At 40.4% G+C, this 127,881-nt stretch overlaps 3 protein-coding genes and 1 non-coding gene across 4 annotated transcripts; 1 reads left to right on the top strand and 3 right to left on the bottom strand.

Moving 5' to 3' along the window:
* Nucleotides 1-38,872: 38,872 nt before the first annotated feature.
* On the bottom strand, nt 38,873-62,813 carry mmp17b (matrix metallopeptidase 17b). The gene is made up of 12 exons (XM_085788789.1): nt 62,767-62,813; nt 55,818-55,998; nt 55,073-55,205; nt 54,117-54,273; nt 52,716-52,824; nt 52,039-52,216; nt 49,969-50,145; nt 46,014-46,113; nt 44,086-44,159; nt 42,957-43,106; nt 41,171-41,434; nt 38,873-39,331 (listed from the first exon to the last, which is right to left on the bottom strand). The coding sequence occupies exons 2-12, from the start codon at nt 55,929-55,931 to the stop codon at nt 38,937-38,939; spliced, it is 1,851 nt and encodes a 616-aa protein (XP_085644915.1). The 5' UTR covers nt 55,932-55,998; nt 62,767-62,813; the 3' UTR covers nt 38,873-38,936.
* A 7,103-nt stretch (nt 62,814-69,916) lies between these two features.
* On the top strand, nt 69,917-112,082 carry LOC146980381 (alpha-1,3-mannosyl-glycoprotein 4-beta-N-acetylglucosaminyltransferase B-like). The gene is made up of 15 exons (XM_085788887.1): nt 69,917-70,085; nt 77,486-77,695; nt 78,740-78,880; nt 81,818-81,951; nt 83,006-83,052; nt 88,371-88,484; nt 90,642-90,717; nt 98,574-98,688; nt 100,323-100,453; nt 101,989-102,096; nt 103,569-103,762; nt 106,766-106,844; nt 109,071-109,131; nt 109,276-109,388; nt 111,947-112,082. The coding sequence occupies exons 1-15, from the start codon at nt 69,917-69,919 to the stop codon at nt 111,962-111,964; spliced, it is 1,710 nt and encodes a 569-aa protein (XP_085645013.1). The 3' UTR covers nt 111,965-112,082.
* trnaa-ugc (transfer RNA alanine (anticodon UGC)) lies at nt 71,669-71,740 on the bottom strand. The gene has a single exon. It is a non-coding gene; the product is annotated as a tRNA-Ala (tRNA).
* A 6,420-nt stretch (nt 112,083-118,502) lies between the features above and the next one.
* On the bottom strand, nt 118,503-123,501 carry LOC146980380 (short coiled-coil protein B-like). Its single transcript, XM_085788788.1, has 4 exons — nt 123,474-123,501; nt 122,434-122,506; nt 121,286-121,366; nt 118,503-119,131 (listed from the first exon to the last, which is right to left on the bottom strand). The coding sequence occupies exons 2-4, from the start codon at nt 122,447-122,449 to the stop codon at nt 118,989-118,991; spliced, it is 240 nt and encodes a 79-aa protein (XP_085644914.1). The 5' UTR covers nt 122,450-122,506; nt 123,474-123,501; the 3' UTR covers nt 118,503-118,988.
* Nucleotides 123,502-127,881: the final 4,380 nt, after the last annotated feature.

The raw sequence follows: 127,881 nt of genomic DNA, 5'->3' as shown, positions 1-127,881 counted from the left end.
TACACTGACCGGCGGAACAATTTCTCATGTCGGGGCTTCAATACAAGAGGGACATTACAGACGAGCAGTATGGAGGTATTTGGATGTTTTTTGGTGTGTCTTTTTGGACGAAGAAAAGTTAGCTCCGTTCACAACCATTATATGGACAAATACTGCTGCGCGGACCCCCCTGTAACTCAGAGAAGCCTCGGATAACTAATTTTGGGTGAACTATCCCTTTAGGATACGAAACATTGGTCGAAACGTTGGTCCTTTTTTAATAAATTCTATATATTTTTTCTACATCAAGGCTATGAGTTGAGCGACTGCTTTTTTCTTCCTTCACTGCTTTTGTTCTGGCTGTCAGCTCCTCTTCAATTCTGGTGTGCGCTCCTACCTCGTTCTTTTCAAGAACTATCCCTTTAACCATTGCTTCTGATCATTAGTCAACCATAAATATATTGTGCATGGCATCAAACATCTGAGCTGAGCTGCAGCAGATGATACGATAAATACGATGAGCAGCACAGTCCTTGAACCATGATGCCGATCTGGGTAAGATGTTGTTATACCAACAAACCACAAGCTGGATAATTCATATTAATTATTTTATTGTGTTATACAAAAAACAAAATAAGGCTCCAAATATGACATCATGATATAAATTCATATGTTCGAAGTGTTTTTCCTCACTCAGTGTCAGGGCCGTTGTATAGGGGAGAAAGGTGATGATAACTCTAGGGGCCCAGCGCCCAGTGGGGCCCATAAAAAACCCCAGTAGTCTAATCTTTGTATGACTGATTTATTCTGCGTAAGACCCTGACTAATACTCATAGTACACTGTAAAAACTCAACATCTTTCCAAGAATATTTGTCTTATTTCTTGTCCAAATGTCTCATTTCTAGTCAAAACTAATCTCTTTCCACTTAAAATAAGACTCATTATCTAAAAATTTAACTTGTTTTTAGATCATTTTCACTTAAATTCACAATAAATAGAAAAATCTGCCAGTGAAAGTAAGTTTTTTGTGCTTGTAATAAGAAAGAAAAACTTGCTCCACTATCTGATTTTATCTACTTAATTCAAGTTAAAATCTGCTTGAAAGAAGTAAAAAGTGTCTAAAAACAAGCTACTTTTAATATGATGTGTCTTATTTTAAGTAGAATGAGATTTGTTTTGACTAGAAATGACATTTTGACTAGAAATAAGACAAATGTTCTTGCTAAGATACTTGAGTTTTTTGCAGTGTAATGCTGCATTAGCATCAAAACAAAGAAGGCTAAATAAAAAACGATAATACATACGTACCGTATTTCCTCTAATAGTAGCCGGTATCTATTTAATAGCCGGGTCTGTTATAATGGCCGGGGGCGTGGTTTACACGAACAAATAAAGGCCGGCCCCAAATACAGGCCGGGTCAATGGGAAAAAAACAAACAAACAGAAAAAACCTGAATTTCAGTCACTGTGGATGCACTGGTCTCAGGCGGCCAAACACGGATGCAGTAACCCACAAGTGCCAGCAGATGGCAGTAGCTAGATCTGAAGTGCCACATGAACCCACGCTTCAAGGAAACAGTCACTGACAACTCGACCGAAGAGAGCTTTAGCAGCATGGCGTGTCACTACCCGATTTGCGACGCTACCCGATCTGTGACAAAACTGGTCACTTGTGCTCCAGCGTTTATTAGCCTAATCCTGTCCAGCTGATCGCTGCTGTTGCGGTACCTACTACAGTAATGTGTAAAAAAATATAATTAATTGTAGGCAGAATGAAAACTGAGCACGGTAACTGTCAAATTTGAGCACCAGCATGAAACAGAGGAAGAAATAATAGCCTCTCTCAAATATAAGCCGGTCTCCAATACAGGCCGGTTCCCCTGGGCAGCTAAAGTAAATAAAGGCCTCGGCCTCTATTAGAGGAAATACGGTAGTCTAAGAAAAAAAAAGGAAAAGTTAGGGGGAGGGGCCCACTTTAGTATTCTTTCAGGGGGCCCAGAATTCCTAGCAACGGCCCTGCTCAGTGTACATGGAAGCAGATAATGAATAGGTCCATCAGTTGACATGTATCCTTGACACAAATATAAGTTAATAATAATAAATAGAATAAATAATAGGTAAAAAACTACATATTTGCAAGCCTACACAAGTAATTCATGTTCAGCTTGGGGGTGTTGTAGCTACACAACTGCTGAAGAAGCAAGTCAACAGTTCACTGGCACATATGGACTACTAGATAATGATTCTTTGTTGTTGGTGTACTTGTCGTTAATGTAACTCTTCACATGGTCCAGCTTCTTATGGAGGCACGACGGGGAGATGGAGGGGTGTGCAGACTGGGAGCAGAAGCTGGTGTTATTCTGCACAGAGAAAACAAACAGTAGTGGGCATGAACGTTGTGTATAAAAAACAGCACCTCATTCTATATCTTTATTCAGGGCCGGTCCCTGGCATAAACCCTCTATGTGGTTGTTCAGGGCCACAGCCGTTAGGTGGGGGGCCACATGATCAGAAAGGTACCGGGGTTCATCAAGTCATTTAAACATCCTGAGGTCTGCACGTGCAGCTATGAGCTTTATATGTAATGTGAAGTCAATATTCAGCTTCTTTTATCTCACATTTGAGACATTTGGTGAAAATAGAACGGCAGAATGACAACATTTGTGCTCAAAAAACAATCTAACAAAATGTCATTTTAGACTTGTTTTCTACACGTATCTATTACTGTATTCATATCCTATTTCAAGCACCAAAACAGTTCATTCTCATGACTGAAGGAGTGTTTTCACAAGGGAGTTGACATGTTTCAAAAAGCAGACCTCAAATTTCCAGCATTTGTCCTAAATTATTTCTTTCTACAGTGTTCTAGGACAAACTGGCCTCAGTGTGCTTACAGCGGAGGTTCTAATATTTAGACATAAAACACTTGAGTATTGTTACATCTGAAAGTATCTTAAAAAGATACATTTAAGAAAATATGTAAAAGTGGAGAAAATGGCCTCAAACCTCAGAGGGATAAACACGTCTGTATTCAGTTTTAACCAGTGATTTGGTGTTTGTGCTTAGAGTGCAGGGCCACAAACAAAAACCTTGTTTAGGGGGCCACCAAAATCCTAGGACCGGCCCTGCCTTTATTACATATTTGATGAAGCTAAACTGCTACACTGCAAAAACTCAAATATCTTACCAAGAATATTTGTCTTATTTCTAGTCAAAATGTCATTTTTAGTCAAAACAAATCTCATTATACTTAAAATAAGACTCATCACATTAAAAAGTAGCTTGTTTTTAGACACTTTTTACTTCTTTCAAGGATATTTTCACTTGAAATAAGTAGAAAAATCTGACACTGGATCAAGTTTTTCTTTCTTATTACAAGCACAAAAAACTTGTTTCACTGGCAGATTTTTCTACTTATTTCAAGTGAAAATTAGTTTGAAACAAGTGAAAATGATCTAAAAACAAGTAAATTTTTAGGTAATGAGTCTTATTTTAAGTGGAAAGAGATTAGTTTTGACTAGAAATGAGACATTTGGACAAGAAACAAGACAAATATTCTTGGAAAGATTTTGAGTTTTTGCAGTGTAAGCCTGAACTCTTTCCTCTTCCTCTCTCATCTAAATGTTTCCTGTCCCTAAATCTGTGAGACGCTGACACCTACTGGTGGAAGTTTGCTACTGATCTGAACAACCAGTGTCAACAGTGAACAGTGCACTTAAATTTTGGGGTAACACTTTACAATATGGGCCCCCTTAATTAACATTAGTTAGTACATTATCAAGCATTAAAGTGATAGTTCACCCAAAATTCAAATTTCACTCATTATCTACTCACCCTCATGTGGACTAAGAGCTGTGAGAGTTTTCAGAGTCCTCCTCCTTCTCTGAGTTACGGGGGGGGGGGTCCGTGCAGCAGTATTTGTCCATATAATGGTTGTCAATGGATACCAACTTTCTTCGTCCAAATAACACACACCAAAAAACATCCAAATACCTCCATGCTGCTCGTCTGTAATGTCCGTCTTGTATTGAAGCCCCGACATGAGAAATTGTTCCGAAAAACATTAAATAAGTCTATATTTTAAGCTTGTTAGTAGCGGAAGCTCCCAGTGTCTCAGTTCACTGCTCTTCCTGACCGGCGGAACAATTTCTCATGTCGGGGCTTCAATACCAGAGGGACATTACAGACGAGCAGCATGGAGGTATTTGGATGTTTTTTGGTGTGTCTTTTTGGACGAAGAAAGTTGGTATCCATTGACAACCATTATATGGACAAATACTGCTGCACAGACCCCGTCCCCCCCCGTAACTCAGAGAAGGAACGGAGGACTCTGAAACTTCTCACAGCCCTTAGTCGACATGAGGGGGAGGAGATAATGAGAATGAGAAATTTGAATTTTGGGTGAACTACCACTTTAATTTACTGTTTACAGATATATTAACAATCATTATTATGTATTACTTAGGATTAGGAAACACATTAATTAATGTAGCCTATTAGTAAGCAGTTAATTAATGTTTACTACTCAAAGTAGTAGCAAATAAATGATTAAGTAATAATAAAAGTTGAATAATAATTAGTTATCATTATGTATGCATTACTCAGCATTAATTAACACATTAGTTCATATATCAATGCTTAATAATCTACTAACTAACGTTAATTAAGCGACCCTTATTGTAAAGTGTTACCAAATTTTGTTTAGAATTTGTAACACAAACATCATTTGTAACTGCCTTGTGTGAATTGATAACTGCTCTGTCCTTGGGTCTCATATTGAATTAGCTGCATGTTATGAGAACATTATAAAATCTGTGATATTACAGAAATGATCTATCGTGATCACTCACCAGAGCTGGGTCTTTAATTTCCTTTGTCTTCAGTTCAAGGATCAGATAACCAACAGTTTCTTTGTCGGGGTTACTGGAGTTCAGTTCGGCCAGGCCTTTAATGAAGAAACCAGGAAAACCACAGTCCTTTCCAGAGGCAGGAACACGACAGTATTAGTATAAACTTTGACATAATGTCCTAAATACATCAAACAAGCAGTCCATTTAGTTGCTGTTTGGAGTTGTCACTTCAAATTTAGCTTATTTAATTATGGTTAGGGTTAGTCTTTACACCATGTAGCAGCTAGGTGCTAATTGTCTCTACCTGCTCTTGGACTCCAAACAATGATAATACTACTAATAATAATACTAATAAAGGAGATAGAAACAATAAAAGTAGGGAACAGCATGAACAGGTACAGAATGGGTGAAAAAATAGAATTAAAACAAGTGAAGGCATGAAAAGTAGAAGCAGTAAGACACAGATAAGCAGAGCTCAATAAAGTAGTGTGATAAAATAAAAAAAGACAATGAGAAAAAGGAAAAAGGAAGGACATTTTCTTTCTTTTTTATAAAATATTAAGGACAGCAAGGGATAATACAAGGATAATAGGGATAAATGAACCATTTTAAGAAAATAAAAGCAACAAAATGCTTGAGGGTGTTAGGTAACTGAAACTAATTTAGAGAAATAAGAAGAAAAATAAAGATGATTATTAAAAGTTCCTCCTGACAGAAATCAGTTTGATCCACTGACTCCATTATAAAACAAAAAGTCAGGTTTTTCATAGATGTGGAAAAAAAAAAAGAAGAAAGATTTCTTGCGTGGTGGAATCTTTGCAGTTGTGGATTGTTTTCCATCCCTTTTTTCATAGAAAATAATTCATATCGGATTCCATTGTTAATCTTTATGATCTCTCTGCTACTTATTTACAAAAAAAAACAAACGTACGGTAACTCACCACTGTTGAAATGTTGTAGTTGAAACACTTGCATTCCTACAGAGATTTACACACACACACACAGGTAGAGAAAAAACAATGATGCATTTACCAGGCAACCGAACTGTGTGTGCACAAATAACTGAAATTGTTTCAGATGAGATAACAGCACAAAGCAGGAAGTGGTGTGTGCACTGCAGAGTTCAGCAAGAAAGCCATGATAAAGACATTTCTGTGTTTCTGAGTGAGGACTAATACAGTTTTCTGCTGTTTTTGTTTTGAGTTTAAATCAGTTTTACCTTTATGTGTTACAGTCATCATGTGTTTGTTTTCTGAACTGCATCCAAATGGGAGACAAATGCTAAGAAAGGTGCAGTCTGTGATCTCTAAGGCTCTTCATGCTGGGACACAATATTTGGGGACAATACTATCTGACCTGTGACCCAGCAGCCATTTCATTTAACTCCATGATGGATTCATGGGAAGTTGGGGGGATTAAGAAGAAGTGGGTGGAAGTGAAAACCCTAATATAGTGAGTGTGAGTGATAATGACAGAGCACAGAAGTGAAACACAGAGCTGCAGCAGCATGAATCATGTCAGACTTACAGTGCGAGTGGAGCTGCAATCCCAACAGCCCTGTCAAACAAGAAGGTAGAGAAACCATCACACACATGGATGGACACACACACCTATAGGCAATTGTTATTATCTAATATAAACAAAGACAATGGGAAATACTATGTGTTTCCCTTAAAATTGTAAAATACTGCTTGACTGAACAGACAGTAGCGTATCTAAAGGATCTGAAGTGCATCACCTTACCTTCACACTCTGATTAAAGGCTTTCAGGTCCACGTCAAACTCGTGATGAAAGAAGGTGGTTGAGTGGATGGAGGTGATGAAGAGAGGCAGCAGCATCCAGGTGGAGGTGAAGGACCCAGTCATGGTTAATTATAGCTTCTCTAGTCACAGTGTGGATGAAACTTTTTTGTTTTTCTGTATGAATGTGAATCAATTTCTCAGCCTGTATCTTAATTAATGCCTGTCGGTTTTTAAGCTTTAAGCTTTCTGAGCCTATGGTTCCACTGACTGAAGCCCTTCCTGGTGCTTTGTTGATGGATATGTGGCAGGACTGGAGCTTTTATGTCAGGATGTGACATTTCCAAGTGATTGGGGAATCCCTGCCTCTTTTTTTTTCTTCAGGGGTTTGATCATTTGTGTCAGTGTCAAAGGGCTCCCACACAGGATGTCCTAGTCAACAGGACCCTGACACGGTGGCAAGAGTGATAGAGCGCGTTTGCTGTTACAGCCACATATCAGCGAGATCTGATAGGTTATGACTGTCGCGGCATTTCCTCACCTCTGAAGACCAGGTCGTCACTGCACAAAGGAAAACAAGTCGTCAGGAACTTGTTCCGCAGTTTAAAGGCTGTGTGTACACAGATACATACATGTGTGTATACATACGGTATGTGTATATACATATATACAGTACATAGTGTGTGTGTATTTCATTTCATTTTTCATTTTTGATTTATTTCATTCATGATTCTCACATAGTTGCACATATACATTGTGTACACATTTTCACCATGAATGGAAAGGAGCAGGATGAAGAAAAAACGTATAATACCTGCCCCTCTCTGTTGTTACATACATACATGTATACGTATACATGTGTGTGTGTGTGTGTGTGTGTGTGTGTGTATACATGCATATACATTATTTATATGTATACATGCATCATGTTCCCTGTGGTTACCTCCAGAGAGCACTGTGTCATGATCCATAGCTGCAACATCAGAGACGCACAAAAGCAAAACTTGACAGTGCTGTTTTTTGTTTGTTTTTTTTTGGGGGGGGGGGGTATTTTTATTTTTATTTTTTACAATAAATAGAAAGAAAGAAAGAAAGAAAGAAATGAAAGAAAAACGTCATTGTTCCATTGAAAGATCAATAACAGAAGAACAGAAACTGAGTTTAGTCTCAATATTAATAAAGTTCTCTTTTCTTTCACAAGTGCATCATATCATTGAACTAACATTTAATTAAGAACATTTTTAGTAAACTCCAAATCAAACAATGTAAACAAAGCTTTCCCCGTTTCCGTGAACGGGTTAGAGAGATTTTTCTGCGGTCGGTAACATCAGAGATGCGGCAGCTGAAGAAGCCGGTGCTTTTCTTAGAAAGTAAAACCACCTCGTCACAGCGGCGTGGACACTGTGGAGGTGTTGGAAGACTCATTCTTGTCTTGTGAGCTTGCTGTGGACAAAACCACTGGAAGGAAATATCTTCCTCTAACCTGGAACTTAAACCTCAGAATGTACACCGTTGTTGTTGCTGCGAGATTGTGTCTGCATGCCTCTGACTCTGTGGAATTTCAGGGTTTTAAGACATGAGTGTAATCTCAGTATGATTGTTGGTTTGAGTGTTTCTGCAACTGATGATCTCTGGATTCGTACACCGTCTGTAGTAGAGCTTTTACTCAAAATGGATCTGGACCAGTGTTGAGGAAGCAGAATCAGAATCAGAATACTTTACTGATCCCCAAGGGGAAATTTCTTTTTGTTACAATAACAACTCCAACTCAAAGTATACAACAGGGTTCCTACAGCTTAAGCCAATTTAAATTTAAGACTTTTAAAGACTTTTTTAAAGCCACTTGAAATGAAATATAAGACCGACTTCACAATAAACACAAATGCAAAAAAACAAAAAAAACGTCACCACATCAATTACATAGGGTTAGGGACAATTTTACCCACTTTCCTATGTGATCCAAGGTAAAGTGACTGCTACATGAATGATTGGGGGGGGGCTGATTTGGGAGCTGGTGGCGGTGAGAAATTTAGCGTTGACGGCCGCCACTAACTTCTCTATGTGGGAATGTTACCAATTATTTTGAGATTTGAGACTAATTACAACCATAAAATACCACTCACCATGTGTTAACATTTTTAAGACCTTTGAAAAATGTATTTAAGACATTTTAATGCCAATTAAGGCCTTGTTGTTGTTTTTAGATTAATGAATTCAATGCCTTTTAAGACTTTTTAAGGATCCGTAAGAACCCTGTATAAGTTAAAAGAGCAAGTAGTGAAGGAATATAAAAGAAAGAAATATAAATATATATATACAGTATATATATAAAAAAAATTATGTACAAGAACAAATATGGACAGGAGTTATTGCACTATAGGTTATTGCACATAAGTATGGCATTAAATATGGATTATTGCAGAGTTAGTTTAGGGGCCAGCCCACTGACTCAGAGTGTCTGACACTCAGAGTGAGGAGTTGTACAGTTTGATGGCCACAGGCAGGAATGCAGGAGTGCATTGAGGTTTTTCACTGGCTGTGGTCGCCTCACACATCACTGTCAGCTCTGTTTGAAGTCCGGGTGGCCATCTCTGAGCACCCGGAGAGAAACCCACTGGTTGCTGATGATCTATAAGGCTCTCCTCGGTATGGTTCCGTCTTCCCTATGTTCACTCCTCCGTGGAGCAGAAAATCGGTACGCCTTAAAGCTATGGTCTATGATTTGGAGCATTGGTAATTATTATTAACATCGTTTATACAGCGATTATGGTCCTGTGGTCCGATATACACAATATAAATAGCAAAAAGAACCAAAAAAAATCCATTCAGTCTATCAGCCGTGGGCCTGCATAGAAATTGACCAATGGGCACCGCGCACCCCGTCCGGCTCCCACTGGCTCGTACCCTCCGTCCAATCCCCTCGTCTCCCTGCTCCTCCTCGACCCCCCTCGTCCCCCCCCCCCCTCCGCTTAGAAACTACAAGTAGTTGTAACCGCCACAGACACATGAACCCATGAATTCAGCACCTGCTGCCCCCCACCCGGTGTGAAAGCCCCACGATTCAGAGAAGCTCAGTACAGAAGCACAGAATGTTTTGCTGCCCTCATTACCGGTACCGGTGCCGCATCGAGTCTCCCTGATCCTCTCCCTGACACACAGCCGCTTCCAGCTGCAGCTGACCGGGGTCTCTGCACCCTGCACACTGGTTGGACGCGCTCCCTTCACTCAGTGAGTTTAGGTACTTGGTCATGAATAACTGTGTTTCCATTTGTAACTGTTTCAGATGATTGTGTTTCTTGTTTCTTGTTAAGTGTATTTTGGTTGTAATCACTTCAAATGACTGTAACCACTGTCAATATTTTAACTGCGTTGTAAACTCGACGACATTGAAAATGAGGGCAACCTCAATGTCTCTCCAGAATAAATAAAGGTTATAATAATACCACTGCACACCGCGGCCCTGCTGAGCTACTCCGGTCTTCCTGCTCTCACTGGCAGATTTAAAGTAATGTCGCGAGGAGGCTCCGAGGGGCGGGCCATACGAGCTAAAAATGTTGAAGAAAGCGTTTAGTTACACCGCTCCATCAACATGGAACAACCTCCAGGCTGAACTGAAAATGTCTGAACTTGTGTCTTTTAACCTCTTAGGGCTTAGCGGCCACATACGTGGACAGCACTTTTTAGCTCTTATGTCCATATTTGTGTTCACTGCTGAATTGGGGGTGTTGTGGACACATACTTGGGCACTTACACTGCCATCTGGTGGTGTCAGAAGAGTCAAGCATATTACGGTAAAAATTCAATATGGCGGCAAACACAAGGGAAGATTCAAGTGGCCGCTCCATACACAAACATCGACCAGGTAAGAATTCCTGTCTTATTTTATGGCTTATTCTTATTTAGATATTTATAGGAGTGTTGGACATTTGTTATGACAAGCAAATTTGGGGGAAAAAAAGTAAAAATAAGAACTTAGCATGTCGCTAAACGTGAAGTACACATATGTGTACTTATGGACTGAAGCTCCTCGAAACAGCTAAAATGCTTGTAAACATGCACACATGTAAAATGAGAAAAAAAGTATCTCTGGTGCAGCTAAAAAGCTGTACATTGTCTAAATGTAATAAATAACAATTCAATCACTAAATACATATATACATACATAGATCAATTGGGTTAAAACCTGTTAAAATCCAGAGTCCCCCATTTGGGGGACTTGAAGACATGCATAAGCCCCCAGTGCACTAATTATGAAAGAATATGGTCATATTATATGTCAAATTAAACAGCAGAAGCTGGGCTACAACGTGTAAAAACCATGTTTATATGACCCAAACACAGCCCAAACACTACTCAAACAAACAACTAGACATCAAACTTCATAAAGCACCTCTGTGTGGACCCAGTCGCCACATTTCTGGCTCCTATACTACTGTACATTATGCAAAACACATCAGCGACCTCTCATCTGAACGTGAACATCAGGGTGTCCCTCAACAACCGAAGCTAACACAGCAGCTAGCAGCAGCAGCTAGCAGCAGCACGGCAGAGGGAGAAGACAACAACCAGCAAAGTCGAGCAAAACCAGACGCTGCGTGGCCCAAACATGGTCGTACATTTGCTCTTACCTTTGCTGTTTTGCCGTGAAAAGGTTGTGTTATGGGTAAATCCACAATATTTCCAGTTGAACTCTGCCTAGTGTTTACATCTGAACCAGCTTGGCCGAAATCCGACGGCTCTAGGACCCTGCACGGAGCTGCACGGAGCCTGACGGAGCGCACACAACCCCACGTTGGCCTGCACGTGGATCTGCTGATCTGATTGGTTCATGGCTGGCACATGGCTGCCAGTGCGGCCAATCACATCGACCTGGGTCTAGCGTCATTCCTCTCTCTCTATTGGTTAAAATGAGCCGCCCCTCACTCGAATCGACCAATGCGCTGCAGAGATAGAGGCTGAAAGCCAAACCCACCCAGAAGCTGCTCTGAGAGTGCAGCAGGGCGCAGAGACACTGAATCCACTATGTTAGTTATTTACAATCGGTTCCAGTAGATTTATTTTCAGTTAGTTTATCCAAATTGTGTGAAAATAAAGATTAAACAATAGTTTATAGTAGCAGGTGGTTCCAAGCTGTGCCAAAAATGGACATTTTGTAAAGTTCGCCTGGATATTTTGTAGTAAAATCTCAATAATTTTGTCCTGCTTCAATTAATCAGAATCAACCACTGCAGAGACAATGTTCACATGTTGTACAATGATTTTATAGAGAGTTTGAGCTTCATCAGCATTATTCTAAAGGGCACTCATCAAAAATATGATTTTTTTTAAGGCGAATATTAATTTTATTAATTTTTTTCTGTGTGTCATCTTCATTTACTCTTCACCAGTAACAGATATACTGAAATTTACACATCTCAGCAATTCCTCATTTTTTTCCCTTTACTATGACACCAAAAGTATTCAAATAGACCTTGTGGTTGCAGAGATATACTCATTTTATTATGGATATGCAATTTTCGAGAAAAGGCCTAAAAAATATTAAAAATGTCAGTAAAATGTAATATGCTAGTAAACTAAACTAGCTTGAAGCTAACTCTGGTGCAGCTAAAAAGCTGTACATTGTCTAAATGTAATAAATAACAATTCAATCACTAAATACATATACATACAATGGTACAATGTACTGTACAGCTTTTAGCTTTTAGCTTTTTACTTGCTGATATTCAAAACATGTTCAAAAATGTGTGTGTATGTGTTATTAATACATGCAAAAGCAGTCAGGAAAAAAACTGCTGTGTTCAAGGTGGAAATAAAGAATTTTTCATTCTATAACACAAAGGTGACTTAATTGTGTTTTATGGAAGTTCGGAACAAGAGTCCACATATGTGGACATCATTTTTCTCAAAAAGTACATCATATCAAAAGATGATGCTTAGTTTTTATTCTAATTAGGTTCCAATAAGCCCAAATAGCAAAGAGAAATAAAAAATGCATGTAAAAAAACTCCTTGGGCCTTAGGAGGTTAATGTTTTTCGTCACTTCCTAAAGGTCCGACAACAAAAATCAATTGAGCTGTGCCTCTGCTGACCAACCTTGTCACCATGACCGCCATGATGCTCCTTGCACTTTTGTTTTAACCTCTATTGTACTATGGCCCTATTTATTATAATGTAATATTGTAATTGTTGTATTGTATTGTATTGTATTTTGTATTTTATAATGTTGACGACGTGTGCTGCTGCCCTCTTGGCCAGGTCGCCCTTGACAATGAGATCTCCATCTCAACAGGTCTTTTTACCTGGTTAAATAAAGGCTATAAAATAAAATACATTTCCTGTGTGGCTCTGTGGTGCATCGTGGTGCGATCGGTCTGGTGCTGAAAGAACTCCTGTGTCTGTCCAACACGTCATGGAGCAGGTTGGACACATCATCCAGGTGGCTTTCACCTTGTGAAGCATTCTCCTCTCTGACTCCACCGTCAGAGAATCCATCTTCACCCCCACAACGTCACTGGCCTTACGGATCTTGTAGTCCTCAACAATGTCCACATTGACCCCCTGGATGGAAGATGTGCTCGTCCATAAAGTTGAGGAGGAAAAGGATATAGGTGTGGTGGTTGATGGCTCACTAGAATTTCAAAAACACATTTGTGATAAAATAAAAATAGCGAACTCAAGGGTGGCCATGATAAAACGGACCTTCACAAACTTAAGTAAGGAAATTGTTTTACCATTGTATAAAGCTCTGGTGAGATCTCATCTTGAATTTGCTAGCTCTGTCTGGTGGTGTCCCTATAAAGTAAAATATATTGAAAAAATTGAAGCAGTTCAGAGACGAGTAACCAAATGAATTCCAGGTCTGAATGTGATGTCATATGAAGAAAGATTAAGGCACTTCAAACTGCCAACTCTTGTCTATAGGAGGTATAGAGGTGACATGATTGAGGTGTATAAACTTGTACATAAAAATATATGACCCCACAGTGGAGCCGGTTGTTAGTTTCTGGAATAACAGTTACGAGCTAAGAGGGAACTCCTTAAAACTCCTTCTGTACCAAAAAGGTGTCGTTGTGACAAAAGAAAATATTATTTTGCACTCAGAGCTGTAAGAGTCTGGAACGAGCTTCCTGAGGACGTAGCACAGGCTCCGTCAGTCAACTCTTTTAAAAATAGACTCCATCAATGTTGGTCAAACAAGGACTTTTTATATAATTACAGGGCAAGGGTATGAATTATTTTGTTTTGTGTTTGTTTTTTTCCCTTCTCTTTTTCTCTTGTAGTTTTCTTGAGATTTTTGGGATTATTCTGTTATATGTATTTTAGTGATTATGTATGAGTTGGTATATTTGTGTTTAAAGCAGATATCAGTGGAATGTTTTGTTAATATAAGTCCTAAATAGTCCTATTTTCCGTCAGCAATCACTTACATGAAGTATTTCAGCCTAAACACGAGTCTCTCCGTCACTCTGCTCTGCTGTAACCCGAGGAGAAAATTTTCCTTGTGGGATACAAGTGTTATCCAATGAGGGGAGAGAACGGCATGAAGGGCTGTGTGTGCAGCCAAGGGATGCGCGTGAATGTGGTGACGTAGCACGAGGACCAATTGATGCCTGACAAGGGCGGGGGCTGCTAACTCATGGTGCGTTCAAGGAAACTCGTACTTTGTGTTTTTCCTTCCTGTGAAGTCATACCAGTTCGATCTGGTACGAGTTCACGGGTCGGAAGTTACGAGTGGCCGTTACAGGGAACTTTCACAGACAACAGGACGGTAAAAACACGAGCTACGGGTTACCTGGAACGCTACCAAGTCGTAGTTGTGACTTGAAGCTGTAACTTACGGTTTCAAAAGCCTGCCTTGAACACAGCATTAGCCGAAACGGCCGTGCCGCTGTTATCTGCTTTAATTTTTGTATGTTGTTATTTATTCAAGTCTGATGTAAAGGATTTTATATCCTGTATCAGATATTTTTCATTACATTTCATTAAATGGAAACAGGGGTCACCGGCACCTTGGTCCTCCTCAGGTCCACCACCAGTTCCTTGGTCTTTCCTTGGTTCTGTGCACAGTAGCCTACACCATGTGACAAAGCTGCCCACAGTAGTCCTGTACTCCACCTCATCACCCTTGCTGATGCATCCAACTACTGCTGAGTCATCCCAGAACTTCTGGAGCCGACAGGACTCTGTGGGTGTGGGGAATAATAATAATAATAATAATGGCTTGGATTTATAGAGCTCTTTTCTAAACACTCAAAACGTTTTACAGAAACTGTTATTCATTCATCCCACGGTCATATCAGTGGTGGCCAAACGGCCCTTCTGACCACCACCAAAGATTCATACACATACTGATGTTTTCTTCTAGATGACAATCAATCATGGTTTTGAATAACAAAGTCTGAATATGTCCAATCGCTTCGTGGACACAGTTCTATTGGCCACTTCCAGCAGGATCATGCTCCATGCTGTCATTAAGACTAGACTGCTGAATCCAAATTAGCTGATAAGAAGCTCAAAGATTTCCCAAAATGCTTCAAAATTAAGAAATCCAACATGGCTGCTACCACCAGGCTCAAATCTGTTTAAGTACATATAGACAGTATCTTTTGATTAAAAACAAGGTACAAACATGAACTAAATGCGCTCCTACATGGGCAATCCGATGCCATATTCAGATTTGAGATGTAATGTGGAGAAACTGCTTAGATATTGCAAAACTAGTTAACCATAACCCTTAACTATAAATAATTACTCAGCTTTTATTGTTATTATCAGGCTACTTTTACTTACTTTTGTATTTTGTATGTCTCATGTATAATGTGATAATGTGACATGTTTTATGTTGTCCTATACATTTGAGCCTGGCGATGGCGGCCATGTTGGATTTCCAAATTCTGTGGCAGTTTGGGACATTTTTGAGCTTCATATACAGCAGATTTGGATTCAACACCCCTTAATACCCCTGGAAATGTTGTATATTATAAATATTCACAAAATGCCTTCATGGTTGTGATTTTGTGAAAATGGACCCTGTGTAACTCCTGCAGAACCTTTGGGAAGTGCTAGAACGGGCGACTGAGGGCCGAATGTGCAGCTGATAAATCCCAAGAAATGGTGTGATGCAGTAGTCATGGCAACATAGCACATGCTGCATCCATTAGGAACAGAGGAACTACCCACTGTTAGGATGTAGTCCCTTGTAATAAAGTTAATTACTGTAAGAAAAAGCACTAACACACCATGAGGCTGGCATTTCTGGCTTCTGGAAAATCTGACACAAAACCATATGTGGCTGAAGCTTCACTGCTGGAAACTCCAGAAACTCATCAGCATTATTGGCATTAATTTGTATGCAGGAGCACAGGAAGTGTGATACGTGTTCAATAATCACCAACAAATCAGAGGAATCATCTAATCAGCTGATCTCAACCAGCAGAGGTTGCCAGGGTGATTTTCTTTTACTCAGTGAGTAATGGATAGAGCTGAGAGACACCTCTCAAACTCAGGCTGGAGACTCTGTTTGATGCACTGATTAAACACTCACAGAGCAGTCCAACTTCCTCCACTGAAGATGTGATGTTCAGTCAGGAAACACTGGCACAACACTGAACATGGCAGCTGTGTCTCAGTCCCTTCAGATGACTAAGCTGTGGCCCTTCATGGCATTTAAAATGAAAAGAATCTTTTTATGTGTCACCTGCTGCACTTAACATATAACCTTTATATAAACCAGATGTTTCAAGGCCCTTAGTTTTAACAGCTGTACTGTTGACACATACTACACACTGACTGTTGGTGCATGGACATGCATGGTTGAGTCAATATGGACATAATGCTGTAGGCTACTGTCAGTGCTGTTTGATGGCTTGTTGGTATTTCCTCCAACACATCCATGCACATGCTGAGCACTGGGACTGAGTTTGCTGTCACATTATTTTTTATAATTGGTAGCCTATATTATTGGAGCTAACACTATGCATGAAAAGTCCTTAAAGCTATGGTCTACGATTTGGAGCATTGGTAATTATTATTAACATCGTTTATACAGCGATTATGGTCCTGTGGTCCCATATACACAATATAAATAGCAAAAGGAACCAAAAAAAATCCATTCAGTCTATCAGCCGTGGGCCTGCATAGAAACTGACCAATGGGCGCCGCGCGCCCCGTCCGGCTCCCACTGGCTCGTACCCTCCATCCAATCCCCTCGTCTCCCTGCTCCTCCTCGACCCGCCTCGTTCCCACCCCCTCCGCTTAGAAACTACAAGTAGGGTTAATTCGCCTAATGTGGGACATTTTTTGCAATTTAGACTTCTTGTCTACAGTATATTGCGATATGAAGCAAACACTTTCAATCTACATCCTGTACCATTCTGAAATCCTCAGGTTGTGATCTAATGGAATCCAAAGAGAAAATTCTGATATCACACTCCTAAAAGAAATACCATACATATTTCAACTCTGATTGCAAAGTTTTTTGCGGCAATCTCCGTGCCCTAATGTGGGACACAAAAAAGTCTGTTTAAAAGTCATCTTACTTGGGCCTGTAGCTCCGCGGTGCAGAGAGACCGGTCAGGCTGCAGCGGCGGTGCTGAGTTTATGTTGAACAGGTAATCTTTGGTTTTATTGTGGAAGTTGTGACTGTGAATATGACATTTTACTCCGCATTCAAAGCCTCGTTTGGTTTGCAGGCAGCAGCTTGTTGCTTGCTCCGCTCTGCTCTGTGAGGGGAGGGGAGGGCGTGTCGGGAGGAGGCTATGAGGGACGGGCCATACGAGCTCGGAGGGGAGGTGGGGAGGGGGGTGCTTTTTTCAAATTTTTCTCATCCTCGTTCAAATCATAGCTTTAATGTAGGAACACTCTTAGAAATAAGGGTTCCAAAAGGGCTGAGGTTCTACCTGGAACCATTTGCTTCTGAAAAGCCCTTTCCTGAAGAAGGGGTCTTTCAAGGGTTCTTGGTAACACTAAAGGCCCTTTCACACCGCGGACGCATTTTTCATGCGAATATTTCGGGCATCAATATTTTTTTTTGGTAACACTTTACAATAAGGGTCCCTCAATTACCGTTAGTTAGTACATTATTAAGCATTAATTAACTATTTACAGATATATTAACAATCATTATTATGTATTACTTAGGATTAGGAAACACATTAATTAATGTAGCCTATTAGTAAGCAGTTAATTAATGTTTACTACTCAAAGTTAGTTAATACATTTAAAAGTTGATTAATAATTAGTTATCATTATGTATGCATTACTCAGTATTAATTTACACATTAGTTTATATGTTAATGCTTAATAATCTACTAACTAACGTTAATTAAGAGACCCAGAGACACCCAGTGTGTGGTGTATCTGATCGATCACTCTGAGCTCGACTGTTTATGACTCTGACTCCAGGTGCTCGGGGATCGATGGCTCTGTATGTTGTTGTTGAATTGAGCGGCTACTAAAGTAAGCAGGAGTAACAGCCTCGCCTCCGAGTGTATCATTTACTAGAGAGACCCACAGTTCACACTTTAATAAGACACATACAATAACAAGATCACAACATGGTGTCAGAAGACGGAGTTGCGGAGTGAGCCGAGGTACTGTGTGCACGCTAAAAAAGAAAAGAAAGGAGAGTTAGCATTCTGCTAACACCGGACAGCTACATCGTGAGAATGGAGCAGTTCAAGCCGCCGTCACAGCTAATACTCACTGGCAATGTCGCTGAAAACTGGCGCAGATGGGAACAACGCTTTCGCCTGTACATGGTTGCTTCAGGTGCGTCAGATAAAGAAGAGGAGGTTAAAAAAGCCATCCTGCTTCATACCATAGGCGAGGAAGCATTGGAAGTGTATAACACACTGTATATTGTTCCGTCTGGAGATGATGACACGTCGATGGAGGATGTTCTCACGGCATTCAAAGAGTACTGTAGCCCACAGAAGAACGTTGTGTTTGAACGGCATCTGTTCTGGTCCCATGCGATGTCATCTGGAATCACAGTGGACAGGTATGTAACAGAACTGCGTCAGAAAAGTAAAGACTGTGAGTTCGGCCGAAGTGAAGATGATATGCTGAGGGATAAGCTAGTGTTCAGCATTAATGATCCTCGTCTTAAAGAAAGACTACTCCGTGAAAATGGACTTACACTTCAAAGAGCCATTGACATATGTAGGTCAACAGAACTCGCCAAGACACAGATACAGGCGATGCAGATGACCCCTGGCACATGTGATGCTCCAGTTGATGCTGTGGAAAAAATAAAAGGACACAAGCGAATAAGCAACAGGTTCAACAAGGCCAAGAAACAGACCACAATGAACTGTCAAAAATGTGGAAGACAGCATGAGCCCCGTCAATGCCCAGCTTACGGAGCAGTGTGTCACGAGTGCGGAAAAAATAATCACTTCTCCAAAGTATGTCGCACAGTTGGTGAGAAACGTGGCAACTTCATGGCTAAGAGTGTAAATAACATTGAGAGTGAAGTGGATTCCTTGTATATTGGCATGATAGACAGTAATGGACAAAAAGCAGCTAGCCTCACAAAGGATGGCAAGTGGTTTGAAACAGCCAGCATCAGAGGTGTAGCAATAAAATTTAAACTTGACACAGGCGCTGATGCAAGTGTGCTACCTATGTCCATTTTTAAGCAGCTGCCAGGTCACATTCTACTGCGCCCCACAAAGACTGTGTTAATCGCTTTTGGTGGAGCCCGCCTGCCTTCATGTGGTGTTGCATCCCTGCAGTGTAAAACTGCCAGACACACAGCTACAGTGGAGTTCCATGTAACCAGACAGGCAGACAAAGCGATTCTGGGAGGTGAAGCATTACAGAGCTGGGGCTGGTGAAGAGGGTTGAAGCACTCACAACAACGCCCCCACAGCCGTCAAAACCACCATCCACAAAAAAGGAGCTGATTGAAAAGTATGCTGAGATCTTCACAGGACTGGGTGAGTTTCCTGGTGTGCATCATATACATGTTGACCCATCTGTCCCCCCTGTGATTCATGGTTGCAGAAACATTCCTCTTTCGATCATGGACTCACTGAAAGACACACTACAAGATCTGGAGAGGAGAGAGGTGATAAAGCCTGTCAACGAGCCGACTGAATGGGTGAACAGTCTGGTCGCCACAAAGAAGAAAAATGGGTCACTAAGGGTGTGTTTGGACCCTTGTAACCTGAATGAAGCGGTCAAACGCCAGCACTACTCCATTCCTACTCCTGAGGATGTGCGGAGCAAACTTGCAGGAAAAACCATCTTCACCATCCTGGATGAAAAAGACGGATACTGGCAGATTAAGCTGGATGAGCCATCTTCAAAATTGTGCACCTTCAACACACCATGGGGTCGATACCGCTTCCTTAGGCTTCCTTTTGGGATTAAATCAGCCAGCGAAGTGTTCCAGCAAAAGAACTGCGAGACCTTTGGTGATATCCCAGGTGTGCACATTGTTGCAGACGACATGATAATAGCTGCGGCCTCAGAACATGAACATGACAAGATCCTTCATGAAGTGATGGAGAGGGCAAAGGCAGCAAATGTGAAGTTTAACAAGGACAAAATACAGTACAAGGTTGACACTGTGAAATATATGGGACACATAATCACCTCAGCAGGACAGAGGGCTGATGATGCAAAGATCAAGGCTATCGTCGACATGCCGCCCCCAGATGATAAACAAAGCCTCCAACGCCTGTTGGGAATGACCAAGTTCTTGGCACAGTATGTACCAAATGAGGCCTCACTGACTGCACCACTCAGACAGTTGCTTAAGAAAGATGCGGCGTGGCATTGGTGCCCACACCACAGTGCAGCACTAGAGACCTTAAAAACTGCTCTCACACAGGCACCAGTGTTGAGGTATTACGACCACAAAAAGCCACTAACACTACAAGCAGACGCATCGAAGGATGGATTAGGAGCGTGTCTGCTACAAGATGGACAGCCTCTCTGCTATGCCTCGCGAGCACTCACGGAAACAGAAAAGAGGTATGCTCAAATAGAGAAAGAGCTGCTCGCCATAGTCTTCGCAGCCAAAAGATTTCATCAGTACGTCTTTGGCAGACCAGTGACTGTGCAGTCAGATCATAAGCCTCTAGAGGCCATAGTCAGAAAGCCATTGAACAAAGCTCCTGCACGACTACAAGGCATGTTGTTGCAACTGCAAAGGTATGATCTGAACATTACCTACACCCCAGGCAAACACATGTATATTGCAGACGCACTGTCACGAGCTACAGTGAGCAGAGATGGTGACAATGTGGATGAGAACCCCTGTGAGGAGAAAGTCGTATACGCCGTGGAGGCCACCGATGCATTGAGTGAGGAGACACTCAAGCAGCTGAAAACTGCCACCGCTGCAGACAGTGTACTACAAGCTGTGTGTGAGAAGCATCTGAACGGCTGGCCCGCGAGGAGACACAGCTTGGACAAGAGCCTTCACAGCTACTGGCCATTGCGACACGACATCAGCATCCAGAACGACGTCATCATGGTGGGAGATAAAATCATCATACCACAGAGCCTCAGAAAAGTGATGTTGGAGAAGCTTCATCTAGCTCATCAGGGTGTCCAGCGCACAAAGGCCAAAGCAAGAAAGGTCCTCTACTGGCCCGGCATGACACGCGACATAGAGATAACAGTGGAGAAATGTATGCAGTGTCAGCAGTTTCAGCCACTACAGCAGAAAGAGCCACTCATCACACATGAAGTTCCTGAGCTCCCGTGGATGAAGGTTGGAGCTGACATTTTCCAACTCGAAGGTCAGTCCTATCTGTTATTAGTGGATTATCTGACAAAATATCCAGAAGTGCTGAACTTGCCTGATTTAACAGCTCGAACAGTAATCCAGAAAATGAAGTCTGTTTTTGCCAGGCACGGGATTCCCAGAGAGCTGGTGAGTGACCACGTTCCTTTTGCCAGCTATGAGATGAGGTCGTTTGCAGCCTCATGGGAGTTCAAGCTCACACACTCCAGCCCTGGATATCCGCGGTCCAATGGACTTGCGGAGAGGACCATAAAGACTGTAAAACACGCACTGAAGAAAGCAATGCAGACTGGCACAGACCCACATCTCGTCCTGCTGTCACTGAGGAACACGCCAGTGACAGGGTTGAACATGACACCTGCACAGATGTTGATGGGGAGAGCCCTGCGCAGTACGCTTCCATACTCCAGTGCTTTGCTAAAGCAGTCCACCCCACGGCACATACACAGCAGGATACAGGACTTGCAGTCTCGCCAGCGTCTATACCACGACCAAAACGCCAAGCCACTGCCTGCATTGGATCCAGGTACCACCGTACACATGCAGACACGGCGTGGCTGGGAGCCAGCCATAGTGACAGGCCGGAGACATGAGCCTCGCTCATACAACGTGCTGACTCCAGCAGGAAAGGCTTTGAGGAGGAACAGGCGACATCTCAGGAGGATACATCCAAGTCTGTTCAGAGACACTGGCTTGGATGAAGATCCAGAAGGCACACACTCACAGACACATGGGTCTACTGACCTGCCGCCGCAAGATCCACCACCACTGGTCGTGCCGCCTTTGGATGTGAGCAGTTCACCTGCATACTGCACCAGAAGTGGCAGAGTAGTGAGACGTCCCGTCAGGTTCAGAGACTAGTTCGTGGTCTTGTGACCGAGTGTTCATGGTTATTTAAAAAAAAAAAAAAAAAAAAAAAAACAGGAGAAAGAAATGAAAGGGACGACACAGACAAGATTTGATTAAATGTTTTATTGACATGTTTATAAAAGAATTCTTCTAATGAAAACAAGTGGTTCCTTTAAGAGTTAACCTAAGAGATATGTTTTCTGATATGTTTACATAGAAGATGGAAAGTGATTTGTTAATACTGAGTAAGTGCTAAACAGAAATATGTGTTACCAGATTTTGGATATTTGATATTGAGCACATTACAGTTTGATGTTAATGAAGTTGATGCCACTAGGTGCATGAAGATATCTCATTCTTGGAAAAGGGGGATGTGGTGTATCTGATCGATCACTCTGAGCTCGACTGTTTATGACTCTGACTCCAGGTGCTCGGGGATCGATGGCTCTGTATGTTGTTGTTGAATTGAGCGGCTACTAAAGTAAGCAGGAGTAACAGCCTCGCCTCCGAGTGTATCATTTACTAGAGAGACCCACAGTTCACACTTTAATAAGACACATACAATAACAAGATCACAACACAGTGTTACCTTTTTTTTTAGAACCCCGGTTTTCAGAACGAGTCCTTTCACACCGACCGCGAATGTTTCGCAGCGAAAATGCGACATAATTTTTTTTCGTCGTGAGGTCGATTTTTCTGAGCTTTCGCCCGGCGAATAAACGCATCAACCAATCACGTGGCGTGAAAAGGAGGTAGGCTACGTCACACCCACCACGTCAGAACGGTCAGAACACAGACAGCTGTCTCCCATAACAGACGGTGGCCGCCACAGTCTCAGGCCCGCCACAGTCTCTCACAGGAATTTTTTTTTCTTTTTTAGCGTTTCACCGTCTTTGCTCTCATCTCTGCCAGTCAGCCCCTTCACTAGTGATGTGCGGATCGATACTGAAATATCGATACTTCCGATACCAGGTCTGTGTGCTCAAAAATCGATTCTCAAATGAAAATATCGATACTTTTGTTACTTCATACTTGTGGTAATGTATATCATTAACAGGAACATGGTGGAAAGTAACTAAACTATTGAGACCTTGTCTAAATGACATGCGGTTTTTATACACATGAACACACATAAGGCCCACAGGGCAAAACATCAAAAACGAAGGGCTCTGGTGCCTTGACATTTTTTCTAATATTTAATATTTAATGTATATATTTTTGTATTCTTGTACACTGGAGGGTATTTTGTAGCCCTTCGTTTTTGATGTTTTGCCCTGTGGGCCTTATGTGTGTTCATGTGTATTTTCTGTGAGGAGGTCTAATGACTGAGGGTCATACACCTGGTTCAATTAGCCTCTAGGGTATTTATCTCCCACCTCAGGCACCTGTGTGTTTACATTGAAAAAGACTTCGGTCGAAACGTCTGTCCTGCCTGCCTGTCCTACAATAAAAAGTTAAAAGGAGCTGATTGGAGGGTGCTGGTTTTCTCTTCTCTTCTTGTTTGCCTTGGCCGTGCACCTCCACATGAGAGTTTTTTTCTCCTTTTTTGAGATTCAGGGTGAGTGCTCACTACCTCCGTTCTGTATTATAAAACGGTTACCAATAATGACAATATGAAAGAGGAATACGCAATCAATTTCATGTAGTTTTATTCAAGGAGTGATAGCCTACGCTGTGATAAGGCTTTAGAATAGTAGCCGTGGCCGTGGTATATGCTCAATATACCATGGCTAACAACCAATCAGATCGCCGGATTTCACCTTTCTGTTTTATAAATCGTCCTATTTGGGCCTGTAAATTCTCTCCTCCATTTAAGTAAAATAAACTTCAAAAACTCAAAACACGACGCTGAAAAAAAGATGGATCTAAAAGTAGAGTTGTCTTTAATTCACTTCAGAACAAAGCAAAAGAAAAACAACCCGAGTCACATACATACAGTAGGCAAAAGATAAGAAAAATAACGTTCAGAACTTCGTGTACAGAGGTGCACTGCCGAGAGAGCGACAGAGCGCCGAGCGACTGATTTCATATCATCCGTGTGTGGCTTATATGCTGGTGTGTGTGTGTGTGTGTGTGGTTTTAGGTACTTTCCCATCCCATGGCCTTATCTCTGCTACATCCTTGATTTCAGCTAGAATCCTTTCCCTATCAAGCCGTTCTGCCAGTGTATTCCAGGAGGCTGCCCATAGACTTTCATGTGATTCTGCGAGCCCTTTCTCAGCCCTTGCCTTTAGCTATTCCATGGATTTGCACTAGCATAACAACTTTCAGCAAAACAACGGGTGTTACAAGGGGTCATACATAGTTCACTCTTGTCTCATGACTTTCCACTTTTACCTTGTACTGCAAACCCTGTTGAAATGTACATTTTCATCCATTAAGTGGTGTTAAAGGGCATGTTGCGATGTTTGTAGGCAGATAATGGCAATCAGTGATGATAAAGCCACGATGGAGTGATACAACATAAGAACACGAGAAATAAGTATATTTTAACTATTTAAATCAATATTTAAAACATTTTTTTTTTAAATCCCCCCAAAAAAATCGATTTTTGAAAAAAGAAATCGATTTAAAAATCGTCAAAAAAGATATCGCGATATTTATGTGAATCGATTTTTTCTCCCACCCCTTCCAATCGCATTATCTGGGTGTCTTAATCGGAGTTCTCACCTCTGATTTCAGTCGGACTAAGGTGTTTACATGCACTTCAGTTGTCCAGTTATAGTCGGATTCAGGCAATAATTCGGTTTTTTCAAGTAAGTAAGTATGTAAACGTACTGACTGTTTCTTGCACCGCGGATGAGAGCGAGATGACTGGTTTATGCCCTGTCTGATCCCCCAGCAGGGGGTCAGACTCGGCTCATTTTAGTCAATGGGAAAGGAGCCAAATGCCGATTGTTAGCGGGTCGACCCGCGTTTAAAAAACCTGCGTCGACCCGCTAATTTTACTGGGAAAACGGCTTAACTCTCTTTTTTTGTCTCCTCCTATCTGTCGTGTTGCTGATTCCACCGGACCTAATGTCTATGACTTTTGTACGGTGGCCGTGAGGGGCCAGGACGCTGCAAACTCCACAACACAACACTTTAAGGAAAAACGCGCTGCAAATGTCACAACACAACGGAAGTGTTTCCAAGGGACACTTGAAAGTGATGCACAGCCACTGTGGTATCAAACAGTCTGTTAAAAGAACACTTACCGGGGCGGTGCATGGCGCAGTGGGTAGAGCGGCCTATGCCTCCCCCTCTCCTGTCTAACTATAGGCCACTGTGTACTATCAAATAAAGGCAAAAAGCCAAAAAAATATACTTAAAAAAAAAAAGAACACTTACCTCTTTGAAAAAAACTGGTCCTCTATGGTCCTAATACAGATTGGTTTGAACATTCATTGATTCAGACCAGCAACAGGATGTGGGTCCGTCTCTGATTATGCTCCCCCTGGAAAACACTTCCGCGTTTTTCTTAATGTGTTGTGACATTAGCAGCGCGTTTTTCCTTAAAGTTTTTCCTTAAACCGTAACAAAGTCTTTACTTTATTTGTTTATTTGGATGGGACAGTGCACACGACTAAGGCGGGTGAGGAAACCAGCAGAGAAGTGCTGGAATTGCAGATTCAGTAAATGATGCAATTTATAAATCGATAAAAGTCGTATTTAGATCAACATTACATCTGAAATTAATAATTTCACTCATAAGCCGTGTAATAAGCGGGTTAATGTAGAGTTAGTCTGCTGTTATGGAGAGATAAAGAGACTCAGACTCAGTCTCAGACTTTCTTTATTTGTCATTACACAAAAAACACAAAAAGGATTAATGGCAACAAAATGTCGTTGCTATGGGCTTCCAGACAACACAGAAATAAATAAACAATATTAAATAGATCTATAAAAAATGCAAAGATATAAATTAACATGATCTTGCAAAAGAGCTGAATAATAATAATAATAAAATAATAATATCGGTGTAAGAAATAAAAGTGTAGCCTATTAAAAACATTGAAGCATCAGGGAGGAGATTATTGCACACATCAATAAAAAAATATTGCACTGAAATGGGTGGGGGGGTTATTTTGCATTGTTTGTTTGTACACAGGGTTTGTCTAGCAAATTGTTTTTTTTTTATTGCAACTTTTTTTGCCCATTCTTTCAAAAAATCACTCTAAGTGCTGTCAATAAACATCTTAGTACTATCACACAATCTGACTGCTTTTTTTCTACTACCACCTGTAGTTGTGTGATGGCAAGTTAAAGTGTGTGAACTGAGCAGAATAAACAGATACAAGAGAGCAGGTAAAAGAATAAATTAGCATGCAATCTAGATTGTTCCATTTATCATGTAATTCATAATCAAGTTAAAGGGATAGTTCACCCAAAATTGCAATTTCACTCATTATCTACTCACCCTCATGTGGACTAAGGGCTGAAGCTCCTCTTCCTGGTTCGTCAAATTTGGACGAACCAGGGTCTGTCCTGAGGAGCTTTGAGAAGCTTCCGCTACAAACAAGCTTGAAATATAGACTTATTTAATTTTTTTCGGGACAATTTCGCATTTCGGGGCTTCAATACAAGACGGACATTACATACGAGCAGCATGGAGGTATTTGGATGTTTTTTGGTGTGTCTTTTTGTTACGAAGACAGTTGGTATCCATTTGCAACCGTCATATGGACATGCACTGCTACGCCGAGACCCCCTGTAACTCAGAGAAGCCACTGAGGACTCTGAAACTTCTCCCAGCCCTTAGTCCACATGAGGGGGAGGAGATAATGAGTGAAATTTCAATTTTGGGTGAACTATCCCTTTAATTAAGTATTTTGAGTGTCACTAGTCTCTCTGCACTAATCCCACTTTCACAGAAGATCCTTTCTACCCACTTCAACGAGTGTGAGTTCACAATGTAATTTCTACATTGTGTTTATTGTTTTCTCTTTACCTGTATCCAACCAACGTTTCAGTGTCTGCTTTTTGAAAAATGTCCAATCCCTTGTGAAAACACTCCTTCAGTCATGAGAATGAACTGTTTTGGTGCTTGAAATAGGATATGAATACAGTAATAGATACGTGTAGAAAACAAGTCTAAAATGACATTTTGTCAGATTGTTTTTTGAGCACAAATGTTGTCATTCTGCCGTTCTATTTTCACCAAATGTCTCAAATGTGAGATAAAAGAAGCTGAATATTGACTTCACATTACATATAAAGCTCATAGCTGCACGTGCAGACCTCAGGATGTTTAAATGACTTGATGAACCCCGGTACCTTTCTGATCATGTGGCCCCCCACCTAACGGCTGTGGCCCTAAACAACCACAGAGAGGGTTGATGCCAGGGGCCGGCCCTGCCCAGACATATTGCACGCACACCACGCTCCTGCCACACTCCTGCCATCAAAGTGAAATATCCAAGTAAGTCAGATGATTAATAACATTAACTAACATGACCTGCACGAAAAAGGGCGAAAGTGAGTCAGGGAGTTCAGATCTGACTGCACTGATCAATTCTGTTTTGCTAAAAGTGACAGTCTCTCTCTCTCTCTGTGTGTGTGTGTGTGTGTGTGTGTGTGTGTGTGTGTGTGTGTGTGTCTGACTCACACAGTGTCGCTTGGCTCTTCTTGAGGTGAATGGTTGTAGAGATGCTGCTGATAGCTGTTAATGTGGAAAGCTGTTTGGACATTTTGCAGATGGGTTTCAAATCAGCCCTAATGTGATTGATGATATGCAGAGATATGTCAGTTACATATATATATATATATATATATATTATGTACGCTAGCTACTGTGCAAAAGTTTATGGCACTTCAGATTGTTGTTATAATACTATGTTGTTGTTCTGACACTGTACTGTTTTTATGTTTTGGGACTCCGGATGGAAACTAGCACTAGCTGCTACAATCCGGCCCATTTACATGTTTTTATATGTCCATTAATGTTCATTGTCCCACCCAAATAAACCAATAAAAAAAAAAAAAAATACAATTATAATAAAATAAATGTTTCGATTCTTATTCATTATCTGATCGCTCCCACATTTATTCTGCAGCCTGTGTCAAAAATAAAAATTTGAATCCATTGTTTTGCCAGTGGAACTGTTTTCCACCGGCAGGTTGAGTCAAGTTGAACGTTTACTGTGCTGATGTGTGATGTTGTGTTACACATTTGGGACTTCTTTCATGTTGCTGATTGTTGTATTTCTTTATTTAGGGCTGCATTCAACAGAATTGCCCATTGGGATAAATAAAGTTTGTTCAAGAATAACAAGAATACGACTGAATCCTGCAACAGATGGGACAGAGGTTTTGTATGTCTAGATTTTACCGTGGAAGTTGCTTTTTTCAGAGCGCAGACATGACTGTGATAACACTCCACAACACTGTGGGCTACTCTCTGTTTGACTGGTGATCGAGGAGATGAATATCATCATGTATTTGTTTCTTCTTTAATGAAGAAAGAAAACAGTTCATCAGAAGGTTCTATACACAGTAAATTACATATATACGTATATATATCATTTACAGAGTATATAATTTACTCTGTATATAATTTACCCTGTAGAACCTTCTGATGAACTGATTTCTGTCTTCATTAAAGGATCATTTCCGTTTTTTATAATCAATGCAGTCTCTAAATAACACATTATCCGCCGCAAAACTCGTTCATTTCACCAATATTTAGTTCTGATAGGCTAGTGCTATTCCCCTCTGAGTCCGGGGTTAGCTGTTATCAACATCCGGGGTCTGTAGGTTGACCTACTGGCCTCTGACCTGGATGATGTCATCTCCAACCGCTGCCCGGCGCAGCTTGTTGTTACGGCTAATGCTACGGTTGGTTTCTGCGTGTTTCTGACTTGTCAGAACAAAATGAGCAGCTGGATGAAGTTCAGCTTCCACAGGCTTCCTCTCCTCAACCTGGACTCACTAAAGTAGAGTTGTGACGTTAACGAACAAACCGATTCTACTGAACGGCTCGTTAACATGAACGATGGGAACTGTCTCGCAGCTGGGAACTGTTCTTTTTTTTTTTACATCTCTGTGTGTTCATAACCATAGATATATATACGTAGATGCCGCCTCTGACGCTGCTGCCCATTGGAACGGATTGTCGCCGCCGCCGCCATCTTGAGCAGGAGGTGTCTAACTTTTACTTACTGTAGTCTACAGAGGCAGAGGTCTATCACTGAATTTTCAACCGATTTTCAAGCCGTTTGTTTTAATATAAATACTACAATTCAGGTACATAACTCACGTTAGCAGTTAGGGTTCATGTAAGTGCCATGAAACTGATTTAATATGGCCTAGCACAATTATATAGGTAAGTTAGCCTACAGTGGTTTACACTCACTCGCCGGCCTCATCACCATGGCAACCACAAACTCACAGCTGGGGGAAACAGCTGATAAGCCCATAGCCTATACATACAGGCAACAAAATAACAAACTATTAATATATGAACTAGCGGTATATGCACTAAATGTAACACATATCCACCCTATGATACGTTACGTTAGTTTCATTTATGTCAGATAACTTACCTACATCAAATTCAACAAGTTCATAACAGTTATATAATATAAAACAACTTATTACTGGAGAAAAGTTATTCCATGTCTCTTCGTTTTGGCGTTTCTTTCATGGGAACATCCGTACGCGGCAAAAAAGTTTGGCATTTTGCCAGATTCACAGCTGTCAGACCCTCTGACTGTTGACTGCTCGTCAGGAGGAACTCCTCCTCAAGATGGCGGCCGTGAGACATTCCTGACAAGCCCGAATGCGGCATCTACGTATATATATCTATAGTTCATAACAGCCAATTGAAGCTGCTCCACTGGCCACGTAAGTGGCGTGCACCCGCGCGGGCGTTGTTGTTTTGCACAGCGCTATGCAACCCTCCAACAGATAAAAACTACAACTGTCACGTCCTGGTCGCGTCACGTCCGTGCCTGTTCCCAGTGTAGGGGAGAGTGGGGTAAGTTGAGCCACTTTTTGTATTCAGGATCACTACATCAAGACAATTATAGTTTTGTTGCTAACTAACACATCTGCATATATTTCAGGATGTTTTACATCCCTAAATGAACAGAATGGGTGTAAATATAACTGTTTTTAAAATATAGCATGTTCAAAAAAAGTGGTCTTGTGTTATAATTTTAGGTGAACTATCCCTTTAAGGCTTGATTTTCTCACACACATCTTTAATGTGAACGACTCTTGCCCAACACTTATCTCAAATCCACTGCTGTGAAAATGTCAGAACAGAGAGATTATCATTAGTCAGTCTTTCCTGTTAGCAGTAGTCACAACAACAGTGCATGCTATGTTTTCATACAGTAGAAACTTCATCATGTGCTACAGACTTGACTGTAGTTGCACACTATAATTTATGATATAATATTTAGGAACAAACATAAAAGTCAGCAACTGAAGCTCTGTAAGAGGAAATGAAATTTATTCATATCACACAGAAACAGGAACAACATAGGACGAATCTCCTTGTTGTTTACAACCACTTCCGGTAGAAAACCAGCATTCGAACAATAGTGACGGACGAGAGTTTCACTATATTTATCTAATTTTTCATGTCACTATATCACCGTTTAGACTAATCTGATGTTTGTAAAGTCTATAAAACCAATGATTGGACAAACATTACTATTTACGTGTGCACATTTTTGTAATTAGTCATGGTTATCATAGATTAGCCGGGCTAACGGTTAGCTACCTGTTTAACTTTAATAACTCAGTGACTCAATAAACGCTCCATGAAAAAATATTTTCTCCAGCGGATATCTGAGTTACAACATGACTGAGCAGTGGAGTAGTTTCATGTCGTGTCCCACAACGGGAACGGGGTTTTAACAGCTGACGTCCTGCTGTTAGCTTAGCTACCGCCGTCAGCTTAGCTACCGTTAGCTTAGCTACCGTTAGCTGTCCCTGTCAGCTGAGCCACTGATGCTTTCTAGACACCGTGATTCCCCCAAACTGAATAAATACAACACATAGCAACACAAAACACACAACCAGAAATAGTGATGTTTCTTCAATCATTTCAGATTTGTCTAAACGGTGATAGGGCGTGAAAAATGTGATAGCCTATATACAGGGTTCCTACAGCTTAAGCCAAGTTAAATTTAAGACTTTTTAAGACTTTTCTAAAGCCACTTGAAATGAAATTTAAGACCGACTTCACAATAAACACAAATGCAGAAAAAAGAAAAAAAAAACACCACATCAATTACATAGGGTTATAGGGACAATTTGACCCACTTTCCTATGTGATCCAAGGTAAAGTGACTGCTACATGAACATTGGATTGTGTCTCTTTCCAGCTGTCCTTTCTAAATAAATGCATAAAAAGTCTGAAAAAACAAAACAAACCACTGACTCGGGAGCTGGAGGCGGTGAGAAACTTAGCATTGACGGCCGCCACTAACTTCTCTATGTCGGAATTTACCAATTATTTTGAGATTTGAGACTAATTACAACCATAAAATACCACTTACCATGTGTTAACATTTTTAAGACCTTTGAAAAATTGATTTAAGACATTTTAATGCCAATTAAGGCCTTGTTTTTAGATTAATGAATCCAATACCTTTTAAGACTTTTTAAGGACCCGTAAGAACCCTGTATATAGCTAAACTCTCGTTCGTTACTATTGATCTCATTCAAATTACGTGTTGGTTTTCTACCCGGAAGTAAAATGTAAACAACAATAAGGCGATTCGGTCTATAGAACATGTGTTTGTCTTTCCCTCCTTCCTTCCTCTCCTCTCTACTCCTCCAGGAATTCACTCCTCAGACTTCCCTCGCTGTCGGAGAAGTTGATCAGCTCCTCCACCTCATCATCATCACCATCCTTCTCCTCGTCTTCCTCCTCGGCCTCGGGTGATGTCTGCGCCTCCCCTTCTCCTCCTCCCTTCCCCCCCAGCTCCAGGTAGCCCTTAGCTGTCTGGTTGACTGCAACACCGCTCTTTTTTCCTTCCTTTCCTCCTCCTCCACCGTCACATTCAGCTTTCATTTTGACAGGCTGGACCATCAGGATGCCTTCACCCAGAACGGGGGTCCCTCCAGGGCTGAGCCTGTCCCCCGTGGCCCGGCTGGCTCGCTCTGCACTCAGGGTGTGAGCGCTGGGGTCCAGGACGACTGTGGTGGTCCTACTTGTGCAAAGACCCATGATGATCAGTAATTCAGTGTCTGATTATTAATTGATGCGAATCAAAAATCCTCTTTTTATTCTCTGAGGATACAATGAAGAACATGAATCCTAAAGATTCCTTTCACTTCACAGTCCTGGGCTGGCCTTCCTTCCTTCCTTCTTCTGTTGAAAATCCCCTTAGAAGCCTCGGACTTCGACAAGTGTCAAAGGTAGGCTAAGTCAGGCAGAAAAGGAGAAGAGAAGGAACATACGTCTCCAAAAACCCTCTTGAAGATGGTTTGAGTGTTTCTTGATCTTACATAGGAGATCATGAATCATCCTGTAAATCATTTCAGAGTTTCAGGTCTGAGGCCGGAGGAAGAGGTTTTCTTCTCTGAGTTTGTTCCTCTAGCTGCTGGAGATGAGCAGACTGAGTCCAGAGAGCGGCTCTCCTCTTCTCCTTGTCTGGAACTAGAAAGAAAGAAAGAAAGCAAAACGGTCCACAGAGTAGGCTACAGAGCGCCGGTCCTGATCCTCCTCGGAGCATCTGGAAAGAAAAGAGTGTGAAGGTGAAGGATTACTATCACAGGGGCGCGGTATCAGTAGAGCCCATGTGAACGGATGATGCTCCACAGTCAGAGTGAGTCGGTCGGTGCCGAGGCCTGACGATGATCACATGTCTTGTTTTCTGTCCCGGCCTCTTGTCCACAGACGGTTTTAGCAGGCTGCATTGTCCCCTCGGTCTCAGCTGCTCCTCTGAGGGTCCTCGACTTTAACCTGCACAGAGTCAGAGAGCAGCAGCCTGTTAGTGGCAGCTCAGGATGTTGGTGGCCCCCTAAACAAGGTTTTTGTTTGTGGCCCTGCACTCTAAGCACAAACACCAAATCACTGGTTAAAACTGAATACAGACGTGTTTATCCCTCTGAGGTTTGAGGCCATTTTCTAGACTTTTACATATTTTCTTAAATGCATGTTTTTAAGATACTTGCAGATGTAACAATACTCAAGTGTTTTATGTCTAAATATTAGAACCTCCGCTGTAAGCACACTGAGGCCAGTTTGTCCTAGAACACTGTAGAAAGAAATAATTTAGGACAAATGCTGGAAATTTGAGGTCTGCTTGAAATAGGATATGAATACAGTAATAGATAAGTGTAGAAAACAAGTCTAAAATGACATTTTGTCAGATTGTTTTTTGAGCACAAATGTTGTCATTCTGCCGTTCTATTTTCACCAAATGTCTCAAATGTGAGATAAAAGAAGCTGAATATTGACTTCACATTACATATAAAGCTCATAGCTGCACGTGCAGACCTCAGGATGTTTAAATGACTTGATGAACCCCGGTACCTTTCTGATCATGTGGCCCCCCACCTAACGGCTGTGGCCCTGAACAACCACATAGAGGGTTTATACCAGGGGCCGGGCCTGCACACAGTGAGGCGCAACACAAGTTATAACGGCTAACTACGTTGGATTAGATTATTATTACGTTTGTTAGATTAATCGGAACAAGATCATATTCTGAATAAGACATTTTTCACCTCAGTCGGATTAAATTCAGAGCAGGGTTATTATAGTGAACTAAAACTAAGACTAAACTCAAACTACAACTGGCAGTGGAAAAAAAAAAAATCAAAAAACGAGAATTAAATAAAAACTACAATGAACAATGTAAAACTAAACTAAATGTCAGATAACGTCACCTTAGTTGTAGTAAACTATAATAACCTTGATAAAGTAGACTATAATTATATGAAGACATGCAGAGTGTCCTGATGTCCGTTGCTTTATGTATAGGCTACACCTTTAATCACAATAGATATTCTCCTGGAATTTTCACAGCATGTTTCTGTGTAGTCAGACTTTACAATCTCACTCATATACTGTATGACTTCAGTATACTGTAAGTTTCTTTCTCTGTCCTCATTTAAAAAAAGCTTTTCTCTTTAATTTTACAAAGGTCTTAAGATTTTACTGAGCAAATTTGGAGTGTCCAGGATGGATTTGTTAAAGTTCAAGATCTGGAAAAATGAGCCACTAAATTCACACTGGCAGACTTCTGGTTGGGTTTAAGATACGGCTCCAAGAAGGGTTTTTGTAGGTTTTAAATTATCTCATCAACATAGAGCAGCGGTTACTCCATCTATTCTAGGAGCAACCTTAAAGCAGAAGTAAGCAATCCGGTGGTTTTGGCTAACTTCTTGTCAGCCGATGGAGTTAGCAGTCCCCGCCCTCGTCCCTACCCAGGACCGGCCCCTGGTATAAACCCTCTATGTGGTTGTTTAGGGCCACAGCCGTTAGGTGGGGGGCCACATGATCAGAAAGGTACCGGGGTTCATCAAGTCATTTAAACATCCTGAGGTCTGCACGTGCAGCTATGAGCTTTATATGTAATGTGAAGTCAATATTCAGCTTCTTTTATCTCACATTTGAGACATTTGGTGAAAATAGAACGGCAGAATGACAACATTTGTGCTCAAAAAGCAATCTAACAAAATGTCATTTTAGACTTGTTTTCTACACTTATCTATTACTGTATTCATATCCTATTTCAAGCACCAAAACAGTTCATTCTCATGACTGAAGGAGTGTTTTCACAAGGGATTTGAATTTGAGACCTCAAATTTCCAGCATTTGGCCTAAATTATTTCTTTCTACAGTCTGCACACACAGAGAGGACTGCCCCTTTATGCCCTTCTCTCTCCTCATTGGATAAAGGTTGTAGGATACAAGGAAAGTTTTCTCCTGGGCTCAGAGCAGAGCAGAGTGACTGACAGACCCGTGTTTCAGACCAAACACTCTATAGAAGTGATTGCTGTCGAAGATACAACTATTTAAGACTTATATTAACACAAACATTCAGCTTACTTCTGCTTTAAGTCATTTCGCCACATCTGTGACTAAGGCCCATAACAGTTATTTAAGCCATGGTCTCCAACTTGTGTTGTGAACCCTTCTTCAAAAATGCCAAAAGACATATGGGGGTATGACAGGCCCAATTCACACACTGTAAAAGAGTCATTAGTGTAAACATGTGTGCAAAGTTTCCTGAGATTGTGCACATCCTAAAGGCCTAAAATCTGTGTTTGTGAAAAGAAACTCACAGCAGGAGACCTAAAAAATAATCCACAACTATATGAATGAATACAATGGTTGGGATGAGTTCAGGTTTCATCAACACTCCAGGACCTCCATGCCAACATGGACCTACTTTTGGGGACACCATAATAATTTTCGACCCATATAGGTTAACAAACATGCATACATACAAACATTGAGTCAATTACAGTAACTGGACTATTATAATTGGTGCTATTTGGCAGTGGTGGACAGTAACGGAGTAAATTTACTTGAGTATTAGATTTCTTTGGTACTTATTACTCTTACTTGAATACATTTCCAAGACAAATATTCAAGTTCATTTCTAGGAAGGCTGAAAAGTACTCGTTACTTTCAGGTCTGCTCTTTTTTTTCCCTCTTTTTTCTAAAATCCTATTGGACACAAGCTGTGTTTGTCAAAGCAGGAAACCTATCACAGTGCAGCTCTCCACTGGGACCCATGTAAAGAGTTAAAAGGTTCTTAAATTCATTTAGAAAAAATTATAGTAATTCATTGATGTGAAAAATAAGAAATGTACTCTTACTCTTACTTTTACTTAAAGTAAATTTAAAAGCATGTCCTTTTGGATACTTGAGTACCTTTAAAAGCAAGTACTTTTTTACTCTTACTGGAGTAACATGTCGACTGAGCTACTTTTACTTATAACGGAGTAAATTTTGACCAGTAGTATTTGTACTCTTATTCAAGTACTGGGCTCGAGTAGTACTCTGTCCATCTCTGCTGTTTTATAATTGGTTTGTCTTTGTGTATTTTCTGATGTCCTGATGTTTATCGTTTCGACTTAATTCCTCAGTTACAATAATGACTAATAACTGACTAATAAATCATTTCAATATTGTGTCCTTTTAAATCTATTAATCAATTAATCATAATCATTTTCAATGAGTTGAAACAAAGGTGGTGAAGGCAGTCAGTCTGGTTCAGTGCTTCTCTCATGAATCACAGTTGTTGTGTCTCCTTGGTTGCGTGATAACAACATGGATCGTTTCATATTGTTGGAGGAGTGTGACTTTGTCCCGGGGGGTTGAGTAAGCATTGGAATCCCATAACCTATTGAAACTCCAGCTTCAAACGACTGTCAGTCAATGTGAAAACGGAGAGATCTCTCAGCTCTGAGTGTGTGTGACTAATCTAAAAGGTGCAGAGGATTCATGTGGCCTGCAACAATACGATGGCGATGGAGATAGAGAGGCTGCTTCTTATCTCTGCTGTGACAGAGAGAACTGGTCTGAGGCTGCAGCTCGCCGTTTTTCATCTGACTGAGTGTTTATGAAAAGGGAAAATTCCTCTGAACTTCTACAGTTCAGTCAGTCGGTCTCTGTTTGAGAGCGGCGGCTTGTTGGGAGGGAGAGAACTGGTTCAGGTGTGAAAAAAAAAAGAAAAAGACCCAAAAAAACTGTGAAATCTGCGGGAGGGGGGGTGTTGTTGATCAGGTGTTCCAAGTACACAGCTCTGATTTCAGCCGTGCAACTTGTTCCATGTTCACACTCGTTCACGTTTTTCCTCAATGTTATCTCACGGGGCTGAAGCTGCCTGCGATGAGTGTCGTGTTGGAGCTTATCTCACCGCCGGGTCGGGTTATGAGCGTAATGGGGCAACCACAGCAACCTCTCTGCTTTACTTGCAGTAAATCGCGTAGATGATGTGGAATCTGAGGATTCCCCTTTTCAGTACTTCAGTAATCCAGCTGGGGGAGTCCCAGTGAGGGAGATCACACCGAGACCAACCACTGACCGACTGCAGCTTCGTTTGTTAGAAGGAATACTGTCTGGTCTGAACACACTAGAGGTTCTGCACTGAATCATTCATTTGAAAAAGACCACTAGTCCAGTCATTTTATGAAAAAAAGGTTGAACAAATTGCAACAGAAGCAAACTCAACTGATTTTGTATCCTCAACAAGTCCTGAGTGAGGGAAAAAAAAAGCCCAGAAGAATCCCACTAGGGGAAAGTTTAGAAAAAGACCCAAATATATCCCATTCATACGCCTATTCATTATTTTTCTCATGTGAATAGGGTAACATTTGTAACCTTTAGATATCTCCATGAAAATTACTGAGTTGATTATTTACATTTAGACAAACAAAAAATGTATTACAAGTTTTTTGAAATTCTTTGTTAACATGAGCAAATTTGCATATATTTGCATAAATCCCACCGTTTTGACGACACATAAAGGTGCTGTGGTGGGACCAGCATGAAAATTAGAATGAGTTGACTCCATCGGTCAACCGACAAGAAATCACTTTAAATTTCAAGATGACTGCAATTTTTCAAGGTAGCCACATCCTTAGTAGAGCAGGTATGACATCACGTATGGCTAATTTGCATACATACAACACCTGATCTAAACGTTGGGTAGAGCAGGTGAAAATGTCTTGTTCAGTCTTGTTAACATATTACAGTTAAAAAGCATAATATTAAGGTCTGAATGGAACCCATTTAGGCTATCAGGTGTTGTATGTATGCAAATTAGCCATACGTAATTGGATTATGCACTGTTTGCTCATTATTTGAGAGGGAACTTCAGAGACTGCTTGCTGAAAAACTGTCCCTGAAGGCAACACGCATCAGCTGGTCACCTGCATGACTTTGTGCTGAGGGAGGGGCCAGAGAACCAAGAGGAATCCACTAAGACAACCACATTAATACATTTAAATGTTTCAGACCTGATGTTACTGCTTTATTCAGACTGATGTTTCATGGACATTTAAAAAAAGACCTCTCAGAGATTTATATAAAACAACCAGACATACTGTATATACAGCTGATATTGACTTTTTACACATTATTGATTCACAGATAATTATACTTGGAATGTTTGATGAATCCTGTGGGATGGGGGTCAGGTTCACTGTTCACTCATTAGTGGTTAATAACTTACTTGGCTCAGTCCAAAGTTCAATAAACACCCCTTTATTAGCTCACTGATTAACACATTAATAAGTTAGTGTCCTGTGTTGACAGCCTTTATTCCAGGCGGGGCTAAAACTACGCCCTGACCCTCTTGTAAAGATGGAAAATATGTGTTTCCCTAAAAGGAGACCAGTGTGTTTAAAGGGATAGTAGCATTTTTTTTTTAAAGTGTGGTTGTATGATCTACAAATAGCCCCTAAGTACTTTAATTGCAGTAGAAGACTCTCTGCACTCCTCCCGTTAGCAACGCCAGCCCATAATAGCCCTGCCCAGAGATTTACAACATACAGTGTTGTGAACAGACCCAAAGAAACGGCCTATTTTCACGGCCTAAAAGAGGTTTTCCCTGAAAAAAAAAATACACAGTTCCATTGTTCACTATAATATAATTTTTTCCAGCCCTTCAAAGTGCAGGAAAAACACAGTTTTTATTTGGACCTAACCAACTCACGTATCCCTCCGCCCAGGGTTAGCGCCACCGATCAGCAGTTGGTTAGGTTTAAAGTGTTAAAATGTCATTGCCAAGACCTGTGTGGCTGGAATGCTCCTCTCTGTCCACGGCTCCTGCTCCTAAGAGACAGAACTATAGTTTTAAACAACCAAAATTGTCCCCAATGTCCCCAGCAGCAGCAAGGCGTCAGTAAAGGACGTCGTCCTCTCAGCCACGGCTCTATTTTGACAAGCGCACTTCCTCCTGATGTGTGAGTCCTGTGTGTCTCTTTGTGTGTGTCTGTCCTTCCATCTTCCTCCCGCCTGCTGCTCCCCCTCTCTCACCTCCCTCCACCTCTCTCTGAGCTCCTGTCTTCCACCCGGTGGAGACGGGGTCGAGGACAGGTCGTCCATAACGACGGCGGGTGAGAGCTCGGAGGTGGAGTCGGGGCAGCCCAGCCAGTCCACAGCCGAGGATCGTGGGTATCCGTCCTGTGGCGAGGAGCCTGCAGACGAGAACTTCCAGTAGGAGTTCCCCTTGAAGAGAAAGATGGAGCCTAGAGGAGGAGCAGATGGACACAGTGATCAGAGTATTCTACAATACGTTAAAGGGCAACTTTGGTTTATTTCAACCTGGGCCCTGTTTTCATATGTTTTTCTGTATACGTGAGTGATGGATAATACTTTTATTGAGGTGGCTGCAGTATTGAGCCGGACAGGCAGCCTGCAGCCCAGCTAACAGTTTTCCACAGGGCAAGTGGCTCCGTCAAAGTTCGCCCTATAAACAGGCATTTTTTTCAAACTGACAGGAGAAATGAACGTATTACGTCTCTACCTTTAGTACGTCTCTTCTTCTTCTGACTGGCAGTAGTCATCCCTGGTCAAAGTGGTCACAGCAGACCCTGTGGTCGGCACGCCGACGGTGCAGTGCATCGACAAGAGTGTCAGCATCCTTAGCACAGCTAACTGTTAGCCCAACTTGTGAAAGCTGCGTGAAGAGCAGCCCAACATTTTGTTGCTACAATTTGTAAATTCTCCAGTCGTCTCTCTTCACCTCAGTCAGGTAACAGTAGCCTAGCTATTCCCCACCGGTGTTTTGCCGCGAGTTATCGTGAGATTTCAGAACGAGATTTCTGGCGTGGTGAGATTTGGACACAGATCACAGCAAACAGCGACCTCCAGCTAAAGGTACTAGAGACTATTACGTTCATTTCTCCTTTCTAGTATGTTGTGGGACACTCATTGTAACTATCTGAGCCGGTCAGCTTGAAAAAAATGCCCGTTAGGTTGAACTCTGACGGAGCCACTTGCCCCGTGGAAGAGCATTAGCTGGGCTGCAGGCTGCCTGCCCGACTCAATACTGCAGCCACCTCAATACAAGTATTAGGCTATCCATCACTCACATATACAGAAAAACATATGAAAACAGGGCCCAGGTTGAAAAAAACCAAAGTTGCCCTTTAAGTTCTGCTACTGGTTTACAAATCACTGAATGGTTTAGGTCCAGAATACATGAATGACATTTCAGTAGAGTATAAACCCAGCAGAGCTCTGAGATCTACTGACTCAGGTCAGATAGTGGAGCTCAGAGTTCAGACCAGACATGGTGAAGCAGCATTTAGCTGTGATGCTGCAGCAACTGGAACAAACTACCAGCAGACCTGAAATCAGCCCCAACTGTAAACACTTTTAAATCCAGGTTAAAAACATTTCTCTTTTCACGTGCTTATAGCTGAGAACTTAAAACTTTATCTATTTTCTTTTATTTGCTCTTGCTTTTAACTCTGTTTTTAGTGTTTTGTTTGTTTTTATTCTGTCTTATGCTTCTTTTTTTTCTTTTTTTAATGTTTTGTCTTTATGTAAAGCACATTGAGTTGCCTTGGTATGAAATGTGCTATATAAATAAAGATGCCTTGCCTTGCCTTGCCTTACAATAATCTCTTGATCAAGCTGACATCTGTCCATGTCATCTGTTACAATGGATTTCCAACAAACACAAACACATTGTCACCTCTCTGTTCAGATTCCTGACAGGATAACTGGCGATGTTTCCTGTTCAATATCCAACGAATCATTAAAATCACAACTGAGTTTTAAGGAAATGTTGTCCAGGAAATAATCCATAACCATGTCTTCATAAGCAGATCATCATTTTAACCTACCGGCCTTTTGTAATGCAGACAAACTATTTAACATAAATGCTAATAAGGTTTCTTCTTGGAGGAAACTCTGAGGCTGCCACTTCACTTTGACAATAAGCAGAAAATATAACAGTAGGTTTTAAAGGACAATTACGGGCAAATTCAACTTGGGGCTGCTACCAGGTGTAGCAGCTAATGGGGATCTTAATAAAATCAAATCAAATCAAACCCCCAGAACAGAAACACATGACACACCGTTGTTATCTGCGGTGATGCCGCTGACTCCCTCTCTGAGCAGCTGAGTCCAGGTGTTGTCTTGTTTCTCCTCCTCAGCTTCCCCCCTGTCTCTCCACACAGCCCCCTCCTCTGGGTCCCAGACCAGCCCCCCCCTCCACGCCGCTGCCCCCCCCTCCTTGTTGCCACCAGCATCATCTTCCTCCACCTTCATCCTGAGCTCGGGGAGGGGCCGAGGGTAGCCGTGCTGCAGGGACAGCTCCTTGAACAGCCAGTGGTGAGAACCTGCAGAAAGATGGAAGCTCACCTGGTCAGTTTACAATGAATGTATGAATGTAGCTGCAACTAACCATTATTTTCATTATCGATTTATCTGTCGATTATTTAAACGATTAATCAATTAGTTGTTTGGTCAATAAAATGTTAAAAAATGTCAAGGCAAGATGACATCCTCAAATGTCTTGTTTTGTCCACAAACCAAAGAGAGACTCAGTTTATTGTCATGAAGGAACAAAGAAACCAGAAAGAAAGAACGAAAGAAAGAAAGAAAGAAAGAAACTCATTTGATAAATTTATCCATAAGGAACTCATACTTTCCTTCCTCATGGAAGACAGCAGTAGTAATTCCAGTTTTTAAATCGGGTGAAACGAATACCCCATCAAATTATAGACCCATTAGTATCCTCCCAATAGCTTCTAAAATTGCTGAAAAGGTTGTTTGTGATCAGTTGGTTTCTCATTTAAATGAAGGCAAATTTAGCCTTCACCCAATGCAATTTGGTTTTCGAAAGCATCACTCAACAGAAACAGCAAATTGTTTTTTTGTGGAACAAATCAAAAGTTATCTTGACAAAGGTGGTTTTTAAGAAGGCATTTGACACAGTTAATCACAACATTTTAAAACTTTCAAAACTTTCTAAATTTAATTTGTCAGCCAATGCCTTGACCTGGATGGAGTCCTACCTAAACCACAGGAAACATCCTCATTTGCAAACTGTACAGTAGGGGTCCCCCAAAGGTCTATTTTAGGATCTTATTTAGTATATATATTAATGATCTTCCTCAAGTATGTCCAGAAGTTTGTACCCAAATGTATGCTGATGATACTGTGATTTTCACCCATGCAAGAACCAAAGATGATGTTGCAGCCAAGCTGACTACTGCAATGAGCAGGGTGTCAGATTGGCTAGCAAACTCTTGCCTAACCCTTAATGTTAGCAAAACAACTTGTATGTATTTAACAAAGAGGATTAATAACTCAGTTAACCCTGATATTTTAATTAATGGTGAGGTCATCAAATGTGTGACACATGTTAAAGCAGAAGTAAGCGATCCGGTGGTTTTGTCTAACTTCCTGTCAGCAGATGGAGTTAGCAGTCCCCGCCCTTGTCCCTACGTCACCACATTCAGGCGCATCCCTTGGCTGCACACACAGAGAGGACTGCCCCTTTATGCCGTTCTCTCTCCTCATTGGATAAAGGTTGTAGGATACAAGGAAAGTTTTCTCCTGGGCTCAGAGCAGAGCAGAGTGACTGACAGACCCGTGTTTCAGACCAAACACTCTATAGAAGTGATTGCTGTCGGAAGATACAACTATTTAAGACTTATATTAACACAAATATTCACCTTACTTCTGCTTTAATTTAATAATCGATTATTGTTTGATATTTATTGTTGCAGCTCTATGAATGAATGGATGAATGAGAGGTTTGATAGTGGGCTTGTAAAAGCCAGACAGAGCTGGTCATTCATTCATAATGTTCTGAAACAACAGGTCACATTTACTCAGTTATTTATTGGAACGTACCGTTGATGAAGATGATGGCGTGATCGGACTGTCTCTCCAACACGGCGTGGAGCTGAGGCAAGTCGGGGGGCAGTTCCCTCCACAGCCGCCTGACCGAAGACCCCCGACCCGATACCAGACCTGCACTGCTGACCCGCCACATGGTCAGACCTGGGGGGCAGAGAGGGTCAGAATCTGCACATCCTCAATATAGAGAATGTGAAGCTGACGTCACGCCGCTTTGCGTTGTGGGCAGGGCCGTTGCTAGGAATTCTGGGCCCCCTGAAAGAATACTAAAGTGGGCCCCTCCCTCTAACTTTTCCTTTTTTTTTCTTAGACTACGTATGTATTATCGTTTTTTATTTAGCCTTCTTTGTTTTGATGCTAATGCAGCATTACACTGCAAAAACTCAAGTATCTTAGCAAGAATATTTGTCTTATTTCTAGTCAAAATGTCATTTCTAGTCAAAACAAATATCATTCTACTTAAAATAAGACACATCATATTAAAAGTAGCTTGTTTTTAGACACTTTTTACATCTTTCAAGCATATTTTCACTTGGAATAAGTAGAAAAAATCTGATAGTGAAACAAGTTTTTCTTCCTTATTACAAGCACAAAAAACTTGCTTTCACTGGCAGATTTTTCTACTTATTTCATGTGAAAATTAGTTTGAAACAAGTGAAAATTATCTAAAAACAAGTAAATTTTTAGGTAATGAGTCTTATTTTAAGTGGAAAGAGATTAGTTTTGACTAGAAATGAGACATTTGGACAAGAAATAAGACAAATATTCTTGGAAAGATGTTGAGTTTTTACAGTGTACTTTGAGTATTAGTCAGGGTCTTACACAGAATAAATCAGTCATACAAAGATTAGACTACTGGGGTTTTTTATGGGCCCCACTGGGCGCTGGGCCCCTAGAGTTATCATCACCTTTCTCCCCTATACAACGGCCCTGGGAAGCAGTACTGTCCCACCATGATTACTTTTAAGCGACTTTGGGGAACTTTTTTTAGGGAGACGAGCAAGTGTTTACATCCGCGATCCTCCAAAGATGGCGTCCAACGTCCCACGGCGTGACGTAACTTCACATCCTCAATATACAGCCACGGTCTCATGAGTGAGTTTCATGTGCATTCAGCCTTTACCTTTGAAGAAGAAGGTTTCTCCACGGATCCTCGACACAACATCAAAACTGGTGTTGCAGCGATCGATGAATGAACTGAAGAGGAAAGAAACACAACAGACTTCTTTAATGGGACACAATCAACTCAGAAACAGCACTGAACTGCCACTAACTCACAAACTATAGTCCCTCTGATGTTTCCTATCACCATAATCCCTATAGTTTCAGGTTCATTACCTTTAATTGTCGGTGCAAGCTGTTTTTAGATCAGCGGGGCAGAGACGTGAGCTCTGCATCTTTCCCTCGTCAAACTCATCAAATACACAATCCAACAACTCCGATTGTGTATTTGATGAGTTTGATGAGGGAAACCAAGAAATCCCATAATGAGCCTCCTGAGCAGCTGGTATCTCTGCCCCACCGTTCTAAAAACAGCTTGCACCGACAATTAAAGGTAACGAACCTACTGCTATGACTATAGGGATTATGATGATACACCAATTTGCCAAAAGGTTGAAATATCCCTTTAATGCTCTACCTGGAGCAAGCAGGTGGTGGACGGGGCATAGATGAGCTTCCAGGTCCTTTTATTTTGCGTTTAAAAAAAAAAAATCTTTTATGTTTAAAAATTACAATCACCATAACAAAGCAATGATCTATTCATCATTCATCTACAGTAGCTACATGGAATGTGTAAATCCACAGCAGCTGTTTTGCAGTTTTCTCCTGTAGAAAAGTGTCAGTAACTCAGATCCATTTGATTTCTTTTTTATGTTGAGGCCCTGTGCTGACTTCAGATAAACTAGAAGGACTGAGGACTGTGGTAGTACATTATGAATGATCCATCCAGTAGGAACACTGGAAAAAAAAACAAAAAAAACACATTGAGCATAAGAATCACATCCAGGGCCGGTTCTAGGCAGCATATGAGGGGGCAGTCAGAAATGTGAAGGGGGCATCATGTGAACACATCATGCTCCAGCACTTTTGTTTCTCTGTGCTGATAGTAACGATGTTTTCTTCATTGAATTGGGTTGTTGACTGTGTCCAACGCCAACCTGGAGAAGTGGATTGCACTTTGTCAGGCCTCTACCTTCAGACCTGTCCAACTAGGGGCCGGGGGGCCAACCAGGGTCTTAGAGCCTCTACCTTCAGACCTGTCCAACTAGGGGCTGGGGGGGCCAACCAGGGTCTTAGGCCTCTACCTTCAGACCTGTCCAACTAGGGGCCGGGGGGCCAACCAGGGTCTTAGAGCCTCTACCTTCAGACCTGTCCAACTAGGGGCTGGGGGGCCAACCAGGGTCTTAGAGCCTCTACCTTCAGACCTGTCCAACTAGGGGCCGGGGGGGCCAACCAGGGTCTTAGAGCCTCTACCTTCAGACCTGTCCAACTAGGGGCCGGGGGGCCAACCAGGGTCTTAGAGCCCAAATTTATTACTGTTGTAATGCAAAGAGCCACATTATATGGGGGGTTAGGGGTGCATATACCTGAAGATGCATTGGAAACCCAGAGGGGGTGAAAAAGGTCAGTAGCTAAACCCCTGTAGGGGGGTCCCAGAACATTTTTGTGATTTTAAAATGTGAGTGAAGCATTCTGGTGTAGTCTTAAGAATACTAAAAGAAAAGAAAAAAGAACAGGACATTTTAGAAAAGAACAGTGTCCCTTTTCAGCAGACTTTTGTGCTACTGCAGATAATTTTGTCAACTTGTAATATACACATTTTTTGAGTATATTAAAATGTGCTTTCTCAACTTCTAAAATTTGGATTTGATGGGGCAAGACATTTATTTGAGGGGGTGCTGCCCCCTCTTGCCCCTGCGTGGAGCCGGCCCTGGTCACATGTAGCTTCTCTGGTGAATCTCCTTTTTTTACAGTAATGACATGTGCTTTTGAATGAGTCATCAAACAGCTGCTTTATTTAGATGCAGCTGTTTTCCTCTGTCTCCATACCCACGGTGGTGGTGGTGGTGGGGGTGGGGGGCTCTGTGGCGCAGCTGAGGCTCTGGGACGACGTCAGCAGCATCAGTCGACTGCAGCTGGTTCCTTTTACCTGAACCACAAACAGAAACTAATATGAAGCTCATGAGAGTTAAAGGGATAGTTCACCCAAAATTCAAATTTCACTCATTATCTACTCACCCTCATGTCGACTAAGAGCTGTGAGAATTTTCAGAGTCCTCCGTTCCTTCTCTGAGTTACGGGGGGGTCCGCGCAGCAGTATTTGTCCATATAATGGTTGTCAATGGATACCAACTTTCTTCGTCCAAAAAGACACACCAAAAAACATCCAAATACCTCCATACTGCTCGTCTGTAATGTCCCTCTTGTATTGAAGCCCCGACATGAGAAATTGTTCCGCCGGTCAGGAAGAGCAGTGAACTGAGACACTGGGAGCTTCCGAAGCTTAAAATATAGACTTATTACATTTTTTTCGGAACAATTTCTCATGTTGGGGCTTCAATACCAGAGGGACATTACAGACGAGCAGTGTGGAGGTATTAGGATGTTTTTTGGTGTGTCTTTTCGGACGAAGAAAGTTGGTATCCATTGACAACCATTATATGGACAACACTGCAAAAACTCAAAATCTTTCCAAGAATATTTGTCGTATTTCTCGTCAAAATGTCTCATTTCTAATCAAAACTAATCTCTTTCCACTTGAAATAAGACTCATCACCTAAAAATAACTTGTTTTAAGATCATTTCACTTGTTTCAAACACATCTTCACTTGAAATAAGTAGAACAATCTGCCAGTGAAAGCAAATTTTTTGAGCTTGTAATAAGATTTTTCTACTTATTTCAAGTAAAAATATGCTTGAAAGAAGTAAAAAGTGTCTAAAAACAAGCTACTTTTTATGTGATGAGTCTTATTTTAAGTATAATGAGATTTGTTTTGACTAGAAATGACATTTTGACTAGAAATAAGACAAATATTCTTGAGAAGATTTTGAGTTTTTGCAGTGAAATACTGCTGCGCGGACCCCCCCGTAACTCAGAGAAGGAACGGAGGACTCTGAAACTTCTCACAGCTCTTAGTCGACATGAGGGTGAGTAGATAATGAGTAAAGAAATTTGAATTTTGGGTGAACTATCCCTTTAAGAGACAGACTGTGTGTGTGTGTGTGGTTGTGTGTCACCCCAGCGTGCCGACACACACACACACACACACACACACAGACAGTGTAGGTGTCTGTATCAGTCATTACAGGAAACAATCAGATCGTAGGCTACAGATCATAAAATGATAATGATGTGATAGTAATGAGATCATGAGAGAAAAGCTGTGCTTAAGGTAAATCATGTAGCCTATAATAAGACCTTACATACATCACTGTGAAAACATATAACAGACATAATAACTGCATTTATTTGTTAATAGAAATGAAGCTTGCTCAAACGCTTCAGTGTCAAAGTAACTGATTACGATCCTGACACACAGGTCTTTGACTAATAATACTGTGACTTTCTCCTCTGACACACTCTGAGGCTTTAGTTGACATTTCCCATGTAGCAGAGAAACATTCTTAAGGTGCTTCACTTTTCACTGAGCGCTGGAGTTTCCAGTCAAACAATAATTAAAGGAGCCATCACCTGGTTTTTTACGTATCCAGTCTCCCTTGAATTGCTTTGAATCAATTCTTAAAACTTATTGGAAACATTTTTTTTCTTTTAAATCAAACATAGAGCTTGTTCTGACACTTTTTCATAAAGCTTTCTCTTGTGAGAGTAAGCGCAAGGTTTTGACTGGTCCGGATGTTCATTGTATTAAAGGGATAGTTCACCCAAAATTGAAATTTCACTCATTATCTCCTCCCCCTCATGTGGACTATTAAGGGCTGGGAGAAGTTTCAGAGTCCTCCGTGGCTTCTCTGAGTTACAGGGGGTCTCGGCGTAGCAGTGCATGTCCATATGACGGTTGCAAATGGATACCAACTGTCTTCGTAACAAAAAGACACACCAGAAAACATCCAAATACCTCCATGCTGCTCGTATGTAATGTCTGTCTTGTATTGAAGCCCCGAAATGCGAAATTGTCCCGAAAAAAATTAAATAAGTCTATATTTCAAGCTTGTTTTGTAGTGGAAGCTTCTCGAAGCTTCTCTTCCCAGTTCGTCAAATTTGGACGAACCAGGGTCTGTCCTCTTCCCAGTTCTAACCCTACGAGCATGGAGGTATTTGGATGTTTTTTGGTGTCTCTTTTTGTTACGAAGACAGTTGGTATCCATTTGCAACCGTTATATGGACATGCACTGCTACGCCGAGACCCCCTGTAACTCAGAGAAGCCACGGAGGACTCTGAAACTTCTCCCAGCTCTTAGTCCACATGAGGGTGAGGAGATAATGAGTGAAATTTCAATTTTGGGTGAATAATCCCTTTAATCACAAAGGCTTTAAAATGAAGTTGACCAAATATGTGCCAAAATTTCACATTCAAATAAAAAAAAAAACCAAGGGGCACTGTTGAGGAAGTAGTAAAGTTCCACGAGGACTGAAGTCCATCAGGCGTGAACCCATCTGGCCCAGGAGTTGTGTTTGTTTGGTTTTTCTCTTTTGACCATGTGAACTTGGTGTAATAAACTGCACAGTGCCAACTGCTAAGCAAGTTGGGTTTGGCTCCGTCTTTCAGTACGTAACCACGGTGTTCCTCAGGAATCCATCCCATTGTCTTTCTGATGATTGATTAACAGATCTGCACACTGCAGCTTGTGTAACTGCGGTATAGGAAGTGGCCTGAGTTTAAATTCCTGCATCTAAAATGTAACCAAGTACAATCATATGTTCAATTGATAGAAAGTAGCTGCTCCATGAACTGAGGTCTGCGGTGCATAATAAGTGCAGTCACACTTTACATCACACAGACCTTCACCCTCTGGATCACTTGAGTCTCTACAATAGAGGGCTTTCACACTGTGGCCATCTGTACTTCCTCTCTAACAGAGCCGAGGTCAGCCCAGGGCAGGTCAGTGTCCACAGCTGTCCTCATCACAGTGATGAAGCTGTCTTTCTGTCTGTGATGCTGCTGCTGTGCTGTGCAGTGCAGTGCTGTGGTGTGGTTTGGTTTGTAGTGTATCATCCACCTGAACTTTTTGCTTTAAAGGGATAGTAGCATTTTTTTAAAGTGGGGTTGTATGATCTCCAAATAGCCCCTAAGTACTTTAATTGCAGTAGAAGACTCTCTGCACTCCTCCTGTTAGCAACGCCAGCCCATAATAGCCCTGCCCAGAGATTTACAACATACAGTGTTGTGAACAGACCCAAAGAAACGGCCTATTTTCACGGCCTAAAAGAGGTTTTACCTGAAAAAAAATACACAGTTCCATTGTTCGCTATAATATAATTTTTTCCAGCCCTTCAAACTGCAGGAAAAACACAGTTTTTATTTGGACCTAACCAACTGCTGATCGGCGGGCGCTAACCCTGGGCGGAGGGATACGTAGGTCCAAATAAAAACTGTGTTTTTCCTGCACTTTGAAGGGCTGGAAAAAATTATATTATAGTGAACAATGGAACTGTGTATTTTTTTTCAGGTAAAACCTCTTTTAGGCCGTGAAAATAGGCCGTTTCTTTGGGTCTGTTCACAACACTGTATGTTGTAAATCTCTGGGCAGGGCTATTATGGGCTGGCGTTGCTAACGGGAGGAGTGCAGAGAGTCTTCTACTGCAATTAAAGTAGTTAGGGGCTATTTGGAGATCATACAACCCCACTTTAAAAAAAAAAATGCTACTATCCCTTTAATGTCGAACAGTTAATGCCTAATATGGAAAGCTATATTCTTATGTGGGGAGAAGGTGGAGTTTTGGAGTTAGAAAGCATACTGTATAAAGATTGTGGTTTTGAGCCATAGAGAGAGACTCTTTTCATCAACACATCAAAATACCACAGCAGGTTCTATAGGGTCTCACCGTAGAGCTGGGTGATGTGCTCCAGGTCCTGCGCCCCCAGCCGGTAGAGGAGGGGGTCTCCAGCCGGACCCTGGTAGTACGGCCTCATCACCGAGTGGCGCGACGAGGAGTGAGAGAGGCCCAGCGCGTGGCCGAACTCATGGACCAGCACTGTGAACAGGTCGGTCCCCTCAGAGTCTATAGGGAGGGAGGTGGGGGGGGGCAGAGGAGGAGAGGAAATGAGCTAGATGGAAGGGGGGGGTTGGGAGAATCATTCCTTTACTTTTGACAGATACAGTAAAAGGGTTAAAGGGATAGTTCAGTTTGAACTATCCCTTTTATTCCCACAAGCAGCTAGAGGCAGTAATGTTGATTACAAAACACAAGATGGCGCTGGTGGACAGGGAAAACTTTATCTTATCTGCTCCCTGAGCAGAGCTTGAACCTCTGAAGGCTCTCTCAACTATTTATAGGTATGTGTTTGAGTAAAATCAATCTTTTTGTTTTTGTTTTATTCTATCAACTACCGACAACATTTCTCCCAAAATTGAAAAAAAAAAATTTGTCATTTAGAGTTTTTATTGGCTAATGACTAAACTAGTCTAAATAACAAAAATATCAAGTCTTTTCAGACCTTGAATAATAATAATAATAATAATAATAATAATAATAATAATGCAAAGAAAACATGTTCATATTTATTCCTAAACAACACAGCAAGAATATTTTAAGTCAGGAAAAGAAAAGAATGACTGTCATAGCCTACATGTAGAGATGCTTTTAAGAAACATTTTGTGAAAGTGGTTTCTTATTTGTTTCGAAAAAAATTAAGAGACCACTTTCACAAAATGTTTCTTAAAAGCATCTCTACATGTATGACAGTCATTCTTTTCTTTTCTTTTTTAAACACCAACACAAACACAACTCATTCTACTTAATGAGACTCTGATGAGGTCGTCACCTGAACCACATCTGGTTTTATAGGAAGATTATAAAAACCACTGCTGGGATTAAACATTGACATTATCCCACAAAAACTGATTTATAAACTTTTCCTGAGTTAAAATATTCTTGCTGTGTTGTTTAGGAATAAATATCAACATGTTTTCTTTGCGTTATTATTATTATTCAAGGTCTGAAAAGACTTGATATTTTTGTTATTTAGACTAGTTTTGTCATTAGCCAATAAAAGCTCTAAATGACATTTTTCTTTTTTCAATTCTGGGAGAAATGTTGTCGGTAGTTGATAGAATAAAATAAAAACAAAAATAATTGAATTTTACTCAAACACATACCTATAAATAGTAAAACTGATCATTTTGGGAGTTTTTTCCAGAGCTGTATATTGTACAGTTACACACAGTTTACAGTGTGTCTTTATCTTGCTTTTATGAGCCACATTGAATCTTTCACATTGTAAAGAAGATGCCTATGACCTTTCCATTTTCCACTTGTCAATATTAAAATTATAGTCCGTCAATAATCAGCTCTATCTTGTAAATGAGAAGTCTTAGCAGAATAAGCAACACAATATTCTCACAGTAAACATCATCATCAATATCTAATACTCTTAGCCAGTAGTTAGAGCTCAACTCTGTACAATAAACATCCCAGTGTTTTGTGTAACAGTCAGTCAGTGTATACAGAATAACCAGAATAGGCTTTACTCAAATGGTGAAATTCAGAACAATAACAATCTTACACCGTTTTCTTTATTTACTGGACAGAACACTGGGATGTTTGCTGTTTCTGTACAGTGAACATAGCCAGGGCCGGCCCTAGGATGTTGGTGGCCCCCTAAACAAGGTTTTTGTTTGTGGCCCTGCACTCTAAGCGCAAACACCAAATCACTGGTTAAAACTGAATACTGACAAATTCAATTCAGTTAAAACTGAATACAGACGAATACGCTGAGACCCCCTGTAACTCAGAGAAGCCACGGAGGACTCTGAAACTTCTCCCAGCACCTTAGTCCACATGAGGGGGAGGAGATAATGAGTGAGAAAATGAGAAATTTCAATTTTGGGTGAACTATCCCTTTAAGTTGTCATATTATCAGAGGATGACTTAACTAAACTGAACTAGCTCTACCTGGCTGTCTGAAGGCCCACGCCTCCTCTGCGTCCAGATGAACTCCTCCCGCCCGAGCCGGGTCTGATGGGAAGAATGCGTGGCCGACTGCACCTCCCACCCCATCGAAGGGAAAGCCATCACCGTGGTAACCATGGAGGAAGTCTATCTGCAGGTCAGCTGCTTCTGCACTCCTCACCTGAGCACAGAGGGTTACAGACTTCACTTTCAGGGCAAATATACAGCACCGTTGGCATGGCTACGTTACGGTGGCCTGGAGGTGCAAAACTACATTACAAATTCCGAAACACTTTTACAAAGCTTGAGACAAATTTACATTTTACTTCCGGTAGTTGGTACATTCCCTTTCCGGTTGATGTTACTTGTAAATTTGTTTTGGGACTTGTAAAAGTGTTTCAACACTTGTAAATTCGCTGCGGTGTTTGTAGAAGTGTTTCGTTTCTTGTTAATTTGTTTTCTGAAATGTAAATTTGTTTTTCGGGACTTGTAAATGTGTTATGGTAGCTAATGTAATTTTGTTTTATGATAGCCTATGTAAAAATGTTTTCTAAAATGTAAATTTGTCTCAAGCTTTGTAAAAGTGTTTTACATGTTGTAATCTTGGTTTGCACCTCCCGGCCACCGTACTACGTGGAGGCTCATCCACCACCATCCCATCTGTATCAGGAAACACTGACCTCATGGAACTCCAGGGGGGTCGGCTCGGCCCACACTCGTAAAGCATAAAAGACCAGAGACCGGATTGTTTCTCGTGACAGATGGGAAGAGGAGGGATATGAATGCAACCTGAAATGAGAAAATCTGCATCTGTTAACATTTTTTTGTTTTTTTAAACCTTCCTCTGGTGTTGGGGTCACCAGTGACCTGTTTTCAAGTTTTAAATGCATAGAAGTACCACATAAACCTGTTTATAGAATCAAGACTTTTTGACTTTGTCAGGAACCTCTACCCCCTAAAACACTAACGTTAAAAATAGTAACATCATCACTATCGCCGGGTATTTTTTATTGAAGTACACCTCCTTTATTTTCCACTACACAATGTTTCACAAAATGAAAAAAAGGTATCATGGTGACCCTATAAGAAAATGTCCAAAATTTTGGATTTTTTTTTGTTTCTTTAACAAAAACTTCCTTAAAAAAAACTAATGGAGCTGGGACACCCATTTGTGGGACATTTGAGCCTTATTTGGTGGAGTAAAAAGAAAAAAGAAACATTTTCAGCATCACCAGAAACGGTCGCCAGATTTAGATACATAAGCACTAACGTCGGGTGAAATCCCGAACATGTGCCTGCCGAAAAAACTAGGGATGGGAGCAGGGTAACATGCCGACCTTCAATGACGTCAGTGAGCAGTATGAAGCTACAGGGACCCATGAAACTCAGACAACAGCAACATAATGAAAATTATGAAACAATAATTTCATGGGTGAAAATCACCCGACGTTAGTGTTCTAGGGTTCAACAAAATAAAACAAACAAAAAAAATTTCACAAAGGTCTAAAATGCTCTGCTGAAAATTGTTACATTTGTGGTGTTCAGGACAATTTTGACCCAGTTATAACGATAAGAACAATAATTACAGTTAAAACTGAAATCATAAGTGCAAAACAAACCTTTTCATGGATAAGGAAGCCTCACAATGTAACCAAGAGATGAGAAACAAATACGATGATAAATAATTGTTTTAGTGTGTTTTACAGCTGATTGAAGACTCAGGTCAAAACTGACCCGAACACCATAGAGCAGCAGAAAGCTGACAAGAGGAAGGTTACATTGAAGCCAAGGGTCATACTGACAAAAAAGGCCCCGGGGCCCACACCCAAAAATATTAAAACCAGTATTTTCACGGATAAGGAAGCTTAACGATGTAACCAAGAGAAGAAAAACAAATTGGATGAAAAAAAAAATGTATTTAGTGTATTTTACAGCTGATTTAAAATACGGGTGAAAACTGACCCGAAACACCATAGATGGCAGTAAAAAGCTAACACAAGACGAAGGTTAAATATCCTAGTGATGGTGAGTTTAGCAGATCATCATCTGGTCAAGGTAATGAAGAGGTTGTTGTGTCCCACCTCCAGTTTATGATCCTGTGCGTCCACATGGAGATAGCCCTCCTCCTCCTCCTCCTCTTCATGTCCCTCTCCTCTGGGCCGGCCGGCGTCTGGGACGGTTCCTCCTGGTCAGGCAGAGAACAGCGGGGGCTGTTCATCAGAGCCATGGTCTCCTCATCTGAAGCAGCCGCAGCACAGAGGAGTCACACACTGATTCACCACGGAGAGGCCTCGGAGGGAACCAGGCCCGGCCCCCTGGTATAAACCCTCTATGTGGTTGTTTAGGGCCACAGCCGTTAGGTGGGGGGCCACATGATCAGAAAGGTACCGGGGTTCATCAAGTCATTTAAACATCCTGAGGTCTGCACGTGCAGCTATGAGCTTTATATGTAATGTGAAGTCAATATTCAGCTTCTTTTATCTCACATTTGAGACATTTGGTGAAAATAGAACGGCAGAATGACAACATTTGTGCTCAAAAAACAATCTGACAAAATGTCATTTTAGACTTGTTTTCTACACGTATCTATTACTGTATTCATATCCTATTTCAAGCACCAAAACAGTTCATTCTCATGACTGAAGGAGTGTTTTCACAAGGGATTTGACATTTTTCAAAAAGCAGACCTCAAATTTCCAGCATTTGTCCTAAATTATTTCTTTCTACAGTGTTCTAGGACAAACTGGCCTCAGTGTGCTTACAGCGGAGGTTCTAATATTTAGACATAAAACACTTGAGTATTGTTACATCTGCAAGTATCTTAAAAAGATAAATTTAAGAAAATATGTAAAAGTGGAGAAAATGGCCTCAAACCTCAGAGGGATAAACACGTCTGTATTCAGTTTTAACCAGTGATTTGGTGTTTGTGCTTAGAGTGCAGGGCCACAAACAAAAACCTTGTTTAGGGGGCCACCAACATCCTAGGACCGGCCCTGCTTAGAGGGAACAGAGTAATGCAGCTGTCTGTCATCCTCACCTACGACTCCGGTGTCTTTCAGGCCTGCAAACCGCTGCATGGACTTGACAGCAGTAGTGACGGCTGTCCAGGCCTGCAGCTGCCCAGTGGAGGGGTCTGGGGGGGGCAGGTAGCCATACTTCATCAACCAGTCCTATGAGAAAGGGCAGATGATCATCTCTACTGGACGCATTCATTTCAGTCCTGCAAAACCTTCTCTGCTGCTGAGCATGAAGCATCAGGTTGGCAGCAGAGGTTATCATAATGCATATTGCTATTATGTCTTCAGGTAAATGGAATACATTTATATCACTCACTTAACCCTGAATGTCAAGAAAACTGTTTCTATGTGTATTTCTATTTGCAATAGGCCTGTGAACGATCTGTTTGAGGTGAAGATCAAAAATGAAATAATCACTGTGTACATCTGCAAGAAGGTTAAACCAAATCTCAATTGTTTTCATTTTATTCTAAGAGACCTGTCATGTAAAGCTGCACAACTCTACATGCATGCTATGATTCTCTCACTTGTCATATTGCATCACACAGGGTTTTCACCTTTCCCATAATTAGAAGAAACTAGTTTAATACTTCAGTGTCTTCATACCATGGGACAGAAAAGATGCAAAAATGAATGTAGCCTTTTCATGAACTTCCATTCATGTTTTGTTTGTTTTTTTTTTGCTGTTGTTGTTCTGTTTGTTATCTTTGTTGTACTGTATACGTAAAATAAAAAAAATTATTATAATAAAAAAAACAACCTTACCACCAGTTGGGTGCTCTCATCCTCAGTGGGTGTCACTCGTGCAGATGAGAGTGTCGGAGTCACAGCAACAGTAGAAGAGCAACTCAGGCAGAAGAAAAGAATCCACATCTTCATCTTGGCTGCATGTTGTTCGTCCGTCAGTAGAGGTAGATCCACTGGAGGCTGAGATAGTCTATCATCTCTGTGTACAATTCAATAATAATAGTAATAATAACATTAATGGCACTGCATGACTAACCTGAGAAGATCAGCCATACGGAATGTCACATTAAATGAAGAACAAGTACAAATACGGTATTATACAGTAGCATATAAAGGTGGATGTGTATAATATGATTGATTATACAGTAAGGTGGTATACTACAGTAAATACTAGACTGGACTACTAGACTCATCAAATACACAATCCAACAACTCCACAACGCTCTGGTGGACAAGTTGTGAGCTGCACATTCACCACGCTATGAGATAATAACACAACGTTACCACACAGAGTTGTTTTAGAGGGAAATAAATGAAAAACCGCTGATGCGCGTTGCCTTCAGGGACAGTTTTTCATCAAGCAGTCTCTGAATTTCCCTCTAAAACAACTCTGTGTGGTAACGTTGTGTTATTATCTCATAGCGTGGTGAATGTGCAGGTCACAACTTGTCCACGAAAGCATTTTGGAGTTTTTGGATTGTGTATTTGATGAGTTTGATGAGGGAAACCAAGAAATCCCATGAGCCTCCGTAGCGTAGCTCTGAGCAGCTCGCCGCTCTGCTCCACCATTCTAAAAACAGCTTGCACCGACAATTAAAGGTAACGAACCTACTGCTATGACTATAGCGATTATGGCAATGGGCCAATTTGCCAAAATGTTGAACTATCCCTTTAACTTTGACAGCCCTATCTCAAAGGTTCTCTGAGGAGCCTGAATGTTTATCAGCTACATGTAATCAGATCTATCGGTATTCATAACATCATGACACTCAAACCCTTCATGAATCATTTCAGTGTTGATACTGATAATAATGTTGTGCTCTCATTGGGATTTTCAATGCAGCTAGGACTTACTGAAATGTTTTCAACAATGGAATTACATGAAGTAAAAGATCTGAATATAACTTGCACTGCTTACTAACACCCCCTTCATTCATGTTCAGAGTCCTCAGAGACCTACACTCTTAAAAATGTTGGGTTAAAAACAACCCAATTTGGGTAGTTTCCCAACCCAGCGCTGGTTAAATATTGGACAGAACACACACTGGGTTAAATATAACCCAACAAATTGGGTTGGTTCCTTTAATACAACAATTATTATATATTTAACAGAAATAACCTAAACTTATATTCACAAACACACTGCTAGGAAACTCCTCCCACCGAACGTCAACCCAATGTGTTGGGTAATCCAAAACAAACCAACACAACATTATAGAAATTACAACTCAACAGCTAATAACTCCATTCCCAACAGAAATAACCTAGAGTTGTGTTCTCACACTGCAAAAACTCAAAATCTTTCCAAGAATATTTGTCTTATTTCTTGTCACAATGTCTCATTTCTAGTCAAAACTAATCTCTTTCCACTTAAAATAAGACTCATCACCTAAAAATTAACTGGTTTTTAGATAATTTTCACTTGTTTCAAACTCATTTTCACTTGAAATAAGTAGAAAAATCTGCCAGTGAAAGCAAGTTTTTGTCCTTGTGGAAGAAAATCTTGCTCCACTGTCAGATTTTTCTACTTATTTCAAGTGAAAATCTGCTTGAAAGAAGTAAAAAGTGTCTAAAAACAAGCTACTTTTTAATGTGATGAGTCTTATTTTAAGTAGAATGAGATTTGTCTTGACTAGAAATAAGACAAATATTCTTGGTAAGATTTTGAGTTCTTGCAGTGCAGAATACCCAATTCAATGAAAATAACCCAATTACATTAACCAACAGGCTCAACCTAGCAGTCGGGTTGAAAAAACAACCCAGCATTTATTTGTGTGTATAAGAGAACAGAGAGTGGTACTAATAAATCTAATCAATGTTTTCAACCTAGACAGCAGCTCATTTTCTCTCTGCACAATCACCACGAGACACCGTGACATCCAGTGTCACAGCATCACGGCTGCATTAAAGCTGTCAGTGAGAGTTGACGGAAAACATCCAACATGTAATTCCCAGCGGGGAGACAGTCTATGGATGCAATCAGAAGATGGAAGGACATTACCATATAAGAGGGGGGGGCGGGGCGGGGCGGGGCGGGGGGGTATGGCAGAGTGTGTCAGGAAGAGGATGCTTCTTTTAATTAAGTTAGAGGTTGTATACCGTTCCAGTTAAAGCATGGGGGGTAGAGAGGATGGGAAGGAGATGTGCTGAGAAACCGTGTTAGAGTAATGAGATTTAACCAGCAGAGGCCAAAAGACTGGCAACCTTTGTGAAATGAAAATGTATACCGGTAGTTCCCTTTGTTTTGTCTCACAGACACCCTGGAGGATCACTGTGGATTTTTTATTTTTTGAAATTCTTTGTGAATTTTGATGAAAGAAAAAAAACGTTGATATGCAGTAGCTATAAGACTGAATGGCCTGACAGTTAGTGATGAGCAGCCTGCAGGATGGAGGAGACCTGGCTCAGGGCTCTAGTAGCCTGACACGGTGTCATCACTGCTTATTGTTGAACCGCCGTGAGGTCATTTTGACCTCTCGCTTCTTAAAATGCATGTAACTCTGTTTGCGTAAATACAGACTGGTTCATATTCAGACCAGTCCCAGCCTGGTCAGTTGCTACATGAACTGATGAAGCCTCTTGGATGAGAGGGTGAAACGTCTTCCTAGACAAATAACCAAGTCCAGTTGCTTTCGATTTAACCTCCTTTGAAATACTATGACCTGGGCAAATGAGAATATGCACCGGCTACAGTATACAGTATGTCTCCCAGTCAATGACTTTTCCTAAAAGTGTGTTCTACATCATTTTATGCATTTTCACGATTTTAGTATAAAAGAGAACTAAAAAAAGAGTGATTTTACCTAGAACCGCCAAGAAGTCATTTTGACCTCCATTCATTCTAATGCAAAAATGGTAAATGAACTGCATTTATATAGCCATATATATTATATAACCAGCCAGACACACAGCTCAAAACACTTTATAGTAATGCTTCACATTCATATACATACTTTACAAAAAATAACAATATCCGTTGCTAGGCAACCAAGATAGACAACTTATTATTTTTCTATTTTTCGAACAGTGTGTGTATATAAAAATTTACAAAATTGTTACAAATTTCTGAATTCATGTCCATTTCTCATGAGAACAAGGGACTGTCACTGTTATGTTCAATGTTTATGAGTAATGTTCATTTTTATCAGTTTGACAGCTGTTTTAACTGTTGGGACATGCAGCTTTCTAATATCTGAACTCCTAAGTCACGAATAAGATAAAAATGAACATTACTCATAAACACACACACTGTTCGAAAAACAGAAAAAAAATAAGTTGTCTATCTTGGTTGCCAACAACGACTATTGTTATTTTTTGTAAAGTATGTGTGTGTGTGTGTGTGTGTGTGTGTGTGTGTGTGTGTGTGTGTGTGTGTGTGTGTGTGTGTGTGTGTGTGTGTGTGTGTGTGTATGTGTGTGTGTATGAATGTGAAGCATACTTATCAGTAGGTGACGTCACGGTGTGTTCCACCTGGCCGCCGCCATGCTGGGTACCGAACACTGAGTTAACCTCTATTCAGCTCAGTGCAGCCACATCCTCTCTGACTAGAAGACTGCTGCCTGATGTAGTTTGGATATGGATATTTCTCATTTTGATGGCCTTGCCTTGAAAGCACACACCTCCAGCACCTTTCTGCTGAGACGATCTTTGACAGCGCGGTGCGCCGCTCTCTCTCCCGTTAAAACTTAATCTAGCTCACCCAGCGGACCTCTCTCTCTCTCTCCTCGTCTCTCTCTCTCTCTCTCTCGCTCACTGTCTCTCTCCTGTTACTTATATGTGTTTAACCAAATACACGAAAAGCCAAATCAAATCAGAAATGCGTAGCCCACTTCTTTTTAACTCACAGACATTTATTTTCATAAAGTAATAAAATATCTGGACATTCTGCCATCGTTAACATTGAGACAAAAGGCTGCAGGAATGGAAGAAGAATTCGGCAAATCATCTTATCACGCAAAAAGGCACAACAAACAGGTTTTGCACAATGGTTTGCACAAATAAGTCTTAATATGCGCAACACCTTCTCATCACAATCCACACCATCTACACAGCTACGTTATCAGCTCAGCTGTTATTAAAACCCAACTCATCAGGACGCGATGACCACCACTCACATTAAACAAACCGTTAACAATTAATCCACACTCAAACTGAGGCAGCAATAGTGTTAACTGTACTCAACAAGCTATTATTACAAGGTTTACAACAGATATGACAGACAACCTGGGCCGTGTGTGTGTGTGTGTGTGTGTGTGTGCGCGCGTGTGCGTGTATAAGAAAGGGAGGGAGGGAGGGAGAGAGAGAAAGTAGGTAAAAGCTGCTAGCTGTTAGCTGTTAGCTGTTAGCTGCTAGCTGCTAGCTGTTAGCTACCGTAGCTCAGGCGTCGGTCTCCCGTCAGGTAAAAGCTGCCGTTAATTCCTCAGATGAAGCTCATGTTGAGGCTCTCCGGTACAGTTATCCATCACTGCTGTTGAATTAGCTGCTAAACTGCTGGACGCTAAAACCGAGGGGGCGTCTGTGTGTTTACAATTCACGAAAGCAACGTGAACGTACGTGCTGCTCAGACTCAGTAGAGTGAGGCAGCCTCCCTTGGCGTAGGCTACATGTCTCCCAAGCTGTTTAATGACGGTAAAAAATGAAACAGAAAGTAAATATCCTGCATAGTTTCTCTTTTCTGTGCTGCGCTGATCAGAGCGGCGTCCCTACCTAGTGTATTTTACTTAGCAACGATCTGTTAAACAGGAATAACAGACTGTTAAATGCAAAATCAAGATGTAAATAAATATCAGAAATATCAATAAATTATCGGAATACGACATTCAATAGTGCCATGTAATTAAAAAAGGTTTATCCACTATTTTTGTGAGATTTGATGTCACAGCCCATAGACTGCCTTTGGAAGTCGGTACCCAAGATGGCGCTGTGACCGGCTGCGAACGCTGTGTGACGTCACGTGATATCTATCAATACAGTGTTTTGAGCTGTGTGTCTGGCTGGTTATATAATGTATATAGCTATATAAATGCAGTCCATTTACCATTTCTGCATTAGAATGAATGGAGGTCAAAATGACCTCTTGGCGGTTCTAATGTTAAATGCTGTTTGTTTGATGATTTGATGTGGACCCCACGCAGCAACTACAGGGGAAGCTAAAGTGGGTCAGAATGAAGATTAAATAATAAAGAGCTTTATCTCCAACACAGTTCTCCTAATAATCTGGATTTTAAACAGCAGCAGTTAAAGGCTGCAGTGGTGGAAAATCACTATCGCGACACGACCAACACACTGACCATCAGTAGCCTATTCAATCATCCAGCCGACAGACCAATAGCATGTCTCGGGAGTCGTGTTTCTGGACGTCTACCTACCTAACTACTGTGACCCTGACAACCCAAAACACTGCAGCTCATGAAATGAACAGAAACACAGAGAAGCAGCTGAACAACAAAAACCTCTTGGTCAGAATCATTACTGAGACTGTTGCTATTTGCTGCTGCACAAATGTAAATTTCCCCACTGCGGGACAAATAAAGGAATCTTAACTGTAACTTAAAGGGATAGTTCACCCAAAATTCAAATTTCACTCATTATCTACTCACCCTCATGTCGACTAAGGGCTGGGAGAAGTTTCAGAGTCCTCTGTTCCTTCTCTGAGTTACGGGGGGGTCCGTTCAGCAGTATTTGTCCATATAATGGTTGATACCAACTTTCTTCATCCAAAAAGACACACCAAAAAACATCCAAATACCTCCATACTGCTCGTCTGTAATGTCCCTCTTGTATTGAAGCCCCAACATCAGAAATTGTTCCGCTGGTTTGCACTGACACAGGAAGAGCAGTGAACTGAGACACTGGGAGCTTCCGCTACAAACAAGCTTAAAATATAGACTTATTTAATTTTTTTCAGAACAATTTCTCATGTTGGGGCTTCAATACAAGAGGGACATTACAGACGAGCAGTATGGAGGTATTTGGATGTTTTTTGGTGTGTCTTTTTGGACGAAGAAAGTTGGTATCCATTGACAACCATCATATGGACAAATACTGCTGCGCGGACCCCCCACCCCCACCCCCCGTAACTCAGAGAAGGAACGGAGGACTCTGAAAATTCTCACAGCTCTTAGTCGACATGAGGGTGAGTAGATAATGAGTGAAATTTGAATTTTGGGTGAACTATCCCTTTAACTTATAACATTGTCGCTGATATCCGGTTGTGGAAACTTAAACTCATGACTGTAGTTATGAAGAAAAGCCTGACTGAAGACCTGCACCAGGACCAGCCACTGCATCCTCAGCCGGACTCATATTTCTTGTCAAAATGTCTCATTTCTAGTCAAAACTAAACCTCTTTTCACTTAAAATAAGACTCACAACCTAAAAATAAACTTGTTTTTAGATCATTTTCATTTGTTTTAAACTTATTTTCACTAGAAATAAGTAGAAAAATCTGCCAGTGAAAGCGCAATTGCTCCACTAAACCCTCTTATTTCAAGTGACAAATGCTTGAAAGAAGTCAAAAGTGTCTAAAAACAAGCTACTTTTTAATTAGATGAGTCTAATTTTAAGTAGAATGAGATTTGTTTTGACTAGAAATGAGACAATATTCTTGGTTTTTGCAGTGTGCACTACTGTCTCCCTCTGCCATCTGCTCTTTAACATCTTCACTAAAACACACACACACACATTAGATGAGCTACAATCAGCATTAAACAGACAGTTAAATATTTATCTCTAAGTGATATCTTACCTTCCCCTGCTTCAGTATAACGTCTGCTCTCTCCCTCTCCCTCTTTTCACTGGCACCAGAGGAACAGATGGATCCTTTCTCTGCTTCCTCACTCAAAGCCCCCAGCCCCCTCCTCTCCACCCCTCCCACTGCCACAATGCCTTGACAAACGTCAGCTTCCATGTTTGCAGAAATAAATAATCTCGTCTTCCAGTTATAAGAAGATTTTGCTGTGTGAAATGTGTTTGAAGATAAAAGTTTATATTTTACACTGCAAAAACTCAAAATCTTACCAAGAATATTTGTCTTATTTCTAGCCAAAATGTCATTTCAAGTCAAAACAAATCTCATTATACTTAAAATAAGACTCATCACATTAAAAAGCAGCTTGTTTTTAGCCACATTTTACTTTTTTCAAGCATATTTTCACTTGAAATAAGTAGAAAAATCTGACAGTGGAGCAAGTTTTTCTTTCTTATTACAAGCACAAAAAACTTGCTTTCACTGGCAGATTTTTCTACTTATTTCAAGTGAAAATTATCTCAAAACAAGTTAATTTTTAGGTGATGAGTCTTATTTAAAGTGGAAAGAGTTTAGTTTTGACTAGAAATGAGACATTTTGACAAGAAATAAGACAAATATTCTTGGTAAGATTTTGAGTTTTTGCAGTGTAGGTAACGTCTCTGTTCTAAAACATTCGCTGCTTTTTCTGATCAGTGAAATCCTGACTTTGACCCGAGGAAGATTAAACAAAGATGGGCTTAGATCGTGTGTGTGTGTGTGTGTGTGTGTGTGCACATGTTTGCATGTGTGCAACATGTGTATCTTCTCTCATCATGGCATTAACATTTTACCCACAATCCTCTTAACAGGGGGATTAGTAAAAAAAACAAAAAAAACAACTCAAATGAAGACAAACAGATTTGTCCCACTCTCTGTGTTTCTTCTTTGAGAGTCAGTGAACTGACAGTTGTGGTCAATATGTCAGCACACTGAGCTGCTGCTGTAGCTACAGATAAACACATTCATCCCTATAGATTCAATCTGAAACAGCAGAGAGCGTCAGGTGGAGAGTTTACAGGCTGATCTGTGCCTCTTGATCTAGCTCAGTGGTTCTCAACTGGTGGGTCGGGACCCAAAAGTGGGTCTAGACCCGTTCTGGATGGGTCGCGGACAGCTGGTCAAAAAAGTAAATAATATTTAATGCACATCTGATGTTGGACATGTCTTTTATTTTGAAAAATAACTTATTTTGAAAGGCACGAGACACGTGAACACATGCAGTTGTAATGCTCCTCCTCACTTTCTTATTATTTGCTCCATTTGCTCTGAATGCGAAGATATCAGTTTCTTATTAATGTGGCCTGAATGCAGTGAATCTTGTTTTGTTTTCTGGGTCTTTATTTTGTGCAATTTGATATTTATTCACTTTAGTGAACATGCTCTGAATGCAGAGATGCATTAGAAGTCAAATATATCGTTTTGTTGGTCTCCATTTTGTGCAGTTTGATATTTTTTTATTCACTTCCGTACATGCAGTTGTCATGGTAACTCCTCAGTTTCATTCATGTGCTCTGAAATGCACTTTGCTCAATAAAGAGCTAAATGAGTTTTTAAAGGCTTAAAAAAAAAATTCTTGGTTTGAATTCTATAAAAGTGGGTCGCGACTTAAAGCAGAAGTAAGCGATCCGGTGGTTTTGGCTAATGCTGCGTTCCAGGCAGGCTTTTGAAATCGTAAATTACAGCTTCAAGTCACAACTTACACTTTGTAGCGTTCCAGGCAACCCACTCGTGTTTTTCCGACCTGTTTTACCTGTGAAAGTCACTATAACGGCCACTCGTAACTTCTGACCCGTGAACTCGTACCAGATCGAACTGGTACCACTTCACAGGTCGGAAAAACACGAGTTACGAGTTGCCTTGAACGCACCTTAACGTCTTGTCAGCCGATGGAGTTAGCAGCCCCCGCCCTCGTCATGGATCTATTGGTCCTCGTCCCTACGTCACCACATTCACGCGCATCCCTTGGCTGCACACACAGAGAGGACTGCCCCTTTATGCCGTTCTCTCTCCTCATTGGATAAAGGTTGTAGGATACAAGGAAAGTTTTCTCCTGGGCTCAGAGCAGAGCAGAGTGACTGACAGACCCGTGTTTCAGACCAAACACTCTATAGAAGTGATTGCTGTCGGAAGATACAACTATTTAAGACTTATATTAACACAAAAATATCACTTACTTCTGCTTTAATGACCATGTCCCAGAGTGAGACTAGTTGAGAACCCCTGATCTAGTTTATATTTTCCATAATGCAACACGCTGATTCATGTCAATACTAATGCTATTTGTGATCTTTTCTCTGCAGCTGCTGCAGCGTCCCACTGGGATCATTAACTTCTATCTAATCTGCTCTTTGTCTCTCCAGGGCTGAAACCTGAGTCTCCTGATGTGTCTGGAGCAGGACCAGCAGATCCTGATCCTGACTGATGATGTCCACCGTGACTCCTCTGACCTGCTGCCGGCTTAGGGGTTGTTCTGCTTTACTAGTGAAATGTGTTGTCAATATTTGAGTCACTTACTATAATAGACCAGTGAAAATCATCTGGCTGCAGGATTCTGTTGCTGTTTTTTATGTTCCATGTGAGGATAGATAGATAGATAGATAGATAGATAGATAGATAGATAGATAGATAGATAGATAGATAGATAGATAGATAGATAGATAGATAGATAGATAGATAGATAGATAGATAGATAGATAGATAGATGTGCGGGTCACAACTTGTCTTGTTTAATATCCCTTTAATTCCTCCTATTATGTTGGTATTGCAGTGTTTAGACACCAGTGTTGGGCACGTCACTTTTAAAAAGTAATTAGTGAAGAGACTATTAACTTTCTCTAAAAAATAAGTTAGTAACTGAATTACTACATTATAAAAGTAACTTATTACCAGGAAAAGTAACTATTGAATTCAAATATGTCAAATTACTTGGACTCGCCCCCATAACCCCCTGAAAACCAATCATTGATTTTAGGCAGAACAATGGTATGCCAAAGAAAGCATCATTCATAACAAAAAAGTTGAAACTGTTGACGCCTATAAATATCTTGGCACTATTTTTGACTCGCAGCTTAAATTTGACGTAAACACAGAGCTGATCGCCAAACGGGGTCGACAAAGAACTCATCTAATGCAGAAACTTCATTCTTTTAATGTCTGCGATACAATTTTATGTAAGTTTGTACCATTCTTTTATTGAAAGCCTTTTAACCTTTTCCTTTAGCTGCTGGTACCATGGGTTGTCAGTGAAGACAAAAACAGCTTCAACAGCATTATTAAAGTCTGAGGGACTTGGGCACAATCTGATAGGAACAGGTGGCTGAAAAAGAAAAAGAAAAAGAATGATCAGACAACCAGGTCATATTCTGTCTGCTGAGTGAGTCCACTCTCCTGCCTTCAGGCAGACGTTACAATGTTCCCCTGAGGAAAACTCATTTCATTCTAAATCCTTCAAGTTACTGAACACAGACCACACCCATTTTACATTTTGAATGACTTTTATTTAATGAGTTTTTTTTTATTTTATGTATTGCTTCTATATTTTCTACTTTTACCTTTTTGTTTTTATCTCATCTTGCTTCATCTCTACGTTTTGTATATAGCTAGATCTTGATTCCCTCTGTACCATGCTCTTAATGTTTTTGTGACACTTTGTGTTTGTGTTGACTGTCTGATTTGTGAACAAATGTGCATTGGGAAAACTTCACTTGAACTGCCCCTTGCGGGATAAATAAAGTTGTCTGAACTGAACTAAACATAACCCTAACCTGCCGTTTATCTGGAACTAACCGACTCACTCAGTATTCCTCCACACAGGCAGGCTCCGTGAAGTAGCACCATTAGTAACGCTGTTCTTTCATTACACCATTTATTACTGTTAGACACATACTGAAAAACTGCTGAACTTCCATGTGACATAAGGTCCTGGCTGTATTGCCACAAGTGGTCCCATGGTCGTTGCATGGCTATGGCCGGTGCGTGTGCAATAGTGTAGCATATGTAGTTATTATGCGCGAATGTTTATGACCGGTATGTGTGCAATAATGCAATAATCAGTCAGGGTGCAATCATGTAAGCATTCTCGGTCTGGTGAAAGTAAATCTAGCCCGAGCATGTGTAACTATATGTTTTTTTTTCAATTAATCATGTCAATCACAACTATATAGATACATATTTTTATATTTCAACGAACCATGTCAGCCACATCTGTATAGATATATACTAATAATAATAAATAATAATGGATTACATTTATATAGCGCTTTTCTACCGTTACCCGATACCCAAAGTGCGTACACAGTAGGGTTGTGAACGATAAACCGATGCGACCGGATATTCGGTTTAACAAGTGAGAGATTCGGCTGTATCGGTAGCAGCCTCCTGAATCGATACAAATTAGCCATGAATTCCTAGATGAATCGGTTGTAGAGTCATGAACCGGTTATCGCTATGGGCTAGAGTGCTTAGCCGTTAGCGGTGTCTTTAATAGCTCATAAATCAATCAACGGGCCACGTATAAACAATTTTTTTCCTGCGAATATCTTTGTTACAACACGATTCGCTAACTGGAGTAGTTTCATGTTGTGTCCAATAACGGAGGGGAGGGGGGTTTAACAGATGACGTCCTGATGTTAGCTTTGCTGCTGCTATTAGCACACTCCCCATCCAGGAGCTGCTCCTGTCTCTGCTGCCTGCTACAGGTAGACAACCTGGTCCGACCTGCGGGTGTTGAACACTGGACCTGACGTGGAAGCATAGACTAGGCTATTAATGAGCGATAACTCTAAACCCGGCTGAAAAAAAGCAGCCGTCTTCGCTGTAATCGCCGCGACCGGCAACTACGTTTCGACGTATTTTGATATGAGCGTTAGCTGCTGTTAGCCACCGCCTGTAGCTCAGCTAGTTAGCTTCATCGATAAACAAACGTAATACGTAGCAGTCTTGTTGCTAAGGCAACTCCGCTGCCAGCCCCTGGAAGAACCGGTTCTTAGCTCTGACCCAGCAAGGAGTTGGTGCTGAACCAAGAACTGGTGCTGAGCAGGCACTGGCTCCGAACCAGCACCGGAACCAGCTCGGTGGAAAAGGGCTAATTACAAAAACGTTCTCACAGATATTGGTCCATGTCAAAGAATAAATACATTGACATGTGATTTTGTTGTTATTCTCTTTTTCTTCTTTCTTTTTTTTGCCAGTGCTTTAAAGCAACAATGCTTGGGGATATATTTGAAAAAATATTGTAGTACTACTGTAAGATAGTCACTTTCATAGAATTCTTTATTTTATAAAATATCTAGCCTACAACAAATATTAACCGTAGAATCGAATCGTCCTACACTGTATCGAATCGGATCGAATCGGTCTGTATTAAAAGGATATCGTTTTTGAATCGAATCGTAATCTGTGTATCTAGATTCATATCGAATCGTTTATCACAGAGAGATGTGCAACCCTAGTACACAGTAACCATTATTCATTCATACCACATTCACACCGGTGGTGGTAAACTACGTGTGTAGCCACAGCTGCCCTGGGGCAGACTGACGGAGGCGTGGCTGCCATTTCGAGCCAAACGGCCTCTCCGACCACCACCATGATCATTCATATGCATGCACACGAGGCAAGTTGGGTTAGGTGTCTCGCCCAATTCAATGAATCATGTCAATTGCAGCTGTATATATATTTTTTTATAATTCAACGAATCATGTCAAGCACAACTGTATAGATTTATATTTTTAGATTTTAATGAATCATGTCAATCGCAACTGTATAGATATATATTTTTTATATTTCAATGAATCATGTTAATCGCAGCTATATATATATATATATATATTTTTTTTTTTTTCACAATCCAAAGAATCATGTCCAACCCTGTAACTATGTAAATGTACTTTTCCTGTTATCTACCGGTCCTCTGTCTTTATGGACTTTTTATGTTAATTGTTGTATTGTTTTGGGAACTACGGATGTAATTTAGCACATTTTACTAAATCTGGTGTATTTACTGTGGGTACTCTAGTACTCACTGTTCATTAATATGCATTGTCCCGACTAAATAAACAAATAAAGTAAAGTAAAGTAAACGGCCAGAGTCTTGAGAGGAGCTCTGTGACACAATCAACACACAACAGCACAAAAAACAACCAAGCTCATTTTAGGGGTTTGTTCTTCTTTACATCCCTTTATTCAAGAGAAACATTAGGGGTTAAGTATTTGTGGGATAAAAGGATATCAAATATTTCCTCTTTCACCATGACAACAGGCAACTTCCTTGTGAACGCAGCTGCTGGGAGAGGTCAAAGGTCACTCGGGGTTAATGGCTGGTGGGTGGGTACTGGGTGGGTGGCTCTGGTGGTAAATATGTGAGCTGAGCTGTGTGTGTCTGCGTTCCTGTTGTTGCCCATAGCAACTAAATGCTCTTTCTGGGCTGCCTGTCTCTCATTCTTCCTTCATTTTTGTGAGAGGAAGTCCTGCACACATCTGCTGATACAATACAAGGTCCTGCTCAGATTCTTTGATACGTTGAAACTCTTAAAGGGATAGTAGCATTTTTTTTAAAGTGGGGTTGTATGCTCTACAAATAGCCCCTAAGTACTTTAATTGCAGTAGAAGACTCTCTGCACTCCTCCCGTTAGCAACGCCAGCCCATAATAGCCCCTAACCAACTGCTGATCAGCGGGCGCTAACCCTGGGCGGAGGGATACGTGAGTTGGTTAGGTCCAAATAAAAACTGTGTTTTTCCTGCACTTTGAAGGGCTGGAAAAAATATTATAGTGAACAATGGAACTGTGTATTTTTTTTCATGTAAAACCTCTTTTAGGCCGTGAAAATAGGCCGTTTCTTTGGGTCCATTCACAACACTGTATGTTGTAAATCTCTGGGCAGGGCTATTATGGGCTGGCGTTGCTAACGGGAGGAGTGCAGAGAGTCTTCTACTGCAATTAAAGTAGGCTACTTAGGGGCTATTTGGAGATCATACAACCCCACTTTAAAAAAAATGCTACTATCCCTTTAACACACAATATTTTGTTCCAATATTGAACTTCATGCTGAAATGCATGACAGATCCAATAATTCTATTTTGGGAGGTGGTGTCTCTGAATATGTGATGATGGAACAACAGGCCAGTGTCTTGTACGAGAGCATCACTGACAATGAGGTGGTTGTGATGAAGCCGACCGGTGGTAGGATGGTGTTGACGTGGTGGTGGACCACCAGAGGAGCGCTGAGTGGAGGAGAGATCAAGGCTCCAGGTCCACAAGCAGGGTCGGCCCTAGGATGTTGGTGGCCCCCTAAACAAGGTTTTTGTTTGTGGCCCTGCACTCTAAGCACAAACACCAAATCACTGGTTAAAACTGAATACAGACGTGTTTATCCCTCTGAGGTTTGAGGCCATTTTCTCCACTTTTACATATTTTCTTAAATGTATCTTTTTAAGATACTTGCAGATGTAACAATACTCAAGTGTTTTATGTCTAAATATTAGAAACTCCGCTGTAAGCACACTGAGGCCAGTTTGTCCTAGAACACTGTAGAAAGAAATAATTTAGGACAAATGCTGGAAATTTGAGGTCTGCTTTTTGAAACATGTCAAATCCCTTGTGAAAACACTCCTTCAGTCATGAGAATGAACTGTTTTGGTGCTTGAAATAGGATATGAATACAGTAATAGATACGTGTAGAAAACAAGTCTAAAATGACATTTTGTAAAATTGTTTTTTGAGCACAAATGTTGTCATTCTGCCGTTCTATTTTCACCAAATGTCTCAAATGTGAGATAAAAGAAGCTGAATATTGACTTCACATTACATATAAAGCTCATAGCTGCACGTGCAGACCTCAGGATGTTTAAATGACTTGATGAACCCCGGTACCTTTCTGATCATGTGGCCCCCCACCTAACGGCTGTGGCCCTAAACAACCACATAGAGGGTTTATGCCAGCGGCCGGCCCTGAGGTCCACTAACAGACTGCTGTAAACTGTGATGACTGATGTGGATGTCAGAGCTGAGGTAAATATGTCTTTTTTTTATTAACCCTCTATGGTACGCTGCATTATGATGCCAGTGGGGGAAAAAATGTTTGGAGTGTTTTTATGTCTCAAAATAGGACAGTTTGGTGCTGTTATGTTAACAGCTGCTAATGATAATATTGGTTAGAGCACTGGAAAAGAGAGTAAGGACACCACCATTGACTCCTGTGGTAAGGGTTTAAGGGTTTAAGGGTTTAAGGGTTTAAGGGTTTAAGGGTTTAAGGGTTTTGCGCCCCTAGTGGCAGGATGTGGGTATTGCAAAAGCGCCCAGAAAACCCATTCACTCCAATGTATGTGTGTTGCCCACTTGCTGGTAAATTGATGAAAACGGCCGTGTTTTTGTTTTTAGGTGTCTTGGTCATATCAGATTATACTTATAATTTGTTCATTACAAAATGTAGATTGAAACATTAATGTAGAAAACTGTTTTTTTTTAACTGTAAAGGGTCCACGATGATGCTATGAACGTGGGTGATCTAGAAATGTCCTTAAATTATTGAAAACACCACACTGCTCATTCACCAACAATGCAGAGATGTCAGTTCTTGGGCGCTTTTGCAAAACCCATATTCCTCCACCAGGAGGCGCTTCCATTGGACCAATGCTGTCCTTACTCTCTTTTCCAGTACCCTAATACATACATAGTCTAAGAAAAAAAACTGGAAAAGTTAGGGGGAGGGGCCCACTTTAGTATTCTTTAAGGGGGCCCAGAATTCCTAGCAACGGCCCTGCTGACAAACACTGGACTCTGTCGTTAGTAGACGGACAACAAGAACTGAGTCGACCAATGAAATCAAACATCTTCCTACTGCACGGTGCGGCGTAAAACAGTGGAGATGCCGGGGATTGAACCCGGGGCCTCATACATGCAAAGCATGCGCTCTACCACTGAGCTACATCCCCTCCATGTTGAATATTGGAACCAGGCTATAGCTCATACTGTTGCGGTTCATATTCTGTTGTGATTTATCTCTGTTATAAGTACTAAATAACTATTGCGCCACTGTTTTTTTCTAATAGATAAAATATTTGGAGTAGCTAAATCACCGCACTTGCGACCAGTGTACCTACAGTATGCCAAAGTACCAGAAAACCACAAAAACACTTGGATAATGCAAGTTGAGCTGCACCACTCCAGCTCTCCAGGTGTACATGTAGATGGGTGAGAAAGAACATTAGAATGAATGGCGACTGGATAAATAATTAGGTCTGATGGAGATACTAGATAAAATGCTCAAATATGTCTGACCATGTCTGACCTGTGCGGAGGAATACTGAAAGAGTTGGTTAGTTCCACATTAACGGCATTTATCCGAGTTGATGGACTGAAAACAAAATGTGTAGCCTAGGCTCTAACGAGTAACGGCGTTATAATATAAACACGTTGTCACGTTCATTGAACACATGTTCTTTATTTTTATTTTATTTTTTCAACTTTATTGAAAGTTGTAGTAACAACAAACTCACAGTCTTTACAACAGTAACAGTAGGCTACAGTAAAGTTACAAATATGTGGCAGTAGCCTATAACAAAGAAGAAAAAAGAGAAAACACTCAAATTAACAATAAAAGAAAATACATTTTGGTGACAGACCTCGTATCCCATGAGAATTATAAGGCTATGTTGTGACAGATTATTAGTTGAACATGTCTGAATGTATATTCATTTTCAACACATGTTCTTTATTTTTTATTTATTTATTTTTTTCAATGAGCTTTATTGAAAACAACTGTAGCCTACATACAAACAACACATGTTCTTTATGTTGTTGGTTTTTTTCAAAGCTTTATTTAAAGTTGTAGTAACAACAACATTTCAGTCTTTCCAGCTCACATTCGTTACAACAGTAACAATAAAGTTACAATTATGACAGTATAACAAAGGTTAAGTAAAAGAAAAAAGAAAAAAAACAGTTTTTCTTGTTTGTAATTAAATTAAGAGACTTAAAATAATAATCAACTTCAATCAAAAACAACTTAAATGATGGTGAAGAATTCTGAAATTTACTTTTATGAATATGAAACTTCCCCAATAAAATATAAAGGTTTACTATAGTACATAGTTTCTTTTCTTTGAAATCAAAATAGAATGTTCCTGTGACGTTTTACTATCAAACTACCGTATGTGACATGTTTCTCAGTGAGCCCCTGAAGGACACACGGGGTTCCCCTGGTCCACCAGCAGGGGTCAGTGTTGGCCGCAGAGACCGAGCAGCCGGACCAGGTTCACTGTTCCCTCTCAGGTGTTTTACTGCTCCACCTCTTTGCCCAGAAGACAAAAAAAAGTTGCACACTCAAACATCCCCGACTAGTTTAATGTTTATTTCTCCCTAATGTGGCTTCGAATTGTGAAATTTATGACCTTGACCGTGGTCTGTAGTGCAACTACTTTTGCTTGAGAATTATTATTACTGTTCATATCAAGAATGATTCTGGGCCAAGAGTTGATGACACCAACTTGATGTTAGTTATTTTTTTCATATTGTTCATATGGCAATAAATGCTAAATCTATTTTGCCAAAACAATATTGTATTTTGTTCTCATTAACTGTAACTGGAGCAGCCTAGGTAATGTTGTCAAAATAATCTGTTATTAATCATTATAGTAATAGCCAATAGTATTGATATTTGGAGTTGTAGAGGTGAGGCCATAGCACCAGCATGTGGATGTAGCTACTCTGTACGCTTAAGCTGTCGCTCACAGTCGCTCCAGCAGGTCATCAGGGGAGTTGAATTTCTGCTCAGGAGTTTTGAACATTGACCAGGACCAGGAGCAGCCCCCCCCCCCCCCCCCAGTCAGTTCCTCAGGCTGCCGCTAGGTGGAGACACAGCTGTAATGATCCTGTAGCAGAATGAAGCCGTCAGTCAGTCAGTCACACTACCCACCTACTGTACCTACCTGCAGCTCACCTGCGCCGCTCACATCCACCTGCTGTCCTGTCCTGTCCTGTCCGCGTCGGTGTGTGTGTGTGTGTGTGTCTGTCCGGGAGAAATGAGATGAGATGAGGTTGTACTCCTTCAGGTTGAAGTGTCTGCTGGCTGCTCTGTGTTTTCTGTCGGTCACCTGGATCATTTCGGTTTCACGTGATGGAGGTGAGTAAAGACTAAGAGAGAAGTAAATCTAGAGCCAAGATGAAGCTGCGCGTTAAGGCTCGACCGACTAGTTGGAAGGAATCATAGACTGGAACTGAAACCCCTTGTTTATCCCTCTAGGATCATAGTCCATCTTTAATTTGATCCCAGTTGTTCAAAGCAAAGTTGTATTGGATCAGTAGCTATCTGATCCACAAACAAACTTTAGTGTTAAATGGGAGTAGCCTACATATCACACTGAAGGCTGTCGGGTCTGTACGTTAAACAACCGCAGTACTATGGGCTATTTGTATCGTTCTCTGTTTCATTATCTGACCCAATACAGTAAATGTGTTTTATTGAGGTGTAACCATGCCAGCATAGGGCCAACATACTGACCTACACCCAGGGCCGTTGCTAGGAATTCTGGGCCCCCTGAAAGAATACTAAAGTGGGCCCCTCCCCCTAACTTTTCCTTTTTTTTTTTTCTTAGACTATGTATGTATTATCGTTTTTTATTTAGCCTTCTTTGTTTTGATGCTAATGCAGCATTACACTGCAAAAACTCAAGTATCTTAGCAAGAATATTTGTCTTATTTCTAGTCAAAATGTCATTTCTAGTCAAAACAAATCTCATTCTACTTAAAATAAGACACATCATATTAAAAGTAGCTTGTTTTTAGACACTTTTTACTTCTTTCAAGCAGATTTTCACTTGGAATAAGTAGAAAAAATCTGATAGTGGAGCAAGTTTTTCTTCCTTATTACAAGAAAAAACCTTACTTTCACTTCTATTTATTGGGAATTTAAGTGAAAATGATCTAAAAACAGGTTAATTTTTAGGTGATGAGTCTTATTTTAAGTGGAAAGAGATTAGTTTTGACTAGAAATGAGACATTTGGACAAGAAATAAGACAAATATTCTTGGAAAGATGTTGAGTTTTTACAGTGTACTATGAGTATTAGTCAGGGTCTTACACAGAATAAATCAGTCATACAAAGATTAGACTACTGGGGTTTTTTATGGGCCCCACTGGGCGCTGGGCCCCTAGAGTTATCATCACCTTTCTCCCCTATACAACGGCCCTGCCTACACCACAGTCTTATCCCTGGTGGAGTTTAAGTTTTGTCTGCTCTGCCACTTGCTTCTGAGTTTCACCAAGATGAGTTTGACATGATTAAAATCCTGGTATCACAGAGCCCGACTGACTGACTGAAACTCCCTTTTTTAATACTGAACAAGTTTCTCCTGTGTGGGTCAGTCTGCCCCAGGCTGTAGCTTAGTTTACCACTGTATGAGTGTGATATGGATGAATACTGGTTTCAGTAAAGCACTTTGGGTACCATGGAAAGAGCTAAATCCAAGCCATTATTATTATTATGATTATGATTATGACTATTATTATTATTATTATTAATTATTATCTCTCTCTCCTTATTCAAACACTGTCATACTCCTCTCTCATAGCTTCACAGTCAGACTCAGTGCTGTGAATAGGATCAAATTGAACAAAGTTGTTGTCAGTGTCAGTGGGAAGGTCAAAGCAAGTCAAAATGTACTCCGTTACAAGTAAAAGTAGCTCAGTCGACATGTTACTTGAGTAAGAGTAAAAAAGTACTTGCTTTTAAAGGTACTTAAGTATAAGTAAGAGTAAGAGTAAATGTCTTATTTTTCACATCAATGAATGACTCTAATTGTTTCTAAATGAATTTAAGGAGCTTTTAACTCTTGTTAGTGAGAATGAACTCTTTGAAAGCAGCTGCACTGATGTGCTGCTTTTAGGGGTTAGGGTTTCCTTCACAGACAAACACAGCTTGTGTCCAATAGGATTTTAGAAAAAGACCTGAAAGTAACGAGTACTTTTCAGCCTTCCTAGAAGTAAACTCGAGGAAAAGTAAAAATATTTGTCTTGGAAATGTATTCAAGTAAGAGTAATAAGTACCAAAGAAATCTAATACTCAAGTAAAGTACATATCCAGAGTACAAATCCTCTGGATACCTACTTAAGTACAGTACTCAAGTAAATGTACTCCGTTACTGTCCACCACTGGATGTGAGTCAAAACAACAATTTGATCCAGGCTCTGAGGCCATGACAGAAAGTAAAGGAGTGGTGTTGAGGCTGATAAGAATACGTTCATTAACAGTCATGGATACAGTTAACATAAAGAGACTGGCTGCAGGGTAAGCCAGTACACAGGGTGGGTAGTCTGTCTGAGCCAGTACACAGGGTGGGTAGTCTGTCTGAGCCAGTACACAGGGTGGTAGTCTGTCTGAGCCAGTACACAGGGTGGGTAGTCTGTCTGAGCCAGTACACAGGGTGGGTAGTCTGTCTGAGCCATGCAGGGTGGTGGATGGACATAGGACCAGGGCAGCGTACAGGACAGGTCACAACTCAAACTCACATTCATACCTACAAGGCAATAAGCTAGAGTCACTGTTAAAGCAGTGTGCATGTGTTTGGGCTGTGGTAGGAAGCCGGGGAACCCATGTAACATGTTATGTCAAATGTCATAAGTAAAAGAATGTTATATCAAAATGTAAAAAAGCAAAAACAAAAGAAAAAGATTATGATATGATCTGATTATGAAAAAGATTTTATTCTGTGGGTAATGGGGGCGGGACTAGATCAGCTTTTGCTTCTCCCGCTTTCCCTTTCGGCCATGTGTATTGTATTATTTGAACTAAGATGAAGTGTGATGATGATTATTTAAATTGACATGCCCGAAATAAACAAATTGATTGATTGATTGATTGATTGATTGATTGTTTGATTGATTGATTGATTGATTGATTGATTGATTGATTGATTGATTGATTGATTGATTGATTGATTGATTGATTGATTGATTGATAGACACAGGGAGAACATGTAAACTCCCCAGGTTCCCTCTGCTCTTAAAAGGATAGTATCATTTTTTTTAAAGTGGGGTTGTATGATCTCCAAATAGCCCCTAACTACTTTAATTGCAGTAGAAGACTCTCTGCACTCCTCCCGTTAGCAACGCCAGCCCATAATAGCCCTGCCCAGAGATTTACAACATACAGTGTTGTGAACAGACCCAAAGAAACGGACAGTTCCATTGTTCACTATAATATAATTTTTTCCAGCCCTTCAAAGTGCAGGAAAAACACAGTTTTTATTTGGACCTAACCAACTGCTGATCGGCGGGCGCTAACCCTGGGCGGAGGGATACGTGAGTTGGTTCGGTCCACATAAAAACTGTGTTTTTCCTGCACTTTGAAGGGCTGGAAAAAATTATATTATAGCGAACAATAGAACTGTGTTTTTTTTTTTTCAGGTAAAACCTCTTTTAGGCCGTGAAAATAGGCCGTTTCTTTGGGTCCGTTCACAACACTGTATGTTGTAAATCTCTGGGCAGGGCTATTATGGGCTGGCGTTGCTAACGGGAGGAGTGCAGAGAGTCTTCTACTGCAATTAAAGTACTTAGGGGCTATTTGTAGATCATACATCCCCACTTTTTAAAAAAAAATGCTACTATCCCTTTAACATTAAGACAGTGAGACCTGTTGTTCATATTTTTTTCTTATCTGCTCTGTGTATTATTTTTGTCAGTGAACTCCCCGGTGCAGGACCTGGAGCTCCGTCTGCTGCTGGCTGAGGAGTGGGAGAGGAACATCAGCAAAGACCTCAGCGTCATCATAGAGCAGCTGAGGAACACGTCAAGAGATGCCGACCTCACCCGCTCCACCACCGACACAACCACCACCACCAACAGCAACAGCGTTCCCTCCCCAGGGAAGGAGGAGCCCCCACATCAACCAGGTTTTTTTTTTAACTTTTCTTTTTTCATTTTTCCACAAAAACAAAACATTCACTGACATAGGACCATATGAATTGAAATACAGGTAAACAGGGCCGTTGCTAGGAATTCTGGGCCCCCTTAAAGAATACTAAAGTGGGCCCCTCCCCTTGACTTTTCCACTTTTTTTTCTTAGACTACGTATGTATTATCGTTTTTTATTTAGCCTACCTTGTTTTGATGCTAATGCAACATTACACTGCAAAACTCAAGTATCTTAGCAAGAATATTTGTCTTATTTCTAGTCAAAATGTCATTTCTAGTCAAAACAAATCTCATTATACTTAAAATAAGACACATCATATTAAAAGTAGCTTGTTTTTAGACACTTTTTACTTCTTTCAAGCAGATTTTCACTTGGAAAAAGTAGAAAAAATCTGATAGTGAAACAAGTTTTTCTTTCTTATTACAAGCACAAAAAACTTACTTTCACTGGCAAAATTTTTAGGTAATGAGTCTTATTTTAAGTGGAAAGAGATTAGTTTTGACTAGAAATGAGACATTTCGACAAGAAATGACAAATATAGGCCCTGTAGGTTTTATGTCATTTGAACCTTCTTTTTTTTTTTTTTTTTTACCAAAAGTAAGACTGAATCCCTTTAAAATGTCAAATGGTGTAACTACAAATGAATGATATAAATACTAAATATTTTATCACCTACAGTGCATTTAGGTTTACTTAAAAACATAAAAACAAAACATTAAATTGATTGATTTTTGCTATACGTTTTGCAACACTGGGCAGGACTTATCCTAAAAACACCACTTTTCTTCGAAATATCTTGACAAACTATGTAAAGATTTGTCAAGAAACATATTGCATTGCAAAAGTGAATTACATTTTTTCCCAAAGCCGTAACACACTAAAGGGAAAGGAGAACCTCTGAAAAGCATAACCTAAATGAGCACCATAAAAAGAGTTATGAGTAGCTCACAAAGTCTCGGCTCAGTTGATAGCTATGGCCTTTGTACTGACTCAACACCTCCACTTCCTTCCCACCTCCCAGGGACACAAACAGCCGTGCAGATGCCAGGTGGTTCAGCCAATCAGGTGTTCCTGTCCAACATTTACCTGTACCTGCCCCACCTCAGACCACAGCCAGGCAGTCTGCAGCCCAACGTGGTGCTGGGACAGGGCCGGAGGGGAGGTAAGGAGCACTCACACATCAACACACGAGAAAAACACACACACTTACAACTGTTGAAAGGAGAGGTGGACTGATTGACTGATATATTTTTTCATTTTTAACCACAGGGTAGCCTACACACAGCAGGAACTCAGATCACCAAATCTCATGTTCCCCCACAAAGAGAAAATCTGATAAATCAAGCCAAACAAGTCAGCTTAAAGGGATAGTTCAACATTTTGGCAAATAGGCCCATTGCCATAACCCCTATAGTCATAGCAGTTGCAGTAGGTTTGTTACCTTTATTTGTCGGTGTAAGCTGTTTTTAGAACGGCGGAGCAGAGCCGTGAGCTGCTCAGAGCTACGCTACGGAGGCTCATAGGATTTCTTCTTCTTGGTTTTCCTCATCAAACTCATCAAATACACAATCCAACAACTCCACAACGCTCTGGTGGACAAGTTGTGAGCTGCACATTCACCACGCTATGAGATAATAACACAACGTTACCAGACAGAGTTGTTTTAGAGGGAAATTCATGCAAAACTGGCAACCGCTGATGCGTGTTGCCTTCAGGGACAGTTTTTTAGCAAGCTGTCTCTGAATTTCCCTCTAAAACAACTCTGTGTGGTAACGTTGTGTTATTATCTCATAGCGTGGTGAATGTGCAGGTCACAACTTGTCCACCAGAGCGTTGTGGAGTTGTTGGATTGTGTATTTGATGAGTTTGATGAGGGAAACCAAGAAATCCCATAATGAGCCTCCGTAGCGTAGCTCTGAGCAGCTCACGGCTCTGCTCCGCCGTTCTAAAAATAGCTTGCACCAACAATTAAAGGTAACGAACCTACTGCTATGACTATAGGGATTATGGCAATGGGCTAATTTGCCAAAATGTTGAACTATCCCTTTAACAACATTGAGAGGAAAAGAAAAGAAAAATATTTTCCTTTTTAAAAAAAATACAACACTTCATATCACAGTGATTCAATCCCAAATGACAACCAATCATATACCCTCCAAACACACTAGACGATGACAACAAAACAAAACAAACAAGCACCAGCAGCGAAACATACTGTAACTGAAATAAAATAAAAAATAAAACAAATCAAAAAGGTGGGGATTACCCACACACAATACAACAGAACAATAACACATATCATTACACACTTATCATACCATCTCCACTATGCCCTACATTGGCCCAAGACACTCCCAAAATCTAAATCAATATGAGATTGCCAAATTTTTTTTAAATCTGAAGATCTGTTTTTACTCCTGTAATATACTGACTCCACAGTACGATAGCTTGAAAGTTCATTCCACCAATGGACTGTTGATGGGGGTTCACATTCCTTCCACTTCAAGGTTAACCACTTCCTGGCTGCCAACATGGCAACGTCTATGTACCTGCACCAGGGTTGCAAAACTCCGGAAATTTTCAAAGTTGGAAACTTTCCATGAGAATTTATGGGAATATATGGGAATTAACGGGAATATATGGGAATAAACAGGAATAAATCCGAAATTTACAAAATTGAAGGTTGGCCCTTAAAGCAGATATTAGTGGCACGGCCGTTTCGGCTAATGCTGTGTTCAAGGCAGGCTTTTGAAACCGTAAGTTACAGCTTCAAGTCACAACTACGACTTGGTAGCGTTCCAGGTAACCCGTAGCTCGTGTTTTTACCGTCCTGTTGTCTGTGAAAGTTCCCTATAACGGCCACTCGTAACTTCCGACCCGTGAACTCGTACCAGATCGAACTGGTATGACTTCACAGGAAGGAAAAACACAAAGTACGAGTTTCCTTGAACGCACCATGAGTTAGCAGCCCCCGCCCTTGTCAGGCATCAATTGGTCCTCGTGCTACGTCACCACATTCACGCGCATCCCTTGGCTGCACACACAGCCCTTCATGCCGTTCTCTCCCCTCATTGGATAACACTTGTATCCCACAAGGAAAATTTTCTCCTCGGGTTACAGCAGAGCAGAGTGACGGAGAGACTCGTGTTTAGGCTGAAATACTTCATGTAAGTGATTGCTGACGGAAAATAGGACTATTTAGGACTTATATTAACAAAAACATTCCACTGATATCTGCTTTAACAGGGAACTTAAGTATAGTTGGGGGAAATATATTGTAGCATAATATTGGCTAAAACAACCAGATTTAATGCAAGTACCAACTGCTGATCGGCGGGCGCTAACCCTGGGCGGAGGGATACGTGAGTTGGTTAGGTCCACATAAAAACTGTGTTTTTCCTGAACTTTGAAGGGCTGGAAAAAATTATATTATAGCGAACAATGGAACTGTGTATTTTCTTTCAGGTAAAACCTCTTTTAGGCCGTGAAAATAGGCCGTTTCTTTGGGTCTGTTCACAACACTGTATGTTGTAAATCTCTGGGCAGGGCTATTATGGGCTGGCGTTGCTAACGGGAGGAGTGTAGAGAGTCTTCTACTGCAATTAAAGTACTTAGGGGCTATTTGAGGTTCAAAGAGGTTCAGTTACCGTCGTAGTCCCGACCATAAACGGCGATTCGGCGGCCTTATTCTCATGAGCGTCCGCGAAACCGAAAGTAAAGAAACGCTGGTCGGCTCGCCCAGCATTTCCACCATTAATTACAAAAATAACAAAATAACCATAGAGACAAAACCATATATTTATCTAAAATGGAGCCATTAACAAGTGGTAACGTAGATTCATCCACATTAACGTGAGACTTTTTTATAACCAAATAGAAACTCCTCAGTGTCCCTTTAAATGTTACAAAACTGTAGGTGCACGACAATGCACCACACACTGAGCTCACAGAAAGTGTGAGAAGCAGTTACAGTAACATTGCCTGGATGTGTGTGTGTGTGTGTGTGTGTGTGTGTGTGTGTGTGTGTGTGTGTGTGTGTGTGTGTGTGTGTGTGTGTGTGTGTGTGATTGTGTGTGTGTGTGTGTGTGTGTTCCCTCAGTGTCCATGGTGCTGGGTATTCCCACAGTGAAGCGTGACAAGCAGAGCTACCTGGTCAGCACGCTCAGCTCTCTGCTCTACGGCCTTCAGCCCGCTCAGCAACAAGATCTGCTCATCATCATCTTTGTGGCCGAGGTAACACACGACAACAGCCCCCCCCCCACCCCCCTCCCACACTGGCTTCAGCTGCAGATCCACTGCACAGATAAATGGCAGTGACATTGCTCTCATCTTACTCACAGCTAAAATGGAACTATTTGCATTTCTTGTCAACAGTATTACGAACTTGTTTTGCAAAACCAGTTTGTCAGTTTGTTTCCTTCCACCTCCTGTCAGGCTGATGTCGTAGTTTACAGAGAATTCACACGCAGACTTAAAGGGATAGTAGCATTTTTTTTAAAGTGGGGTTGTATGATCTCCAAATAGCCCCTAAGTACTTTAATTGCAGTAGAAGACTCTCTGCACTCCTCCCGTTAGCAACGCCAGCCCATAATAGCCCTGCCCAGAGATTTACAACATACAGTGTTGTGAATGGACCCAAAGAAACGGCCTATTTTCACGGCCTAAAAGAGGTTTTACCTGAAAAAAAATACATACACATACATACAGTTTTTATTTGGACCTAACCAACTCACGTATCCCTCCGCCCAGGGTTAGCGCCCGCCGATCAGCAGTTGGTTAGGTCCAAATAAAAACTGTGTTTTTCCTGCACTTTGAAGGGCTGGAAAAAATTATATTATAGCGAACAATGGAACTGTGTATTTTTTTTCAGGTAAAACCTCTTTTAGGCCGTGAAAATAGGCCGTTTCTTTGGGTCTGTTCACAACACTATATGTTGTAAATCTCTGGGCAGGGCTATTATGGACTCTCTGCACTCCTGGGAGGAGTGCAGAGAGTCTTCTACTGCAATTAAAGTACTTAGGGGCTATTTGTAGATCATACAACCCCACTTTAAAAAAAATGCTACTATCCCTTTAAATCAGATCAAATCAAAGAAAGAAACCAGGAAGAATAGGAGCTGTAGTTGCTGCTTGTCTCTGTTTCTCACCCACACACACACACACACACACACAGGTGACAAGGTTTATACGTCTTCCATCAGTGTTTATACATTAACTAACCGCAGTAGAACCCTCTATAATATCACTGACAGTCTTTCCCTCCCTCCCTCTCTTCCCTTTCCTACCAGACGGATTTGGTCTATGTGAACAGTGTGGCAGAGACCATCAGGACAAAGTGAGTTCCAATTCTGATCAAATCCTTGTTTGTTTTGTGTGGTTTACTGTCCTCTCTGTGACCAGTAGATGGACAGTCTTTGACCTCAAGTCTCATTAAGTCTCAGCTGGCAGCTCTGCTCTGCTACAGGCCGGTCAGTCACACAACACTGCATAGATAGATCTAAGGATTTCAAAGCATCCCAAGTACTATTATCATCCCTGTTTCATCACGTAGCACTGCAAAAACTCAAAATCTTTCCAAGAATATTTGTCTTATTTCTTGTCAAAATGTCTCATTTCTAGTCAAAACTAATCTCTTTTCCCTTAAAATAAGACTCATCATATTACAAAAAGCAGCTTGTTTTTAGACACTTTTTACTTCTTTCAAGCAGATTTTCACTTGAAATAAGTAGAAAAATCTGCCAGTGAAAGTAAGTTTTTTGTGCTTGTAATAAGAAAGAAAAACTTGCTCCACTATCAGATTTTTCTACTTATTTCAAGTGAAAATCAGCTCGAAAGAAGGAAAACGTGTCTGAAAACAAGCTGCTTTTTAATATGATGAGTCTTATTTTAAGTAGAATGAGACGTTTTGACTAGAAATAAGACAAATATTCTTGGTAAGATTTTGAGTTTTTGCAGTGAGACAAGTAGAAACATTGATTTGATATTAAATAACGCACAATGAAAGCTTTCTTTTAAACTTGACTTGTATGTACTTTACTTGTAAATAAAATAGTAATAAATAGTGCGTAAACACGGTGATGACTGCCTAAAAGACAACATGCAAACTGCAGCACTGAAATGAGGGTTGAAAGAGTCTGGAACGACCTTGTCAGAAACACAAAATGAAACTAGAGAATGCATTTCCTGAAGGAAATACGGATGAATGCTAAAAGCTGAATGAATTGTTGAAACAATGCTGAATTAAGTGAAGAAATTGCTGAAGCAAATGAAACTGAAACAATATATGAAGAGTATGAAATGGTTGGAAATGACTTGAATTGTTGAAGATCAGTATGAAGAAATTGAAAGGTTAAAGTCTACTCAGATTTATTAGTTTGAAAACATTTTTGAACCATTACTAATATAGATGAAACAATATCTGAAGAGTAAAAGTAGAATAATATAGAAGTAGTTACAATCAGTTAAAGGGAAGAATAATTAAAGGGATAGTTCACCCAAAATTCAAATTTCACTCATTATCTACTCACTCTCATGTTCGTCAAATTTGGACGAACCGGGAAGAGGAGCTTCGAGAAGCTTCCGCTACAAACAAGCTTGAAAAATAGACTTATTTAATTTTTTTCGGGAGAATTTCACATTTCGGGGCTTCAATACAAGACGGACATTACATGCGAGCAGCATGGAGGTATTTGGATGTTTTTTGGTGTGTCTTTTTGTTACGAAGACAGTTGGTATCCATTTGCAACCGTTATATATGGACATGCACTGCTACGCCGAGACCCCAATTTCAATTTCAATTTTGGGTGAACTATCCCTTTAAGTGAAGAAATTGCTGAAGCAAGATGAAACAATATATGAAGAGTATGAAATGGTTGTAAATTGTTGAAGATCAGTATGAAGAAATTGAAAGGCTAAAGTCTACTCAGATTTATTTAAAACTGATAGTTTGAAAACATTTTTGAACCATTACTAATGTAGATGAAACAATATCTGAAGAGTAAAAGTAGAATAATATAGAGTTACAATCAGTTAAAGGGAAGAATAATTTAGCAATATCACACTCGTCTCCTCACAGTGTTTTGCTCTTCTCGATGGAAACACACGTGTTGTGTTGCTTGTCTGAAAGTCAGCTTGCACATTTTTTGCAGATGTTATCAAGTTTGCATCTGTTTTTATACACGCAAACCTTTAGTAGATCATCTGGCCCATGGAGGGGAATGAGATTCAGCTTGACAGACCTGTGCTATGCTGAGAGAGAGAGAGATTGTTCACTGAATGAATGAGTCCCATATCTCCAGTCTCAAGTCAAGTCAAGTCCAGACAAGTCAAGTCCAGGCTCACAGGCCCAGAGGGAGAAAGACCTGTAGAGAGACAGATAGCATGTTGATAGCAACTGTAATTAAAGCCAGTTCATCTCCAATATCACTAGCTGGGTTTCCATCCAAGTCGTATCGAATTTAAAAGCGGATTTTGTGAAAATGCGCAAAAAGCAAATGCGAATTTATGACCGTTTCCATTCATTAGTGTTTTGCGATTAGGAGGAGTGGTGCACCGTGAGATTACGTCATAAGAGAGCGTGAATGTATCCAACAGTCGACACTCAGCTGACACTCAACATCATGGACAATTTACGTACTTTCTGGACTATAGACGCACCTGTATAAGCCGCACCAGCTACATTTTAAAAGAAAATACATATATAGGCCGCACTTGAATATAAGCTGCAGGTTTTCATGTTGTAACATGAGATATTTACACAGAAAGACAGTAGGAACTGTGACAGTCCGCTCGCTTTTCTGTTGTTGTGGTTACGCTCCTCTCCTCCGTGTGCATCTGTTTACTTACGAAGCCGGTGAAAAATCAATAAATGGAGCGGTGGATAACGTTACATAACATATACGATGTTACCACATGTGTGTTTGTGTAGTCTTAACCGTCATAAACAAAACATTATGGGTTACGGAGCGCGTTTGTGTTGCGGTGCAGCAGAGAGGAGAGCTGGGACACCGGGGCGTCGCTGGGTGAAGTCCAGCAGCTTCACCCACAAACTCTGCCTCAATTCACATCATCTGTTTTCATAACAAAAACTTGCATTTCATTTAATCGATACGCTGACAAATCCCCCCCTCCAAGTGTATAAACTTTTATGCGCATTTACTGCCTTTTTCAAATTTCTGGCGTTTCCATTCAAGTATTTATTCGCAATTTTTGAAAACACCCAGAGTGGAAAACACTCTGGAAAAGTCATTAAACTACTGATTACTCTTTTTAAAGGTGTTCAGAAATGGCTGTTTGTCCTGTTTGTCGCTCCTCCTCCTACGAGTTGATTGGACGTTACCGAGCGGAGGGATATTCAATGTTTGTGGCGAGACCGCTCGGTGTGTGTGTGTGTGTGTCAGACGTTTGATTGACGGATGACAGGTCCTGATATCATTGGCTGATGAATCGTGAGCAACATGATGCATAATGCCTGCGTTATCCAATGTGAAAAAAACTACCCCACATCCCGGATTTACTCCAAAATAGAATTTTGCACAAAGTTTGGCCTACATCGTCTGATAGATGAGTTATTACACTAATTAAGTCACTGTTCTGATAACTTTTTCACAAGTAATAAGTTATGTTAGTAGTTGCATTACTAGTTAGGCAGACTTAACTGTGGGTGAGAGGAGCAGAGAGACTAGCAGTAGTTACCTTGGCTTGTAACTATGACCTAACTACTATTAGAAATGATAACGCCTTACACTGTTACTGTTACTTCAGAAGGAATTAAATTACAGTTAGGCATTACTGAATAACATCACAGCCCAACACTGATTTAGTTTTTTGGTTCATTTTTTAGACAACAGGAAGTTGTCGTTACCTTGTTAACAGTTTCAACGTGAGTCTTCCTTCGCTTCCTATTGTCTAAAAAAGGAACCAAAAAAACAAAAAAGTTAAAGGACAATTCCTTTTTCCATTTTAGGTCTAAAAGAAGGAATCTGAAGATTTTCAGTTTAATCGCTCCTGTTTTGCGGTAGCTGTGTGTGAATGGGAGCAGATGCAAGTTCTGCTGTTTAGGCTGTTTCCATCCCTGTGAGTAGTAGCCATCTGACGCTGTCTGGAAAAAAATGTAGACTTGAAGCAAGTAAAGAGTTGATATTCCTGTGTTTATGACACAAACGGTAGCTTTTCCCACTGCACTTGAACACACCGAGCACGGCAACTGGGTCTCACGCGAGACTCCGGGAGACTTTGAATTAGATCTAGTTTTACAAACATGTCGGCTTGTTGAAGTAAATAAACTTCTGGCTGCATGTTTGAGTCTCCATCTGACGCTGTCTGTGGCTTTGAGGGATGGAAACAGCCTAAGCAGCAGAACTTACATCCACTCCCATTCATTGCTGCCGTGGCGATGCGGGGACAGACACAACTACCACAAAACAGGAGACATTAAACTGAAAATCTTCAGATTCCTTCTTTTAGACCTAAAATGTTAGGAAAATACACCCCCGAGTTGAATTTGCCCGGAATTGTCCTTTAAATTAGTAGACATAATGAACTTTCACAACATACTGGTTGTAATTAGTCTTTGAGATGACAGTTGTCATGGTTGCATCTGTCTGTATAGGCTCTCAGGTCATCTTCAGTGTGCAGTGCAGTGCAAAGAGTTCATCTACATCACAAATGTTCATGTGTGGATCTCTACAGGTGTCAGGTGTCATTGCATCATGTAATGTAAACGCAGCTTTCAGCTACACTATGAACTGATCACATGAAATCAATCTGTTTCATATTTTGTTGTTCTCCAAACTGGACTAGACAAACTAGTTTGTCACCATGTACGTATGTTTTTATTTTTTCTATAGTGGAAGCAGGGCCGTTGCTAGGAATTCTGGGCCCACTTAAAGAATACTAAAGTGGGCCCCTCCCCCTAACTTTTCCAGTTTTTTTTCTTAGACTACATATGTATTATCATTTTTTATTTAGCCTACCTTGTTTTGATGCTAATGCAACATTACACTGCAAAAATCCAAGTATCTTACCAAGAATATTTGTCTTATTTCTAGTCAAAATGTCATTTCTAGTCAAAACAAATCTCATTATACTTAAAATAAGACACATCATATTAAAAGTAGCTTGTTTTTAGACACTTTTTACTTCTTTCAAGCAGATTTTTTACTTGGAATAAGTAGAAAAAATCTGATAGTGGAGCAAGTTTTTCTTCCTTATTACAAGTACAAAAAACATGTTTTCACTGGCAGATTTTTCTACTTATTTCAAGTGAAAATTAGTTTGAAACAAGTGAAAATTATCTAAAAACAAGTTAATTTTTAGGTAATGAGTCTTATTTTAAGTGGAAAGAGGTTAGTTTTGACTAGAAATGAGACATTTGGACAAGAAATAAGACAAATATTCTTGGAAGGATGTTGAGTTTTTACAGTGTACTATGAGTATTAGTCAGGGTCTTACGCAGAATAAATCAGTCATACAAAGATTAGACTACTGGGGTTTTTTATGGGCCCCACTGGGCGCTGGGCCCCTAGAGTTATCATCACCTTTCTCCCCTATACAACGGCCCTGAGTGGAAGTACAGTTGGACAGCAACCACATAAAGAAATGACTGTTTGATGTGTGGAGGTCTACTCTGCACTAAACTGTTGTTTTCCTCAGCTTCCCCAGCGAGGTGCAGATGGGGTTAGTGGAGCTCATCTCTCCCTCGGCGTATTACTACCCCGACTTCAGCAACCTGCAAGAGACTTTGGGAGATTCCAAGGACAGAGTCAAGTATGTTCACAATTCTGTTCCCCCCTTCTTTTTTTACTGTAAATGGTAGACATGTTTGCGTTACAGTTTTTCTCGATTGCTAAGACACATTTCTCGAAAGCTGCTCTCCTTTTCCTTCCTTCTTTTTTCTTCCCAGTTCATCCCTCTCTCCCTCCCTCATCCTCTCTTCCTTCACCCTGTGGTCTCTCATCTTCTCCTCTTCCTCTTCTCCACTTCTCCCTCCATAAATGCATGGTGCAAAACAAAAAACCTGTGCATTTAGCACTTGTACATAGTACTAAAAGAAAAAGGTACAAAAACCAGAAATCCTGTACATTTTACACGTAGTACTTGTACAGTACAAAAACAAACAGAAATCTTGTGCATTTAGTACTTGTATGCAGTAAGCCTACGTAAAAATAAAGTACAAAAATATAGAAATGAGAAGTGATTACAGTAACTCAGCCACAGCGTAATTTCTCTGTACTGGATCAGGCCACAGGACTTCATCCTGAACCAGCTACAGTATACGTTCCCTCACATCATTGGACACAAGTGTGATCAATGTTGAGTTGTTGTGTTCAACCGGTGAAACTTGTGCTTTAGTTGTGTTTGACTTTTGCCACCTGTGCTCAGCATTATGCAACACAGGTGCATCACAATGAAAATGTGTTGGTAAGTTGTGTCTAAACAGGTGAAAAGTGCTGATGGTTTTGCCAGAGAGACTGATTCAATCAGTGGGTTCAGGAAACTGAGAATTTGGTTCAGACAATAGAGTTAAGTTTAGGGTTTTAGCAATTGAGAAAAACTGTAACCTTGACATGTACAGTAATAGCTCTGGTTCCATTTATGTGGATGGGACCATGAAAGGAAATCAGTATCAGTCTTGGTTGCAGCTATAGTGTGCAACTGTTTGTGGCCACTGAAGCTGCAGTCTACATACAGAGCTATAGTTCACAAGCTGTGGTGGATGAATATGTTAAAAAAACTGTGGCTTTTCTACCTGTTGTAGCCTACCTGAGCAGATGTGTGACTGACTGAATGACTGGGTCCAAATCTGTCAGAGACACAGATAAGGAGACCTTCTAGAGCTGCAGCTGCAGCCATGGAAAAAAAGTGCCCATTCAAAAGTGATTTCATTTATTCAACATTATTGAAGTTAATGTGGTATATTGATGTGTTGATGAAAAGAAGGGATCACCGCCGACACATCTTCACTTGCATTCAAAAAGGAGTTTATTAGAAGAAAAAGAACAGTGTTCAAAAATGCCGAATCCTAGAGCATCTCTGGTGCCAATGTGAGATCTCTCTCTCTTGGCCTAAACCCCAAACCTTATATACGCTTTCTAATTCAGAAACCTTCTCCCAATATAAGGATATACTGTAGTCTTGGCAAAGATGGTCAGACAAAGACAGGATCTAAAAACAGAATCTAACCTATACCTTCTGATATTTAACCTCTTGACCAGGCTACCTTAAACATAGATACAGTGTCAAGTTTCCCCAAAAACTATGCTGTAAATGTATGTGCGCCTTTCTCTCTTGTAACATCTGCATTTATTTATGTTCATTCTATTTGAATATAAACTGTGACTCATCACAAATGAAGTTCCTATCCAAATGGTGAATGACCTCCGACATATCCCTTAACTTTTAGGCTAAGAAAACACCATGAAAAACATAAGATAATTCAAGATATTAAAGCAAAAAAAGCTCAGGTGGATAATACACTACATTAATCACAGAACTTAAGTTTAAAATAAGAATAGTGAAAGAAAGGGAGAAAAACAGATGAAAGGGACGCCATAAGGTAGAACATGTATCTTAGTTATTTTCATGGCAGGTTGGAGCTTTGAAGACTTCTGCATTGCCTGAATGAACATAACTTGTCATGTATTGTTTCTTTTGGAATGGCAGCACTCCTTCATGCTGCGGTCGCTACATAAAAAAAACATTTACAGATCTTTAGATCGTTATCTTTCATCTTTTATCTTTCCCTCTGCAATAACTAGATTTGCAAAGATGAAATTATGATTTAGCACCACTCTTTATTGAAAGATACTTTTGTGTTGATGTGTGTGTGTGTGTGTGTGTGTGTGTGTGTGTGTGTGTGTGTGTGTGTGTGTGTGTGTGTGTGTGTGTGTGTGTGTGTGTGTGTGTGTGTGTGTGTGTCCTCAGGTGGCGAACTAAGCAGAATCTGGACTTCAGCTTCCTCATGCTGTATGCTCAGGACAAAGGAAGCTATTACGTGCAGGTAGGGGTCAAAGGTCAGACTACACAGTTGATATTAGCTCCTAAACTCATGGTAGGGTGTCGCAGTCATGACACTCAGTGGCTGTGGTCAGGGCCGTTGTCTAGGGGAGAAAGGTGATGATAACTCTAGGGGCCCAGCGCCCAGTGGGGCCCATAAAAAACCCCAGTAGTCTAATCTTTGTATGACTGATTTATTCTGCGTAAGACCCTGACTAATACTCATAGTACACTGTAAAAACTCAACATCTTTCCAAGAATATTTGTCTTATTTCTTGTCCAAATGTCTCATTTCTAGTCAAAACTAATCTCTTTCCACTTAAAATAAGACTCATTACCTAAAAATTAACTTGTTTTTAGATCATTTTCACTTGTTTCAAACTAATTTTAACTTGAAATAAGTAGAAAAATCTGCCAGTGAAAACATGTTTTTTGTGCTTGTAATAAGGAAGAAAAACTTGTTCCACTATCAGATTTTTTCTACTTATTTCAAGTGAAAATCTGCTTGAAACAAGTAAAAAGTGTCTAAAAACAAGCTACTTTTAATATGATGAGTCTTATTTTAAGTAGAATGAGATTTGTTTTGACTAGAAATGACATTTTGACTAGAAATAAGACAAATATTCTTGGTAAGATACTTGAGTTTTTGCAGTGTAATGCTGCATTAGCATCAAAACAAGGTAGGCTAAATAAAAAATGATAATACATACGTAGTCTAAGAAAAAAAACTGGAAAAGTTAGGGGGAGGGGCCCACTTTAGTATTCTTTAAGGGGGCCCAGAATTCCTAGCAACGGCCCTGGCTGTGGTCAGTATCTCCTATAGCAGCACAGAGGTATAGTAGTAATTATGTGATTCAACAGATCCGTCCCACATGAAACAAGTTGAAAAAGTGCAGATACAGAGGAAATCCTGTGACCTTTACAGATCAATGCAGCCAGTCCCCATCATCGTATTTACTATCAGCTGACAATGACACAGTGGCAAAGAAGAAATGATCATGTAAAGGTGTCAACCACAGCTGGTGGAGGGTTGTCAAGGACTGCCCAGAGGCGGTCTGGGTCGTGGAGTTGGAAGAGATGATGGACATGGTGCTGGTTGCATCATCAAACCTGTTCAAAAGCAGGTAGAGCCGGTTTGTTCTGGCAGCATCCATCCCCCTCCTCTCCTCTGTTGTTGTCCTTACTGCAGCCTGTGCCGGTTGCCATGGCACTGCAGAACTCCCTCAAGCTGTTTGTCTGTCTGCTCCACCTTCTCTCGGCCTTCCTCCTTTGCCTCTCTCAGGCCTAGTCCACACGAGCCCGGGTATTTTTGAAACCGTGAACATATGTTCCCGGTTGTATGTCCTGTCCACACGCAACCGTGCTTTTGGAACCCTGAAACCGTGGTTTTTTGAAACCGGAGTCCAGGGTGGGGTTTTCGGCCGGGGTTGGTTTCACCGGGTGCGTGTGTTTTTCGGGATGATTTTCATGAATGAACAGGCAATAGCCTATGTCCCGGGTACGACGGGAGGGGGGGTCGCGCTGCTGTCATGTAGTGATAAAAAGAGCCTATGCGGAGATGAGGAACGAGCCAAAAGCCGAAAATGTATCCGTGACGTCCGCGGTCGATATAAAGTGGATATGTTCATATGTCCATGTTTTGACAGACAACACAACAGCCATAAAGAGTTGCGCCGCACCGACAGACAGTCATGTGGCTCAGCAGCCAGGTGACGCACACAGCACAACAACACAGCACACAACAACACACAGCACAAGAGTCAAGACACAGCGCAGCAACATGTGCAGGCTGCTGCAGCAGTGCACGTCAAAGGGACACCGCCGAAAATAAAATAAATAGGCTACACATTTTTATTAAATTAATTAATATTTAATTGTTGGACTTGGAGTCTGTGAAATAAAGCTATAATAACACGTAGTTTTGAAATGGTTTTTGCGCATGTTTACATCCATAAAATGACCAAAAATGAACACTATAAGCGGATTACTTGATGACGAATTATTTAAACAGCATTAGAAATGATTCCGTCCCAAGCCTTTTGATCCAAGCGGTTTCCACTGTATTTTGATTGGTTAAAACAGCCTTCCACACGTGCATTGCGTCACTTGGTAGCGGATTTCACGGTTGCGTGTGTACGGAGTGTTTTTATTACACCACTGGTGTGGACGCAAAGCAAAACTCCGGTTTCAAAAATACCCGGGCTCGTATGGACAAGGCCTCAGTTGCACCTGGAGTTGCCCTTTGCTCATCAGCTTCTGGAAGGCCTTCTTCTTCCTCTTAAAGGGACAACGAGGAGTTTTGGAAAAGCGAAGCGTTTTCACACGGCGCAAGACAGACTCATGTTTTCATTCATCAAGAATTAAAGTCAGAGGTTGGAAGATGATCAGATACCGTCGTAGTTCCCACCATAAACGGAGATTCGGCGGCGTTATTCTCATGACTCGCCACGAAACCGAAAGTAACCACCACTAATAATAACAAAATAACGATAGAGACAAAACGATATATTTATCGAAAATGGGCCCGTTAACAAGTGTGGGTAACGTAGATTCATCCACATTAATATGAGACTTTTTTATTGTCGCATTTATAGTAGTCTATAGTCTGCATTTTAAACATTTATCTGCACACAAATACTGTAGGAGCCTATAAAATAACGTACTCCATTATAAAGTGAACTTTATACCCTTATAACCCTTTTCAAAACCTGTACTCTCTGTATGTAAACAACAAATGCACATTACAGAATATTTAAAAAAATTCCCCCCCCCAAAAAAAATTCAAAAAAACAAAAATCGATTTTTGAAAAAAAAAATCGATTTAAAGCAGTACTAAAGAACTTTCAGTTTTGGTTGAGTTTGGCGGCGCCTGTGGACCAAAGCGGTAGTGTTTTGCCTGAAGGAAGACTCCATTTCCCATGAACACTAGCGTGAAGCCCTGTAAATATCCTGCATTAAAATTAACAGAAGACATTATTTAACCTTTATTTAACCAGGCAAGCAAATTAAGAACAAAATTCTTATTTTCAAGTGCAGCCTGAGGGGGAAGGGAGAGGGGAGTGCTAAAAGTGAAACAAGGTTAATAAATTACACAGAAAAACATCAAACCTAAGTTTCTGTTTCCAGTGGATCATTTCAAAGTGAAAACACAAACATAATCCATTGCTAAAGTGCCGTTTTGCCTGTTCCCTCCTTGTTGTGACTCGCAAAAGTGAAAGTGAAAGTAAAGTGAGAGCCGGGTTCCTACCATGCTCCTCAAAGCTGCTTAGTGCCAGAGAAAGAGATACAGACCATAATGATACAGACCCCCTCAGGCCACGACAGAGGTGTCATTCAACTTGTTGTAAGTCGATGTATCATCACAAAAGTTATGAAAATATTTTATGAAGGTTGAAAAGTTACTTAGTGTTGGTTTAAAAATCGTCAAAAAAGATATCGCGATATTTATGTGAATCGATTTTTTCTCCCACCCCTAGTGAATATGGTTCCTCTGATATGTAAAAACTGTTTTAAACTACAATCAAAACATAATGTTTTTTATAAACTGTGTGATCTTGGTTTTGTCTGAGTAATCGGTCGCCTTGAACGCTGCTCTGGGGGCAGCGTGCAGCGCTGTGCGGCTGTCGGCTACACCGTGTTGCCAATTTGGCGACTTTCTCGCTAAATCTGGCGACTTTCCAAACCCTCTTGGAGACTTTTTTTGACAAAAGCGACTGGCGCCAAATCTAGCGACTTTTTCCGGTGCTGTTACAAACGTTTCTGGTTTGGAGATTCGGACCTGAAAGCCCGTTATCACTGCTGTTTTCACCGTGCCACACTGCAGAGTACCGGTAAAATGAGCAGATTGCCACTTGACACAAAAGTGCATTTTTTGGAGAAACCCAGCTCTCTTCTTCCCCTTTGTACTCACGAATGAAACGGCGGAAAAACTCGCCGTTTTTTCGAGGAGCACGTTGGAAAGTCACTCTTCAACCACGTGAAAAACGTTTGTTTCTAGGTGATGTACAGAGTTTGCTTCGACGTGAGAAAAAAGGTAAACAAATAGCCAAAAACATGTGGTCTGGAGGGGATGTGATGAGCAATTAGTGTGGTCGCGAAAGAGTTAAAGGCTCTTTAACACATATTTAGGTGTTTGTCTTGTCTTATAAACCAAGACCTTCCATGAGGAGTCAGCTTCCTGTATGATGTCACTAGGCTTCTGCACGGCCACGCCCCTTTAGAGAGACCAGAGGCAGCCTGGAGTGTATTGACTCCAATGGGACAATTTAACGTGAACACAGATTATGGTCGAGTCTTTCTCCCCACAGTCACTGAAGTAAATGTTGAACTCATCTTTCACAAGCCACATCTCTTCTGAACAGTTTGACACCAAAATGGCAATTTTCAGACGGACACATCAGGAGAAAATCCACTTTGTTGGCACAGATCTCCTAGGCAACGCCAAACAAACGGCCGCGAACTCCCGTGAAAATGATTTAAATTATTTTTGTCATGCTAAGTAATATGACTGTTAGTAGTGTAAATATTTAATGTTATCATAAGAAAATGTAAATATCTCACTTTCATCTACCTACAGATTGTAATAAATCCACACACACGTTCACAGACGAGGTGGGGGGGCGGTTGGCCACGCCCACTTAGAGAGACAGGAAGTGAAACCATTTCTATCATTGGAGCAGCCTCTCATGGGCTGTGTTCGAAATCACCCACTCACTCACTCACTCACTCCCTATCCACTTATGATATAGTGGACTACATCATGTACACGATGTAGGGAACGACGGGAGGAGAATTCGGACACTAGACGGTAATTTTCTGGACGTGGTTGCATCAGCTGATGCTCCAGGTGTTAGCGTGTTAGCCTACTGCTGTGACGGAAGCAGACGCGCCAAGAATCATGTAAACAAACCATGAATGTATGAAACAAACCGGACACATAAAAATAAAAACCAGACACTTGCGGGAACATTAGAGGATGTGATTCTGTGTGGTTGTGTTACTCGGACAATAAACTGTTGAAATATCGGAAGTTTGGTTTGGTAAACTACTGTTGTGTGTCCCGACCGTGAGCCGTTAGCGGCTCTGTGGCTATTAGCTTAGCTCGTCAGATCGTTTTTACTACATATTCTACTACAGTTTCTTTATCAGATTGATCTAATGCTGCCTGTTATTGTTGGGATGCTGCTGTCCAACTCCTGCTTCTCGGGCGGGGAGAACGGAGCGAAGGCAAATACGTCTGAGGAGTTTTTTTGGTAAATTGCCTAAATAAATCGTAGCTAACATGCTAATTAGCTTCCTCTTCTTCTCTGGCAAAACACCACCGCATTGCATTGTGGGATACGGGAGTAGAAAGTAGTGTACATCGCTTGTTCACTCAATTTCGCGGTGCATTGTGGGTGTTTTGTCGTCCACTACATAGTGGATGAAATTAATCGCGGAGAATTCGAACAACACTACAAAATGGTGAGCACACTATATAGTTAGTGAACTACATCCGTGATAGGGGGTGATTTCGAACACAGCCATGCAGTATCTTTCTGTATATTGAATATCTTTGGTGGTACCAGTAGAAGGGGCGGGGCAAGCAGTGGTTCATTTGCATTTAAAGGGACAGGCACTGAAAGCAGCCGTTCTGAACAGGGCTGTTTTGAGAGGATGAAAAGAGCTGTGATGTTTGATCCTTGGGGGATTTTGACTGAAGCATGTCACAGACACAGACATGTCTTTAAGACACCTGGGGACTATTTTAATTGGTGGAAAAGGAGCATGATATGTCTCCTTTAAGAATGTTCTTGACATTACCGGTAATCCAGGGCTCGTTGTCAGGGATACAGCGCACACTTTTGATGGGAAACACAACATCCATACAGAAGTTCAGCTCATCAGGAATACAGTGTTGTATACTGTTGTACCTCATCAGGGCCGGCCCTAGCATTTTGGTGGCCCTAAACAAGATTTTTGTTTGTGGCCCACTCTAAGCGCAAACACCAAATCACTGGTTAAAACTGAATACAGACGTGTTTGATAGACAGATGTAACAATACTCAAGTGTTTTATGTCTAATCTTCCGCTGTAAGCACACTGAGGCCAATTTGTCCTAGAACACTGTATAAAGAAATAATTTAGGCCAAATTTTCTGAAAAATTTCAAATCCCTTGTGAAAACACACCTTCAGTCATGAGAATGAACTGTTTTGGTGCTTGAAATAGGATATGAATACAGTAATAGATAAGTGTAGAAAACAAGTCTAAAATGACATTTTGTAAGATTGTTTTTGAGCACAAATGTTGTCATTCTGCCGTTCTATTTTCACCAAATGTCTCAAATGTGAGATAAAAGAAGCTGAATATTGACTTCAAAGCTTCATCAGATTTTTTAAATGAGAAATTAGCTTTTTTTCCTCTTCAAACAAAAATATTTGTTATTGGCTCTCAAACCCTGGCTGTGAATAACGTAGGTCACCGAGGGCGGGTGTATTTGAAAGAGGGGAGCCGTCCCTCGGTCACGGGAGCAGTTAAACCGCGTTTCTACGGCGTAAAATGACCGAAATACAAACAAAAACATATCAAGACAGTCGCGTAAACGCGCGCGCAGACCTCAGTGTTAAAATGACTTGATGAACCCCGGTACCTTTCTGATCATGTGGCCCCCCACCTAACGGCTGTGGCCCTAAACAACCACATAGAGGGTTTATGCCAGGGGCCGGGCCTGTACCTCATGCAGGATACCCCATTGCCCCAGTCTCTCACGGCCTCCTCTGGCGTCCATCAGGAGATCGCCGTGTCCCGAGGGAGTGTGTGTGTGGTCGTGGGATGTCAGATTTTCTGAGTGAAGGCAGTATCGGCTTCCTTCACATTTACATAAAGGAGGTCTGATGTCCCGTTCTTTCTTCTAGGGCATCTTATAATCTGATCAAGGTCTGGCAGTGTGGAGTCCAGTGTTGCATAGTTAAGGTCTCCTGGGATGGCGATGAATGGGTGAATGGGTGAATGGGTGAATGGGTGAATGGGTGAATGGGTGAATGGGTGAATGGGTGCTGCTGCGTCTGGGCTCGGACAATAATGGAGTGAATGAAATTACACACAGTCTCAGTCTGCAGCCTAGGAGGAGTAAACACAACACACAATGGGCTCAGGGTCTCCGCCTCTCTCTCTTTGCCTTAAAGGGATAGTAGCATTTTTTTAAAGTGGGGTTGTATGATCTCCAAATAGCCCCTAAGTACTTTAATTGCAGTAGAAGACTCTCTGCACTCCTCCCGTTAGCAACGCCAGCCCATAATAGCCCTGCCCAGAGATTTACAACATACAGTGTTGTGAACAGACCCAAAGAAACGGCCTATTTTCACGGCCTAAAAGAGGTTTTACCTGAAAAAAAATACACAGTTCCATTGTTCGCTATAATATAATTTTTTCCAGCCCTTCAAAGTGCAGGAAAAACACAGTTTTTATTTGGACCTAACCAACTGCTGATCGGTGGGTGCTAACCCTGGGCGGAGGGATACGTGAGTTGGTTAGGTCCAAATAAAAACTGTGTTTTTCCTGCACTTTGAAGGGCTGGAAAAAATTATATTATAGCGAACAATGGAACTGTGTATTTTTTTTCAGGTAAAACCTCTTTTAGGCCGTGAAAATAGGCCGTTTCTTTGGGTCTGTTCACAACACTGTATGTTGTAAATCTCTGGGCAGGGCTATTATGGGCTGGCGTTGCTAACGGGAGGAGTGCAGAGAGTCTTCTACTACAATTAAAGTACTTAGGGGATATTTGTAGATCACACAACGCCACTTTTAAAAAAAATGCTACTATCCCTTTAAATGATGTTCAGTCACTAATTGAATTGAGTTTTTGTGCTGTGTTTTCTAGTTAGAGGACGATATTGTTGCAAAGGCAGGATACTACAATGACATGAAGACCTTTGCCACCCAGGAAGCTTCCAAGCCGTGGCTCTACCTGGAGTTCTCCCAGCTCGGATTCATAGGTTTGTGCGTCTGAACTGAGACCTGCTTTGACCAGCCGGTCCAGTCTCGTACATGATCTGATTTTCTAAGTTATGATAATGAACACATCTATTTTAAAGGGATAGTTCAACATTTTTGGCAAATTGGCCCATTGCCGTAATCCCTATAGTCACAGCAGTAGGTTTTTTACCTTTAATTGTCGGTGCAAGCTATTTTTAGAACGGCGGAGCAGAGCCGTGAGCTGTTCAGAGCTACGCTACGGAGGCTAATGGGATTTCTTGGTTTCCCTCATCAAACTCATCAAATACACAATCCAACAACTCCACAACGCTCTGGTGGACAAGTTGTGAGCTGCACATTCACCACGCTATGAGATAATAACACAACGTTACCACACAGAGTTGTTTTAGAGGGAAATACAGAGACTGTTGATGAAAAACTGTCCCTGAAGGCAACGTGCATCAGCGGTTTTGCATGAATTTCCCTCTAAAACAACTCTGTGTGGTAACGTTGTGTTATTATCTCATAGCGTGGTGAATGTGCAGCTCACAACTTGTCCACCAGACAATTAAAGGTAACAAACCTACTGCTATGACTATAGAGATTATGGCAATGGGCCAATTTGCCAAAATGTTGAACTGTCCCTTTAACTAATCCTAATACACAGCTCATTGTTTTGTCCTTGCTGACACTGAGGACATTGAAACAAGTCATACAGATATTGACAGTCAGACCAGGAGCTCGTCAGTACAGCCTCAGGATCCAACATCTGATCCAGGTCATGGACAGGGCCGTTGTATAGGGGAGAAAGGTGATGATAACTCTAGGGGCCCAGCGCCCAGTGGGGCCCATAAAAAACCCCAGTAGTCTAATCTTTGTATGACTGATTTATTCTGCGTAAGACCCTGACTAATACTCATAGTACACTGTAAAAACTCAACATCTTTCCAAGAATATTTGTCTTATTTCTTGTCCAAATGTCTCATTTCTAGTCAAAACTAATCTCTTTCCACTTAAAATAAGACTCATCACCTAAAAATTAACCTGTTTTTAGATCATTTTCACCTGTTTCAAACTAATTTTCACTTGAAATAAGTAGAAAAATCTGCCAGTGAAAGTAAGTTTTTTTGTGCTTGTAATAAGGAAGAAAAACTTGTTCCACTATCAGATTTTTTTCTACTTATTCCAAGTGAAAATATGCTTGAAAGAAGTAAAAAGTGTCTAAAAACAAGTTACTTTTAATATGATGTGTCTTATTTTAAGTATAATGAGATTTGTTTTGACTAGAAATGACATTTTGACTAGAAATAAGACAAATATTCTTGCTAAGATACTTGAGTTTTTGCAGTGTAATGCTGCATTAGCATCAAAACAAAGAAGGCTAAATAAAAAATGATAATATATACATAGTCTAAGAAAAAAAACTGGAAAAGTTAGGGGGAGGGGCCCACTTTAGTATTCTTTAAGGGGGCCCAGAATTCCTAGCAACGGCCCTGGTCATGGTTATCTCTCTAACCTCTAACCTGGACTACTGCAGTTAAAACTTCATTCCTATCCAAACATCCTCCAAATAGATAGTTTGACACAACATACAAAGATTTTCCACCACTTTTGTATTAAATTGTATGCTGACAGTATTTTGTGTGCGTATCAGGGAAGCTGTTTCGGACCCGTGACCTCCCGATGATCACCGAGTTCTTCCTGATGTTCCACAGAGACAAACCCGTAGACTGGCTGCTGGACCACATCCTGTGGGTTAAAGTCTGCCACCCAGAGAAAGACCAGGTGAGTGAGAGCTAACAACAACATGCAGCCTTGATATCATTCATTTTCATTTTCATTTTTGATTTATTTCATTCATGGTATGTACTTTCTCACATAGTTGCACATATACATTGTGTACACATTTTCACCATGAATGAAAAGGAGCAGGATGAAGAAAAGACTTATAATACCTGCCCCTCTCTGTTGTTACAATTACATTGGCTTACTTCAACACCAGAATTATTCTCTGTTTCAAAGTATTAAAGATGATGAAACATAGTAATGATTAAAAAAAAAAAAAAACACCACTCGTCTATCTATCTTTTTCTCTTTCTCCTTCTTCTTTTTTGTAGATACTTATCTTTTCTTTTTTAAACATTTTCTTAAACTGAGACATACTTGTACAACTTTTCAATTCCTTGCTTTGTGAATGCCATACTCTTATACACCTGCAACAGAAATACACATTTGTTTTAAGCTTTTTAACCTTGCAAATGTCTGTTTAAAATCCAGCTTCAGTCTGTTTTATCCCCTTCCTCCAATTTAAACAAGCTTTGTAAATGTTCTGGTTCTTTTCTTTAAACATTATTTTTAGGGTCTGTAATTCTATTATATCGGCCATTTTCAACAAACCTGCAGAAATAAAAAGTCTATTTGAGGGATCTCTATTACCTGCCTTGTGGATTACTCTTACTGCTCTTTTTTGTAGCAGAAACAGAGGAGCGATGTTACTTACATACAGTCAGTGTTGCCCCACACCTCCACGCAGTAATTAAAATATGGCAAAATAAATGTACAATACAGAATTCTTAGTGTGTTAGTGTCCAAGACAAACTTAACCTTATTCAAAATATAGATACTCTTTGCTATCTGAGAAGGTGGGAAGAAAAAACACAGCTAGAGAGATGCACTTTTAAGACTTTTTTGTTTTTTTTGCAATGCACATCTGATGTTGGACATGTCTTTTATTTTGAAAAATAACTTATTTTGAAAGGCACGAGACACGTGAACACATGCAGTTGTAATGCTCCTCCTCACTTTCTTATTATTTGCTCTGAATGCAAAGATATCAGTTTCTTATTAATGTGGCCTGATGCAGTGAATCTTGTTTTGTTTTGTGGGTCTTTATTTTGTGCAATTTGATATTTATTCACTTTAGTGAACATGCTCTGAATGCAGAGATGCATTAGAAGTCAAATATATCGTTTTGTTGGTCTCCATTTTGTGCAGTTTGATATTTTTTTATTCACTTCCGTACATGCAGTTGTCATGGTAACTCCTCAGTTTCATTCATGTGCTCTGAAATGCACTTTGCTCAATAAAGAGCTAAATGAGTTTTTAAAGGCTTAAAAAAAAAAATCTTGGTTTGAATTCTATAAAAGTGGGTCGTGACTTAATGACCATGGGAAAATGTGGAGCCCAGAGTGAGACCAGTTGAGAACTCCTGGTGTAAAGGTTCCTGACAGAGCTGAGACGGTGGTAAATGATTTGCTGCAGCAGCCTGATAAAGTGTGTAATGGCCCTTTTCCTCCTCCTGTCTGTGTTGTGTGCTGCAGAAACACTGTGACGCGCAGAAGGCTCTGCTGAAGCAGCGGTTCAAGCCCTCCCTCTTCCAGCACGTGGGCCTGTACTCGTCTCTACGTGGTAAAGTTCAGCAGCTCAGGGTCAGTACTTCTCTGTCTATCTCACCACAGACCACAGACACACTCTACTGTCTGTCCACTGTTACATAACGATGATGAGAAGCAGCCTCAGTGGGAGAGGCTACCTGGTCTTTTTTTCTCTTTGTCGTTAGCACTTCTTGTCTCTGTTTTCATCTGATATCCATAGATACGTCTGTCACATCACCATAGCTGGTCATTTTTTATTTTTTGTAACTGAGAATTCCCATCGTTGGTATTACATCTGCCACTGTGGCCACTTTCATGTTTTATCTTTATTATTACTGTATTTATTACTATCAATACTGTGAATAATCATGCTGCTATGAGCACTTTGCACTTTGTCCACCACACATACAGTTACTGTACTGATACTGATGTGTCCACCACACATGTAGTGCATGACAATCAACATCTTGCTGCTAGAAGCACTTTGCACTTTGCCTACAATTTCTTTTTTGGTGTTCTGTGTTCCTCTACTCTGAATGAGGAGATGTACGTCTGTGTTTTCAACGTTGTCCCCCTGTTGTCCATGTGGCTACTTGTGCGGCGGTGTGTGTGTGTGTGTGTTGCCTCTGTGCCGTCCAAGAGTTCACCTGTGTCGTTCTATGTCTTGGGTTTCTCCTGTATTTTACTGTGATCTGTATTTTTCTGCGATCTGTATTTTATTGTGATTTGTATTGTGAGTTTTATGTTGGGACTACAGATGGAAATGAGCCCTAGTGGCTAAATCTGGTACAACCATCTCTTCATTGTTCTAAAATTGATTAATGGTATCGTACACTGTCCTGTGTTAACAAACTAAACTAAACTAAACTAAACTTTTCCACTGAACACTCATTCATACCAACACAATTTCAGACCAAGTCACGGAGTTTACTTTCACTTTCATCAGCTTACCAACTGTAGCTTTAATGAGCTAGGGCGCTAGGCTACCATGTTGTAAAACTAGTGTTTCTCGCAGCGACAGATTCCTGAAAAATTGCAGTCATCTTGAAATTTGAAGTGATTTCTTGTCAGTTGACCGATGGAGTCAACTCATTCCAATTTTCATGCTGGTACCACCACAGCACCTTTATGTGCCGTCAAAACGGTGGAATTTATGCAAATGTATGCAAATTTGCTCATGTTAACAAAGAATTTCTACATTTTATGTTTGTCTTAATGTAAGTAATCAACTCAGTAATTTTCATGGAGATAATTAAAGGGTAAAAATTGTACCCTATTCAGGTGAGAAAAATAATGAATAGGCGTATAAATGGGATATGTTTGGGTCTTTTTCTAAACTTTCCCCTAATGGGATTCTTCTGGGCTTTTTTTCCCTCACTCAGGACATGTTGAGGATACAAAACCAGTTGTGTTTGCTTCTGTTGCAATTTGTTCAACCTTTTCTCATAAAATGACTGGACTATGGGGCCAATCAGATCCTCTGATCCTGTCCTGATGCCAGTGTGTGTATGTGTGGTTCTCTGCAGGATCGGGGCTTTGAGCGGCAGCCTCTGTTCCAGACCCATGAGAACCCGGCTGCAGAGCTGAGCAGCAGCTTGAAACACTACCAGCAGCACAGTCTGGACCGCGCGTACAGAGGAAAGGACTTCTTCTGGGCCTTGACCCCCGTCCAGGGTGACCACATCCTGATCCGCTTCCACCAGCCGGTCCACATGTCAGGGTCAGTCCACATGTTTCTGTCTTTTATTAGAGACGCTGTAGCTTGACCCTGTTTTATTAATTGAAAGCCAAGGTTGTAGTTGAGGTCTGGACAGATGGAGACGATGATGATACAGATACATGGTCACTGCTTGTGTCCTAATACCCCGGGGGCAAAGCAAAAAAACAGACAGGGAGCGTTGTAAAAGGTTTGACAGCAGAAATGATATCTAGGAACTTGAAGGATTAAAACCTGGGTGGACAACCTGGTCAACTAGCTGCTGGAAAGCTACAGGGGCCAAAACCCCTTTCTGGGGTCATTTTGCTGGTGAAATGATGTAAATGCAAATATTTAGGTACTACAATGGCATAAATAGTCATACAACTATACGATTTGGCAGAGAGTATCTTGATACATAGGGGGAGGCAGGAAAAAAAGATTCTGGGGTTTGTTGCAACTCAAAAAGTACTGTTCGCCTGACAAATTCTCATGAAAATGATTATTTTTCAGCACTTTATGGAGAATATCTATGTCTAACATGTATATAGAAAACTTCCTTAATTCATAAGCTTCCATTTGAGTCCAAGATAGCCTTTCTACTAGCAAGCTATTGTGAAAAACTACATGTTATCAGAAACCATTGTGTTTCTAGTCTCCCCAAAGTGAACAGATAGATAGAGAAGACCGTTGGCCACACCAAGTGGGGCTTTGGAGATAGAAAGGCTATCTTGGACTCAAATGGAAGCTTATGAATTCAGGAAGTTTTCTATATACATGTTAGGCATAGATATTCTCCATAAAGTGCTGAAAAATAATAATTTTCATGAGAATTTGTCAGGCGAACAGAACTTTTTTGTGTGTCTTTTTTGGGATGTTGAGGGTGATATCTTAAAATCGAGTTGCAACAAACCCCAGAATCTTTTTTTCCTGCCTCCCCCTATGTGTCAAGATACTCTCTGCCAAATTTTATAGTTGTATGACTATTTATGCCATTGTAGTACCTAAATATTTGCATTTACATCATTTCGCCAGCAAAATGACCCCAGAAAGGGGTTTTGTCCCCTGTAGCTTTCCAGCAGCTAGTTGATCGGGTTGTCCACCCAGGTTTTAATCCTTGAAGTTCCTAGATATCATTTCTGCTGTCAAACCTTTTACAACGCTCTGTCTGTTTTCCACCAGTAAAACCACCAGAGCTGAATGCAACAGGATAATGAACAGCTGTTACTGACCTTGTGCCTTTGAGGTGAATTATGCACTTTTAATGTTGCACCTATCTTTACTGGCCTTCATTCAGACTATATTTGAGTAACTAATCAACTGCATGATACACAATGTGCTTCCTGTTCTCACTGGCTCACACACACAAGTGCAGTGTGTAGGTGACTGGTCATGTCACATATTCAGAGCAAAAGAGGAAGTGAGAGCAAACAGGAGAGGTTATTAAGCAAATGATGCTCAGCACACAGCTCTGTAATTAAATGAAGTTTAACTCATTTAAAAGAATAGTAAGTACTGTACGTGTCCTGAATCCGCCTCCGGTGAGTTTAAACGTGCATTGATTGAGTTGTTTGTTCTCGTCTCTTTGTTCACCATCAACTCCAAAGACAAAGGGACCATGCAGTCTTTGCTTGCACAGAAACAGCACCACACACACAGCAAACACACAATGCAAATACCATCAGAAAAACAAATGTACATTGTGAAATGTATGCAAATACTAGAACAGGTATTTAAACAACAGCAGGGTGATTATCTCACAGTTACAGGCGCCAAAGATCAAACCCAGACACAAACATAAGATTCTTATAAAATATAAACTGTACATTCATTGTAAAGAGTCTTAAATCTCACCTGGATGAAAAAGAAAAAAACATGTCAAATGGAAATGGAGTCAAGAGTCTGCAGCCTTGCTGTACTGCTGCCATGTTCACTGTTTTTGTTTTATATGCTAACATCCAATCCAATCCATTTTATTTATAAAGCCCAATAATAAACACAAAGGTTTCCAAAGCTGCTGTAACATAATAAAAAGACAAAGTACTAAAGATAAAAAATAACACAATAAAACATAATAAATAAATAACTAAATAGACTGTCCACCCACATAAAATATCTGTGCACATAAAATCAACAGCCTATGTGGTGTGAAAAGCCAAAGAAAAGAGGTGAGTTTTAATGAGACAGTGAGCAGGCCTGTCTAATGTGCAGCGGCTGCAACAGAAAACACTCGGTCTCCTCTGAGCTACACAGTTAGCACAAAGGTACAACCGAACAACCAGGGCCGTTGCTAGGAATTCTGGGCCCACTTAAAGAATACTAATGTGGGCCCCTCCCTCTAACTTTTCCTGTTTTTTTTCTTAGACTACGTATGTATTATCATTTTTTATTTAGCCTACTTTGTTTTGATGCTAATGCAGCATTACACTGCAAAAACCCAAGTATCTTACCAAGAATATTTGTCTCATTTCTAGTCAAAATGTCATTTCTAGTCAAAACAAATCTCATTCTACTTAAAATAAGACACATCATATTAAAAGTAGCTTGTTTTTAGACACTTTTTACTTCTTTCAAGCAGATTTTCACTTGAAATAAGTAGAAAAAATCTGATAGTGGAACAAGTTTTTCTTCCTTATTACAAGCACAAAAAACTTACTTTCACTGGCAGATTTTTCTACTTATTTCAAGTTAAAATTAGTTTGAAACAAGTGAAAATGATCTAAAAACAAGTTAATTTTTAGGTTATGAGTCTTATTTTAAGTGGAAAGAGATTAGTTTTGACTAGAAATGAGACATTTGGACAAGAAATAAGACAAATATTCTTGGAAAGATGTTGAGTTTTTGCAGTGCAGTTGTATTCGATTTACATTTCCTTGAGATAACTATGACCTGGACAAATGAGAATATTCACAGGCTTAAAAATAGATGTGATTTTTCCAGAGGTCAACAAGGTCCACAGTGTGGTTCAGTATTATGGTATGTATGTTACTAAATGCACTGGATGCTGGTCTGTTTCCTCTGCTGCAGGTTCCTGTTCCGCTCTGGAAACATCCAGACGAGTAGAGATCACTTCTTCAACACCACAGTGGAGGTGCTGCCCAGCAATGTGAGTCATCTGCCTCTGGGTGTGTGTGTGTGTGTGTGTGTGTGTGTGTGTGTGTGTGTGTGTGTGTGTGTGTGTGTGTGTGTGTGTGTGTGTGTGTGTGTGTGTGTGTGTGTGTGTGTTGTGCTGACCTTTAAAGGGATAGTTCACTCAAAATTGAAATTTCACTCATGATCTCCTCCCCCTCATGTGGACTAAGGGCTGGGAGAAGTTTCAGAGTCCTCCGTGGCTTCTCTGAGTTACAGGGGGTCTTGGCGTAGCAGTGCATGCCCATATAACGGTTGCAAATGGATACCAACTGTCTTCATAACAAAAAGACACACCAAAAAACATCCAAATACCTCCATGCTGCTCGTATGTAATGTCCGTCTTGTATTGAAGCCCTGAAATGCCCCGAGTAGAGGAGCTTCGAGAAGCTTCCGCTACAAACAAGCTTGAAATATAGACTTATTTAATTTTTTTCGGGACAATTTCGCATTTCGGGGCTTCAATACAAGAGGGACATTACATACGAGCAGCATGGAGGTATTTGGATGTTTTTTGGTGTGTCTTTTTGTTACGAAGACAGTTGGTATCCATTTGCAACCGTCATATGGACATGCACTGCTACGCCGAGACCCCCTGTAACTCAGAGAAGCCACGGAGGACTCTGAAACTTCTCCCAGCCCTTAGTCCACATGAGGGGGAGGAGATAGATAATGAGATGAATGAAATTTCAATTTTGGGTGAACTATCCCTTTAAAGTCACTAAAAATAGATTAAAATAACAATATACAAATATAAAATAGGCCTGTCAAAACCTGAAAGCCTGATTGAAAGCATTAAAGCACACCCTGAGTAACCTGCTGGGGCAGCTTCCACCCACTCCATCCTCTCCTCTTCTCTGTAACGTCACGGCTGATTGGCTGTGAGAGACATGGTGGCACCTGTGTGTGTCTGTGTGTGTGTGTTATTCCATTGAAAGGATGTGAGTAAGTGTGTGACAGGTCCTCAGTAGTGTAATATATATATACTAAATATAACAGGGTGGGGGGTCATATCTGGAAAACTTGCTGAACCACCATTAAGAGTCAGTGATAGCAGCATTTCATTCTAACACACCCAGCTCATGACTCAACACCTGAGACTAACTACATGAACTACATAGTTTAACTACATTTTGCTGTCACTTGCTGGTAGTTAAAGGGATAGTAGCATTTTTTTAAAGTGGGGTTGTATGATCTACAAATAGCCCCGTACTTTATTGCTGATCGGCGGGCGCTAACGCTGGGCGGAGGGATACGTGAGTTGGTTAGGTCCTAGGGCTGTCAACGAATATTCTAAATTTGAATATATATTAGAATATAAAAAAAACCTGAGATTCGAATGTGAAAATTAATATTTTAATATTAACTAAACAGTGGGAAAAAAAACTGAGTGGGGAAAAAAAAGAAAAAAAAAAAAGAAAAAAAAGGCCTAAATAGAACAGCGGGCCGGGCTCATCGCTCATTATTACTAATAGCCTGCACAACTGAAAATATTGTAGCGACACCGCAGTTAATGTTGTTGTTATGATGTTTAAGTTGTGTGATTTCTGACTGACTGTGAATGTGTACACAAGTCACACAAGTTAGAGGGGACGGGTGGGCCGGCGAGCCGCGAGCCAGTTCATTTTGTAATGTCCTGGGCATTGTCAAAGATGTTAAAATTGAAAAAATAAATAAATAAAACCTATAACAAGTAGTACTAGTTTGTCCTCCTGTTGGCATAATGCACAAATAGATATTCAAATATATTCGAATGATGTGTTATTTTTAGAACGAATATTCAAACATCATTTTGGAGCAATTTTGACAGACCTATAGGTCCAAATAAAAACTGTGTTTTTCCTGCACTTTGAAGGGCTGGAAAACATTATATTATAGTGAACAATGGAACTATGTATTTTTTTCCAGGTAAAACCTCTTTTAGGCCGTGAAAATAGGCCGTTTCTTTGGGTCTGTTCACAACACTGTATGTTGTAAATCTCTGGGCAGGGCTATTATGGGCTGGCGTTGCTAACGGGAGGAGTGCAGAGAGTCTTCTACTGCAATTAAAGTACTTAGGGGCTATTTGGAGATCATACAACCCCACTTTAAAAAAAATGCTACTATCCCTTTAAAGATTGTTACATACACAATGATGGATCTGCTTTTTGTCTTGAGAAGAGAACACCTGCAGTGATGTCATAGTCCGTGTTGTCTTGTGCAGGCGACAGCAGCAAACAGCTCATCTCACCACAGACCGTCTGACAACAACTTCATCACCGTCGGTACAGTTAACCCATTCATCTGTTACTCACACACATTCAACAAAGAGTCGCTGCTTGTTTCTTTCACTTTTCTGTCTGTTCATGTGTGTGTGTGTGTGTGTGTGTGCGTGTGTGTGTGTGTGTGTGTGTGTGTGTGTGTTTCAGGGGCCTTTGAGAGCGGGGTAGCTGAGGGAGAGGTTGACGAGGCTCTGCAGCCCATCGCCGCTCTGCGCCTGGTGGTTCATTCTGACTCTGACGTCTGGGCTCTGCTGAGTGAGGTCTGACCTACCTGAGAGTGTGTGTGTGTGTGTGTGTGTGTGTGTGTGTGTTCATCAGTGTGTGTGTGGGCGCCAGTGGCGTGCACAGGGGGGGGGGCAGTTGTTGAAAAACGTGTGCTAAAGTGCCCCCTGGGAGCCAAAACGCGCGTTAAAGTGCCCTCATGGCAGCCAAAACGTGTGCTAAAGTGCCCTCTAGGAGCCAAAACACATGTTAAAATGGGCCAAATAGACGTTTTTTAGTCTTAAGGTATTGATATTATAAAACAGGCCGAATCGACGTTCTTTCGCCACAAACGCACCATGTCGCTACAGTCTCACTCTTGTCAGCCTTGAAAGTGCCCCCTGGGAGCCAAAACGCGCGTTAAAGTGCCCTCTTGGGAGCCAAAACACGTGTTAAAATAGGCCAAATCGACGTTAAAAAAGTCGTTAAATGTTAAAAAAATCGACGTTATCTTTTACCTAACCGACTGCTGATCGGCGGGCGCTAACCCTGGGCGGAGGGATACGTGAGTTGGTTAGGTCCAAATAAAAACTGTGTTTTTCCTGCACTTTGAAGGGCTGGAAAAAATTATATTATAGTGAACAATGGAACTGTGTATTTTTTTCAGGTAAAACCTCTTTTAGGCTGTGAAAATAGGCCGTTTCTTTGGGTCTGTTCACAACACTGTATGTTGTAAATCTCTGGGCAGGGCTATTATGGGCTGGCGTTGCTAACGGGAGGAGTGCAGAGAGTCTTCTACTGCAATTAAAGTACTTAGGGGCTATTTGGAGATCATACAACCCCACTTTAAAAAAATGCTACTATCCCTTTAACCATTGTCAATGAAGGACTGCTCCTCTGCCATAGTGACAAAACATCTAAACACTTTGCCCTGCAGTGCTCACACAAAGCCAAAGGGACGATGCATTTTGGGGGAACTGACTATTTCTATGAGAAGGAAGTTTAGTTTTGACACATAGTGAACTGTTTTGAGAGAGAGATGCAGTTTTGCAAGTGATCTATGGCGTTGTGCTGAACTGTATCACCGTTTATTTAGCCAAATGATCTTAGAGTTTTGAGGATGTAATTTCTGTTTCGAAAAATGAGCCTAACCAACAGGTATGAAGTTCCTCAGGTGTGTGTCCATGTTGTCAGACCTGGCTGCTGAGCAGGTGGAAGAGGAAACAGTGTTGAATATCTCTGTTTGGCCTTTTAGATAAGAAAGAACATGCTTTCTTGTTCTGTGGAGGAAAGCCCAAAGGTCACCATCTACTGAACTCACGTGCCGTGCAGCCTTTGTGTGTGTGTGTGTGTGTCACGTTTGCTTGACACTCATTCTTGTTCCTTTTTTTTTTTTTTATAATTTTTTTTATTTCTTTCTTCAGTTCATCCACACACACCAAAAAACGGAACAAAAATAAAAAAAACACATAAAGGACAAAGCATACCTTCTCATGTGTACATATAATGGGGTAATACGTTGTTAGATGCTATTACTGGTAATCAAGTCAGCAATAATAACCTAATACAAGTATCCAGTGGGTAATAGTAAATAACTAAGAATATTTAATAATAGTAAAAGTAATAATAATGATAAAGGGAGAAAAAAAAAAACACGAACAGCTATTACACCAAATTTAAAGTAAACTAACTTATTATCGATCAGCAAATTGTTAAAAATAAATAAGTAATAACATAAAAATGAAATAAAAGGTAAAAAGGTAAAAGGTAAAAAAAGGTAAAAAAATTTAAAATAAAAAAATAGGAGAAACAAAAAGCAGGAACAAATAAACTTCAACCACAAAAAGTTCCTCTAAACGTATATTTGCTGTATGCTGTAGATCTGTAGATCTCTGCAGCTCTCATTTACAAGGAGTCATAAATTGAACTCCATACCTGCAAGAAAATGTTCTCTTTCTTATTCTCCTCCATTATCGACCTTTCCACATTCAAATAATATTTCATCAAATTTCTCCACTGTGAAATAGTAAGTAATAGTTAAAAATGTTGGGTTAAAAACAACCCAATTTGGGTAGTTTCCCAACCCAGCGCTGGTTAAATATTGGCCAGAACACACACTGGGTTAAATTTAACCCAACAAATTGGGTTGATTCCCTTAATACAACAATTATTATATATTTAACAGAAATAACCTAAACTTATATTCACAAACACACTGCTAGGAAACTCCTCCCACCGAATGTCAACCCAATGTGTTGGGTAGTCCAAAACAAACCAACACAACATTATAGAAATTACAACTCAACAGCTAATAACTCCATTCCCAACAGAAATAACCTAGAAGTGTGTTCTCAGAATACCCAATTCAATGAAAATAACCCAATTAAATTAACCAACAGGCTCAACCTAGCAGTTGGGTTGAAAAAACAACCCAGCATTTCTTTGTGTGTAAAAACTAAGGATGAGTAGAGAATTTGCCATAGCCTACCGCTGGGTATCTTAGTTTCTCCACACCTTGAAAAATACAAATAGCTGGTGATAGTAGCCTACAGCATTTGTTTTACCAGTTGTTGCCAAACCATTTTTCAATATCCTCATTCTTGTTCCTGTCTGTCAGATTCTCATTAAAGTTTGACGTCGAGCACAGAGGAGAGGAGAGGAGAGGCAACGAGGCGAACAGAGCTCCCCCTGCTGGACAGAGAAGCTCGCTACTGGACTCACTGGACAAGCAACAACACCTGCAGTGTGTGAACCGAGGGAGGACCACGTAGTTCAAACAGCTCACGTGTTGGACTGCCACTGAACAAAGATCCTCCATGAACGGTCCTCATATATTTTTGTTATGAATTAAAGGGATACAGCCCACCGATCTAAAAACAGCTTGCACCGACAATTAGGATAGGAGAATTTGCCAAAATGTTGGAATATCCCTTTAAAGTCTTATCTCCATTTACATGAAAGACAAATGTACAGTACAGTAGCTGACATCTCACTCCTCGCTGCACTGCAAAAACTCAAAATTCCAAGAATTTCTTGTCCAAATGTCTCATTTCTAGTCAAAACTAATCTCTTTCCATTTAAAATTAGACTCATCATCTAAAAATGTACTTGTTTTTATATAATTTTCACTTGTTTTCAAACAAATTTTTACTTAAAATAAGTAGAAAAATCTGCCAGTGAAAGCAAGTTTTTTGTGTTTGTAATAAGAAAGAAAAACTTGCCCCACTATCAGATTTTTCTACTTATTTCAAGTGAAAATATGCCTGTTAAAAAGTTAAAAAGTGTCTAAAAACAAGCTACTTTTTAATGTGATGAGTCTTATTTTAAGTAGAATGAGATTTATTTTGACTAGAAATAAGACAAATATTCTTGGTAAGATTTTGAGTTTTTGCAGTGTGCCCCTGTGTGTGCTCTGTGAGTGCATGTGTTGATATTTCTCCTTGCAGTTGTGTGTCCTCGACTGGCAATGGAAAAGGGGTCAGATAGCTCTGTAGTGGGTTAACCATGTCGCATTCGCTCCCATACCTGCTGTTGGGGCTGCTTTATGTCTCTGTGGACTGAAACTGTGATACTTAAACGGTTTAAATGAAGAACTTACAGTCACACTACACATGGGCATCTACATTTAGACTTCAGATACAGCTCTCCACATTTTCCATCACCTGAACCAAGTCATATTTAAAGGGATAGTAGCATTTTTTTTAAAGTGGGGTTGTATGATCTCCAAATAGCCCCTAAGTACTTTAATTGCAGTAGAAGACTCTCTGCACTCCTCCCGTTAGCAACGCCAGCCCATAATAGCCCTGCCCAGAGATTTACAACATACAGTGTTGTGAACAGACCCAAAGAAACGGCCTATTTTCACGGCCTAAAAGAGAGAGATTTTTTTTCAGTAAAACCTCTTTTAGGCCGTGAAAATAGGCCGTTTCTTTGGGTCCATTCACAACACTGTATGTTGTAAATCTCTGGGCAGGGCTATTATGGGCTGGCGTTGCTAACGGGAGGAGTGTAGGGAGTCTTCTACTGCAATTAAAGTACTTAGGGGCTATTTGTAGATCATACAACCCCACTTTAAAAAAAAAAAAAATGCTACTATCCCTTTAATGAGGGACAGGATGAAACCCACTGCTGTGAAACAATCCGAGTTATTCCACCAAAGTTGATTTCTGAACTCTTCCTAAGTTAAAACATGTTGTGTTATTTAAAAAATGATTGTTTTCTGCAAATAAATGCTTTTTATTTCTAATTCAGGAGAAATGTTGTCAGTACTTTATAGAATAAAACAAAAGGGTCCATTTTACACAAACACATCTTTATAACAGTAAAACCAGAGAATTGATTGATTTGTCACTGCCTGTACTGGATGTGCAGCTTGGACCAAAAGAGAAAAAAACACACAATGCAAAGTAATTGTTCACAAAATGGAAGATTCATATCAGGAAACATCTCATTAAAAACAATCATCACTTTATTCAACAGATAGTGTCAAAGGAGCAACAAAAACACAATCACATATTATTAATGATGTACAAAATGTAACAAGTTAGCGGTCGTAGCATTTCAGATACACAGGGCCGTTGCTAGGAATTCTGGGCCCCCTTAAAGAATACTAAAGTGGGCCCCTCCCCCTAACTTTTCCACTTTTTTTTCTTATATTAGACTACGTATGTATTATCATTTTTTATTTAGCCTTCTTTGTTTTGATGCTAATGCAGCATTACACTGCAAAAACTCAAGTATCTTACCAAGAATATTTGTCTTATTTCTAGTCAAAATGTCATTTCTAGTCAGAGCAAATCTCATTATACTTAAAATAAGACTCATCATATTAAAAGTAGCTTGTTTTTAGACACTTTTTACTTCTTTCAACAGGATTCCTACATATTTGAAATTCCTAAATTCCATACTTTTTCCAGACCATAATTTCCAGACTTCTCGGTAAAAAAAAATTCAAATAATTTGTGATATTTGAGTAAATAGTTGTGCATTATATAATAAAAGTCATGCAATTAATCATTTGTTTTCATTATTCTGAATGTGTATGCTATTATGTAACTAGCTATAGGTACAATAGTGCATACAAATATAATTAACCCTGATAACTTCAGATAAGACCAAACCCAGATAAGTAATAAGATAAATATACGTATTTCCATACAATAATTTCCATTTTCCATACTTTTCCAGACCTGGAAATGTATCAAATCAAATTCCATACTTTTCCATACTTTCCATACTTGCGTAGGAACCCTGTTTCAAGCAGATTTTCACTTGGAATAAGTAGAAAAAATCTGATAGTGGAACAAGTTTTTCTTCCTTATTACAAGCACAAAAAACTTACTTTCACTGGCAGATTTTTCTATTTATTGTGAATTTAGGTGAAAATGATCTAAAAACAAGTTAATTTTTAGGTTATGAGTCTTATTTTAAGTGGAAAGAGATTAGCTTTGACTATAAATGAGACATTTGGACAAGAAATAAGACAAATATTCTTGGAAGGATGTTGAGTTTTTACAGTGTACTATGAGTATTAGTCTGGGCCCCTAGAATTATCATCACCTTTCTCCCCTAATACAACGGCCCTGCAATCAGCGTCGCCGCCTATGGTCGCCGCTCAGATTTAGATGTTGAAAGATGTTGAGTTTTTACAGTGTACTATGAGTATTAGTCAGGGTCTTACGCAGAATAAATCAGTCATACAAAGATTAGACTACTGGGGTTTTTTATGGGCCCCACTGGGCGCTGGGCCCCTAGAGTTATCATCACCTTTCTCCCCTATACAACGGCCCTGTTTCAGATATACAACACACATCTGTGGCTGCTTCAGTGTGACAGTGATCTGACCCGACACCAGACCGAGTCCACAGTCTCGTCGTGGTCTCAGCTCGGACACGTCGGTCACTTGAACTGTTCAGGGACCAGCGACAGAGTGGCGACAACAAAAAAGTGAGTTTGTGCAAAAATGGCAAGACTGAGCAGCTTCCTAATGAGGTCACAACAAAAACACAGTTCATGGGCCACAGTGGCAGCAACACTGACTAACGACAAACTAAAAGCCTTTTTGTTTCACAGCGGGGACGAGAAGTAACAGACAGCAGCCTCCCATCGGCCAACACTGACTATTTTAACTAATAGTCTACTTGCCAGCCCATAGGGCCCCATTGTGAACCCGGAAATGTTGAGTACCCCAACGTTTTATGTTAGAAATAGATAGTATGGGTCCCCAGTATTCAGAAACTGCCGGATGCTAACTTATATATTTTGGGCAATTAGCATAGCAGACATAATTAGCATAAATTAGCATAATTGCCTATATGGGCAATATTTCAACAAAATTGACTTGGCTGATCTGGGCAATATTGGAGTGGTTTTAGGGGTTATTGATGATGCTGAATCCATTTCTGACATTTTCAAAATTAAAAATGGCTGTCTAAACCGGAAGTGACCAGATTTTAACCGCCAGTGGGCCGATTTTGATCAAAATCGGGTCACTTCCGGGTTCGACAGCCATTTTGAATTTTGAAAATGTCAGAAATGGATTCAGCATCATCAATAACCCCTAAAACCACTCCAATATTGCCCAGATCAGCCAAGTCAATTTTGTTGAAATATTGCCCACATAGGCAATTATGCTAATTTATGCTAATTATGTCTGTTATGCTAATTGCCCAAAATATATAAGTTAGCATCCGGCAGTTTCTGAATACTGGGGACCCATACTATATATTTCTAACATAAAACTTTGGGGTACTCAACATTTCCGGGTACTCATTGTTGGCAAGTAGACTATAAAGCTCAACAATATGCAAAAAACTATCTTTTTTTTTTTTTTTTAAGTCAGTGACGTGTGATACATGTGGAGAACATCATGTACAGACTCGGGGATCTCCATTCATGGTCTGTTCTGACACATCTTAAAGGTCCAGTGTGTAATAATTGACAAGGTTTATTGGCAAAAATCTGAATCTACTACCCATGAATATATTTGTATAAGTATTAGGGCTGTCAAACGATTAATTTTTTTAATCGCGATTAATCGCATTTTTTCCATAGTTAACTCGCGATTAATCTCTATTAAAAATATTATATATGGCGCTTTGGACTTTCAACACTCCAGAGTGTTATAATCTCTAGACAAACAACTTTTAGACCAGACCTAGCAGGCCTAGTACCTAATCATAACACATGATGCATGAAACTCACACAGAATTGAAACGAATTGCATCCACTGGAAATTGCCCTTTACTTTGCTACGCCTCTGCCTGGCCACGTGCATTTGTTGACAACAGAAGCCGTCAAAAAATCAATACATGGCCACGTGCATTTGTTGACAACCGACGCTGTCAAAAAAATCAATACATGGCCATGTGCATTTGTTTACAACAAAGCCGTCAAAAAATCAATGGATAGAGCTGTGGATATATGTTAGACTGTGTATATTTGTGTAGCAACCAACTTGAAGGTGCCTTACCGCCACCTACTGGACTGGAGGTCCCACACTCCAGTCCTCCAGTCCAGCAGACAGAGGACAAAATGGGCCGCGATTAACCGCGATTAAAAAATTTAATCGCGTTAATTTTTTTAATTAATCTAATCGCGATTAACGAGTTAACTCTGACAGCCCTAATAAGTATATAATCGCTTTAAAATAACATTTGTTTGGTTTTCATAGCCTTATAATTATTCTTTTATATATACACACATGTAGCATGGGTCTTGCTCTAGAGCAGTGTTTTTCAACCTTGGGGTCGAGACCCCACGGGGGGTCGCCTGGAATCCAAATGGGGTCGCCTGAAATGTCTAGTAATTGATTTTAAAAAATTACTGATAAAAATATATTTTGTAACTAATTATTATTCTTTTAAAATTCTACAATCTTAAAACAACTATATTCTATACTTTTACTTTCTTGAATATAAGTTGAGTTCAAATAAAATGCAGCATATAAAAAGATTTGAGCTGGCGCATCTTGATTGACAGCTGCGATAATTTGTGATGTCAAAATGGGGCCATGAGCAAAAAAAGGTTTAGAACCGCTGCTCTAGAGAGTGTCGCCATCTTGTGGCGCCATGCTTGTGCCCCATTTTACAGACTGGACCTTTAAGTTGTGCTGTGACTACAGCCCAGGTCATATCTCGGTTAACGTTTAGCCTAAATAACAGCACTATACAACTCTGGGCAGCTACGTGGAGAGAATGTAGAAGAGTAAAGTCATTAAACTTTAGTATGACAATCATAAGATCATTGTATTATTGTATTGAATGTGTGCTGCTGTTTAATTGTCACATGACAAAGCTCAATGTACATAACAGGAAGTAAAGCAGAAACACCGTATCCCTGGGCTAGTGCAACCAACTGTTTCCATGGTAATCAGTGAAACTAGTAGCACCAAACAACAGGGACGTGTTGATGTGGTTTACTGACAGCACAAAGAGAAAGGAGATGTTTGGAACTGGTAGAAGTGAGTTCAGACTATAGTTCAAGTCCTCAGGGGTCCTCAGGGTCCTGGGACTTAGCCTCGTAAACCAGCCTCTCCCGGAAATGCATCATTTCATTTCTGCGGGAGAGTCTGGCCTCATTCCCCTTGTAAACGTTTGGCCTGAAACCCTCAGAAGGCCGAGCCAATCAGCCAGGGCCGTTGCTAGGAATTCTGGGCCCCCTTAAAGAATACTAAAGTGGGCCCCTCCCCCTAACTTTTCCAGTTTTTTTTCTTAGACTACGTATGTATTATCGTTTTTTATTTAGCCTTCTTTGTTTTGATGCTAATGCAGCATTACACTGCAAAAACCCAAGTATCTTACCAAGAATATTTGTCTTATTTCTAGTCAAAATGTCATTTCTAGTCAAAACAAATCTCATTATACTTAAAGTAAGACACATCATATTAAAAGTAGCTTGTTTTTAGACACTTTTTACTTCTTTCAAGCTGATTTTCACTTGGATTAAGTAGAAAAAATCTGATAGGGGAGTAAGTTTTTACAAGCACAAAAAACGTACTTTCACTGGCAGATTTTTCTACTTATTTCAAGTGAAAATTAGTTTGAAACAAGTGAAAATGATCTAAAAACAAGTAAATTTTTAGGTTATGAGTCGTATTTTAAGTGGAAAGAGATTAGCTTTGACGAGAAATGAGACATTTGGACAAGAAATAAGACAAATATTCTTGGAAGGATGTTGAGTTTTTACAGTGTACTGTGAGTATTAGTCAGGGCCCCTAGAATTATCATCACCTTTCTCCCCTAATACAACGGCCCTGCAATCAGCGTCGCCGCCTATGGTCGCCGCTCAGATTTCTGTGATTGACACAGCACGTTGGCCAATCAGGGACCGACTGGTTTACGAGGCTACCTGGGACTGGGTTTCATGATGTGGGTCTTTCTAAATGTTTGCATATAATACAAATGCAAAGATAAAGAGTTGTACAACATTCACAGCTCACACAGTAAGACGCCGTGGAGCCTCGGTGGTGCTGATCGCTCCGTCTCAGCTTGAAGACCGATTCTCCTGGACTGAGAGGAACTGGCCTCAGGTGGGTGGATGATTTCTTTTGTTTCCTGTACATGTCTGATGAATGCAACACGTCAAACGAAGATCAGGACAAAACATCCACACGGGCAGAGCCACAGACGCGTCTCAGGCTTCACAGTCCACGTTCGTCTTTACTTTCGTTTGCTCTTGGTGTCGGTGGTCTGGAACACGCTGGAGGCAGACATGAGGTTCTCAATGTACTGACCCAGGACCTGGTTCTCTGACTTCAGTTTGAGGTTTTCCTCTTTGACAGCGTCCACCCGGGCAGACAGGTCTGAGCACACAACAACCACACACACACACACACACACAAAACAAACAGGTATTTTAGCAAAGAGAAAAACACTGGAGCAGCCAACCAACCAAACCCTGTCAAGCAAGTTTTTCACTCCCTATTCTCGGTGTTTGACAGCTCATTGTGTAGACGACGTTACTCATCTTTCTAGTTACGGTGAGAGACAGAAAGATGAGCCCCAGATTGAAAACACAGCAGTGTGGATGCAGGGCCGTTGTATAGGGGAGAAAGGTGGTGATAACTCTAGGGGCCCAGCGCCCAGTGGGGCCCATAAAAACCCCCAGTAGTCTAATCTTTGTATGACTGATTTATTCTGCGTAAGACCCTGACTGATACTCATAGTACACTGTAAAAACTCAACATCTTTCCAAGAATATTTGTCTTATTTCTTGTCCAAATGTCTCATTTCTAGTCAAAACTAATCTCTTTCCACTTAAAATAAGACTCATAACCTAAAAATTAACTTGTTTTTAGATCATTTTCACTTAAATTCACAATAAATAGAAAAATCTGCCAGTGAAAGTAAGTTTTTTGTGCTTGTAATAAGAAAGAAAAACTTGCTCCACTATCAGATTTTTTCTACTTATTCCAAGTGAAAATATGCTTGAAAGAAGTAAAAAAAAAGTGTCTAAAAACAAGCTACTTTTAATATGATGTGTCTTATTTTAAGTATAATGAGATTTGTTTTGACTAGAAATGACATTTTGACTAGAAATAAGACAAACATTCTTGCTAAGATACTTGAGTTTTTGCAGTGTAATGCTGCATTAGCATCAAAACAAAGAAGGCTAAATAAAAAACGATAATACATACGTAGTCTAAGAAAAAAAAAAAGGAAAAGTTAGGGGGAGGGGCCCACTTTAGTATTCTTTAAGGGGGCCCAGAATTCCTAGCAACGGCCCTGTCCACAGCTGCAGTCTAAACACACACAACTTGTTGCAGAACATTTTATTTCTCTTTATGTTAGTGCACTGAGGCTGGACAGTATAATCCATGTACAGTGGCATGCAAAAGTTGGTCAACATTTCTGTTAATGTGTTTAACAGTTCAGCAAGTGGAAGATGAAATGATCTCCAAAAGGCAGAAAGTTAAACATGAAACACTCCGTTTCAATATTTGAATCAATCTCAGTGTTTTATTTTAGTTTTCTACAGTTTCAGAGTGAAAAAGGGGAAACAAAGCAGCAGCCTGCAAAAGAATAGGAGCTCTCAGATAACTGTGACGATGAGCGATGAATGGGAGTGGATGTAAGTTCCGCTGTTTAGGCTGTTTCCATCCCTCAAAGCCACAGACAGCGTCAGATGGAGACTCAAACATGCAGCCAGAAGTTTATTTACTTCAAGCAAGCCGACATGTTTGTAAAACTAGATCTAATTCAAAGTCTCTCAGAGTCTCGTGTGAGACCCAAGTTGCCGCTCGGTGTGTTCAGGTGCAGTGGGAAAAGCTACCGCTTGTGTCATAAACACAGGAATATCAACTCTTTACTTGCTTCAAGTCTACATTTTTTTCCACAGACAGCGTCAGGTGGCTTCTCAAACATGCGCCGAGAAGTTTTTTTTTACTTGAAGCAAGTAAAGAGTTGATATTCCTGTGTTCATGACACAAACGGTAGCTTTTCCCACTGCACCTGAACACACCGAGCGGCAACTTGGGTCTCGCGAGACTCTGGGAGACTTTGAATTAGATCTAGTTTTACAAACATGTCGCTTGCTTGAAGTAAATAAACTTCTGGCTGCATGTTTGAGTCTCCATCTGACGCTGTCTGTGGCTTTGAGGGATGGAAACAGCCTAAACAGCAGAACTTACATCCACTCCCATTCATTGCTGCCGTGGCGATGCAGGGACAGACACAACTACCGCAAAACAGGAGACATTAAACTGAAAATCTTCAGATTCCTTCTTTTAGACCTAAAATGTTAGGAACATACAGCCCCGAGTTGAATTCGCCTGGAATTGTCCTTTAAGACTCTGAACTACAAAAGATCTGAGCTCATCAATTCAAACCCCACGGTCCTGGATTACTGTTACCTCAGGTCACCTCACGATTTGGACAGTTTTACTGACAAACTCAAAGCTATACAGTGTGTGTGTGTGTGTGTGTGTGTGTGTGTGTGTGTGTGTGTGTGTGTGTACCCTCTAGAGTGTGCTGAAGCTCCAGCACCTGGTTGATGAGCCTGGTCTTCTCCTCCAGCTCAGCCTGGTTCTCCAAGTCACCTGCAGCCACCAAACACAAACACACAACACATGTGCAGGACCGTTTCAGAAAGCAGCTTTAGTGGAAACTCAGAGTTGGCCAGGGCCACCGTGGTTTCAGGAATTCATCAGAGAGTACTTTGACAGAAAAACAGGTATCAGTATATCAAATATCAAGTAGTTTCAATGCACTTGTCAATTTCTTTCCAGGTGTGATTGATGCACAGACTGCACGCACATCCCCATCATGTTACAATAGAGACACACTTGAACATATCCAGTAAACACAGATTTGGAGATTTATATTAAAACATTTGGGTTACTTTAGTTACTTTAGTTTTAAAGCAGAAGTAAGCGATATTTTTGTGTCAATCTAAGTCTTAAATAGTTGTATCTTCCGACAGCAATCACTTCTATAGAGTGTTTGGTCTGAAACACGGGTCTGTCAGTCACTCTGCTCTGCTCTGAGCCCAGGAGAAAACTTTTCTCGTATCCTACAAGTTTTATCCAATGAGGAGAGAGAACGGCATAAAGGGGCAGTCCTCTCTGTGTGTGCAGCCAAGGGATGCGCGTGAATGTGGTGACGTAGGGACGTAGGGACTGCTAACTCCGTCGGCTGACAAGACGTTATGGTGCGTTCAAGGCAGCCCGTAACTCGTGTTTTTCCGACCTGTGAAGTCGTACCAGTTCGATCTGGTACGAGTTCACGGGTCAGAAGTTACGAGTGGCCGTTATAGTGACTTTCACAGGTAGAAACACGAGTGGGTTGCCTGGAACGCTACAAAGTCGTAAGTCGTGACTTGAAGCTGTAAATTACGGTTTCAAAAGCCTGCCTGGAACGCAGCATTAGCCAAAACGACCGGATCGCTTACTTCTGCTTTAAAGAGAAAATATCTGTTCTGAAAGCCGTTATCAGAGTGTGACAGCTCAGCTCAGCTCAGGGTCAGTGAGCCCAGAGTTCATTCATTATCCCAGTTCTCACACTGTGTAGATAAAAAGTTAAAACAACAACGCCCTGCACATTTGCTTCATTTGCCACGAAGAATGCACCTGCGTGTGTGTGTGTGTGTGTTTGTGTGTTGACTCACCATCGTCTGAGCTCATGGTGAAATACTCGTCTTCCTCTTTGGAATGCAGGGCTGCGACTGTCTGGGACACCAACTGGAAGATTTAGGACACAGTCATTAAATACATTGATATCTTTCCTGCCACATGCCGTCACACTGTATAATAACAGCTGAAAAACTCTGGTCATAACTTACAGTCACTACGCACCTTATTTATCTACACACAGTTACACACATTGCACATTTTCTTCTTGCACTAAAATCAACGCTGCCAATTTGTTTTTGTATATAATTTTGTACATCACATTTTATTTTATTTGCTATTGCTATTTTATTTTGTATAGTTTGTTCTTTATTGTTTACTATTTTATTATGTATAGTTTGTTCTTTATATTTTACTATTTTATTATGTATAGCCTAGTTAATATTCTTATTCTTTATATTCTTATACTATATGTTGTTATCGTCACTGTATGTCTGTGTAATGCTGCTGCTGCACTGTAATTTCCCAGATTGGGATCAATAAGGTATATCTATCTATCTATCTATCTATCTATCTATACATCATACATGTGTGGTGGGTTTACAGACAACAATTAGGCTACATAATATAAAACAATATTTTTTCAAATAATGGACTGTCTGAGTCTCCTTTAAGCCTGGCATTTAACGTCACACTGACTAGTTTGAAATGTGTAGACTGATAATAAACATGATAAAGCTGCTGAATTAGCTACACTGGTACCATAGATATATATACTGACATATATCTAACGTTATGCACTGGTATAAAACAATATTTTTTCAAATATTGAACTGTCCGAGTCTCCTTTAAGCTTGTCATTTAACGTCACACTGACTCGTTTGAAATGTGTAGACTGATAATAAACATGATAAAGCTGCTGAAGGAGCGACACTGGTACAATGTTGTTAGCATGTTAGCATGTTAGCTCGTTAGCTAGTTAGCTTGTTAGCCTGTTAGCTGGATGTTAGCCTAACAGCCACTAACAGGACAGTTAGTGTAGCTCCATCTGCGACACACAACACAACACAACACAAACCTGTGGAAGTGAAGAACAACAACTGCTGCTGAACCACCTTGTCCCCTCTACAGAGTGTGTGTGTGTGTGTGTGTGTGTGTGTCCGTCCTATCAGCTGTGTGTCACTACACCGTCTTCATGCTTCTTATTCTGATAGTATTAATGGCGGTTGGTAAACAAACCTTTATGTGCAGTATCGCCACCGATTGGACTGGAGTGTGGCAGGAAAAAGAAGATTTTATTTTTTATGTTATATGTTTATATGTTTTTTGCCTTTTTTTCCTTTTGCCTTTTTTTTCTTCTCATATTAAATCTATTGCATATTAATTTATCTTGTCCTTAATTCTGCACTATTATTATTATTTTTGTTTATTTTTTATTTCATCTTATTTTTTATTGTCTAACCTCAATGGGCTCTCCCCCTCAACCGCATCGTTCTCTCAATCCAGGTCTCCCGTTCCTTCTGCCTTTTTCATTTATTCTCAGGGTTCCTACATATTTGAAATTCCTAAATTCCATAGCATACTTTTTCCAGACCATAATTTCCAGACTTCTCGGTAAAAAAAAATTCAAATAATTTGTGATATTTGAGTAAATAGTTGTGCATTATATAAAAGTCATGCAATTAATCATTTGTTTTCATTATTCTGAATGTGTATGCCATTATGTAACTAGCTATAGGTACAATAGCGCATACAAATATAATTAACCCTGATAACTTCAGATAAGACCAAACCCAGATAAGTAATAAGATAAATATACGTATTTCCATACAATAATTTCCATTTTCCATACTTTTCCAGACCTGGAAATGTATCAAATCAAATTCCATACCTTTCCATACTTTCCATATTTGCGTAATTCTATTTTTTTTTTTTTTTTTTTTTGAGTAAACTGCAGAAGGGAACAGGGGTGAGGGTGTCTATTTCATGTTTTAAAGAGGAAAATGGAAGTCTTTTTCGGTTGTCCTTTCCACATGTCACATGTCCTGCAATTCCTCCAATAAAGATACTTATTAAAAAAATATATATATATATGTTTTTATTTCCAATAAATTAACAAAAAGGATACAACAACAAAAATATCCATCCTGAAACAATATAATATCGATGATGGGGTGACTCGTACAGTTTCTTTCTTTCTTCTTTTTTTGTTTAACCCATGTATATATAAGACAAACAAGGAAACAAAATACAAACAAAACAAGCAAACAAAAACAAAAAAAAATCTAAATCAATAAAAAGTTTGTGTGGAAAAGTGGAAAAGCAGCAATCTGTCTTCACTGACATTAGTGGGTATTTGCACATATATACAGTATGTGCTTACCTGCACAAACATACACATAAGCGTGCTCGCTACACATAGTATGTACATCCACATAGTCAAACATACGCATAGATTTTACAGAGATACATATATTTAATATGCACAGCTTTCACATTTACTCCATTTATAGCCTATATAGAGGCAGGAACATTATCTTGTGGGTTTTTTCCATTTAAAATTGTAAATTCAGAAGCAATTAGTGCTCAGTTGAAGACATTCATTCATGTCTGACATGTCAGCATGAATGGCCAGTGCCAACAGAAAGAGGAAGAGATGATCCACTTCCAGAGGAGTGTAGTTGTTTTTTGTCCACATCGGCCTTACACACCCTTGAAGGTGAACAGAAAAAGGGCAGTTGTGGTTTTTAAGGAGCTGTAGACTAGTCCAGTTCATGTAGCCTGGTAGACCTATTCATTCTACTCATTAGGCATTGAAATATGTTAAATGAATAGACCTACTGTGATTAAATTATAGACTAACAGCAATCTCTGAGGAACACCAAGCAAGATCTGGGACAAGACACATGACACAAGAGGCTCTGTGAAGGAATATGGCAAAAAAAAAAAAAAAGCCTGCCCACAGATCAGATACAGGGTGGTTCATGTAAAATTACAGAAGAATAAATGTCTGCTGAGAAGATTACCCCAACATCAGGGCAACACAGTGGCAACAAGGTCATTAAAACTCCAGTCTCACAGGAAGAAAGATGGAAAGATGAATCCACACTCTTCTCCCTGAGGTCTGCATGGGTTCTCCTCTATACTCCAAACATTTGATTATATTGTCAGTAAAACAAAAAACTGTTAAATGTTATAAATCCCTTCTTTGGTAGGTTATTGGGCTATCTTTTGATTTAAAAAAAGCTCTCAGAAATTCAAAATGGCCACAATCTTTTGGCAAGGGAATTCACCTGAATTGTGCCCAGATTAACAACTAAGGTATAGGCTAATGTAGGACACTTAAAAGATAAATAAAGTGGCATATATATCTTTCAGCAAAAATATCACAAAACTCCAAATATCTTTTTTCTTTCAACGTTCCTGATTGAAAATATTTGCAAATAAATGAAATACACAAAATATGATGAATCCAAATCAGCTAGGGACAACAGATGGAAATTAGCCCATGGCTACAATCTGGCATGTTTACATCATCGTAGCTCAGCACCCAGGTGATTCAAAGAGTCCATTATCATCCTGGTTCCCAAGACCAAGAACATCTCTTGCCTCAATGATGACAGACAGACCCATTGCCTCCACATCTGCAGCCATGACATCTGGGAGCCATTCTTTAGTTTGTGTTTTGTGCAAGTACTTTACTTTGACCACAAGGGTGCAGTAGGCTACCTTTTCATTTTGTTTGCTGAACACCCAGCAGCTGGCCAGCTGCCTGAAATGAAGGGTGATTAGTTTGAGTTGGATGGTGGTGGGTTCACACAGTTCTTACCGACAGCCGGAGGAAAGCCAGACAGTCATCTTTGTTTTTGTTTCAATCCACATCAACTATGGTTTGTTAATGGGTCATTCCGTCAAAAGAGTGCCATTTGCTCATTGTAACTCTTAAAAATGAAACTTCATTTTTCATTCCATTTCAGTATAGAATTTTTTAATATACACATTTACTCATTCAAAATGAGTAGTGGTCAATCTCAGGCTACTTTATTTAATTTATTGCTGCTTTTATCATTGCATTTTTGAAGAATGAGTAACAGCAATGAGGGTAACAGCAATAAGTTTTTAGCATAAAATCAGCAATTGTGTGAAATCCAGCCAAATAGCATCTATACTAATAGCTGGAGCACACAGAGCACATTCTTAGGATTTAACTGAATATTTTACTTTTGATATCAACAAACTCTGTCTAGAGATAATTTAGGTAACATGAATGAGTTTTAAGAGTGACCGACCCTGACATAGCTACAATATCATTCAATTTCAGGAAAAATAAATTACAGAATTTAATGTTGGTCTTCCCATGACTTTCAAAAGACCTAAATGATGTCACTTCCAGCAGAACATGTCACTGGTGGAATGATCCAAAACTTTTAGAGTGTAGAATGTGTTTGGGTAAAACAGCACTGAGTGAAAACCTGGGGACGGGACTAAAATGTGAATTTTAACCAAAATATAATTAAGTTTTAATTTTAATAAAATGTTATATAAGTGTAGATATAATATAAAGTCACACTAATATGCAAAAAACTGAGATTTTAGAAGGATTTTATTCATTATGCATTGTGGTAAACTATAGCGTTTGGCTCTGGGGACATGCAACAAAGGCTATGTTTCAGTGATTTGAAAGCCTTTTTATAGTAGCCTAATTAAAAATTATATACTCTTTTGGTGGAATCGCCAATAACCTTTTTGTTACAACAGGAATTACATATATTGCCATGGCTTATCAGTATAATTTACTACTTTATTTCTAACTAGGCCTACCTTCAATTCTGTGAGAAGTTTCCTCTCATCACAGAAAGCTGAGCAGGGCTTTCTAAAGAAATCCATTTTCTAATCCATTCATAGTCAAAGCAGTGGTGGGGGGTGCTTGGAGGTGGTAATGTCCTGGAGCAGGTGTGAATGTTCAGGAGTGGAGGGTGTGGTGGTAAGTTGGGGGCTGCATGCATACCTTTTAGGATGATAATCAGAGTATAATAGGTTAGCCAGACAGTGTTGTGTGACTGGTGAAATGTGTGAATGTGTAAACACTTTACTTAATTTCCCTACCACCCCAACTTTTCCTGCAGGTAATCTACAAACTAATAAGCATGTGTATGATTTATAAACTTTTGTTTCACATTTATTTTTACGTGATGTGGACATGATATTAGATATCGGTCCCAATATTATTCTCTCCGGTCCAGCTCTCACAGAAGATGTAGCTACTTTCCATCCATACACCATTAGAATAGTACTTCTGGAAGTTTGTTATTTAAGTTCAATTCTGCACAAATGAGTTCAGTGTTTAAATGAATGGAAGACCTGTAAACACTAATGACAACTATTTTTAGTATGTAGTATTTTAGTATTTATTTATATTAGTAGGCCTATTTATAAAATATGACTGAGTTAACTTGGAAGAGGAAATATAGAACACCAGGGGCCTA

Source organism: Trachurus japonicus, chromosome 10, assembly GCF_045865225.1.
Source record: "Trachurus japonicus isolate A0001 chromosome 10, Traja_1.0".
NCBI classification, from domain to species: Eukaryota; Metazoa; Chordata; class Actinopteri; order Carangiformes; family Carangidae; genus Trachurus; species Trachurus japonicus.
The sequence above is the reverse complement of the archived record's forward strand: the minus strand, read 5'-3'. Positions and strand labels throughout refer to the sequence as shown.

Excerpts from the sequence above, each read along its gene's own strand:
- mmp17b (XM_085788789.1), bottom strand. The coding sequence starts at position 55,931 with ATGAAGATGTGGATTCTTTTCTTCTGCCTGAGTTGCTCTTCTACTGTT. Across the intron at positions 54,274-55,072 it reads GAAAGACACCGGAGTCGTAG|ATGAGGAGACCATGGCTCTG; the intron begins GTGAGGATGACA and ends CGGCTGCTTCAG. Across the intron at positions 43,107-44,085 it reads AGAAACCTTCTTCTTCAAAG|GTCTGACCATGTGGCGGGTC; the intron begins GTAAAGGCTGAA and ends TCTGCCCCCCAG.
- LOC146980381 (XM_085788887.1), top strand. The coding sequence starts at position 69,917 with ATGGAACAACAGGCCAGTGTCTTGTACGAGAGCATCACTGACAATGAG. Across the intron at positions 70,086-77,485 it reads AGCAGGGTCGGCCCTAGGAT|TGAACTCCCCGGTGCAGGAC; the intron begins GTTGGTGGCCCC and ends TATTTTTGTCAG. Across the intron at positions 98,689-100,322 it reads CTCCCAGCTCGGATTCATAG|GGAAGCTGTTTCGGACCCGT; the intron begins GTTTGTGCGTCT and ends TGTGCGTATCAG.
- LOC146980380 (XM_085788788.1), bottom strand. Across the intron at positions 119,132-121,285 it reads GCTTCAGCACACTCTAGAGG|ACCTGTCTGCCCGGGTGGAC; the intron begins GTACACACACAC and ends TTGTGTGCTCAG.